General features: G+C 39.2%; 1 protein-coding gene, 1 long non-coding RNA gene, 1 other non-coding gene and 1 pseudogene across 3 annotated transcripts; 2 read left to right on the top strand and 2 right to left on the bottom strand.

Moving 5' to 3' along the window:
• Window positions 1-7887: 7887 nt before the first annotated feature.
• TPST1 (tyrosylprotein sulfotransferase 1) lies at window positions 7888-113418 on the bottom strand. The gene is made up of 6 exons (XM_020873967.2): window positions 113183-113418; window positions 80436-81381; window positions 38086-38284; window positions 13607-13657; window positions 10881-10927; window positions 7888-8442 (listed from the first exon to the last, which is right to left on the bottom strand). The coding sequence occupies exons 2-5, from the start codon at window positions 81278-81280 to the stop codon at window positions 10910-10912; spliced, it is 1113 nt and encodes a 370-aa protein (XP_020729626.1). The 5' UTR covers window positions 81281-81381; window positions 113183-113418; the 3' UTR covers window positions 7888-8442; window positions 10881-10909.
• LOC139032912 (U6 spliceosomal RNA) lies at window positions 85511-85617 on the top strand. The gene has a single exon (XR_011485550.1). It is a non-coding gene; the product is annotated as a U6 spliceosomal RNA (small nuclear RNA).
• On the bottom strand, window positions 104313-105002 carry LOC110125103 (large ribosomal subunit protein uL6 pseudogene; annotated as a pseudogene).
• On the top strand, window positions 112963-114233 carry LOC139032886 (uncharacterized). Its single transcript, XR_011485531.1, has 2 exons — window positions 112963-113115; window positions 114106-114233. It is a non-coding gene; the product is annotated as an uncharacterized lncRNA (long non-coding RNA).
• The last annotated feature ends 633 nt before the right edge of the window (window positions 114234-114866 follow it).

The raw sequence follows: 114866 nt of genomic DNA, 5'->3' as shown, positions 1-114866 counted from the left end.
CAATTTAGCAGGCCATGGAATTTGTCTGTATTTAGCTCTGTTGCTGTTGAGGAAAAGCCGCCATAGACAAGAGGCAAGTGATGTCATAGGTTATGTAGTAAATTATGTCATAAGACATAAATGATGTGGTCAGATTTGGCTCAATGGTTGTAGTTTACCAACCCCAACACTTCTCCAGTGGACCACGTTTTGTCAGAACTCTCCACCATGACCCATCCATCTTGGGTGGCCCTATACACCATAGCTCATAGTTTCACTGAGTTAGACAAGGCTGTGGTCCATGTGATCAGATTGGTTAGTTTTCTGTGATTGTGGTTTTCAGTCTGTCTGGTCTCTGATGGAGAAGGATAAGATGCTTATGGAAGCTTCCTGATGGGAGAGACTGACTGAGGGGGAAACTGGGTCTTGTTCTGATGGGTGGGGCATGCTCAGTAAATCTTTAATCCAATTTTCTGTTGATGGGTGGAGCTGTGTTCCCTCCCTGTTATTTACCTGGGGCCAAACTATGGCGGAGGGCTTCCTTAGTGGCTCAGATGGTAAAGGTCTGCCTGCAATGTGGGAGACCAGGGTTCAATCCCTGAGTCAGGAAGATCCCCTGGAGAAGGAAATGGCAGCCCACTCTAGCACTCTTGCCTGGAAAATTCCTTGGACTGAGGAGCCTGGTAGGCTACAGTCCATGCAGTTACAAAGAGTTGGACATGACTGAGCGACTTCATTTCAACTTCAAACTCTGGTGGAGGTGATGAAGATAATGGCGACCTCCTTCAAAAAGATCCCATGCATGCACTGCTATTCTCAATGCCCCCAATGCTGCAGCAGGCCACCACTGATCCACACCTCTGCCAGAGACTCCTGGACCCTCACGGGCAAGTCTGGGTCAGTCTCTCGTGGGGTCACTGCTCCTTTCTCCTGGGTCCTGGTGTGCACAAGGTTCTGTTTGTGCCCTCCAAGAGTCTGTTTCCCCAGTCCTGTGTAAGTTCTGGTGGCTCTATGGTGGCATTAAAGGCGACCTCCTCCAAGAGGGCTTATGCCACACCCAAGTCTGCTGCACCCAGGGCCCCTGCCCCTGCGACAGTCCACTGCTGACCTGTACCTCCACAGGAGACACTCAAACACAGTTCTGTCTCAGTCTCTGTGGGGTTTCTGGGTCCTGGTGCACACAAGGTTTGTTTGAGCCCTCTGAGCATCTCTGGCGGGAATGGGGTTTGAATCTAAACGTAAATTCGCCCCTCCTACCATCTTGCTGGGGCTTCTCTGCCCTTGGATGTGGGGTATCTCCTCACAGCTGCTCCAGCACCATGCAGCCGCCACTCCAGTGCCTACCGTCTTGGGAGAAAGCAATCGAGAACTTTCCCAATGCAGGAGGCCTAGGTTCAATCCCTGGTCAGGAAACTAGATCCCACTAAAGATCCTGCATGCCACAACCATTATGGAGTCCCGGTGACAAATGGAGTTGTGACCACGTCTGTTTCATAGAGGGCCTAGTAGGTTCACAGAAGCATCTGTGGTTATTTCTCCAGCTCTGCACCCAGGACGCCTGGTGGCTCACACGGCACAGCCTGCAGCTGTCCGGGACAAAACATGGTCCCCTGGAGGAGGGAATAGCAAACCACTTCAGTATTCTTGCCTTGGGAACCCCATGAACAGTATAAAAAGGCAAAAAGATAGGACACTGAAAGATGAACTCCCCAGGTCAGTGAAGTGAAGTGAAGTCACTCAGTTGTGTCCAACTCTTTGTGACCCCATGGACTGTAACCTGCCAGGCTTCTCTGTCCATGGGATTTTCCAGGCAAGAATACTGGAGTGGGTAATATGCTACTGGAGATAAGTGGAGAAATAACTCCAGAAAGAATAAAGAGACAGAGCCAAAGCAAAAACAACACCCAGTTGTGGATGTGACTGGTGATGGAAGCAAAGTCCAATGCTATAAAGAGCAATATTGCATAGGAACCTGGAATGTTAAGTCCATGAATCAAGGCAAATTGGAAGTGGTCAAGCAGGAGATGGCAAGAGTGAATGTCAACATTTTAGGAATCAGCGAACTAAAATGGACTGGAATGGGTGAATTTAACTCAGATGACCATTATATCTACTGCATGAACTCCTTATTGCCAAATTCAGACTTAAATTGAAGAAAGTAGGGAAAACCACTAGACCATTCAGGTATGACCTGAATCAAATTCCTTATGATTATACAGTGGAAATGACAAAAGATTCAAGGGATTAGATTTGATAGAGTGCCTGAAGAACTATGAATGGAGGTTCATGACATTGTACAGGAGACAGGGATCAAGATCATCCCCAAGAAAAAGAAATGCAAAAAAGCAAAATGGCTGTCTGAGGAGGCTTTACAAATAGCTGAAAAGAAGAGAAGTGAAAAGCAAAGGAGAAAAGGAAAGATATACCCATTTGAATGCAGAGTTCCAAAGAATAGCAAAGAGAGATAAGAAAGCCTTCCTTGGTGATCAGTGCAAAGAAATAGAGGAAAACAATAGAATGGGAAAGACTAGAGATCTCTTCAAGAAAATTAGAGATGCCAAGGGAACATTTCATGCAAAGATGGGCACAATAAAGGACAGAAACGGTATGGACCTAACAGAAGCAGAAGATACTCAGAAGAGGTAGCAACAAAACACAGATGAACTATACAAAACAGATCTTCATGACCCAGATAACCACGATGGTGTGATCACTCATCTAGAGGCAGACATCCTGGAATGCAGTCAAATGGGCCTTAGGAAGCATCACTACAAACAAAGCTAGTGGAGGTGATGGAATTCCAGTTGACCTATTTCAAATCCTAAAAGATGATGCTGTGAAAGTGTTGCACTCAATATGCCAGCAAACTTGGAAAACTCAGCAGTGGCCACAGGACTGGAAAAAGTCAGTTTTCATTCCAATCCCAAAGAAAGGCAATGCCAAAGGATGCTCAAACTACAGCACAATTGCACTCATCTCATACACTAGTAAAGTAATGTTCAAAATTTTCCAAGTCAGGCTTTAACAGTACATGAACCATGAACTTCCAGATGTTCAAGCTGGATTTAGAAAAGGCAGCGGGTGCTCGCTTAGGCAGCACATATACTAAAATTGGAACGATATAGAAAAGGCAGAGGAACCAGAGATCAAATTGCCAACATCCGTTGGATCATCAAAAAAGCAAGAAAGTTCCAGAAAAACATCTACCTCTGCTTTACTGACTATGCCAAAGCCTTTGACTGTGTGGATCACAACAAACTGTGGAAAATTCTTCAAGAGATGAATGGATGGTCTGGAATACCAGACCACCTGACCTGCCTCTTGAGAAACCTGTGTGCAGGTCAGGAAGCAACAGTTAGAACTGGACATGAAACAACAGACTGGTCCCAAATAGGGAAAGGAGTACATCAAGGCTGTATATTGTCACCCTGTTTATTTAACTTATATGCAGAGTACATCATGAGAAACACTGGGCTGGAAGAAGCACAAGCTGGAATCAAGATTGCCGGGAGAAATATCAATAACCTCAGATACGCAGATGACACCACCCTTATGGCAGAAAGCAAAGAAGAACTAAAGAGCCTCTTGATGAAAGTGAAAGAGGAAAGTGAAAAAGTTGGCTCAAAACTCGATATTCAGAAAACTAAGATCATGGCATCTGGACCCATCGTTTCATGGCAAATAGATGGGGAAACAGTGGAAACAGTGACAGACTTTATTTTGGGGGGCTCCAAAATCACTGCAGATGGTGAGTGCAGCCATGAAATTCAAAGATGCTTACTCCTTGGAAGGAAAGTCATGACCAACCTTGATAGCGTATTAAAAAGCAGAGACATTACTTTGCCAACAAAGGTTCGTCTGGTCAAGGCTATGGTTTTTCCAGTGGTCATGTATGGATGTGAGAGTTGGACTATAAAGAAAGCTGAGTACCGAAGAATTGATGCTTTTGAACTGTGGGGTTGGAGAAGAACTTTGAGAGTCCCTTGGACTGCAAGGAGATCCAACCAGTCCATCTTAAAGGAGATCAGTCCTGAACATTCACTGGAAGGACTGATGCTGACGCTGAAACTCCAGTACTTTGGCCACCTGATGTGAAGAGCTGACTCATTTGAAAAGACCCTGATGCTGGGAAGGATTGAAGGCAGAAGAAAAGGGGACGACAGAGGATGAGAGGGTTGGAAGGCATCACTGATGCAATGGACATGAGTTTGAGTAAACTCCAGGAGTTGGTGATGGACAGGGAAGCCTGGTGTGTTGCAGTCCATGGGGTCTTAAGAGTGGGACACAAGTGAGAGACTGAACTGAACTGAATTCCCACACAAGAGAAATAGAACTAAGTGCATTGTGATCTTTTCAAATGTGCTCCATCTAAATGCCCTAATAGTTAACACCCAGCTTCATGTCTTTTTAAAAATTTTTCTTCTTTTTTATAAACCCTTGTGTCAAGGGCTGACTTTCTATAGATTGCAACAAGGGAGCTGCTTGTTATGTACGGAAGTACCACGGTTTTATTTCTAATTCAAGTCTCAGCTACTCATTTGTGAAGAACAACCGATAGCCAAGACTTGATTATCAGTATTACTGGTTTTTCTTCAAAAGAACTGGCTAAATAATGAGACATCAGAAAATAAGTAAATTGAAAGTCCCTGTTATATCTAACTAGATGGCTCGTCTTGGGTAAGTCAAAGCACTACTCTAGACCCCAGATTTTCTAAGATTAGGGCATTCGATCTCTTATTTCTTTTAAGAAGCTCTCATTGTTTTTCACTTCTTTACTGAAAGTAATTCATGCTGATTGTAGCATTTAGAAAACAGGGTTAAGCAGAAAGATAATAAAAATACCCACAACCCCACCACAAAGAGATATCTGTTAATATCATGGCACATGTCCTTTCTGTTGTCTTTCAGTTTAGTGACTCCATTTAGTTTTCTATCCATCCTTTAAATAATAGAAGTGGGAGCATACTAAACAGCTTTGTGATTTCAAATTTTTACTTAATGTAACATGAACATTTTTCCTTGTTATGAAAATTTTCTACAGTATCATATTAGCTGAATAGTTATGTGGATGTACCATAAATCATTTAACTAAACCTGCCTTTCATTAGTTTTCTTTTCCAGTTTTTTGTTTCTATAAACTTCATTGCAGTGGACATCTTTGTGGGGAAACTTTTATACACATCTCTGATCTATTTCCATATTTCAACTTAAAAACTTTTCTGCACATTCAGCAGTTATTCCATGTTTGACCAACAGAGGGCATTTAGAGCTTTCTATCTCGGGGAAAGGCCATAAAGCCATTTCTACCGGACATAAAAAAATAGTGGTTTTATTGCGAAAAATTACTTAATTTTGGATGTCCAGTAATAATCAGCAAACTCCAAAGGGAGAATCAAAGTCATTTATATCTAATCAGAACTCCTCCCTGCAAAAACCCCTCAAATAGTGTGCTTTATTAGGACTTAAACCCAAAATAAATACAAATTATCTCTTTTGCCCAATTCAGAAGAGCAAAAGGAGACCTCAGCTTTATGCAAAGACCTAAGTTCCCCACAGAAGACTGTAGGATAGTGACAAACAAGCAGGGAAGCGACCTCAATGCCAAAAATACAGATCTTGCCAGAGAAAAGCCCAGACAGCCCCAGGATCTGGAGGTCCCTAGGAAGACAAATTTGGGGGCAACACTGAATAGAGTCCTGCCTAGACTATTACTTATCCATCATCTACCAGCCATGCTGCGGTAGGTAATACTATAGGTTTTGTTAGATAGAGCCTGAAATAATTGTTTTATGTACATTCTTCTTGATTTTCACCAAGACCATGAATTTACAAGGCAGCACTTCTTGGCACAACAATTATACCCAGCAAATGACTAAGTACAACAGGTGTATTTAAATAGTTGTTACTCAATGCTAATGACAAGTTTCTGTTCTAGTAAAAAGATGATTATTGAGAGGTAGAATGGTGGGTAAGGGTGTAGGCTCTAGAGCCAGGTTGCCTGTACTTGCATCCTGATTCCATCACTTACTAGCTGGTCTGGAAAGCTAGTACTGCCTCCTGACCCAGTGTCTGTAAAAATGCAGGGAGAAATAATACCTACCTCTGATGTGATTTTGCGAATTAAATGAGTTTAGACATGTGCACTCAGGCACAGGGCTTGGACCATGAGAAGTTCTTGATAAATGTTTCTAGAGTGATTATGAGCCTTAGTGATTACTAAGATTTTTTCCTCTCATTTTGAAATCCTATGACTCTTCATGGATGCTGCTCTCTGCAAGCTCTTCCTCAGACACTGAGGACCCCGGCCTCTCCCTGGCCCCACAGGTTCACCTGACGGCTGCAGCCATGGCTTTGCTGGCCCCAGGCAGCTCTCTGATCTTCACAGGCGACACATCTTCCCCTGGTCCCTCACCCGGTTACCTCTTTTTAAATTTTACTCCAGGTGTCTTTCATTTGTTCAACAGGCGTTCCATTTGATTCCATCAAATCTAACATTTCACAAATAATAGTCATCTTCTTAGAGGTGCTCTGAGATGTCCCACAGAACAGAAACGCTTTGCTTCACAGAGCTCAAAAGCAATGTGCTCAGACGGGAAAATCGGGCTTTGCGAAGGAAGGAATGTCAACAGGGACGCAGCTACCATAGCCTCTGCTTCTCTGGGCCACTGTGCAGTGGTTCCTTCCTGAGCCAGCTGTTTTGTGCAATGGTCCCTTTTCCTTTCCCAATACAATCTCAATCATGAAGGTGGAGTCTCCAGAGCTGGGCAGGCATAGGGACTACAAGTCTTTATGTTCACCTAGGGGTGAGTATTGGAGTCAGGCTGGGCTATAGTTTAAAAATGTCCTTGCCTCCCATTCTGATAGGCTCTGGAAATGTGTGTGACCTCCTCCCTACAACGCTGGTAACATAAGACTAAAGAAATAAGGAAAAAACAGAAACGCAAATTACGTTATGTTGAAGCTGATTTTATTGCTTTCTGGAGGCTGGAGCAGTAACTAGAGCAGTAACAAGTAATGGGACTTAAGACAGCTGAGCCCATAACGGAGCTGGGATTTCCCAGGGAGACGGGAGAGGGACTGGGTTTCTGGGCATCTAGAAGCAGAAAATAGTGTAAGGACCCAGGGAGGAAGTGTACTGTTCACAAGGGGTGCTGAGGCCACACTGTGGAGGTGGAATAGTTCAGATGTCATGTGTGAGGCATTAGAGAATCAAAGGTTTTTGAACAAAAGAGTGACTTAAGACACAGCGCTGAACAAAGGAATGATCTAGCAGCAGGATTCATTTTCAGTTGAAGGGGACAGGGCTAGGGGAGTGGAGCGGAAAGGATTGTAGGGTAAGGCTTGAAACTAGGTCCATGGCACTAGCTGAGGGGCCTCGTGGAAATGACTTGACCAGGCTGACCTCTGTTTCTTCATCTGAAACTGATATGTTAGAGGCTTCTGGGAAGATTAATCATTTACCAAATATTTTACTAGGTTCTTACAATGTGCCAGACATTTTGCTAGGTGTCAGGGGTACAAAAATGGACACAAAAAGACACATCTCTGTCTTCTAGGATCTTACCATCTAATGTAAGAGACGGACAATTTAAGAAGTCAAGAAACATTAAAAACTTCAAAGTGTGATAAGATGATATTGTGAATGAGGTTGGCAGAAAGGGCATCAGGGGAAGTCTCTCTGAAATTAGAGTTTATGGAGACCAGACAATTGAGAAGGAAACAAAAGAACAGGATTCTGAGGCAAAAGGATGGTAGTGGGTCTCTCTGAAATAAATTACAGCAAAAACTCCACTGAGAATATCTGAAATACAGCAACTGAAGAAACTTTGGTTTATCAGATCATCATCTGGTATGTCTTATTGCTTCTCTAAAATCACGGCAATGAAAACATGTAAACTAGCCGAGTGCTTCACATTTAGAGCTTTTATTTTGAAAAATAAAATACAAAAGTCATCAAGTTGTAAATGTATGTGGTAATTCCTCAACTTCTCAGAAACAATACAATGAATTATTTAAATAATTAAGATATTTAACATTATCCACATCAAACATTTCAACAGGTACAAGTGTTCTACAAAACATTAGAACATGTACAGACAACCTAGTCCAAGATGAAACTGCCCAATTTTGCTAACAGGATCCCATTTTTAAACCCTCCCCTTGAAAACAAAGTTTGGAATCTGGTAAGAAAAGATGAGGGCCAGAGCAGTTTTAACAGAAAGCACACACCCCCACTAGGTTCCGTCTCCGCAGGGCTGTGCACGGAGTTAGGATCGAGAGCGCTGTACATGGGAAGCAGGTCACTCAGGAGGGTCCCAGCGTGTGCTGACATCCCACCCTCTCAGAGGAAGGAGACTGGCAAATAAGCAGGAGATGGAGGCCTGGTACATACGCTCCACTGATCTCAGCAGGGGACAGCCAGTCCTAGAAATTTCTCTGTGGCCAAAAAGGCAGCAGTCTTCCCTAGGGCAGACAAACAGGATGCATTAGAGGTGTGTAGTCACTTTGTTCTTCCCTGCACGACACCACTTCCTTTCCAGCTGTGAGCCCAGCAGAGCAGGGGGACAGACCATTAGGAGAACAGCTGCTTCAGAAGGACTACTGTGGAGGCACACTCTCTCTCAGTTTGGGATGCTTTTAGATGCCTGCCAGGAGCTTTGATACGCAAAACAAAAGGATGGAAGCCAAACCAAGCGCTGCTCCTGCCCACTTCCAAATGACTGCAACTGTCGTCTGCAACTGAAGCAACTCTGGGGGCATTTGACACGAATGTCAAATGTCCAGGGGTCGAATGCTGACTGTTTAATATCAAAAGGTGGATACTGAGGTTATTTAAAGGAAGCTTTAGGAAATACAGTGACTGCTGTTCATACACTAAAGGGATCCCAAATACAAGACAAAAGACTATGATTTGTCTTGAGATGCCCTGGTGTCTTCCCAGCGTCTGAGTCCTTCTCTCACCGCACGGGGGCCACTGCAGGCCTCGCAAGCAAATGAGGATGCACTGCTGCTGCGGTGGCAGCTCAAAGCTGGAGTCGTCTGCCCTGTAAAACAGCTGGTCGATAATGCATCCCTGTATGGACGTTTCCAGGAAGGAATTCATCTATACTTCTTTTTTTTTGTTTTTTGGCTGCACTGGGTCTTAGTTGTTGCATGTGGTATCTTTAGTTGTAGCATTTGAACTTTCAAACTCAGTGGCAGCATGTGGGATCTAGTTCCCTGACCAGGGATCGAACCTGGGCCCCCTATGTTGGGAGCATGGAGTCTTAGCCACTGGACCACCAGAGAAGTGTCTCATCTATACTTTTGAAAATATTTTAAATAAAATTATACAAGGCCTGATAACTGCTGTTATACCTGCATGCCCACTGAGTTTAAGTCTACATTTAGGATTCGCTCCTTAGCAAAAGACAATCATAAATCCTAAAACCTCTGAATAGTATTAATTCACTATCGTCGATAATTTTGACATGGTATAGCAGCAGTATTCACTTTTTTCCATCAGTATGCTTTTTTCTATCTGTAATCTATTAATACACAGCACATCATAAAACTCTTATTCAGACTGAATTTTCAATCTCAGTTTTCTCATCAGTAGAACAGAAAAAATACCACCTACTTGCCAGACTGGTTTGCAACTTGAATGAAATTATTCATATATGTGTATGTGTATATATATATCTATAATATATATATGAATAATTCATAGATCTTAAATATATCATTTATCATATATTATTTATATACTATATATATGTGATGCTTGGTACTTCATGCCTGGTATGGAGTACACAGTCAATACATGGCTATTATATAAAGTAAAAAATAGAACAGCAAACACAACTATGGCAAAAATCAGATTTTAATGAAAGCTTTTCAAGTTCCAAATGATTGTAATGGTCCCCAACCTTTTTGGCACCAGGGACCTCGACAAGCAAACAAGGGACCGGTTTCATGGAAGACAATTTATCAATGGACCAGGGGTGGGGGGATAGTTTCTAGATGATTCAAGCGCATTACATTTATTGTGTACTTCATTTCTATTATTATTGCATCAGCTCCATCTCAGATCATCAGGCATTAGATCCCAGAGGTTGGGGACCCCTGGTCTACAGCATAACCATGTTATTCAGACCAATATGGAATCTTAAAATCTGGGAGAGTGGTGTGAGGTCTGAACAGCCATGTCAGGAGGTCTAGGTTCAGAACCAGCTTTGCCACTGGCATCCGTGACATGTACCTGATGATCACTCAGATAGAAAGGGGGCCGAGAAGGCCTGCCCCACACTGTAGCCCTTAACTACAAGACAACGTGCCTTACAAACATACAACACCATAATGCATTAACATCAGCAAGGGCAGACGAAAAACCAACCAAGCAACTCCCCAAAATATTAGCGCAAAAATGTTGGCACACATCACACACAGAGGAAGCAGCATGGGTGGTGAAAGAATCCCTGACTGGATGTCAGAAGACAGTGCTCATTACCATTGGGTTCTTCCGACCTGTGATGTGACCTTGACGGATAATCTGCTCTCTCTAGGATCAGTTTCCTTATCAGCAAACAGGTGGTTGAGGGTGTTTCTTTCAGCTAAAATATTTTACCATTTAACACCCCTCCTCATACTGAAAATAACAACTAACACTGAGTGCTTACTGTGTGTCAGGCTTCTGGAAGACATTGTTACGGTTCATTCTACCAATCTCTTATTTACATTGTCCTCACTTTACAGATGAAGAAACTAAGACACAGAGAAGTTAAGTAATCTGCTCACTGCCATACACAGTCAAGATTCCAATCCAGGTGAACTGACTCCAGAGCTGTGCTCCCCACCCCACTGCACTGCCTCCTATGAGAGTGAAACTAAAAAGTCCAGGCCAGCAGTGTCCCCAACCTCACCTCATGTATGTAAGAGGTTCCTGGCTCTGCTACTCCACTTGCTCAGACTGTGGAAGGAAGCAAAAGATGTTTTTTAGTAGGTCAGCATGAGAAGTGACTGTACTTGCTGAAATATCAGATGTAGCTTGCAGACTCTGATTAGACTTCCTAATGAATTCTGTCTGCTACTGCTGACAGTAAAGAAGACTGGCTTTTGTCTCTGTTCCTAGTAGAGAGACTAAATCCTGGGAAGTTTCCAGGTAACATGAATATCTGTTATTTGTGAGCCCCTTAGATTATACCTGAGTGTCTGCTAAGAGGTAAGATGACTCAGCATGAGGGCTGATCACAAGGAAGACCAACCTCTGATTTGAGGGCTGGGGCCCTGACCCAGCCCAGCTTCTGGGTAGGGGACTTTGGGATTGAGTTCAATTCTATGACAGTGAGTCAATCAATCATGCCTACGTAATTAGACTTCAATAAAAACTCTGGATGCTGAAGATCAGTGGAACATCCTGGTTGGTGAACACATGGATGTGCTGTGAGGGAGAAGTACCTAGATACCTTGGAGATGGGCACAGAAGCTCTGAGTCTGAGACTCTTCCAGACCTTGTCTTATGTGTTTCTTCATTTGGTTTGTCTTGACTTGTTTCCTTTATAGTAAAACTGTAATCTTGTTTTGTTGTTGTTGTTTTTCCCCACTGCAAGGCTTGTGTAATCTTAGTTCCCAGACCAGGGATTGAACCCATATCCCTGGCAATGGAATCGTTAAGTCCTAACCACTGAACTGCCGGGGAATTCCCAAAACTGTAATCGTAAGTACAGTGCTTTCTTGAGTTCTGTGATAATTCTAACTAAAGATCAAACGTGAGGGTTCTGTGGGCTTCAGTTTTCTCTCTATTAGGAGTTAAATCAAAGCCTTTTATAGGCTCTTTTCTAACTAAGTATGTATGTGATGCATTAAATGAAACTAACCTGAACAGGGGCCTTGAAGTGCCTATATTAAGCCGTTTGCTCTATTTTTTGTTATCTTTTCCTTATTTATTACAGAAATTCTCTATACTGATGAATCTTTTGTTTCAAAATTTTCTCCTTCTTAAGGTGTATTTTTTTATATGATGCTTTCTAATAAGCAAACATTCTCAATTTTAATGTAGTCCAACTTATCCATTTTAAAATGAATGATTAGTATTCTTTATAATGTTTAAGAAATCTTTCCCTCTTAAGGTCATAAAGATATTCTCTACTGCCTCCTAAACACGTTATTATTTTGCCTTTCACACTGAGTTCTATAATCAACCTGGAAAGGATTTTTATGTATGCTGTCAATCAGGGGTGTCCCTTTAATTTCAGTCTCAAAGTCCCTTTCTTGACTCCTTCAGATTTATTATGCAAAACAGCTTTTGGATTGGACATTTCTTTAAGACTGCCTCTTAGATTATTCTCTGGCTCCAGCTGCCACCGCCTGTAAGTGACCACTTGTTCATGAATTCATCCAGGTTTCGGGTACATCTTGCCCAGCCAAGGCTCAGGGCCCCTGTGCCCCTTTGTTTGCAAAAGTTGACCAAAGTCTTCGGACAGACCAGGAGTCCCCTTAAGAAGATCTCTTTTCCCTCTGACTCTTGAGGACACATTCCAATTTCTCACACATAAAAGTAACTCAGTAGACAGTTGTTGAATAAATGAAACGAATGGATGGACGGATTAAAATTAAATATGTTAATAAGCATATACCATGAAAGTAGTTTAAAATACTCAAGTAATATGTATCAGTTATTAATGGTTGTTTTAAGACAAGGATCTGAGAAGACAGAGTTTCCAACCATGGTTGAGATACAGCTACTCTTAGAGAAAAGCCTGTTTACTCTAGTCTTGCTTCAGGCAACACGACTTCATACAGTCTGTGAGGTTCCCCTCAACAACCCAGATCTGGAACAACTTTTAGCGACTGAATTCAGTGCTGGGTCCTCATTTCCTCTTAACAAGCTAACTGCTGTTAGCAGCAACCTGGAAGCGACACGTATTATCACCATGCTGGACAGGGACGTCTTCTCTCGGCTCAGGTAATAAAGTCACTGACTTCTTCCTACGACTACACAGAAATGGTAGGAGATGTGCTCTTGTGGGACACTCTGGGCTACTCTACATCTGTTGGCCATAACATCACCTATTCCTCTTCAGCTCAATAAACAATATTGGAATCCAAGTAAGTGATAGTGTAACATGACAAGGAGACCTATGGATCTGCTTTAATTAATTTTTTTAAAAAGTAAAAGTTATAAGCTTCAAACTCACATCACCCATTCCCAGCTTGGTGAACTTGGTAGTTGAAGGCCAATGACTATGTGTAAAATGTATTCATAAGTCTTTTAGGCTCCAAATGAGAAAAACTAAAAGGCAATGGATGTACATGTAATATGAACAAAGGGTGGCTGTACATTATTATTTCAAGTAAGGTATCAGAAGCATGGAGCAGATTCACCAAGGCAGGTTCCTTATTTGTGGAATACTATGCAGTTTTGAGTGACCTGAAGCAATCAGATTTTAGTTATCAATAAAATATTTCCCTAACTTTGGAAGACACTGAGCCCTCTGAAATTGAGACTATGTTAACTGATTATTAAAATCAACAATTACCAGAAGCCAGTCTTTCTACCCCCAGCACATATCATTATCTCATTGAGAGGATGACTTCAATGCAAGACCCCATTTATTATTACACCAAGAGGAGGAAGCAGATACAGTACCTGAGGTTTTTCTTTAAGAAATTCAGGTAGCTGAAATTCTCCTTTGTAGACCTACAAAAAAAAAAATAAAAGCCAAGTATAAGTTTAAGGAACTAGGCACTGTCATCATCGCTTTGGGAAGCTTGCATTGCCTGATGCTGGGTGGGTTCACTGCTTCATTCTTGGTGAGTTTTGGAATAGGAAGGAAGTCTGTCAGTTCAAGAGCACCCAGAGTTGAGGACTGAGTGAAATTTCTATTCACTCTGACCCCACCTGCTCTACTCTTGCCTAGGTGCTCCCAAATGTGGGCTGTCTGGGAGAAGGCTTAGAGTCTCTGAAGAAGAAAGAAAAGCATCCTAATATTCCAAGTTCCAATTATTTTATTAATAGAGGAGAAAGTAAGCCCTTGGCCATCTCTCTCCAGCATCTAACAAAGAATTCACACAATTTAGGAATAGGCTCCTCCTGATTTCCTTCTGAAATCTGCAGCTTTACTTTTCTTAATGTACCCAATATTCCCATAGTAATTTGAATGTTAGGTGGTTCTTAAAATGATGTATGCTTTTAACCTCATGAAATCTTATAATTAAAAACTTGCACTTTTCAATATGTAAAGTTATGTTTCTAAAAGCAGCAATAATTAGGGAATAGTTTTTAAAAAGATGTGTAGGATCTTTACACAGAAAACCATAAAATATTATTGAGAGAAATCAAAGACCAGATAGACACATCACTTTCAGGGATTGTAACATTCAATATAATGAAGCTGTCCATTCTCCTCACAGGATTTCCAATAAAAACTCTAGCATGCTTTTTGGGGGAAGAGGGAGGGGTAATTTCAAGCTGATTATAAAGGTTTTGTGGAAATGCATAGGGCCAAAAATTATCAAGGTAATCTTAAAAAGAACAAGGTGAAAGGACTTATTCTAAAATATATTAAGACATTATTTTTCAGCTATAATTAAGTTACATTAAACATACAAAAGAAGCAGGGAAAGTAGAAAAAGTAGAAGCAGAAAAATTTTTTCTTTTCTTGGGCTCCAAAATCACTGCAGATGGTGACTGCAGCCATGAAATTAGAAGATATCTGCTTCTTGGAAGGAAAGCTATGACAAACCAGACAGCATATTAAAAAGCAAAGACATAGTCAAAACTATGGTTTTTCTAGTAGTCATGCAGGGATGTGAGAGTTGTACCATAAAAAGGCTGAGTGCTAAAGAATTGATGTTTTTGAACTGTGGTACTGGAGAAGACTCTTGAGAGTCCCTTGGACTGCAAGGAGATCAAACCAGTCAATCCTAAAGGAAATCAACTCTGAATATTCAGTGGAAGGACTACTGCTGAAACTGAAGCTCCAATACACTGGCCACCTGATGCAAAGAGGTGACTCATTGGAAAAGACCCTGATGCTGGGAGAGACTGAAGGAGAAGAGGGAGGCAGAGATGAGATGGTTAGATAGCATCACCAACTCAACAGACAAACTTGAGCAAACTCCAGGAGATAGTGAAGGACAGGGAAGCCTGGTGTGCTACAGTCCATGGGGTTGCAAAGAGTTAGACACAACTTAGCAACTGAACAACAACAAAACATACAAAAAACACATATATACATAAGACACAGCTATAATCAAGACGGTAAGGTTTTGGCACAAAGACAGACAAATATATTAATGAAACAGAATGAAGAGTCCAGAAACAAACCCTCATTTACAGATAACTGATTTATGACAAAGGTGTCCCTGCAGAGCAGTGCAGTTAAAATGAGTAAATAAATGTGTTTATGTATATAACGATATACCATAGTGTTTACTGTGAGGAGGAGTGAGGTGGCAGGGCTTGGGAAGAAGGATGAGAGAAGCTAGTAGGGTGCTGGTGATTTTCTATCTTGATATGGGTAGTGGTTATAAACATGTGTGCATTTTGTGAATATTTACTGACCTGTGGTTTGTATACTTTTCCATATGTATACAATACTTCAATAAAAAAAAAAAACTGAACAAATTAAACCAGTAGCTTAAGAATTTACTAGGCTTGCTCTTTCACACACACACTATTTAAGTACAAAGATGTCTCTTTCAATAAACACTGTCAACAGCAGCAAAAAACTGGGAACTACTCATGTTAATCAAGTGAAGAAGGTTTCCATCAGCAACAGCTTTGATAACTGTTGAGAAACTACAGAAAGAAGCTATGGATTATTACTGAGAAGAGTCAGTGAGTAGCCCCTCAGAGCATAGAACAATCTTCTTAATAGTGAATACTAAAGCCTACTAACTTAAAGGATTTCACTGGGGTAAAAGCAGCAGTATTCCTTCCAAGACTCAGAGAATGTACTTTTTTCCTGTCTCTTTCTCTGCAATTTCTAAAACCTAGTCTATTCTTTAGGGTCTCTGCTATAGTCCTAGGAAGCCTAAATTAAAGCACAGAGAAGAGACTTGATATTTCTTTAGCAATGCATCACACTGGAAACAGGTAGGGGTGCAAGATAACAACAATGCAGCTGCTAGGAGGGTCTCAAAAGCTGCCCCCATCTCCTTCATATCTTCAAACAGTCCCAGGTCACTGGAGAGCTGGTCCAACTGCTCTCCAAAGAATCTGCATGTAAGAATTCTCTTTGCTTTACCCCAGCTTCAGAATCCAGAGATTGTTCCAGTTTTCTTCATTTCCCCCTAGTTTTACTGAGATATAACTGACATACAACACTGTATTACTGCTCCAGCTTTCTGACATAGGAAGTGTTTATATCATGCTAACACTGACTTCCACGGTGCTTCTGTCTCCTATCTGTGGGGCAGGCAGACACTATCATCAAAACAGGGGATCAAGCCATCAGAATAGGCGTTTTGTTTTTGCTTTTTACCAGAGTCTCAAGTCTTTCCTTCTCCTTCTATTCAGGGAACTGAGTCCGAAGCCCCCCTCTCCAAGCCCTGGGCATAAGCTGCGCAGGCCTAGGGTCCTGCACCCTGGGTCCTTTATGAACCAGAACCAGTATGCTTGCCCCAGTACCCCTTCCACTGTTAGCGGGTTTGGTCCCTAACCAACTTTTCTTATATTCCTCACCTCCTCTCAGGAGCCGAGTCTCCTCTCTCTCAGCTTCTTTTGCTAGAATTCAAGTAGAAGGTGCAACACAAGCCCACAGCGTCAAATGGCTAGTCAGTGGCAGAATGAGGCTCAGAAGGCCCCAGTTCAGCACCCTCCCTTTAGACTATGATCTCCGCATCTTATTACTATTAGAAAGTTTTTATCGTTAAATTCTTCCTTCTCTTTTTGGTTTGTTGTAAAAACCAGCAAGACATAACAGAAAATATGAGTGGGAACATTAAATATTATAAGTGTCTTCCAGCAATCAATAGTTTCAGAGAGGTAAGGCTTATACGAAGGGGGAAAAAAAACACCCAAACTCTAAATATGTGATATCACAAATTTAATTAAAAAAACAAAAAGGGGTCAGGACAAGACATCAAACAAAAGGCTCAATCAACAAATAAGTGGGAAGCTGTCTCTTCTCATTATCCTTTAGGGAAAAAAATGCTTCAAAAGTTAGGAACTATGGTACTGACAGAAGTAAGGAACTTTCTACTGACCAAGCAATTTCTATTTTGCGCAGGAAACCAAGTACAGAATCACTTATAAAAACAGTGAAGTTAGAAATGGAATTTCCTCTGGCTAAAGGAATAGTGTTTCTGGACGTCCTATCCTCTGGTACTAATGAACTGAGGATTTTACTAGACAGAAATGAGCTAGGTACTCAGAATCTAAACGTTCCTAGAGAACCCTCTCACCTCAAGCTCTGCAAAACAAGGAAACAAAAGCAGGCTTCTGATTTAGAGGGTGCACAACAGTAACAGCAGCTAAATTTGATTTTCTCTGCATTAGGTTGGTGCTGAGCATGCGTTTCATGTTTCCCCTTATCGAATCCCACAATCCTCTGAGGGAGGTATTATTCTCTTTTTACAGATGAAGTAACTGAGGCACAGACATTAATTTGTCCAGTGTAGTAAAATGGAAAGTTACTAAGGACCATGATTGAGCTTCCATTTTAAAAGGGTTACCCTAATTGCTCTGTTTAGTCTGCAGAGGATCAAGGACAGAGTGTGGAACAACAGCAGTAATCTAGACAGGACAGGGAGGTGGTGGTGGAGGTGGTGCAAAGCAGTACCTTTGTGGATTCCCCCCCCCCCCCCAATTATATCTAGATTTCCTAATAGACTAGATGTGGAATGTGAAAGAGCAGAGGGGAGTCAAGGATGACTCCAAAGTTTTTGGCTTAAGCAATTACCAACTGGAAAATATGAACTTGCCATCAACTAATCAGGAAAGGTTCTGGGATATAACAGATTTTCAGGGGTTCAATTTGGAAATGTTAAACTTGAGATGTCTACTGGACAATACATGAAAATGTCATGTAGTCAGAAATAAAAATCTAGGATTCATGGAAGAGGTCTGGGCTGGGAAATATAAATTTGAGAATCATCAACTTATAGATGGTATTTAAAACTTGATACCTGATGAGATGACCTAGGTGCTCAGGGTAGAGAGGGGGAACACAGGACTTAAGACTGAGACATGCAGGTATTCCAACATTAAGAGGGCGGGAAGAAGAGGAAGAACCGGCAAAGAAGACTGAGAACAGGCCACCAATGACAGAGAAGGAAAATTTTTAAAAGTGGTATCTAGAAGTCAAGTGACTCTGACTAATGTCAGATTCAAATTTGTGGAAGTGAAGTGAAGTCGCTCAGTTCTGTCTGACTCTTTGTGACCCCGTGGACTGTAGCCTGCCAGGCTCCTCTGTCCATGGGATTCTCCAGGCAAGAATACTGGAGTGGGTTGCCATTTCCTTCTCCAGGGGATCTTCCCAACCCAGGGATCAAACCCAGGTCTCCCGCATTGCAGGCAGACGCTTTATCCTCTGAGCCACTGGAGTGAGGTATAATTAACTCCATTATAAGCAAAACCTTCAGTTGTAAATTACCTAGAATACAGAGCTAGACAAGGGAAGAGAATTTATCTAAGCTGTCTGTGAAGCTTCAAAAACCCAAGAAAGAAGAGTTCTGAATACTGACTGAAGCAAGCAACGCATCTTCTTGTTATTTGTCCTCAGGCCACTTTCCATTTTCTTACAAGATTAATTAGAAGCTGACCAGCCATGCCCAATACCACTTCACCTGCTACAATGGCCTCACCTATAGTAATAGTTTACAATTAAGACGTAAACAAAAGTCTCCATGGAGCTAAAATGGATGTTATTAACACACCTGCAGACTGCAGATCGAGTCTTCTATTTAATAGAGTCTTTAGGTCCCTTTTCCTTAACACACATTTTTAACCATTCTAAGTTATCTGGTTTCAACCTACAGCAATCAGATATAGCAAACAAGAAGGTAATGGGCAAGTACTGATAACTGAGAAGTGACAAATGAAACAAAGGAAGACACAGAAATTATAAAAGGCAGATAGGAAGCCTTGAGTTCTTTAAGAAAGGGACCCACAGTTCTATAGCCTATATAAAGAGAGGATGGGCAGTTTCTCTTACTAACACATACAGTAATTTCCTTTGGATGAAATAAAAATTCAAATTACAATCAATAATTTATTTAAGAAGGTAAAAAGATACATCATCAAAATGCAGAGGAATTCTACATCAAAATATTAAGGTTTGGTCCTAAACGAGACAAATCTACCCAGAAACCTGACTTTCTAGAATGATGGGTTCCCCAAGGACTGTAGACAGTCAGCCGTCTACAATTTACAGGAAAAGGTGGCAGACATGTCACGAGGCCTAATTCTGAACTGGCTTGATCTTACGGAGAATATGAAACTGTTGCTAAATTATTTTCATGCTAAAAGTGTTTGTGGCCACCTTCCCTGATGATCCCTGTGTCTGGTATTTATGACCTGTGTAATTCCCTTAAGTGTGAGTTGGATCTAGTGACTAGATTCTAACAACTAGAATATGGCAAAAGTGATGGAATGTTATTTCTGAGATTAGGTCACAAAAGTCTGTTTCTTCTGGCTTGGGTAGTCAAGATGAACAAAGACTTAACTCAAAACATTCTTTCAAAATAAGGAAATTTTAAACAACGTCCAGAAACACATACTAATGACCATACTATGTGCACTGCAGGTTTTAAAGTGCTGCTTCTGTTCATTGTTTTCTTCAAAGTGTGTGCATCTATACACACATATGTATACACATACACACACATTCCAAGGGTTAAAAGATTAGTCTTATAACCCCTGGTTATGAATTCAAATTTCACTGTAAGTTCAAATCTAATTTATTCCTCCTTTCTGCTTTCTTCCTTCTTTCCATCCTCTTTCCAAGAGTGCTCAAGTGCACAGAATTGGATTACTTCTTAGTTCATGACAAACTTTCATCATTGGTCCATGCATGGCCTGCTATTTATTTTCTTATGCAATTCATTATTTTTAATAATATAAAAAGCATTTCCCCTTGAGAAACAATGATAGTTTCACATGCAGAGAAAACACAGCTCCAGCCAGATATGATAATGCAGAAAGGAATCTAGATTTTGAAATTTACATCTTTAATCCCACTGGGCTCTTCTGGCCCACTAAAGACTCATTATCGCTAAAACACAAACATGAAACAGCTGATAACATGCATGTTTACATATTCTCATTTGTCTTAAAAATATTCTGGCAGCTTTGTAAACCTCAGACTGGGTTTCTGCAGCATTCAACAATCTTGTGTTAGAAACAATGGACAAGTGTTATTAGTATATTCCCTATATCAAGAAGAAATATATTAATCAGTTCATAAGCATCATCTGCTTCTCCAAAAACGTTTTTTTAAAAAAATGTACTGACTTTTGGATGAAGCTGGACAAGATGAATTGGAATATAAATTGAATTGGGAATGTGTAGTAAATGTGACATAGGAACCTCTAAAGAAAGCAGTATAAATATAGCAAATTTAGCATCAGGGCGTTGATTTCCAGGGGAGAAAAGTTAAACATGCAGATGATTAATAAACTGTATCAGTTTACTATGGGATACTTACCAGGCAAGAATATATCTCTATTCAAAGGTAAATGTGCTGAACGTAATTTTCAGTAACACTGAAGGACAGTTAATACATACAGGTACAGTCAATAATAATTTCATCAATTTCATTTCACTGGGGAGCTTTTTCCTTCTTTTCTCAAACTAGGAACTTTTAACTTATCCTTTAAATATGACAACCCAGTAGAGCCAGTTCTGTGTCCACACAGCATCCCAAGTGCCTTAAATATATGGCAGTTATCATGTTAAACTACAGTTAGTTACACATCTACTTCCAGCATACTTCTTAAGGAGAGGGACAGATCCTTAATTATCTGTATATCCTGGATGCAGGGATGAATGGACAGTTGGACAAAAAAAGAAATAAACGAAGAGATTCCTTCATAGTGGTCTCCATTTTTACAGATGATGGACCGAGAATAGTTTCTGAGGCCAACTTACAGTACAGATTAAGCAGAGAAGCAGAAGAAGCAAATCCACTGGGCCCTCCCTGATTGGAACCTACTGAACCTTCAGGGCTACATATGACATTACGTTATAGAATACTGTTAACTCATTCTATTCAATTCTACTTTTGGAAATAAATGAATTCAAGAATCAACCATTAAAAAGAATGAAATAATGCCACCTGCAGCAACATGGATGGACTGAGAGATTGTCATACTGAGTGAAATATGTCAGACAGAGAAAGAGAAATATCGTATGATACTGTGTATAAGCAGAATAGAAAAAGAAATGTTACAAATGAACTTGCTTACAAAACAGAAATAGACTCACAGACTTTCAGAATGAATTTATGTTTATGGGAGGAGGGATAGTTAGGGAGTTTGGGGTTGACCTGTACACACTGCTACATTTAAAATTAACCTACTGTAATATAGCACAGGGAAATCTGTTCAATATTAGGTAACAACCTAAACCACTGGACTACCATAAGTACCAGGAATTTCTATTCTTAAAAAGACAGCCTTAATGGAGAGAAAAGGCAAAGCAGATAAGTGTGAGAACATACATGAGATACATAAAAACGTCACACATCAAAATACACAGAGAATTTCTAAAAATTGATAAGGAAAAAGCAAATTATTTCATAGAAAATTGGGTAAGAGACTTGAAAAAGCATTTCATAACATAGTTCAGTGGCAAATAGCATGAAAAAGGGTTTGCTCTCTTTAGTTATTAAGGAATACTCATTTTAACCATAATAAAACATCACTACGCTCCTATAAGAAAGACTAAAATTTTACGAGATTGACTCTAATATTGATGATGTAGAACAACTGAAATTCTCACACACCTGCTAGTGAGAGAATATAGTCACTTAGCATTATCACCTAAATTTGCACATTCAAATACCCTCTGACCCATACATTCATTCTGTGACAGAAAAGATTAACTTAGCAGGTCTATTTTGCTCAAATGTTGCACATTCCCAAGAAAGGCCTATTTTCAGGACTGCTCTTGGCTGGCTTCAGAGAGCTGAGCCTAGAATGTTCTGTCTATAGGAATGTTTTTGCATGTCTGAGGCCTTGGGCCGCCCTGTCCCATTTTGAGCAGCTAGTTTATGTTAGTAATTTATTTATGGTGAACATCTGTTTTTCCTCTGGGGGTTCTACATGCCTACATGACCAATCCTGAAAAAACCCTGGATTCAAAAGCTCTGGTGAGCTCCCTGGTTGGCAACAATTCACGTGTGTTGTCACACATGTTGCTGGGTGAATGAAGGAAATCCTATGTGACTCCACTGTGAGGGACATTTGAAAGATAGTACCTGGTTTCCTCCAGAGTTTTTCCCCCATGTGCCTTTTCCCTTTGTAGGTTTTACTTTCCATCTTTTTGCTATAATCAGCTACACTTGGAAGCATAAGAATTTTAGGACTACTGTCTTGGAAACTCCTAATGTAACTCTCAGGCACATTCTTGACAAAAGTGCATACTCATTTTCATCAAAAGACATGTACAAGGATATTGTGTATCAACATTAAAACATCCCTACAATGATAAACAACTCAAATGTCCAAATAGTTGTGCAATTATAGTATCACATTAAAAAACAAAAATGAATTACTGTGAAACGCAACAACATAAAACGATGTTAAAGGACAGAAACCAGATACAAAAGAATACTGTCAATACCCTCCAGCTAAAGACTACCAGGAATATAGCTGTAGTTGAACATGCTGAATTCATTACTCTTTTAAGCAAGGGAACACACACACCATGGAAATGTGGGATGTCTCAGGAAAAGAGCATCAGAAAGAACTCTCATAAAAAAAAAAGAAAGAAAGGACTCTCATGATTTTGGTTAGGTGATTTGGGGAAGAGTCCAAGGAAACAGGGTTTTGCTCTGGACTGGGGGCTGCCAGCAAGCAGGGATTATTCTCTAACTGGGTATCTTAATAAATCTTATCTAAAAGAAAGGAACACTAGAAGTAAGAATAAAGCTATTTTTGGTTAAGAAGCAAGAGGCGGGTATTTGGTATTTGTTGCTACTACAAAGTGCTCTTTCCTCTCCTCAGTTCACTGTGGTTGAAGAGGACGCCTGTCTTGGTGGTGCTCGGTGAGATCGCTGACACCCAGGAGAAGACCGTCGTACTTCAGTGGCAAGCACAGAAAGTCAGTTTCTCATCAACCCTGGGCTAGATGCTGTGTCAGATCAGTTCTCTGATGTCTGAGACTGCTTTTTACCTTTCTTCAAAATAAACAGTATGATTTCATTTATACGAAATTTAAAAGCAAGCAAAATTAAATCCATGATGGCAGAATTTAGGATAGAAGTTGTCCGTGGAAAGAAGGAAAGAGGAAGAAGAAATAATTTGGAGGGGCAGACACAGGGCTTCTGAGTACTTCTACTGTCTCCTTGGAAAGAAGCAGCATCTCTGGGTTGAAAAGTGGTGGAAAAATAGAAAGGAACTGGCAGTAGTCTGCAGTCTTCATTCAGTGATAAAGCATGGTCAATAGGCTTTCACTACAAGATGAGGTCTTTGTATGCTTGCTTGTCTGTCAAATCACTATTCAGGAGAACGTCTCACTCAGTGGTAAAGAATCCACCTGAGATGCAGGAAATACAACATGAGCTGCATTTTCAATCCCTGGGTCAGGAAGATCCCCTGGAGAAGGAAATGGCAACCTACTTCAGGATTCTTGCCTGGGAAATCCCACAAACAGAGGAGCCTGGCGGGCTACAGACCACGGGGTCGCAAAGAGTTGGACATGACTTAGCGATAAAACAGCAGCAGTCACTTGTTGAAAAGCAAAATGTATTAAGTGAAAAATATATGAAGAATTCACATGAAGCCCACTGATACCTATTCAAGATTTCAAGTCCCAAAAATGAACATTTGAAAAAAGCAATATTGAATGTCTATCAGTGTCACTACACTGATTCAACAACAACAGGAAATAATACAGGCACACCTTGGAGATACTGTGAGTTTGGTTCTAGACAACCACAATGAAGCAAATTTTGCAACAAAGCTAGTCGCACAGATTTTTTTGGTATCCCAGTGCCTATAAAATTTATGTTGACACTATCCAGTGAATCATAATCATTTTGCTGGTGGAGGATCTTGCCTCAATGCTAATGACTGCTGACCATCAGGGTGGTGGTGGCTGAAGGTTAGGGTGGCTATGGCAATTTTTAAGAATAAGACAATAATGAAGTCTGCTGCACTGACTCTTTCTTTCATGAACAATTTGTCAGCAGCATACAATATTGTTTGATAGCACTTTACCCACAAAGTAGAACATCTTTCAAAACTGGAATCAGTCCTCTCAAACTCTACTGCTGCTTTATCTACTAAATTTATACAATATTCTAAATCCTTTGTTGTCATTTCAACAATCTTCATAGCCTCTTCACCAGTAGTAGATTCCATTCTCAAGTAACCATTTTTCTTCCTCATCCAGAAGAAGAACCTCCTCATGAATTAAAGTTTTATCATGAGGTTACAGCAATTCAGTCACAACCTCAGGTTCTATTTCTAATTCTAGTTCTCTTGCTGTTTCCACCACATCTGCAGTTACTTCTTCCACTGAAGTCTTGAACCCCTTCAAGTCATCTATGACAGTTGGAATCAATTTCTTCTAAACTCCTGTTAATGTTGATATTTTTATCTCTTCCCATGAATCATGAATGCTTTTAACAGCATCTAGAACGGTGAATCCTTTCTAGGAGGTTTTTAATTTCCATCAGAGGAATTGCTTCTATCTAAGATACAGTATTATGAAGGTATTTCTTAAATAAGACTTGAAAGTCAAAATTATTCCCCGACCCATGGGCTTCAGAATGAATGCTGTGTTAGCAGGCATGAAAACAACATCAGTTTCACTGTCCATTCCCATGAGATCTCTTGGGTGACCAAGTACATTGTCAATGAGCAGTAATATTTGGAAAGGAATATTTTGAGCTTCCCTTGTAGCTCAACTGGTAAAGAACCCATCTGCAATGTGGGAGACCTGGGCTGTTTGCTTTCTTAACATTTGTGTGTTTACTGGAGGAGCACTTTTAATTTCCTTCAAGAGCTTTCCCTTTGCATTCACAACTTGGCTAACTGAAGGCGCAAGAAGTCTGGCTTTTGGCCTGTCTCAGCTTTCTACATGCTCTCTTCACCAAGCCTGAACATCTCCAGCTCTGATGTAAGGTAAGAGATATAAAAATAACTTTTTCTTTCACCTAACACTTAGAGGCCATTGTAGGGTTATAAATTGGCCTAGTTTCAATATTGCTATGTCTTAGGAAATAGTGAGGCCCAAAGAGAGGGAGAGAGATGGGGGAATCACCAATCAGCAGAGCAATCAGAACACGCAAAACATTTGTCAGTTAAGTTCACTGTCTTAAAATGGGCATGGCTTGAGATGCCAAAACAATCACAATAGTAACATCAAATATCATTGATCACAGATCACAATAAATACAACAATGCATACAAAACAGTGCATTACTATTTCTTCCTGGAGGTTTTGCAGGCACAATGCCCAGTATGAATGAAACTATGTAATGTCATACAGGCTCTGAATAACACTATCAACAACCTTGATTTAATTTCTAATTGATACTTAAAGGACACTACATTCAACGCATGCAGAATACACATTCTTACCACGTGCACACTGTACATCCCTGAGATAGAACAGATGCAGGACTATAAAACAATTATCAACAAATTTAAAAGGACCAAAATCATGCAGAATCATGCTATGCAAAACCATAGCTAAATTAAATAATTCAGTATCAATTAACTATCTAAACCAAACAATCTGGAAATTAACACACTTCTGAATAATTAATGAGTCAAAGAAAAAAAACAAGAGAAATTAGAAAAATCACAAGAGAAAAAATCAAAAATTTTAAACTGAATGACAAAGAAGATACAACATATCAAAATTTGTGGAATATAACAATAAAGCAGTTTAGAGGGAAATCTATAGCTTTAAATGTATTTATTAGAAAATATGAAATATTTACAATTGATTCCAGAACTACACCCCAATAAAAAATAATAAATAAAAAAATAAAATTGATTCCTAAGGTTCAACCTTAGGAAGTTAGAAAAAAAGAATAAGCTTTAAGTAAAGATAAGGAAATAATAAAGATAAGAGAGAAGATGATAGTAATACAAGCTCAAAAAAGTAGAAGACACCAGCAAAGAGAACGATAAAAACCAAAAGCTAGTTCTCTGTAATATCAAGAAAACTCAAACGCAATATTACCCCAAACTAAGCAGCTTAAAAGAACATACATTTATTATCTAAGAGTTTCTCTGGAGTCAGGAGTCCACACACAGCTGAAAACCCTCTCTCAGCATCTCACAAAGCTGCCAACAATATGTTGGCCAGTGAGGAAGATTCTACTTTGGAGCTTAATTGGGTTGTTTTAAGAATTCAATTCCTTGCAGTTATACAACTGCCAACTTGAGATGCTGTCTGTCAGTGGGGGAGCCCTCAGTCCCTAGAGGCCACATGCAGGTCCTGCCACACGGGATTCTCCAGCACAGCAGATGGCTTCCTCAGAGCCAGGCGAGGAGAGGAAGGGAGCGAGGGAAGAGAGGAAGCGACTTCAGCAAAGCCAGCCCAACAGTCTTACATAATGCAATCCTGTTCACATACATCCTGTCAGCTTTGTTGTATTCTTACAGGCACACCTCATCTTATTGACCTACACTTTACGGTGCTTTGCAAACATTGCCTTTTTTTTTTTTTTTTTTTTTTACAAATTAAAGGCTTGCAGTAACCGTGCACTGAGCAAGTCTATCGGTACCATTTTTTCTACAGCATCTTCCATTTCCTGTCTGTGTGTAACATTTTAATTCTTACAGTATTCCCTACTTTTTTCACTATTATTATATTTGTTATGATGATCTATGATCAGCAAGAGACAAGAAAGGTATTAGCTCAGCTGATTAATCTCAATTATCAACAGGAAACAGGATTTAAAATACACACCGAAGGAAGGAAAGACATTTCCTAGAACCCAGGAAATTCTCTGTTACACTTGTTTACAATGAAAGTTAATGGAAAATTACTGCCAAACAATATAGGCATGACCATTATTGGCACATACCCTTTCAAAATGAAGGTTTGGGTCACTCCTCCAGGCATAGAATCATAGAACCAACATGGTTAGTGAGGGCAAATGGAATATGAAATAGTTAGAGAAAGAAAGAAATTACAAATGCTGTCCATGACTACATGACAGGTACAGAAATGGGGACTACAATAGTGTTGTAGATTTTCTTCCTTGCTTTGTTATGAATATGTCTGAATAGATTGATTTTTTTTCTCCTCCCTTTCCCATCCCCATACTGTCTAATAAAGGTGTGTTACTTATGGCTGACTTTATATCTCCATATTTAGGTTTCAGGATATCAAAGACAGTGTGACTCAGCTGGGGGAGTAAGTATCAGCCAGAAATGAATAAAGTGCAATATGAAACATGGTGGATCCTCTTTTGGGGAGATGGTTAGTATGCTTTTAGTTTTGTAAGGGATCACTGCATCACATTAGGTAGAAGCATAATGTCATTATCTTTATTTGGAAATTAATATGGCTAAAATGGGTATGTATGTATGTCAGCCTGGCAAACAGATGAACTATGCTTGACTGTCCATGGTCAATAGGTATCACCACCATTCCTGTCTAGGGTAGAAAATTAAGTCTGATGTAATTCCCTTCCCTGTGTGGTTCGGAGTAAATAGCTACCAATGAGAGAAATTTATATGAGATTTATAAAGTGGAAAAGAAGCAGAAGCCATTATTCTCAAGACATGCAGTGTTCCCACAGACCTCTTCTAAGGTCCCCACTTCATCTTGGTGGCATGCCTCACAGGCCCTCCCTTAGGCTTCCTTATGGAGGTCCCATTTGACAGCTAGATGCAGTTTCTAGGGCTTCTCTGCAAACTCTGGCTTTCCACACACTGCAGGTTTAAATCATAAATGCCTATTTTCCTGATTTTTCTATGATAGCTTTAATCTAGTTCATTCTCTATTCTTTTAAATAAAATGTCCAGTATATAATTTAAATTTTCCAGACCCTCAGTTCTCCTAGATTTTCAGTTCAGTTCAGTCACTCAGTCGTGTCCGACTCTTTGTTGACCCTATGAACTGCAGCACACCAGGCCTCCCTGTCCATCACCAACTCCCGGAGTCCACCCAAACCCATGTCCATCGAGTCGGTGATGCCATCCAACCATCTTATCCTCTGTTGTCCCCTTCTCCTCCTGTCTTCAATCTTTCCCAGCATCAGGGCCTTTTCAAATGAGTCAGCTCTTCGCATCATGTGGCCGAAGTACTGGAGTTTCAGCTTCAACATCAGTCCTTCCAATGAACACCCAGGACTGATCTCCTTTAGGATAGACTGGTTGGATCTCCCTGCAGTCCAGGGGACTTTCAAGAATCTTCTCCAACACCACAGTTCAAAAGCATCAATTCTTTTCTTTATAGTCCAACTCTCACATCCATACATGACCACTGGAAAAACCATAGCCTTGACTAGACAGACCTTTGTTGGCAAAGTAATGTCTCTGCTTTTTAATATGCTGTCTAGGTTGGTCATAACTTTCCTTCCAAGGAGTAAGCGTCTTTTAATTTCATGGCTGCAATCACCATCCGCAGTGATTTTGGAGCCCAGAAAAATAAAGTCTTACACTGTTTCCCCATCTGTTTGCCATGAAGTGATGGGACCAGATGTCATGATCTCAGTTTTCTGAATGTTGAGCTTTTAAGTCAACTTTTTCACTCTCCTCCTTCATTTTCATCAAGAGGCTTTCTAATTCTTCTTCACTTTCTGCCATAAGGGTGGTGTCATCTGTGTATCTGAGGTTACTGATATTTCTCCCAGCAATCTTGATTCCAGTTTGTGGTTCCTCCAGCCCAGCGTTTCTCATGATGTTCTCTGCATATAAGTTAAATAAGCAGGGTGACAGTATACAGCCTTGACATACTCCTTTTCCTATTTGGAACCAGTCTGTTGTTCCATGTCCAGTTCTAACTGTTGCTTCCTGACCTGCATATAGGTTTCTCAAGAGGCAAGTCAGGTGGTCTGGTATTCCCATCTCTCAGAATTGTCCACAGTTTACTGTGATCCACACAGTCAAAGGCTTTAGCATAGTCAATAAAGCAGAAATAGATGTTTTTTTGGAACTCTCTTGCTTTTTTGATGATCCAGCAGGTGTTGGCAATTTGATCTCTGGTTCCTCTGCCTTTTCTAAAACCAGCTTGAACATCTGGAAGTTCTCGGTTCACGTATTGCTGAAGCCTGGCTTTGAGAATTTTAAGCATCACTTTACTAGCATGTGAGATGAGTGCAATTGTGAGGGAGTTTGAGTATTCTTTGGAATTTTGGTAAGCCATAATTAACGTATTAGACTCCTCACTCCTATAATACTTACAGTAGCTCCCTTTCCTGAACTAAATACAGGCTGATACCATCATAAAGTACCGCGGTAGCCCTGGAGCTCACCTTTGTGTAATGGAGCATTTCTCACATAAGGCAGAATTCCTGTGAGCTGGGCGATGACTTCAAATGTTGTCTACAAGAACTTCATATTAGGACACAGTATTTTTGGTCGAAGAAATATTCTTCTTCCTATGTCTGATGTTTATTTTTGCTAATAGCAATCATTTTATTGAACACCTACTAACTCTCAAGTGCTCAAGATACAAAATGCCTTTCAAAAATTCTTAGTATAAAAGTAGTAAATAATATAAATGATACTATAACTGCAAGAGCAAAGGCAGGCACGAAGAATAGTAGAAGGATCTGTGGCACATAAGAGGTGTCATGTGAGCTGAGTCTTAAAGGACAAAGCTGTAAAATGAAGAAGAGAAGCAAGCTAGTCAAGGCAAGAAGGGCAAGTGCTAAGGTACAGGGTTACAAAAATGTGCCAAGAGAATGAAAGGCAGGTAGTGTGGTGTGGCTAGAAGGATAAAAAGAGATGAGGTTGAAAAGGAAAACTGAATGCAGCAGACAAAGAATCTTAATGCTGTTCTAAGGAGTTCCATTATGGTTATGAAACAGAAGGTCTCATTAAAACGATAAGAAAACATCAGATAAACTTTTCTTTAGAGCCATCAAAGAGCAGTGGATGCAAAGAAGCAATGAAGTCTAAATGACTTCCAGAGAAGGATAAGTTCTTCAAAGGTGAGCAAAGAGCCTCTTTCTATCTTGAATCAACTGCCTAATCTGCGTATAGGTAGGCAGAAAAGCAAGCCTACCAGAGGTGAAAGATTTTGCTGATAAGATAAAAAGAAGCTGAACTTTCAGTGGCAGTGTGAACTGGTATGATGAATTCAAATCTAGAAGAGGCCCAGATGTAAAAATAAATCTCTTGGTCTAATAACTATAACCCAAGGGACTTCTGCTGAGTAAGCAGCAGAGGAAGCAGAGCTAGAAAGGAGAGAGATCTCCCAAACTTGTGTGGTCCTTAGATTCCAGGGTCCTGCTGCAGCTGCAATCCAGAGGTGAAACAAATTAATTTAAGCTTCAACCCACTCCCTGCCAGCTGCTATTTTTAAAAAGCCAAAGAAATCAGCCTTTCATCCTCAGAACACAGGAAACTGCGGGTTGGGCTAAAGGTCAAATCTCCATAATTTCATTTAAATCTAGAAGTAAAGTGACTAAAACTGCTGCTCAGACCCAGCCCAGTCTGACTCATTGAAATTTGAATGATCAGCCAAATACCCCAGCTGCTTGAGAGAGGAAAGAATATGCCCTATCTGGGAAAAATAAAGGAAAAATACTATCTAGGTTACTTCTTTTATACAAAAGGTCCAGTATGAAACAAACCCTAAAACATGCAAAGAAGTAAAAAAGCATAATTGATAATTAAGAAAAAGAGCCAAAAGAAAGACCTGAGTGTAAGAACTTTAAAATAATTATAAAAATGTTATAAGAATTCAGAGGAGAAGATGAACAGAATGAGGGAAGAGATAGAGGATTCCAGCAAAGAAACAGCAATTCTAGTTCTGAAAAATAAATTATCTGAAATGAAGTCATTGGATGGGATTAATAGCAGGATGGACACAGAAGAAGAAAGGATCAATGAATTCAAATGTAAGTTAATTAAAAGCAAATTAAACCTGAAGCAAGAGATGGCAAAAAGACGATCAGTGAATCTGGCACTTTTAGTCAAACTGGCAAAAACGGAAGAGAAAAATCTTACAGCAGTCAAAAAACAGGGCTTCCCTGGTGGCTCAGCGGTAAAGAATCTGCCTGCCAATGTAGAAGATGTGGATTCAACCCCTGGGTTGGGAACATCCCCTGTAGAAGCAAATGGTGAGCCACTCCAGTATTCTTGCCTGGGAAATCCATGGACAGAGGAGCCTGGCAGGCTACAGTCTATAGCGTCAAAAGGAGTTGGACATGACTTAGCAACTAAACAACAACAAATTCTATCAACTGAACTATGTGTCAAAGAAGTACAGAACTGTTGAACTTTAGTACTCAAAAACAAAAAACAAACAAAGCTATTACATTCATGAGAATTATAGTTGATTTCCTATAAAAACAATGACAACCAATAAAATAACATATTCTGAGTGCCGAAAGTAAAACAAACAAGCAAACAAAACTCAAAAATCTGTCAATATAGAACTCTACACCAAGCAAAATATTCTCATATAATGAAGGAGAAATAATGACATTTTCAACATGGTTGCATAAAAACAATGAAATGGCTATGCTTATGTGAGACAAAGGAGATTTCCAGAGAGAAACGTCAGAGATGATGAGACACACTTCATAATAAGAGCTAATTACTTAAGAATATATAAAAAGGTAAGTTCCTAATGATACAGATTCAAAACACATGAAGCAAAATTGATAGAAATAAAAGAACAAATTCATATCTTTCTCCAAAACTGATAAAATTAGACTCTCCAAAAGCAGTAAGAATTTAGAAGATCTGAGCAATACTGTGAAACAACATGACCTAATCAATATTTATAGAATTCTGCAACAACTGAAGAATATACATCCTCTCAAGTGACATGTAAGAACATATGCTGGCCATAAGGCAATTTTTAATATATTTCAAAGGACTGAAACCACACTAGTGTATTCTCTAATTGTAATGGAATTAACTTAGAAACCAACAATAAAAAGCACATCAGAAAATTTCCAAAGATTTGGTTGAAAAGTACCATTCTAGGCTTTGAGATAAATCCACGCATCTATGGACACCTTATCTTCGACAAAGGAGGCAAGAATATACAATGGAGAAAAGACAATCTCTTTAACAAGTGGTTCTGCAAAAACTGGTCAACCACTTGTAAAAGAATGAAACTAGAACACTTTCTAACACCATACACAAAAACAAACTCAAAATGGATTAAAGATCTAAATGTAAGACCAGAAATTATAAAACTCCTAGAGGAAAACATAGGCAAAACACTCTCCAACATAAATCACAGCAGGATCCTCTATGACCCACCTCCCAGAATATTGGAAATAAAAGCAAAAATAAACAAATGGGACCTAATTAAACTTAAAAGCTCATGCACAACAAAGGAAACTGTAAGCAAGGTGAAAAGACAGCCTTCAGAACTGGAGAAAATAATTGCAAATGAAGCAACTGACAATTAATCTCAAAAATATACAAGTAACTCCTGCAGCTCAATTCCAGAAAAATAAACGACTCAATCAAAAAATGGGCCAAAGAACTAAACAGACATTTCTCCAGAAAAGACATACAGATGGCTAACAAACACATGAAAAGATGCTCAACATTACTCATTATCAGAGAAATGCAAATCAAAACCACAATGAGGTACCATTTCATGCCAGTCAGAATGGCTACTATCCAAAAGTCTACAAGCAATAAATGCTGGAGAGGGTGTGGAGAGAAGGGAACCCTCTTACACTGTTGGTGGGAATGCAAACTAGTACAGCCACTATGGAGAACAGTGTGGAGATTCTTTAAAAAACTGGAAACAGAACTGCCATATGACCCAGCAATACCACTTCTGGGCATACACACTGAGGAAACCAGATCTGAAAGAGACACGTGCACCCCAATGTCCATCGCAGCACTGTTTATAATAGCCAGGACATGGAAGCAACCTAGATGTCCATCAGCAGACGAATGGATAAGAAAGCTGTGGTACATATACACAATGGAATATTACTCAGCCATTAAAAAGAATACATTTGAATCAGTTCTAATGAGGTGGATGAAACTGGAGCCTATTATACGGAGTGAAGTCAGTCAGAAAGAAAAACACCAATACCATATACTAACGCATATATACGGAATTTATAAAGATGGTAACGATAACCCTGTATGCGAGACAGCAAAAGAGACACAGATGTATAGAACAGTCTTTTGGACTCTGTGGGAGAGGGCGAGGGTGGGATGATTGGGAGAATGGCATTGAATGAAACATGTATATTATCATATGTGAAATGATTTGCCAGTCCAGGTTGGATGCATGAGACAGGGTGCTCTGGGCTGGTGCACTGGGATGACCCAGGGGGATGGGATGGGGAGGGGAGGGGGGAGGGGGGTTCAGGATGGGGAACACATGTATACCTGTGGCGGACTCACGTCAATGTATGGCAAAACCACTACAATATTGTAAAATAATTAGCCTACAATTAAAATAAATAAATTTATATTTTAAAAAAAGGAAAAAAAGAGAGGAAAAATAAATTTAAAAAATAAATAGAAAAATAAAAATGAAGTCTGGGCTTTATCCTATAGTACTAGTGGAGCTATTCAAGGTTTACACAAGGGAATAGTATGTTCAAATACATTCAGATTTGAACTTTTAAAAAAGTAACTGTCATTGAATATTTTTTTAAATGTAGAAGAATGAATACACTCACATGCACAAAGGGGAATAAACCATAATTCATGTGAAAAATGAGGAGAAACTGAAATAAGTAAGGTAGCTAAAATAAGAATTGAGTCAAGATAATTTCAAATACATAGTCAAGGGGGCTTGGTGATTAATTAATTACAAGTCATCTGCAAAGCTAGGTAATCCTAACTTTGATCACCAGACAAACAGAAACGCTATGCATGGAGATAAGAAAAACAGAGAGAGGAAGCTTTTGCTGGGTAGAAGAACTGGAAAACACAGGTGTGCATTACAGGCCCTCCCGTTAATGCAAGAGCATTGATTCCAACAGCTGTAGCTTCTCTTTTTTTCAGTGCGTCCTTTTTTAAAAAAAAACTATTTATTTTAATTAGAGGATAATTACTTTACAATATTGTGATGGTATTTGCCATACATAAATATGAACTGGCCATAGGTATACCTGTGTCCCTTCCATCCTGAAGCCCCCACCTGCTTCCCTCCCTACTCTATCCCTCCAGGATGTCACCGAGCACCGGCTTTGGGTGCCCTTACTGTTTGGTTCAGGCATATAAACCAACTCCCTCTCCCAGCTAACTTAATATTCAAGTTCCTTCTTGTTTGCTCTGTGGGTTCTGTACACTGATACATGCTTTTCTATTTGACTATTTGTTCTTCCTTAGTACTATCTAGTCTGGTTTTCAACTGGATATTCCATTCACACTTGGATTTGCTTTTCAGCTCACTCTTCAGGTTTAGTAACCAGGTCTGTTACTGCTCTGTTTGGGGCTTGACCCATGTGTCCTGAGGACTCTGCTCCATGGCTCAAAATAGACAGTGCAAATATAGATAAACACAGTCTAGTCTCGCCCCTATTCTAGATTCTTGCTCAGTTTAGTGAACAATCTGTCTAGCTTCTATCAGGAAACAGGTATGGACAATAAATTCATTTTGGACATTGAGTTTGAGATCCTTGTGAACAACCAGGTGGAGAGATACAGAAAGCAGCTGGAAAAAATGAGCTTGGGGCTCAAGAAAGAGACCCTAAGAGATACAGATTTATGATAATCAGCAAATACACTGTAATCAAAGTCACATGAGTGAATGAGTTTTTCAAGGAGACTATAAAACAGAAGTTCTTACTCTGATGGGCTTTAGAGGCATCTATGAATCCATTAAAATTGTAGAATAAAATTCTCTCTATATATATGTTGTCTTATTTCTCAGACAGGGACCCATAGTTTTATCAGATCTCAAAGGTCTATAAATCTAAAAAGATTAAAAACCCATGGGCAAGGAGATTGCTAGAACATAACATGGGGAGGGAGACTACTGGAAAGTAACCTAGAGGGCGCTATTTACTGAAATGTGCTACAATTTTGGGATTAGAGACCTCAGTGATGGGAAAGGACATGGAATATGTTAGCATTTCATTTCCAATTTACCATCTGAGTCACAGCAGCCATGAAGCACATGATTTTCTATCCAAAATTGAGCAACATGTCTCCAAAATACACTGACTCAGACACCAATACTTCTAGACTATCCAAAGTTGTATGAAAAACATAATTTTTAGGCCTAGAACTTTGGATTCTGTATTACCAGCCAAAACGTGAATTTTTCCCTACTCCCATCCCATAAATAAAGGGCACAATATCCCCAGCCATCTTCTTTCTCTGGAGTCAATCTCATGTCACAGCTGACAAGTGAAGATCAATTTTTAAGCATTACGTTATGAAACTTCATGATCATCAGTGCTGGATATATTAGCATCTGAGCTTTTACAGAAAAAAGCCTTGAAAATATATAGCTTTGAAAAACTCCACAAAACAAGGATGTTGGCTTGTATGCTTTATCACAAAAAGCTCAAAAATGCAACAATGGTTCACACTTTATCTTGTTTCTCCCAAAATTACTTGTTACTTTAGAGATAGACAGGATTGGGGAGGGAGGTTTTTTCCAGTGTATACTTTGAAACTCTTCAAAAGCCACAAAAGTGTATGAAACAAACTGTCTAGTCACAAGGATTCAAACCACAGCATTCTTCCCTACTTAACCACTCAAGCAAGCCAAAAACAGTCTAACCAGCCAACTCACATGTAGGAAAACTATAATATCTACTGCTTGGGAAACCTCTAAATATCATTTATACATGTACCTTGGTTTATAAAAACCATTTTAATATGTACAAAAGCAAAAGCTATGAATTACCAATTACCAAGAGATTAAAAAGGACTATGATAATGGATGCTGGACTGTCTTTAGCAGAACATAATTAACAAAACTTTAACACACATAAAATTTTTTTTAAACTTAGGAAATAGTTTCATAAAAGAATATATGCATGTAGGTAGTAACTGGAAATGTTCGATTATATTAATCAATGAAGCCTATTAAAATTAGCAAAAATCTATAAAATAAAATCACCTCTATTACCCTGGTAGTTCAAAAGATTTTTAAAAATTTATCAACATATATCATACACCTTAAAATTTTAGATACTCTGACATAGTTTAATTCCACTCTCATTATTCTAACCTTTAAAAAAAGAACCCAGTAAAATGCAGTATGCGCAAAGATGTTTATTGCAGCACTGTTTGCCAAAGAGAAAATTGTAAACAACAAAAGAAAAACAGTGAAATGAATTATATAACATAAACTAGGGAAAACTCATTCATCCATTCACTTACTACTTTGTTTCAAAAGGATTTAAAGTGGTTTATATAATGATTTATTTATACAACCATGAAAAATCATGTTAAAAAACATGTGCACAATGAGAAAATGCTCATGAATACTTAGTGAAAAGGGTGGGATACAAGATTTTGTGTGTGCAAAATTGTTTAACATGTACAGAAGAAAGGGAAATTCATCAAAATACTAACAATGGCATTTGTCTGGGTGCTAACATTATAGGTGAATTTTTTCCTATCTTTATAATTTTATAAATTTTATAAACTGAGCTTATAATTTTATAATAATGCTTATATATATGAAAAATATTAAAAGGATAAAGATAATTTTAAAACTAAAAATATCTGCCTCCTTATATGATGGTTTATAAGAAAACAGCTCTTTCCAAATAGCCACTAATGACTTGAAAAAAGAAAACAAAAGTAACATCTAAGAGTAAAAAATCCACATGGAAATCAGCCTCATGAAATATAAGTTAGTCAACTAAAAGTATCAAAAGGAGGATAGAATAAAAAGATGATATAAGACTGTGGGGAGGGGAGAACACTGCATAAAAAGAGAATACCAGAAAAAGGCAAGAAATTTTAATCTGGATAATCAAATAGCCTATCAGTGACTTACACTAACATGGTTGTCTTATTTAAACTGTAGTTTCAAAAAAGACTAAATCTAGAGATTGAAAGTAGAACTATGGTTGCCAGGGGCTGGAGAAAGGGGGAATGTGTAATGAGTATGTAGTCTCAAATTGGAAAGATGAAAAAAGTCTGAGATGGATGGTGGTGACAGCCATACAACAATGCAAATGTACTGAACTGTATAAATTGTTAAAATGGTAAATCTTGTTATTTGAATTTTACCACAATAAAAAAATACATTAAGATCAGATCTGAAATAGATTATAGAGGTAAGGTATATATTAAGATTTTTTGAATTTTGAACTTTCCTCAAATAAGATTATAAAGATGTGAGCATAATTTATTAAAAGATATAGTTGTAGTAACACTTTACTAGCAACTTTCTCTCAATCAGAGGGTAGTTTATTGTACCTGTTTATAATAATTCTTCTCGTGTAGTCAATGCTCAGTTTTCAAATGCCAAGAAATCATGCCTCATCTAACCAAAGTAAAGCAGCCATTAGATTCAGAGTAAAAAGAAACTATAAGTGAGGTCACTAACAATTCTGGTGTTTAGGCCAGTTTATGATAATCAGCTAATAGAATAAATCTCTCCAACAGTAAGCCCTATTTTTAGAAAATGGGAAAAGAGAGATTGAAGAATTGTCCCCACAGTCCCTGGAAAGAGCCACAGTTATCCTTAAAATTCAGTGGAAGATTTCTGACAATGAAGCATTTTACAAAGAGGATTTTTCTAATTTAAAATAATTTTCTGGTCATAAAAAAAGCAAGAAATAAAACAAGAAAAAACTTTTCCAGATCCAAATTCCATACCCAGTTTTCTCAATTCACTTTCAAGTCCTCACTTACCCTTCTGGTGTTTTCAAGAATTTTGGGATCAGGTTTTCCATAGTTAGGTGGATTGGCATATGGGTCATATCCAAGTTTGGCAAGCATGGGTGCAATCACTGCCATGTCTTGTAAAACATCTGAAGGTATCTTCCCAACCCATTTTGATAGAGCTCCCATATTGACTGGCTTGATGACTTGGTCTGTAGATCTCTCCACTCTGAAAACAATATAATGTGAATAAATATGTATTTAGAATATCAAAAACAGTACTGGAAATTATTTTTGATGACTTTAAAAATTATAAGTCTCTGGATTACAAAGCTATTGAAAAAGAGCACATTTTTCAGGCTTAACATTATTTACTAGACATTTTTTTTAATGTTCTCAATTTGACAGCAATTATTGGCAATCTCAGATTTCTAGAAATAGGAAAAAGGGTCAGCTGAAAACATCTGCAAAAAATGTATTATTGACACTTTAATTACAACATTCAGAAAAAAATAACATAAGATCCTCAGAAAAACAGCTGATCAACTTACTTGAAATAAATTTAAAAAACACAGGTAAATAAGATGGCTTGATTGAAAGATGACCAAAGGGACAGAAAGATGGACATTTTATGTGAAAAAGTAAATACAGCAAAATGTTAATTGTAGCTAGTGGATATAATTCTTTCAGTTTTTTTGTATGTTTGAAATTTTTCATAATAAAATATGAGGGGGAAAATAGTCAACCACTATCCACTAACAATGCAAATGATTCCTATGTCTTATTTTTCTGTTGATTTCCTAAAGAACTCTATTTTATAAGGAAGAAAAGTGCTTTTATGACTTTTACTATTACAAAATAAATGCGTTCTAACTCTTGACCTAGAAATTTACTTTAAGCCCATAGTGATACTATGTTTGACCAAAAACTCATAATATTAATGCAAAATATAATATAAAAAGACATCTGTATTTAAATTGTATCTGAACTAGGAGATTTTGGCCTAATGACTATCAAACAATAGTGGTCAAAAAAAAAAGCCTAAAAGAGTTTTATATTAATATCATAATACATTAGAAGTCATTCAAACACAGTATTCTAATAAATGGTTAAAAAAAACCTTTTCCTTTAAGTTTTCAAACTCTCACTGAAGATAAACATCATCTAATGAAGAATCCCTCAAAGGGGCTACACTCCTTCAAAAATACACAAGAGAAAATAAAATGATTCTTCCCTGGGATTCTGTGAGGCTACTAGATCCAGGTTTCCTCCCTGTCTTGACGGCCACCTTCTCTTTTCTCTCTCAGAAATTTCTCCAGGACTCCACTGCTCTCTTCACTCTATATATTTTCCCGGTATGGCTTCACCTCTATGATCTTTTCTTGATTTTTTTTTTACCTGAGTGAAGAACATCCTAGTATGTTAGGACAGGTCCAATTTTTATCAATTGCCCCCAGCTTAATAATGAACAGCACATGACACTCACACCCATAAATATCCAAGTTTGTATGATATATTATACGGTCACCCTACCCACATACCCTGCACACACCCAAACACTAAGACGGTCCAAAACTGGACCCCTCATCTTCTGTTCAAAATCTACTCCTCTTCATGTACACCTTATCTTTTTTTTTTCCATTTATTTTTATTAGTTGGAGGCTAATTACTTTACAATATGGTAGTGGTTTTTGCCATACATTGACATGAATCAGCCATGGATTACATGTGTTCCCCATCCCGATCCCCCCTCCCGCCTCCCTCTCCATCCCATCCTTCTGGGTCTTCCCAGTGCACAGCATTGAAACAAGTATACTATCAACGGTGAAACAGATCACCAGCCCAGGTTGGATGCATGAGACATGTACACCTTATCTTGATAAATGGCACCACCACCTGTCTAAAAAGCAAACCCAGAGATCTCAGAAGGGACAGGGAGAAAGCAAGATCACTCCCAAATTATTCCAAGTGCTGGAGGCTCTATCTTTGAATAGGAAAATCTCTCCCTCTAGTCTTACCGCCACTAACCTTAGTTCATGTCACTATCATTTCTCACCCAGATTGCTAGAAAAGCCTCCTAATTTTCCTGCATTTAAGTAGCTGGCTTCCTTGTCCAGTTATCTTATCCTTCTACCAGACTATAATGCAGGGCAATGTTTTATTAAAAAGGGCTTCCCAGGTGGCTCAGTGGTAAAGAATCCGCTTGCCAAAGAAGAAAAGCAGGAGACGTCGGTTGGATCCCTGGGTAGGGAAGGTCCCCTAGAGGAGGAATTAGCAACCCACTCCAACCCACTGGGGATAATCCCACGGACAGAGAAACCTGGTGGGCTACAGTCCATTGGGTCACAGAGCTGGACACAACTGAGCGACAATGAACACATATGCACACAATGGTGTAAATACTCCCACTATGGCTAATTTCAAGCTACCAACATAATATCATCAACCACAGAGTTGAGAAGAGATGCACAAAAAAGGTTGCTCTATGCTGGCAAAGATTGAAGGTGGGAGGAGAAGGGGACAAAAGAGGACAAGATGGTTGTTGGATGGAATCACCGACTCAATGGACATGAATTTGAGCAAGCTCCAGGACAGAGAAGCCTGGCGTGCTACAGCCCATGGGGTCGCAAAGAGGTAGACATGACTCAGCGACTGAACAACAAACAGCTGAGGCAATCCAGCTCCAATAGACCACTGGGTATACAGGGCCACAGTCTCTTATCCAAAATTCTGAAATCCAAAAAGTTCCCCAAACATTTTCCTGTAACTCATATGGCAGCAAAACATAACCTGAACTGGTAATAATCTATTTATAGTATTTATTCCTCTTGGTGTAAACAATTAAGTCTTTGATGCAGAAATATGTACTTGATTACAGAGTGCTGACCCAGAACGCACAGAGGATGTTATGTGTTATGTACATCATACGACTTTCTAGAGTCCAAAAACTTCTGAATTCTAAAACACATCTGTGTTAACCAATGAAGTCGTACATAGGGTCTTGTATGTCGTGACTGGGAAGTTGGCTTTATCTTGAAAATAATGGAGAATGATAGAAGGGTTTTTATTACCTAACTGACAAGACCAGATTTTATTACAGAACTGACAAGACCAGATTATTCTTATCTGCATTCAATATTGATAACTATGGGAAGAGCAGATTGAAGGAAGGGGTAACTGCAGTCAGAAAAACCAGTGAAGACGTTCAACTATATATTGAAAGAACTGAGAAATTATTAAAGCTTCAACTACTGTAAATGACATAGAGATGGAAAGAAAAAAATCTGCATAGATTTTTTAAACTGATAAGACAGTGGCCAATTAGATATGGGGAGGAGAGAAAGGAGTCTAGATGAATTCATATTTGACTTGAAGGAATGAATGTACAATAGTATCATTCCTTACAACAGACAACATAGAGGAAAAGTTAAGTATTACTGCTTAGTTTCATTTCAGATGTAGGAAACAAAGGAGAAAAGGTAAATTTTTTAGTAGTCACGAAGTTTCCAAAAGTCTAAAGGAAACCTAGAGCTGACTCAGACTGAAATGTAGTATGCATTCAGTAAAAAACAGCTATTATTATTTTTGTATCCAGATTGTAGCACTGAATCAGAAGAAAAGTGAAAGTCATTATTTATTATGATTACATAAATGATTTACAGATAAAGTTCAACCATCTCGTGTCTGACAGACAGAATTCTAAAATGAAAAGGCTTTTTGTTATGTAACCACTGAGTCACAAGCTCCATTAGTAATGAATGCAGTTGCTGTGACTTCTTAAGGAGAAGAACTTGGGAAGTTGCATAGTGATCAGGTGTTTCTCTTTAAGGGAGCAGCCAGGAGAGATAAGAAAGTCTTTCTCAGCAATCAATGCAAAGAAATAGAGGAAAACAACAGAATGGGAAAGACTAGAGATCTCTTCAAGAAAATTCGAGATACCAAGGGAACATTTCACGCAAACATGGGTTTGATAAAGGACAGAAATGGTATGGACCTAACAGAAGCAAAAGATATTAAGAAGAGGTAGCAAGAATACACAGAAGAACTTTACAAAAAAGATCTTCACGACCCAGATAATCGTAACAGTGTGATCACTCACCTAGAGCCAGACATCCTGGAATGTGAAGTCAAGTGGGCCTTAGAAAGCATCACTACGAACAAAGCTAGTGGATGTGATGGAATTCCAGTTGAGCTATTTCAAATCCTGAAAGATGATGCTGTGAAACTGCTGCACTCAATATGCCAGCAAACTTGGAAAACTCAGCAGTGGCCATGGGACTGGAAAAGGTCAGTTTTCATTCCAATCCCTAAGAAAGGCAATCCCAAAGAACGCTCAAACTACCTCACAATTGCACTCATCTCACATGCTAGTAAAGTAATGCTCAAAATTCTCCAAGCCAGGCTTCAGCAATACGTGAACCGAGAACTTCCAGATGTTCAAGCTGGTTTTAGAAAAGGCAGAGGAACCAGAGATCAAATTGCCAATATCCGCTGGATCATAGAAAAAGCAAGAGAGTTCCAGAAAAACATCTATTTCTGCTTTATTGACTACGCAAAAGCCTTCGACTGTGTGGATCACAATAAACTGTGGAAAATTCTGAGAGATGGGAATACCAGACCACCTGACCTGCCTCTTGAGAAACCTGTATGCAGGTCAGGAAGCAACAGTTAGAACTGGACATGGAACAACAGACTGGTTCCAAATAGGAAAAGGACTACGTCAAGGCTGTATACTGTCACTCTGCTTATTTAACTTATATGCAGAGTACATCATGAGAAACGCTGGGCTGGAAGAAGCACAAGCTGGAATCAAGATTGCCGGGAGAAATATCAGTAACCTCAGATATGCAGATGACACCACCTTTATGGCAGAAAGTGAAGAGGAACTCAAAAGCCTCTTGATGAAAGTGAAAGAGGAGAGTGAAAAAGTCTGAAGTTTAAAGCTTAACATTCAGAAAACTAAGATCATGGCATCTGGTCCCATCACCTCATGGGAAATAGACGGGGAAACAGTGGAAACAGTGTTAGACTTTATTTTTTTGGGCTCCGAAATCACTGCAGATGGTGAGTGCAGCCATGAAATTAAAAGACGCTTACTCCTTGGAAGGAAAGTTATGACCAACCTGGATAGAATATTAAAAAGCAGAGACGTTACTTTGCCAACAAAGGTCCGTCTGGCCAAGGCTATGATTTTTCCAGCGGTCATGTGTGGATGTGAGAGTTGGACTGTGAAGAAAGCTGAGCGCTGAAGAATTGATGCTTTGAACTATGGTGTTGGAGAAGACTCTTGAGAGTCCCTTGGACTGCAAGGAGATCCAACCAGTCCACCCTAAAGGAGATCAGTCCTGGGTGCTCACTGGAAGGACTGATGCTGAAGCTGAAACTCCAGTACTCTGGCCACCTCATGTGAAGAGTTGATTCATTGGAAAAGACCCTGATGCTGGGAGGGCTTGAGAGATGAGAAGAAGGGGACGACAGAGGATGAGATGGCTGGATGGCATCACCGACTCGATGGGCCTGAGTTTGAGTAAACTGTGGGAGTTGGTGATGGACAGGGAGGCCTGGCGTGCTGCGATTCATGGGGTTGCAAAGAGTCGGACACGACTGAGCGACTGAACTGAACTGAAAGGCATTTTATGTTGATTGAGCATAAAATTCAAATTAAATATTTTTTAAGCCCATTATGTGTCAAGTGTTAGATATTAAGGATGCAAACATGACATGACTAGGTCATGGCCCTCTTCTCAAGAAGCTCAGAGTCTGTTAAGAGAGATAAACATATACATGATTAATATGCAGCATGATAAATGTGATGTCAGAGGTTAGAAATCATATTATGGGAATGTAGATAACAGAACTAGGCCATTCTTCTCCTGGAGTGGGACATGAGTCAGCATAAATTACCAATAGCTAGGGCAAATGTTAGTAATCTATGGGTCACAGCCCAAATCCAGTCCTACTGACTATTTTTATCCATCCTTCAAGCTACAAAGGGCTTTATACTTTAAATGTTTTTTTAAAAAATCAAAAGTATATTTTATAATATGTGAAAATCATATGAAATTCAAATTTCTAAAGTTTTACTAGAACACAGCCACATTCATTTGTTTACATACTGTCCATGGCTGCTTCTGTGCCACAACGGCAGAATTGAGTAGTTGAGGTAAAGACCTTGTGGTGGGACTTCCCTGTGGTGGTCCAGTGGTTAAGAATCCGCCTGCCAACGCAGGGGACACGGGTTTGATCTCTGGTCCAAGATGATTCTGCAGGCTGCGAGACAACTACTGCTACTAACAGTCGTGCCATGCACCAGAGCTACTCAGTCAGCACTCTAGAGCCCATGAGTCACAATCCCTGAGCCTGCGCTCTGCAACAAGAGAAGCACTGTGAGGAAAAGCCCACACCCCACGACAGAGCAGCCCCGCTTGTCTCAGCTCAACTAGAGAAAGCCTGTGCACGGCAATGAGGACCCAGAGCGGCCAAACATTAAAAAAAAAAGACCATACAACTCCCCAGACTTAAAATATTTGTTATCCAGCCCTTTGCAGAAAAAATTAATCAACTCCAATCTAAGACTGTATCTTAAGGACACGGAGGGTCTGTGGTGGGTGGCGGTCTCAGGCGACAGTCTTCCTCAAGAAGGACCACATCCGCTTTCACATACGAGAGCCTAGTGCATTAGAGAGCGACACATGAGAGGTAAGGATGTATTTGGAGCAGCTTTTGGGTGGGGAGGGAGAGAGGGCAGGAAAGAAACACACCGTTTACTCTGTACTTACCAGATTCAAGAAACACATTTGTTGTGTGATGAATAGGATAGGGTAAAATAAAACAGGAAACAAACTGAAAAACAAGAGAAAGTGTGATCCCAATCCTCTAGGAGGTCACTGCCGGTTGGGGAGCCACACAAACTCCCCACTCTTACACTCAGAGAATTGCTTTGTAGTTCCAAATCAAGCCTTTTGGCTCATTTTTTTCTCTCTTCCCATGGTTTCTAGGTATTTAGTCTGCCTTTTTTTCTAAGAGGCAGCAAGAAATAACGGGGAGAATGTGGACCTGGAAGTCGGGCCTGTGTGCTCTAGCTTTGTGATTCATGAAACTCTGATCCTCAGAGACGGGAGATAACGACCATCAGTAGGTAGAGACAGTTTGTAAAACACTGTTCAGAAGCACAGACTGGCAAACTACGACCCAAATCTGGCCTGCTTTTTGTTTTACAAATAAAAGTATTATTGGGACAAAGCCACATCCGCCCGCTTCTACGCTATCTATGGCTGCTTTTGTGCTGACATCAAAGCTGAACAGTCACGAGAGAAATTATATGGCCCAAAAAGGCAAAAATGTCTGGTCCTTTACAGAAGTTTGTCATTCTCTGTTCAACAGGATACAGTTAGGACTTCCTTGGTGGTCCAGTGATGAAGAATCTGCCTGCCAACGTCAGGGACTGGGGTTCAATCCCAGGTTTGGGAAGACTCCAACTAAGTCCGTGTGCTACCACTGCTGAAGCCCATTGTCTAGTCCCTGTATTCTGTAACAAGAGAAGCCATGGCAAGGAGAAGCCCACACACCACAACTAGAGAGTAGCCCCTGCTTGTTGCAACTAGAGAAAGCCTGTGCACAGCAATGAGAGACCCAGAGCAGCCAAGCATAAATAAATAAAAACATAAATAAATATTTGTAAAAAGAAAAGTTATTTGAGAGCTATGAACTTCCTCCAGAGAATCGAATTTTCTTCTCCAGACAACAATTTGCAGGCTGGATGGAGTTCACCCAATCTCCTTTACTCCTTCAGTCCTTCCAGAAGTTAACACTTAGGCCTGAAGAATACCTGAGTATAAACTAGTTATCACTCCCATACCCTCTAGTCTCACAGGGATCATAAAACAGAGCCTGACAGATATATATTTCAACATCCACATCCCAGGCACAGCACTGCAAGGCAAGGCAAGATATCTGTGAATCTGTAGGCAAGGAGCTTGAAGCAGGAGTCTTAAGTGTCCAGGCTCCCCTACTGTGCAGCATTCACAGTGGAAGGCACTCTTCCTTGGGGAATGGGGACAGTGCCAAAGTCCTCAATGACTGAGGTGAACATTATTCTCCAAGACATTCATTTTAAAAGCATGGAGCTTAAAACATAAATAAATAAATAAAAGCATGGAGCTTCCACACATCTTAGTTAAACACTACAGCTAGGCAGGCTGCCAAACCACAGGTCCACATTACAATATGCAGCAACTACTACAGGAAACTAAATCCTCTGGACTAAAGCATCAGGGCTGGAATGGACATGCCAAACAGAATGGGTAAAAAAGTAACATAATCCACACAGCTAGACTTATTAGAGTAAAAAGATGAAACACCATTAAAAGTCATGTTTTCAAAGTCTATTTCACTCTTAGAAAGTGCTCAGGTTATGTCTTGTGAAAGTGGAGTTTTAAATGTGTACACAACAGAAATTCAATTTTGTAAAAATGTGTTAAAATTAATATATATGTGTTTTACATATATACATAGAAGCACAGTAAAATGCCCCAAATGAGATAGGATTAAGTGTGATTTTTATCAGTATCTTCCCATTTTCTATGATAAACCATCTTTCTTTTTTAAGCCCATCTAATAGTGGGATGCATAGGATCACGAAGATTCACTCCGAAGTCTAATTATCTCAAGTTCAACATAGTCCAAACTGAACTCCTACTCTTACCTCCCAAATCTACTGTACCGGCAGCCCTCCCCATCTCACTTAGAAGCAGCTCTGTTCTTCTGGCTGTGCAGGATAACACAACGTAAAAGTGGAGTTGTCTTTTGACTACTCTCTCTCATACTCCACATCCACTTCATCAGAAAAGCTTGTTAACTATCCTTCAAAATGTATCCAAATATGATTATTTCTCTTTAATGTCACTGCTACTCCCCTGATTCAAACCAACACTGTCTCTTGCCTGGATTTCTACCATGCTATTCTAACTCTCCTCCCTGCTTCTTCCTTTATGTCTCTGTGGTCTCTTTTCATCACACAAGCAGACAGAGCCTTTAAAAATACAAGGCAGATCTTGTCACTCCTCTACTCAAAATCCTGCAAACTCTACCCGCCCCCACCCCACCAATGTCAAGTATTCTAAATCCACATCCTGAACATGAGAGGGAATCTGAGAAACCACAGAATATTGTTTCATCTTGCCAAATGTTCCCTAAAAACGAAGAAACCAGATAGCAAAACCAAAACCTCATAACCAACATTTAAAACAAAACTAGGTGACAAAGTAGCCCCACAAACCCCCAAATTCAAGTGTGGAAACAGCTAGCACAGCCACAGTACCTGCACGGAAGGAATGTTTCTGTGGGAGGAAAGAGAGGGAAGCAACATGGCATACGAGAGATAGCTGTACTCTGAAAACCAGAACAGACCAGTCTGAAAACACTAAAGCGGAAGGGGTTTCACACAAACCAAAAAATGAGAGTAAGAGGCCCTCGTAAGTTGAGAAAGGGATCAGCAGGCTGGGAAAAATGAACTCTTAAAACCAACCAGCCAAAGCTCCTATCCAAGATGGGACACCACACTGAAGGGAAACTTCTGGAGAAGAATTAGAATAGGGACAGAGGCAAAGGAATGAGCAAGTTCAGATACCTTTGACAGAGGGGTACAGAGCCAGGAATCTCAGTAAAGCAAGTCATCATATTATTTAATACTTTACCAAAAAACGAGAAGAGGGTGATCTGTGCAATTGATAAAGATATCCTGAACCATTACTCCTTCTAAAAGTTTAAGAAAATTATTTTTATGTACAAACGAACAACAAGAAAATACAAGACCAAATCTCAAGGGTTTTTTTTTATTATAAGGAAGAAAGGAAATAACATCCCTATGTATAAGGAAAAGCCATCAGAAAGACATGGCCACAAAATATTAAAACTGTAATTTACTATTTTATTTTTTAAAAAAGATTTACTTGGTTGTGCCAGGTTTTAGATGCAGCATGCGGGATCTAGTTCCCTGACCAGGGAGTGAATCCTGGACAACCCTGCAATAGGAGTGTGGCGTCTTAGCCACTGGACCACCAGGGAAGTCTGTAACTTACTAAGTTCTTTCTTAGCATAAACACAATTTTTTTTGCATTTTTAAAAATTTTTTATTTTGTATTGGAGTATGGCTGATTAACAATGTTGTAACAGTTTCAGGTGGACAGCAAAGGGACTCAGCCATTTGTGTGTGTGTGTGTGTGTGTGTGTATACACCTCATAACTTACTATTTTTAAACAGCTAAAAGACATTAAGAAAATGATATAAAACAGGAAAGAACAACATAAATCATAAGTATAAAAACTCAGAAATGAAGTGACAGAACTTGGGAAAATCAAATGAAAAAAGATAATTTCATAAATGAAGACTAATCTAGAAAGAAAAATAAATATAATAGATACTCTTAAAAATATTAAAAGTGAAATAGAATAATGCTTTCAAAAGACTTAAATGCTTTCCAATTTTAAATTAATTTAAAAAATGAAATAGAAGAAATACTAAAGAATAAAACATTAATGAAGAAATAAAATTCAAGACAAAGTGATCAAATTATGAAGGCCAAATAAAGAACAAAAGGGAACTCAGCAAATGAATAATAGGAAGTAGAAAATGAAAGTTAAGAAACACTAAAAATCAAAATTCAAAGAAGACACTCTTAAAAAAAAGTTTAGCTACATGACTGACAATGTACATGGTCTATCTGAGAATATCTGCTTTTTGATGATGAGTATCAAGACATGCTCCAGTAAAATTAAAGATACAAATAAAGAATAAGAATCAAAATTAGATTATCAGACTTTCTGACATCAACACTTGTTACCAGAAGAAAATGGAACAATCTATTTAACATTCACATAGAAGAAAATTCAGCCAAGAATTTTATATCCAGCAAAACTGACTTTCAGGTACAAAGGACGCAAAGAAGCTGTTATCAAAATTAAGGACTCAGGGAATGTTGTTTCCATGGACACCTTCTGAAGAATCTACTAGAGCATAAGTTGGCAAACCAAACTTACTCTGCAAAAGACTAGACAGCAAATGTTTTAGGTTTTCAAGCCACATTCTCTGTTGTACATTTTCTTTTTAAAAAAAATTTACAACCTTTTAAAACTTAGTAGATATCATTACTGGGGCTTCCCAAGTGGCACAGTGGTAAAGAATTCACCTGCCAGGTTTCAATCCCTGAGTCAGGAAGATCCCCCAGAATAGGAAATGGCAATGGGTTTCAGTATTCTTGCCTGGAAAATTCCATGGACAGAAGGAGTTTGAGAGGCTACAGTCCATTGGGCCACAAAGAGTTATGACACGACTGAGTGACTGAACATGAACACAAAATACCATTATTAGCTCACAGGTCATTCAAAAACAGGTAGCAAGCCAGTTTGCCAATCTCTCTACTATAAAATCAGTTTCAGACTAAAATAACTAGAGGTATGACAAAGGACTCAAATATCCTGACCAGGTAGAAGTCCTGAAACATCATTTTCTGCCAAAGGAAACTAGGACACATTGAAGAAATGATTCCAGATCTGAGCTGAGCCTATAACATCTCATCATGCCAGAGAGCAAGGAAGTTATTAGACATTATTATGGTCATAGCAAAAGTACACAGACACCAATCTGAAGAAGTTTCTAGTGGCCAGAGATGGGACAATTTGAACTTCAATAAAAATAACAATCGCAATAGACTGAAATCATTAAATTGGTCTCTTGAGAAGATACACCAAGGAACCAAACTCATTTCCTTAAAAACTAGCAAATAAAGAATAAGAATTAGGGACTTCCTGGTGGTCCAGTGTTTAAGACTCCATGCTCCAAGTGCAGGGGGCACTGGTTTGATACCTGATGGGGGAACTAAGATCCTGCATGACACACAGTGTGGCCAAAATGATAAAAATAAAAAATAAGATGCTAAGAATGTACATTAAACAATCTGTTTTGGAAAAAAAAAAAATAAGAATCAAGTATTTACCATGCCTTTTTCCTATGTGAACTGTAACCCTGGAAAATCAAATAAAAGATACAAGAAGGTATCTTGTTATAAAATTTTTCCAATTAATAAATAGAAATCTGAATTGGAATACAAAAATTTTGCAAGATCCAAAAAATTGATGAATCCAGGCATTGAAGACCAATGGTTGCTAAAATTACAAAAAGAAAGAAAACAACACATAATGATGGCCTTGCCAAATCAGATTTCTACAGATCTTGAGCCTTTGGATTCAGCTGCCAATTTGCACAAAGTACAGAATCAGAAGAATATGTTGGGGCTTTCCTGGGAGCTCAGCACTAAAGAATCTGCCTGCCAATGCTGAAGACACAGATTCTATTCCTGGCCCAGGAAGATCCCACATGCCGTGGAGCAACTCAACCTGTGCACCACAACTATTGAGCCCTCGCGTAGAGCCTGTGCTCTGCAAAGAGAAGCCAGCACAGTGAGCAGCCCATGCATTGCAATGAGAGAAAAGCCTGAGCATCAACAAAGACCCAGCACAGCCAAAAATAAATAAATAAAATGATAAACCACAGTACCATTAAAAGAAAGAATATACTGAATAATCAGCAGTTTGACTGAAAAAATTTTGCAATCATCAAAATTCAGATTATTAACTTTACAGGATAAATGACTCCAGCTCTTCAAAAATTAAAATGTATGGTAAAGAATGTTTTTGGCATGCCACACCACTTGCAGGTTCTTAGTTCCCTGACCAGGGACTGAACCCGGGCCACTGCAGTGAAAGCACAGAGTCCTAACCACTGAACAACCAGAGAACTCCCTGGAAACCTTTAGATTAAAAGAACCTTAAAAGACACATTAAATTATTTTTAATGAGTGAGACTATAATATATAGCGATGCATATTTGGGTGATAAAACTATAAAGGAACATAAAGGTGATTTCTATAGAAGTGCCAGAGTAGTGGATAGTCTGGTGGGGAAAGAGATTTGAGTTAGGGTACATGGAAAGGCTTCTGGACTGACTAACATAGTCCAATTTCATGATATTGATGATAGTTATAAGGGTGTCTGCCTTATTAAAATTATTAAACTAACTTTAAAGCATATTTATCATTTATTTGGCTGCATGAGGTCTTAGTTGTGGCATGTGGGAACTAGTTCCCTGACCAGGGATATAATCCCAGCTCCCTGCATTGGGAGCATGGAGTCCTAGCTACAGAACCACCAAGAAAGTCTCCCTTAAACTAACTTTTAAATAGTTCTTATGATGGTCTGCAAGGCCCTACATAAAATAGGGTAGCTGACTTTTACTCCCGTGTCTATCCTGTTTCAGCCCTACTGACCTTTTTGCAATTGCTTGCCTAGGCCACACATCTCCTTACTGGCATCTTTACAGAGGCCGTTTCCACTGCCTGGAACACTCCCCAGATATCCACTTAGCTAAGTCCCTCACCTTCTTCAAGACTTTCCTCAGATCTCACCTTCTCAATGAGGCATACCCTGACCACTCTATTTAACTACTAATACAACCTGCCCCTCAAAATCTCCTAGGTCATGGTCCCCTTCATTCTTTTGATCTTTCTTTCCATGTTTATAACCTCCTAATATACTATTTTTTTTTTTAACTTAGTATAGATTTGTTGGTGCCTCCTCTCATGAAGGCAGGAATTTTTGTGTTTCGTTCACTTGCTCTTGCTTTCCCACAGGGCTCTGCTCGAATTGTCACCTTACTGATGAAGACTTCCTTCTGTTCCTACACCCCAGGTCTCGGCAACTACCTATTTTCTGCTTTCTCTCTTTAGCATTTATTGCACTCTGTTCAGTCGCTCAGTCGTGTTCCACTCTTTGTGACTCCGTGGACTGCAGCCTGCCAGACTCCTCTGTGCATGGGGATTCTCCAGACAAGAATACTGGAGGGGGATGCCATGCCCTTCTCCAGGGGATCTTCTCAACTCAGGGATCAAATCCAGGTTTCCTGCATGGCAGGAAGATTCTTTCCCATCTGAGCCACCAGGGAAGCCCTTAGGACTTATTACTACCTGACAAAATAGACATTTAACTTGTCTAATTTTTTTTATGGGTAACTCCCAAATGCTAATGTAAGTTCCATGAAAAAAGGGTTTATTTTGTTTTGTTAACTGCTATAACCCCAGCATGTAGACCTTTGGTAGCACTAGTGGTAAAGAACCCGACTGTCAACACAGGAGACAAAAGAGATGCGGGTTTGATCCCTGGCTTGGGAAGATCCTCTGGAGAAGGGATAGCAACCCACTGCAGTATTCTTGCCTGGAGAATTCCATGGACAGAGAAGCCTGGTGGGCTCCAGTCCATAAGGTAGCACAGAGTCAGGACATGACTGAAGCAACTTAGCATGCAAATATAATGCCAGAATGTAAAAACATTACCTGGCACATGCTAGGTGCTCAGTTAAAAACATTTAGGTGAAATTCAAGTAGATTCTTCTATTCTTTAAGTTTTTTTTAATGAATGACAACTGAAGTTTGCCAAGAGCTTTTTCAGCATTGAATGATGTGATCATATGGTTTTCTCTTTATTGATGTAATGATTTAATAGATTTTCTGATAGGAACCATGCTTTCATTTTTGAAATGAAAACTATTTGATGATAATTGCTTATCAGTCTTGATACACTGCTGAATTTTGTTTACTAATATTTATGATTTTGGCATCAATGTGTATAAGAAAATTGGTGTCAAGTTTCCTTCTCTGTAACTTCTGTTGGGTTCTGTCATTAAATCATGGTTTTAGAAAATGAACTGGGGAGTTTTCCAATTTTTTCTCTATAACCTCAATTAATTTAAACAGGCTTGGGTTCATCTGTTTTCTAAAAGTTATAAATCAGTTCTTGATCATCCACAACTTCTTTAATGGTATCTCTTAGTCACGTTTTCAATCTCTTTGAAGCTAATCAACCTATTTAAGTTCTCCATCTATCCTGAAAAATCAGCTACTGTCTCTAGGCTTTCAATTTATTACAAAAGTCCTTCCATTCTCAGTCCTAAGCATTCTCACACAATTCTTTTCTTTTATATCTGTGATATCTCCTTTCTCATCCTTTATGTGATATATATTTGCTCTCTTAGACCTTTATCAATACTGCAACGGGTTTACCTTTTAATCGATCATCTCAAATACTGACTTTGGTTTTTATTTGTTCTTTCTACTATTTTTCTTTTTTATTTTTCTCTCTTTTATTAGTTTCAGCTCTTAGCTACATTGACTTTAGGATCCAATACCACTATTCCTTTATGAAAGATATGCCACTGTCCTAAGTTCCCATATGATTTGGGTCTATTTCTTATTTATCATTTATCAGGACAGATCAATCTTGATTTATACACAAGAATATCTGACTATTAAAGTACTGAGGAAAGTCTCATAAGAAGGGGTAATGAGGCTTTGATAGCAGCATTAAACCAGAGGTCCCATAATGTATGTTTAGTTGAGGCTAAGCAAGAAACATAGGTATCTACTGTAAGCTCACTGCAATGTGATAATGTGTGTATGCATTCCTGGGCTATCCCCCACCCAGAGAATATATGTTCCATAAGGAAGGAATTTTTCTCTCTTGTTGCTATACATAAACTGCCTACAATAGTCCTAGGCATATAATAAGAGAGTGATAAGTATTTATTGAATAAATCCATTTCTGATTCTTCAGATAAAAGCAGCATTTTTAGGTTTAGATTAATAGCACAAGATCAAGAAATTAAAAAAATCTCTCCCCTCCCCTGATTACCCTTCCTCTCCACTGTTCCTGGTCATATCTCAGGGCTTATTCTTCAGTTCCTTGACATTCTGGGATGAAAGCGGCTCTGTTGTGGTTTTGTCTCTGGTTGTTTTCTCTGTGTAGCAACATCCTGATGTTTGGCCAGACTTGCATTCTTCGAAACAAACACATTCATTTCTTTTTAATGACCCACAAGTAGTTGTAAAAACACTGGCACTTCATTTCTTGAAAGTTCCCTCACTTGTTCATTCTGCTTTGTTCCTCCAGCATGAAATAATAGACCCAAGTTGGTTAAAGGTTGCTAATAACTGCCCTTAGTCTATTCTGGACTTCAGGAATAAAATAGTTAATTATTGCATGCATGCATGCTCAGTTGCTAAGTTGTTGATGATTCTCTATGATCCTATAGACTGTAGCCTGCCAGGCTCCTCTGTCCAAGGGATTTCCCAGGCAAGAATATTGGAGTGGGTTGCCATTTCCTTCTCCAGGAGATATTCCTGAACCAGAGATAGAACCCGTGTCTTCTGCATTGGTAGGTGGATTCTTTTACCACTGGGCCACTTGGGAAGCCCCTATTTAATTATTATCTAAAAGCAAATAAGGTAATCAGCAGACTCATCATTAAAATTAGGTACATGTTTTTATCTCCTAAAGGTAAATTGTTTTAACATGTTATATTTTAATTTCAGGCTTTTAGCAGTTAGAAGAAAGGAAACTGTAGTTGGAATTTTCTTACACAGTGATTGAATTGTATAGTATTATTTATCCCTATTTAAATAAACACTGAAGAGCAAGAAGGATATATATATTTCTTCAGTCTTAAAATATCTTTCACAAGTACAAGCAGAACTTCAAAAACAATAACTTTTATAAGGTGTTTAACTTAAATTTTTATGAGTATGCCCACGTAACCACCATCCAGAACAAGATAAAGAACACTTCCAGACTCCAAACTGGCTTCTTTGTGTTACATCACAGTAGTAGCCCTATGATAACTATTGTTTTAACTACTATATAGATTGGTTTTATCTACTTTTGAACTTCATATAAATGGAAACACATTATAAATTCATTTGTGTCTGGATTTTCATGAAAAGCACAGTATTTGTGAGATTCAACCATGTTACACCAACAATCTGTTCTTTGCTGAATAGTATCTTATCACATGAATATACCACATTATCTATTCCCCTGCTGATGGACATTTGGATTTATTTCCAACTTCGGGCTCTTTGTATAAACAGTGCTGCTATATATATTTTTTAAAGTCTTTTGGTGTGATTTTAAGTACATAACTTCTGTTGTATACGTATCTTGGAGAAATACGATGGGTCATAAGAGAGGCATATATTTTGCTAAACAGCTGTAACAAATAGTTTTCCCAAGTGACTTTACTATTTTACATTAACAATAAGAGTTCCAGTTGCTTCACATCCTTGCCAACACTGTATTGCCTACTCATTTAATATTAACTACTCTAGTGGAAATGTAGGGGTATCTCACTATGGTTTTAATTTGTAACTCCTGTTGACTAATATTAACCCTACTAACTCATTCACTTTATTTACTCAAGTAGATTTAGAACAGATCTCACCTCATTAATCTGTTCAGAAACCATGTACTGAATGAAAGAAGGGAGCGGTGTGGCTTTATCTTTGCCGTCTTGAAGTAAAGGGTCTTCTGAAGACCTCCTTTTTCTAGGGACCAGGCTTGGTCAGTGCTAAGTCAACCTGGGTAGTGACTTTACCCACGTTCTTTATTACTTTCTAAATACAGATTTGAATCTAGTGTCCTTTATTTCAGCCTGAAGGACTCCCACTAGCACTTGTTGTAGACAGTTCTACAGATGACAAATTCTATCACTTTTTGTTCTGGGGATCGTCTCATTTCTCCTTCATTTTTGAAGGATAGTTTTGACAGGCATATTGGGTTGGCCCAAAAGTTCAGTCAGGTTTTTCTGTAACATCAATTTTGGGTAAACCCAATGAAAGGTTTAATTGATTTTTTTTCCTTTCAGCACTGTGTATATGCCATCCCACTGCCTTTTAGGAATCCATGATTTCTAATTAAAATGCAGTTGTTCCTCTTATTGGGGATCTTTGCATACCATAAGCCCTTTTCTCATGCTGCTTTAAAGATTCTCTTTGTCTTTCAAAGTTTGACTATGATGTGTGTAGGTGTGAATCTCTTTGGTTTTATCCTACTTAGAGATCACTGAATTTCTTAGATGTTTAGATACATATGTTTCATGAAAATTGGGATTTTCATTCATTATTTCTTCAAATATTCTTTCTGACAAGGATAATAAATTCTACTACAAAAAAAGAGGGAGAAAGGAAGAAAAAAGAGGAAGGAAAGGAGGTAAGAAGAAAAAAGAGAGGAAGGAAGGAAGGGAGAGACAGAGGAAGACAGACTATACTTGAGCAGACAACCAAAGACAAAGAAAAATTCTTGAAAGAAGCCAGAGGATTAATTATCCTACCTAGAGAAGAGCAAAGATAAGAATCACATGTGACCTCTTTCAGAAACCATGCAGGTAAGTAAAGAGCGGCATAAAACATTTTAAGTGCTGAGAGAAAAAAGTCACCAGCCTATAATTGTGCATCTTGTAAAATTATCCCTCAAAAGTGAAGAGGTAAAACACTTTCACAAACAAATATTGAGCGAATTTGTTGCCAGTAGACCTGCCCTGCAAGAAATGTCAAAAGAAGTTCTTTAGAGAGAAAGGTATTGATACGGTTAGAAACCTGATCCATATAAAGGGAAGAGCATTACAGAAGTAAGAAAAGGTAAAGAAAATTCTTCATTTTTTCTTGTTCTTAACTAATCTACCAGATAAGAGTTTGCTCAAAATAATAATAGCAACTATGTATTTGATTATATATGCTTATGTATTAGTTCCTGGAGAAGGAAATGGCAACCTGCTCCAGTCTTGCCTGGAGAATCCCTGGGACAGAGGAGCCTTGTGGGCTACAGTCCATGGGATCGCAAAGAGTCAGATATGACTTTGCCACTAAACAGCATGTATAAGTGATATTAATGACAGCAATTATACAAGGAACAGAGAGAGGAATCAGGAATACTTTGCTATTATAAGGTACCTACACTACCCATGAAGTGGCATAGTGTTATCTGAAAATGGATTTGCATTAGTTGTAAGTGTATATTGCAGACTCTAGGGCAACCACTTAAAAAAAAAGTATAATTGATATGCTAAGAAAGGAGACAAAATCAAATTATATAAAATGGTCAATTAAAACCACAAGTGGCAAAAAAAGAGTGGAAAACAAAAATAGGAATAATAAAGAACAAGGGAAGTAAATAGAAAACAGTATCACTATAGTAGACATAATCCAACTAGGATAAAAATCACTTTGAACATCAATTGGTCTAAACTCACCAATTAAAAGAAAGTGACTGTGAGAGTAAATCAAAAAACAAGCCCTAGTCGTTTGTTGTCTACAAGAAACCCAATTTAAATACAAAGACACATATAGATTAAAAGTAAACAGAGAAAGATACATCATGTTAAACAATAATCAAAAGAAAGCTAGAGTAGCCATATTCATGACAGAAGTCTCAACTCTGTGAGATATATCAGTTCTTAAAGTGTCGGTGCCTACAAAAAAAACACAAGGCAAGAAAGGATAAAAATGTAAGGATGAATTCATTATTATTGTCAGAGACTTTAACACATCTCTATCTGATGTGTTTCTTCCTATAGGAAGAAAATCAGCAAGGACAGAGTAGAGCAAAACATTTCAAGTGCTGAGAGAAAAAAAAAATCATCAATCAACTGGATATAATTGACATTTATAAAATACTTCACTCAATAATAGAATACACACACTTCAGCACAAATGAAACATACAAGATCACATTTGGGCTATAAAAAACAAACAGAAGTTATACAAGGTATTCTCACAGACTACAATGGATTTAAATTAGATATCAGTAATAAAAAGACAGCTGGAAAATCTCAAAATACTTGGGAGACTAAACCATACATTTCTCAATAATACATGGATCAAAAAAGAAATCTCAGGAAAAAATTTTTAGTATTTTGAACTAAAGGAAAATGAAAATACAACTTATCAAAATATGTGGAACACAGTGAAAACAGTGCTTAGAAGGAAAATTTCACATCATGGAGAAAATATATGTAAGAAAAGAAGCAGGAGTCCTCACACAGCCTGGTCGAGCGGACAGCCAGGACTCTTAAGATGGCATCAATCATACTGAAGGAGAAGCTCCTGAAAGTCAAACTAGGGGAGCTGCCAAGCTGGATACTGATGTAGAATTTCACCTATAAAGGCACTGCTGGAGTGTTTCAAAGAGGCTATGTGCTTAGTTGGTCAGTCTTATCCAACTCCTTGCGACCCCATGGACTGTAGCCCGCCAGGCTCCTCTGTCCATGGGGATTCTTCAGGCAAGAATACTAGAGTGGGTTGCCAGGCCCTCCTCCAGGGGATCTTCCCAACCCAGGGATCGAACTCAGGTCTTCTGCATTGCAGGCGGATTTTTTACCATCTGAGCCACCAGGGAAACTACTGGTATTAAAACAAGTACATCAGTGTGAATAAAGGGAGAATCGCTGGGCTTTCTATGGTGCTGCAGTTCCTACAAGGAACTCAAACACAAGCAGGTATGCAGCCACCACTGAAGAGGAACACTCTGCATTCCCGACCATAACCTTAGCCCAGCACCCTTTCATATAGTAATGGAGAACTAACACCCAATAAAAGGTGACTGGTTAGGGACTTCCCTGGTGGACCAGTGGTTAAGACTTCACCCTTGCACTGCAGGGAAGGCAGGGTCCATCCCTGGTTAGGAAATGAAGAGCCTGCATCCCAAGTGGTGCAGCCAAAACAAACAAACAAAAAAATTAATTCTATATATATATAAACTGGTTAAAATATACGCAGCAGAGAGGACAAGATGGTGGAGGAGTAGGTGGGCATGGAGTACATCTCTCTCCACCGATACATCAGGAATACACCTTCAGACACAGAAGTGCACGCAGAACACCAGCTGAGAGCAGACAGGAGTAACTGACCAATGGAAAAGAATATATAGAACCATGAAAAACTCGGTAGGATGGGGGAACTAGGGGAAAAAACAGGAATGTTAGTAGGACTGGACCTGCCCTCAGCGGGTGGGGGAACTGAAGCAGGGGTCCGATCCCCACAGAGGGGCAATTGTCTGAGTCAGAGGAGAAACACATAAGGCTGAGAGTGAAACAGCTGATCTGTGGCAGCCTAAATGGAATGAGAATCAGACAGTCCTTGCTGCAGCCATATACACCCTGGGCAGAAACACTGATCTGGAAGGGGCAGCAGCTGGGAGCTGGAGGTTAGGGATTGTGGAACAATCCCAGGGTGAGGGCTGCTGTTAACTGCAGAGAGACAGACTGAGGGGATATGAGGGAAGAGATTATGGTGGGAGATTCTGGTGGAGGAAAGCCAGGCAGCCGTGGAAGCAAGGCAATACTGCTGAGTTGCAAAGGGGGTGGAGCCATCACCACAGCCTCTCTCCCCACACGCCAGCATCGGTAGCTGAACAATAGAGAGACTGACCCATCAAATGTCTGATGCACTGAACTACAGAGTAGGACCCCAGTTGGAGGGGTCCCTCTACTGTCCCTGATGCCCCGAACAACAAAGAAGGACCCCAGGCAAGGGAGCCCTCTAAGTGCCTGAGTGCGCGGAACTACGGAGAAAGACTGGCCAAAGAGGCCTTCTGATCGCCAGCTACATAGTGGCTCAAAAAAAGACTCTGATACGGCCATAACTCCTGCAGCGGAGACAGTCCATGTCCCTGCACACTTGGCACCACCAGGGTCCCCGCAAGCCAAACAGCTGCACCAACTTCACACTCAACTCTCACTGGGGCAGAGCTGCCACAGGCAAAAAATCTTGCATTTATGTGCGCAGTGTAGCTTCGGTCCTGTCCGACTCTCTGCAACCCTGTAGACTATGGCCTGCCAATTGGCTGTCAGAGAGGGGGTTGTCCAGGCAAGAATACTGGAGCATATTGGCCAAGACTGGTTGCCATACCCTTCTAGAGCACTGTATTTCCTACTACCCTAGCTGCCAAACCCTGCTGAGTACCTAGTGTTGCCAGAAACCCTGTGACCCAAGCAACTGCACCACCTCCATACCTGGCCCCCAAAGCGGCAAACCCAAGCCCTCCAGGGCAGCCTCAGGAGCTAAAACCCAGTGGACAACCCAAAGGAAGAAGTGGAAATAAAACCACAATTGAAACCCAGGGGCAGTGTGGCTAAGGAAAAAGATCCAAAACCTTCCCAGCAGCTGTACAAGCTGCAGATTAAATCCACACAATCAACTAAGCAGACTCTGTGTCTATGGAATATATTAAAGGCCATTGAGAGTGCCCACGAAAGAAAACACACTAGCTCTGAGAGCTGTGGACACTGGAGGCAAGAACACACAGGAGCAGGACCACATTAGAATCTGAGCAGCCCCCACAGCAGGTCCAGAGACCAACGGTATTGGAGGGCATCCTAGGGAGGTAAGGTGAACTGTGATTCCCAGCTCTGGAAAGGACTCTGACAGCAGTGACTCAAGAAAAACATTTATTATTCTTACTTTTTGACTTGTTCTGTATATTCTTTTGGAACCCCTCCCCCCGTTGTAGTTGTCGATTTTATTGGCACTAAGAAATGCTATTAAGCTTTTGAGCTTTTTTTTCCCCCTCAGTCACATTTTTAATTGTTGTCATAAACCTCTGCCTCTATGTTGGGCTTCTGCAGTTCTGTAGAGTTTTCCTCTTTTTTCAAGTTTTAATTTTTTTAATCTATTGTTATTTTTTTCTACATTTATTCCTTTGTTTGCTTTTCCTACTGTTCTTTTCCCTTGCAGTTAATCTTTAATGTGTATAAATCTTCTTTATCTACCTCTATTTAACTTTGCATATCTATTCTTTTCTTTCTCTCCTTTCCTCTCAACATGTTTGCTAGTTTTATTTTCATTGCTTTATTCCCCAACTGCCACCTTGCTTTAGTTTTGTTTTCCAGACTGTGCTTTAATTAGTTTTGTTCTGGTAGATATAATTTTTGGTTTCCTTTGTTCACTGGGTCACTCTATTGTACTTTATTTTTGCTGGACTATTTTGATTGTGCCTATGGGTGTATATGTATACGTGTACATTCACACACATTTTCTATTGTTGTTATAAACCTCTGCCTCTACATTGGGCTTTTACAGTTCTGTGGAGTCTTCCTTTTTTCCCCCCCTTTTTCCTTTCTTCTTTCATTTTTTTCTTTTTTATAATTTTACTTTTTTTAAACCTATTATATTTTTTCAACATTTATTCCTTTCTTTGGCTTTCTTACTGTTCTTCTCCCCTTGCAGTTAATCTTTAATGTATACAAATCTTCTTTATCTACATCTATTTAACTTTGCATATCTTTCTTTCCTTTCCTCTCAACATACTTGTTAGTTTTGTTTTCATTGCTTTATTCCCCACTTGGTACCTTGCTTTAGTTTTGTCTTCCAGTTTATGCCCAAGTTAGTTCCGTTCTTAACTGGTAAATATAATTTTTTATTTCCTTTGTTCACCAGATCAATCTACTGTATTTTTGTTGGACTGTTTTCATTTTGCTCATGGGTATATATATATATGTGTATACGCCATTACTTTAATTATTATTTGCCTGATTTTGTAACTGCCATTAGCCTGGGGTTCATCTTTGGTTTCTCGTTTTTGGATATTTGTTTTAATCTCACTTAATGCCATAACAAACCACTTGTGGAATCTTCATTCCTGACCAGAGATCAAGCCCTGAGCCTTTGGAGTGGGAGCACTGACTCCAAGACCCTAGACTACCAGAGAAATAACCCTAGGGAGTATCAACTAGTGAGAACACACACAAAGGAAACCACTTGAATACAAGACCTGGTATCACCCAACCACCAGTAGCACCTGGTGCAGGACGCCTCATCTAAACAACAAACAAAACAAAAATACAAACCCAATCATCAGCAGACAGGATCACCACCTCACTCAGCCTTGCCCATCAGAGGAAAAACAAACAAACAAACAAAAACTCAGCACAAATCTCACCTATAGGAAGCCCACACAAACCACTGGACCAATCCTAGAAGGGCAGAAACTACAAGGAAGAAAGAATTCAACTTTCCAAGAAGCCTGAGAAAAGGAGACCTCAAACACAATAACTTAAAAAAAGAAAATGAAAAGGCAGAGAAATACTGCACAAATGAAGGAACAAACTAGAAACACAGAAGTTCAAATAAATGAAGAGGAAAGAGGAAAATTACCTGAAAAAGAATTCAGAATACTGATGATAGTGAAGGTGATTAAAAACCTTGAAAACAAAATGGGGAAAATATAAGAATCAATTAACACCTAGAATAATTAAAGAATAAACACACAGAGACAAACAACACAATTACTGAAATTAAAAATACTCTATAAGGAATCAATAGTAGAATATGCAGAAGAACGAATCAGTGAGTTGGAAGATAAAACGGTAGAAATAACTTCTGAAGAGCAGAATTAAGTAAAAAGAATGAGAAGAGCTGAGGACAGTCTCAGAGATCTTGGGGACCAAATCAAATGCACCAACATTCAAATTATAGGAGTCCCAGAAGAAGAAGAGAAACAGTATTAGAAATTTTTTGAAGAGATAAGAGTTGAAAATTTCCCCAACATGGAAAAGGAAATAGTCAATCAAGTCCAAGAGGCACAAAGAGTCCCATACAAGATAAACCCAAGGAGAGACACACCAAGATACATACTAATCAAACTAACAAAGACTAAACAAAAGAAAGAATATTAAAAGCAGCAAGGGAGAAGCAACAAGTAGCATCCAAGGAAAACCCCATATGCTGAACAGTTGATCTTTTAGCAGAAACTCTGCAGGCCAGAAGGGAATGGCAGGATATATTTAAAGTACTAAAAGGGAAAAATCTACAACCAAGATTATTGTACCCAGCAAGGATCTCATTCAAAATTGATGAAGAAATAAAGAGTTTTTCAGACAAGCAAAAGTTAAGAGAATTCAGTACCATCAAACCAGTATACAAATGTTAAACAGACTTATATAGTCAAGAAATACAACAGAAGAAAAAAGATCTACAAAATCAACCCTAAACAGTTAGAAAATGGCAACAGGAACATATATATCAATAATTACTTTAAATGTAAATAGATTAAATGCTCCAACAAAAAGACACAGACTGGCTGAATGGATACAAAAACAAGACCCATATCTATGCTGTTTACAAGAAACCCACTTCAGACCTCAAGACAAATATAGATTGAAGTGAGAGGATGGAAAAATATATTCCATGCAAATGGGAAGCAAAAGAAAGCTGGAGTAGCAATCCTCGTATCAGACAAAATAGACCTTAAAATAAAGAAGATTACAAGAGATAAGGAAGGACACTACATAACGATCAAGGAATCAATCCAAGAGGAAGACATAACAATTGTAAATATCTATGCACCCAACATAGGAGCACCTCAATACATAAGACAAAGACTAACAGACATAAAAGAAGAAACTGATAATGACACAATAATAGTAGGAGGCTTTAACACCCCACTCATACCAATGGACAGATCATCAAAACAGAAAATTAATAAGGAAACACAAGTCTTAAATGATACATTAGATGAGATGGATCTCATTAATATCTTCAGGACATTCCATCCAAATGCAGAAGAATACACCTTCTCAAGTGCACATGGAACTTTCTCCAGGACAGACCACATCATAGGTCACAAATCAAACCTCAGTAAATTTAAGAAAACTGAAATCATATCAAGCATCTTCTCTGACCACTATGCTATGAGACTAGATATCAATGACAAGGAAAAAACTGTATGAAACACAAACACATGGAGATTAAACAACACATTTCTAAATAACCAACAGGTTACTGAAGAAATAAAAAAATTTCTAGAAACAAATGACAATGAAAACGTGACAACTCAAAACCTATGGGATGCAACAAAAGCAATCCTAAGAAGGAAGTTTATAGCAATGCAATCCTACCTCAAGAAACAAGAAAAACATAGAATAGACAGTTTAACACTACACCTAAAACAACTGGAAAAAGAAGAACGAAAAAATTAGTAGAAGGAAAGAAATCATAAAGATCTAAGCAGAAATAAGTGAAAAAGAAATGAAAGGAACAATAGTAAAGATTAATAAAACTAAAAGCTGGTTCTTTGAGAAGATAAACAAAATTGACAAACTCTTAGCCAGACTCATCAAGAAAAAAGAGAGAAGACTCAAATCAACAAAATTAGAAAAGAAAAAGGAGCGGTTAAACAGACAATGAAGAAACACAAAGGATTATAAGAGACTATTATGAACAACCAGGAGACAGGAATCAAGACCATTCCCAAGAAAAAGAAACTCAAAAAAGCAAAATGGCTGTCTGAGGAGGCCGTACAAATAGCTGTGAAAAGAAGGGACGCGAGAAGCAAATGAGAAAAGGAAAGATATACCCATTTGAATGCAGAGTTCCAGACAATAGCAAGGAGAGATAAGGAAGCCTTCCTCAGCAATCAATGCAAAGAAATAGAGGAAAACAATAGAATGGGAAAGACTAGAGATCTCTTCAAGAAAATTAGAGATACCAAGGGAACATTTCATGCAAAGATGGGCACAATAAAGGACAGAAATGGTATGGACCTAATAGAAGCAGAAGATATTAAGAAGTGACAAGAATACACAGTAGAACTGTACAAAAAAGATCTTCACGACCCAGATAATCACATTGGTGTGATCACTCACACTCACCTAGAGCCAGACATCCTGGAATGTGAAGTTAAGTGGGCCTTAGGGAAGCATCACTACCAACAAAGCTAATGGAGGTCATGGAATTCCAGTTGAGCTATTTCAAATCCTGAACGATGGTGCTGTGAAAGTACTGCACTCAATATGTCAGCAAATTTGGAAAACTCGCAGTGGCCATGGGACTGGAAAAGGTCAATTTTCATTCCAATCCCAAAAAAAGGCAATGCCAAAGAATGCTCAAACTACCGCAGAACTGCACTCATCTCACAAGGTAGTAAAGTAATGCTCAAAATTCTCCAAGCCAGGCTTCAGTAATACTTGAACCGTGAACTTCCAGATGTTCAAGAAAAGGCAGAGGAACCAGAGATCAAATTGCCAATATCCGCTGGATCATAGAAAAAGCAAGAGAGTTCCAGAAAAACATCTATCTCTGCTTTATTGACTATGCCAAAGCCTTGGACTGTGTGCATCACAATAAACTGTGGAAAATTCTAAAAGAGATGGGAATACCAGACCACCTGACTTGCCTTTTGAGAAACCTGTATGCAGGTCAGGAAGCAACAGTTAGAACTGGACTTGGAACAACAGACTGGTTCCAAATAGGAAAAGGAGTACGTCAAGGATGTATATTGTCACCCTGCTTATTTGCTTATATGCAGAGAACATAATGAGAAACGCCGGGTTGGAGGAAGCAGAAGCTGGAATCAAGATTGCTGGGAGAAATATCAATAACCTCTGATATGCAGATGACACCACCCTTATGGCAGAAAGTGAAGAACTAAAGAGCCTCTTGATGAAAGTGAAAGAGGAGAGTGAAAAAGTTGACTTAAAGTTCAACATGCAGAAAACTAAGATCATGGCATCCGGTCCCATCACTTCATGGGAAATAGATGGGGAAGCAGTGGAAATGTGGCTCGCTTTATTTTTCTGGGCTCCAAAATCACTGCAGATGGTGATTTCAGCTATGAAATTAAAAAATGCATGCTCCTTGGAAGGAGTGTTATGACCAACCTAGACAGCATATTAAAAAGCAGAGACATTACTTTGTCAACAAAAGTCCATCTAGTCAAGGCTACGGTTTTCTAGTGGTCATGTGTGGATGTGAGAGTTGGACTATAAGGAAAGCTGAGTGCTGAAGAATTGATGCTTTTGAACTGTGGTGTTGGAGAAGACTCTTGAGAATTCCTTGGTCTGCAAGTAGATCCAACCAGTCCATCCTAAAGGAGATCAGTCCTGGGTGTTCATTGGAAGGACTGATGTTGAAGCTGAATCTTCAATACTTTGGCCACCTGATGCGAAGAGCTGACTCATTTGAAAAGACCCTGATGCTGGGAAAGATTGAAGGCAGGAGGAGAAGGGGACAACAGAGGATGAGATGGTTGAATGGCATCACCGACTCAACGGCATGGGTTTGGGTGGACTCCGAGAGTTGGTGATGGACAGGGAGGCCTGGCGTGTTGCGGTTCATGGGATCACAAAGAGTTGGACATAACTGAGCGACTGAACTGAAGTGATATGTCAATAAAATGGATAACCTGGGAGAAATGGACAGATTCTTAGAAAAGTTCAATTTTTCAGGACTGAACCAGGAAGAAATAGAAATTATGAACAACCCAATTACAAGCACTGAAATTGAAGCTGTGATTAAAAAAAAAAAAATCTCCCCAAAAACAAAAGCCCAGGACCAGATGGCTTCACAAGAGAATTCTATCAAACATTTAGAGAAAAGCTAATGCCTAATCTTCTAAAACTCTTTCAAAAAATTGCAGAGGAAGGAACACTTCCAAATTCATTCTATGAGGCAACCATCACCCTGATACCAAAACCAGTACAAAGACAACACAAAAAAAAGAAAACTATAGGCCAATATCACTGATGAACATAGATGCAAATTTCCTCAACAAAATTTTAGCAAACAGAATTCAGCAACACATCAAAAAGCTCATACACCATGATCAAGTTGGGTTTATTCCAGGGATGCAAGGATTCTTCAACATATGGAAATCAATCAATGTGATACACCACATTAATAAATTGAAAGATAAAATCATATAATCATCTCAATAGATGCAGAAAAAGCCTTTGACAAAATTCAGCACCCATTTATGATTAAAACTCTTCATAAAATGGGCACAGAAGGAACCTACTTCAACACAGTAAAGGCCATATATGATAACCCGACAGCAAACAACTATTCTCAACGGTGAAAAACTGAAAGCATTCCCCCTAAGATCAGAAAAAGAAATTAAGGAATCAATCCCATTCACCACTGCAACAAAAAGAATTAAATATCTAAGAATAAACTTACCTAAGGAGACAAAAGAACTGTACACAGAAAATTATAAGACACTAATGAAAGAAATCAAAGATGACGTAAATAGATAGATAGTTCATGTTCCTGGGTAGGAAGAATCAATATTGTGAAAATGACTATACTACCAAATTCAATATACAGATTTAATTCGATCCCTATCAAATTACCAATGGCATTTTTCACAGAACAAAAAATTTCACAATTCATAAGGAAACACAAAAGACCCCAAATAGCTAAAGCAGTCTTGAGAAAGAAGAATGGAGCTGAAGGAATCAACCTTCCTGACTTCAGATTATACTACAAAGCTACAGTCATCAAGACAGTATGGTACTGGCACAAAAACAGAAATACAGACCAATGGAACAAGATAGAAAGCCCGGAAATAAACCCATGCACCTATGGATACCTTATTTTTGACAAAGGAGGCAAGAATACATAATGGGGCAAAGACATCCTCTTCAATAAATGGTGCTGGGAAAACTGGACATGTAAAAGATTGAAATTAGAACACTTCTTAACACCACACACAAAGATAAACTCAAAATGGATTAAAGACCCAAATGTAAGACCAGAAACTATAAAACTCTTAGAGGAAAACATAGGAAGAACACTTGATGACATAAGTCAAAGCAAGATCCTCTACGAACCACCTACTAGAGAAATGGACATAAAAACAAAAGTGAACAAGTGGGACCTGATTAAACTTAAAAAGCTTTTGCACAGCAAAGGAAACTATAAGCAAGGTGAAAAGACAACCCTCAGAATGGGAGAAAATAATAGAAAATGAAACAACTGACAAATGATTAATTTCCAAAATACAGAAGCAGCTCATACAACTCAATATCAGAAAAACAAACCACCCAGTCAAAAAGTGGGAAAAAGACCTAAACAGACATTTCTCCAAAGAAGACATACAGATGGCTAACAAACACATGAAAAGATGCTCAACATTGCTCATTATTAGAGAAATGCAAATCAAAACTACAATGAGATATCACCTCATGCTGGTCAGGATAGCCATCATCAAAAAGTCTACAAACAATAAATACTGGAGAGGGTGTGGAGAAAAGGGAACACTCTTGCACTATTTCTGGGAACGTAAATTGATACAGCCACTATGGAAGACGTATGGAGATTCCTTTAAAAAACAAGGAATAAAACCACCATATGACCCAGCAATCCCACTTCTAGGCATATACCCTGAGTAAACCAAAACTGAAAGAGACACATGTATGCCTCTGTTCATTGCAGCACTATTTACAATAGCTACAATATGGAAGCAACCTAGATGTCCATCGACAGATGAATGGATAAAGAAATTGTGGTACATATACACAATGGAATATTACTCAGCCATAAAAATGAATACATTTGAGTCAGTTCTAATGAGGTGGATGAACCTAGAACCTATTATACAGAGTGAAGTGACTAAAGAGAAAGATAAATACCATATTCTAACGCATATATACAGAATCTAGGAAAATGGTACTGAAGAATTCATTTACATGGCAACAATGGAGAAACAGACATAAAGAATAGATTTATGGACATGGGGAGAAGGTAGGAGAGGGTGAGACATATGGAAAGAGTAACAAGGAAACTCACACTATGGTATGTAAAATAGATAGCCAATAGGAATTTGCTGTATGGTTCAGGAAACTGAAAACAGGGGCTCTGTGTCACCCCGGAGGGGTGGGATGGGGAGGGAGAAGGGAGGAAGGTTCAAAGGGAGGGGATATATGTATACCTATGGTTGATTCATGTTGAGGTTTGACAGAAAACAGCAAAATTCTGTAAAGCAATTATCCTTCAATAAAAAATAAATAATTTTTAAAAATAGGCAGCAGAAGAAAATAAAAAACAATAATAATTACAGCAGAATTCAACAAAGTTGAAAACAGAAAATTAGCAGGAAAAAATCATCAAAATCAGAGACTAGTTATTTGGAAAGAGCAATAAAATGTTCCACTCAGTACTAAAAAGAAATGAGCTATCAAACCATGAAAAGCACAGGGAATTTTTAGGACAGTGAAATTACTCTGTATGATTCTGTAACAGTGGGTATGTGACAGTACACATTTGTCAAAACTTGTAAAATGAACATGTAAAATATGGACTCTGTATGATAATGATGTATAAATGTTGGTTCATCAACTCTAACAAATGGACCAGTCTGGTTTGGGATTTGGATCCCAAAAGGCTGTGCCTGTGTTGGGGCTGAGAATACATAGGAAATCCCTGTATTTTGTGCTCAATTTTACTATGAACCTGAAATTGCTCTTTAAAAGAGTCTACTTTTAAAAATTAAAAAGAAAATCATCTTGAATTGGAAGAATTAATATTGTTAAAACGGCTATACTACCCAAAGCAATCTACAGGGTTAATGCAATCCCTATGAAATTACCGGTGACATTCTTCACAGAACTAGGACAAACAATCCTAAAATTTAAATGGAACCATAAAAGACCCATAAATGCCAAAGCAATCTGAGGAAAAAGGACAAAGCAGGAGACATAACCGCCCCAGACTTCAGACAATACTACAAAGCTACAGTAACCAAAACAGCATGGTATTAACACAAAAACAGACATATGGATCAATGGAACAGACTAGATAGACAAGAAATAAACCACACACCTATGGATAATTAATCTCTGACAAAGGAGGTAAGAATACACAATGGGAAAAAGTCTCTTCTTCAAGTAGTGTTAGGAAAGTTGGACAGCTGCATGTAAACTGATGAAGTTAGAAAACACAAAACAAATTCAAAATGGCTTAAAGACTTAAATGTAAGGCAGGTCATCATAAAACTCCTAGAAGAGAACATAGGTAAAACAATCTCAGACATAAAACATATCCATGTTTTTTTAAGTGAGTCTCCCAAGGTAACAAAAATAAAAAAAAAAAAATAAATGGGACCTAATCAAACTTACAAGGTTTTGCACAGCAAAGGAAGCCATAAACAAAATGAAAATACAACTTACAGAATGGAAGAAAATAATTGCAAATGATGCAACCAACAAGGGTTTACATTTCCAAAATATACAAACAGCTCATACAACTCAACAACAACAACAAAAGAACAAATAACCCAATTGAAAAATAAAGACCTAAATAGACATTTCTCCAAAGAAGACATACAGATGGCCAACAGGCACATGAAAAGATGCTCAATATCACTAATTATTAGAGAAACGCAAATCAAAACTACAATGAGATAACACTTCATACTGGTCAGAATGGCCATCCATAAAGTTTACAAATAACAAATGCTAGAGAGGGTGTGCAGAAAAGGAAAACCTCCTACACTATTGGTGGGAATGTAAGTTGGTGCAGCCAGTATGGAAAACAGTTATAAAGTCTCCTCAACTAAAACCAGTTGCCCTATGATCCAGCAATTCTACTCCTGGGGGGTTTCCCTGGTGGCTCAGTGGTGAAGAATCCACCTGCAAATATGTAAACACAAGTTCAATCCAGGAATATCCCACGTGCCATGGAGCACAACTATTGAGCCTGTGTTCTAGTGCCCAGGAGATGCAATTGCTGAGCCCACATACCACAACTACTGAAGCCCAAACACCCTAGAGCCTGTGGAATCTAAAATATGACACAAATGAACCTATATATGAAGAAGAAAGATAGAGAACAGACTTGCAGTTGCCAAGGGGGAGAGGAAGTGGGGGGAGGGTGGAGTGGGAGTCTAAGGTTAGCAGATGCAAACTGCTGACTGGATAAATAAGAAGGTCCTACTGATTCACTGATAAAAAATCCATCCACTAATGCAGGAGACACAGGTTTGATCCCTGGGTCAGGAAGATCCCCTGGAGGAGGAAATGGGAACCCATTCCAGTATTCTTGCCTGGGAAATCCCATGGACAGAGGACCCTGGCAGTCCATGGGGTCACGAAGAGTCAGACACAACTTAGCAACTGAGCACACATGCACATACTGGACAGCACCGGAAACTTTATTCAATACCTTGTGATAAACCGTAACAGAAAAGAATATAAAAAAGGAAGTATATATGCATAATTGAATCACTTTGCTATACAGTAGAAATTAATACAACATTGTAAATCAACTATACTTCAATTAAAAATTTTTTAATTTTTAAAAGGCATCAGTGAGCTCTGGCAGAGAAGGCAATGGCACCCCACTCCAGTACTCTTTTGCCTGGAAAATCCCATGGATGGAGGAGACTGGTAGGCTTCAGTCCATTGGGTTGCTAAGAGTCGGACACGACTGAGAGACTTCACTTTCACTTTTCACTTTCATGCACTGGAGAAGGCAATGGCAACCCACTCCAATGTTCTTGCCTGGAGAATCCCAGGGATGGGGGTGCCTGGTGGGCTACAGTCTATGGGGTTGCACAGAGTCGGACACAACTGAAGCGATTTAGCAGCAGCAGCAGCAGCAGTGAACTCTGGAACAATTTCAATCTCACATATTTATAGCTGGGGCCGTCAAAAGAGAAGAGAAACAATATATATCTGAAGAAATAATGTACAAGTTTTCCCACACTGTATAGAAACTAGAAAATCCAGATTCAAAAAGTTCAACAGACTCCAAGTAGAAATTACCAATTCCAGGAATGACAGTTTTCACAGATTATAACAGATTCAACAGATATAAAAATGACAATTAAAAAAAATGACAATAAAGGAATGCTATAAAAAATTTATGCCTATAGATTCAAGAATTGAGAAAAAATGGACAAACTCCTTCTGAAAGACACAAAACATATTCAAGAAAAAATTATTTAAATAACATTTATCTTTTAAGGGCTTCCCTCATAGCTCAGTTGGTAAAGAATTCACTTGCAATGCAGGAGACCCCGGTTCGATTCCTGGGTTGAGAAGATCCCCCGGAGAAGGGATAGGCTACCCACTCCAGTATTCTTGGGCTTCCCTGGTGGCTCAGCTGGTAAAGAATCCACCTGCAATGTGGGAGACCTGGGTTCGGTCCCTGGGTTGGTAAGATCCCCTGGAGAAGGGAAAGGCTACCCACTCCAGTATTCTGGCCTAGAGAATTCCATGGTCGCACAGAATCAGACATGACTGAGCAACTTTCACTTTCACTTTCTATCTTTTAAAGAAATTGATGCCTATTCACAAAATATATTAGTAAAACCACAGAACACAAAAGAAGATGAGATCTTAAAATGGTCATGGAAATATCATATAAAAAAAGAACTGGAAAAAAAAACTGACCATTAGACTGACAGCAGATTTCTCAGGAGCAACTACTGCAACTAGTGGACAGTGGAATAATACCTTCAAAGTACTAAGAGAAAATTACTGCCAACCCAGACTGAATCAAACAAAAATAATCTTTCAAAAATTAAAGATTTTTTCAAATAAAACTTAGAAACATTAAAATCCCTAAAATAAAAGAAAAATCATTGGTACACCTGATGCACAAATGTAAGCAGCAAAAACTGAACAAAACCCCATCTTTTAGGCAAAAAATAATGGGAAAAGGGAGCACTGGGGTCTGAAGAATACAGGAAACATCTGTGTTATTCTTAACAGTTTTCTCTCATCTCTTTCCCCTCATGGTGACAGCCAGCATGCAGAAATGCACAGCGATGGTGCAAGCAGCTAGAACTGAGAGAAAGCCATACTTCAGGCCAGAATAACAAGAAATGCAGCCCCTGGGAACCAGCTAGTATGTGGGTGGGGGTGGGGGCGGTGGGAAATCAAAAGGAAAGAGAGAGCCAGAGAACATGTCCCATGAATCTGCACATGAATTAGCACAACTTCCAACTCACACCTGGGAGAGACTGAAGGAAGCACAGCAAAGGCTGTGAGAATTAAACTATGAAATAAACTGCCACTGATGCTCCAAACTCACAAATGATTGATGCTAAGTCACTTCAGTTGTGTCCAACTCTGTGCAACCCCATAGACGGCAGCCCACCAGACTCCCCCATCCCTAGGATTCTCCAGGCCAGAATACTGGAGTGGGTTGCCATTTCCTTCTCCAATGTATGAAAGTGAAAAGTGAAAGTGAAGTCTCTCAGTCGTGTCCGACTCTTAGCGACCGCATGGACTGCAGCCTACCAGGCTCCCCCATCCACGGGATTTTCCAGGCAAGAGTACTAAAGTGGGTTGCCATTGCCTTCTCCTCACAAATGATTGGTTAGTGACAAAACCCAAAGCAGTATAGCAAAGTCTGAAAAGTAATATGATACTGGAAACACTATTCATAGAAGGAGACACAAACTTGTGGTTTAGAAACTAACCAGATTGATTACTCAACAAAACAAAACAAATCTTCATTCTCCAGAGGATTTTAGCAGGACTCAGAGGCTCAAAACCCAACTCCAAAAATTACTCAGATAGACAGAACCAAGAAAATGTGATCCAATAATAACAGAAAAGACAATCAAAAGATGCACAGAACAGGAGGGAACACTAAGTAATTTTTAAGGCTAGCAGTATGATATAAGGAAACTGAAACCTCAACCTCAGATTGAAACTTGAACCCACAGGCTGAGACTTGAACCCAGCAAACCCCAGATTGGGATGTGAATCCATACTTTTTTAACTAGACTCACTCACCTGGTATCAGGCCCTACTAAGGTTCATGTTCTGTATATCTCAGTGCAAAAGAAATTCAGTGAGAGGCAAAGTGATAGACAAGGAGTAGATTTATTAATACAGGATGCTTGTGAGGGATACAAGTGGGTAGGCAAGGGGGCTCTGGCCCGAGAATTAAGTGAGTTACGTGTTCACAATCAAAGAAAGTGGGGATAGGGAGAGGACTACCTTCTTCTTCATTCTATGAATAGACATTAGGCTTATATCACTAGCTCCTCCTTCACATCAGGCAGGAGACTGACCCTATAAGGTCAAACCAGTACTGTTGTGGTGCTTATTCAAATCACCAGAAGGGTGGTAACATATACTAAAATACGTTAAATCATCTCAGGTTTCATTATAATGAGGGTCTTCTACTTCGAAATGTCATCTTTCCCTTATATTCCTGTCCTTGGTTCTAAGGATCATTATCTTGCTAGACTTGACTAGCAGGATGCAGGCCTCATTTTTTTAACTTAATGGTCTGAGGCATATATCATGCTTTCATTGATAAAAGCTTTATAGTTAAACTGTTAGCTGCTCAGTCATGTCTGACTCTTTGCAACCCCATGGACTGTAGCCCATCAGGCTCCTCTGTCCATGGGATTCTCCAGGCAAGAATACTGGAGTGGGTAGCCATTCCCTTCTCCAGGGAATCTTCCCAACCCAGGGATCAAACCCTGGTCTCCTGCATTGCAGGCAGATTCTTTACTGTTGGAGCTACAGGAAAATCCCTTATTTTGGACAGGGATATCCCAAAGTTCCCTAAAGTTCCCTCTCTATCTATAATCCCCGAGTGGGATTTCTAAAACTACCTGTGTACCTACTCTATCCCTATCAAAACCAGACAAAGAGCGTAAGAATAATAAAAACTATAGGTCAGTATCACTCATGAAATAGATGTAAGAATTCTAAACTAAAAGTTAGCATATCAAATCCAGCACTAATTAGATAATTAGTGTTCCTCTAAGTTGAAGCTTTACCAGAAATTCAAGGTTAAATCAACATTACAAAATGTATTAATGTAACTTACATAGTAGCTTCAAGAAAGGAAAAAAAGTCATATAACTACTTCAATCAAATAACCTCTATGGTAGGCTACTTCTATATGGCTCCCAATTATTCACATGGAGTCATTTAAACAAATTAAAGGTGTGCCTCACAGGTCTTCTCAATTTAACAATAAGGCCCTCTAGGAAGCTTAAGCACATCATCCCTTAGGCATCTCAGCATAAGTCCAAAGCAAAGAAGGATTTATCTCAGAGATTTGTGGGGAAAACTATTATCCAATGGCATGAACCCCAGTAAGATTTACAGAGGACCCACAGAGTTTTTGAGAAGTTTATCAGCAGCAACATTGCCAACTTGGACTGAAAGAGACAGAAACAGTACAAAATGAAAACACACATTGGATTTCCAGAATTCTTCTGGCAGGAAGTAGTCTGATAAAACCACACAGCTACAAAATACATGCTATCTTTCATGAAAAAGAAGTGATCAGTCAAGAGCCCAAAGGGCAGAGCTGAGAGACCTGGAAAATAATTCCTAGAATTATTTATATGCAATTGAGACCTAATCAAAGAATGTCTAACATTTTCCCAGATGGATTTCAGAATTGATATGAACCAGTGATACCTTGGCAACCCACTCCAGTATTCTTGCCTGGAGAATCCCTGGACAGAGGAGCCTGGTGGGCCACAGTCCATGGGGTCGCAGAGTCAGACATGACTGAGCAACTAAACCACCACCAGCAGTGATACCTTACTCCAATACTTTGGCCACCTGATGTGAAGAACTGACTGATCTGAAAAGACCCTGATGCTGGGAAAGATTGAAGGCAGGAATAGAAGCGGATGACAGAGGATGAGATGGTTGGATGGCATCACCGATTCAATGGACATGAGTTTGAGTAAACTCCGGGAGTTGGTGATGGACAGGGAGACCTGGCGTACTGCAGTCCAAGGGTCCACAAAGAGTCTGACACGACTGAGCGACTGAACAGTGATAACTTTTCCTCTCCCCCCCATTTACCTTCATTTTAAACAAGAAGGTCTACTATCTTATGCCTGTTCCACCATTTTATACTGGCATTGGGGGCGGGGTGGGGACATAACTTGTATCTTTAGACGTATCTTCAGATTGAAAGCTATTGTACTCAAGGATCTGTATTTAGTAAGGAACTACACCCAGAAGCCTCATCCAAAACTAGACCTGATTTAGATGGAAAGATGAAGGACTCTGAGTTTGTAACAGGATGAGAATTTTGGGACTTGGTGAGAGGGAAAGTATATTTTGTATATGAGTCATTGGCAACCAGAGGGCAGATTGGTTGACTTCTTCTAAAATGATTCCCAACTCCAGGTATTCCTTTGTGTAATCCCCTCCCCTTGATTGTGGCTGGGCCTAGAGACTTGCTGCTAATGAATATGGCAAAGATGATAGGATGTTATTTGCAAGATTAGGTTAAGAAGATGTGAATTCTGTCTTGCTCACTCTCCTTGACTCTTTTAATTTGCTTGCTCTGATGAAGTCAGCTGCTGTGTTAGTAACCATAGAGAGAAAGCTTCATGGCAAGGAAGCGAGGTCCTTCATCCAACACCCATGAGGAACTGAATCCTGTCCAAAACCACATGAGCTGGGAAACAGTCCCTTACCAGTTAACCTTGACTGCAGCCTGTAAGAGATTCTGAGCTATGAGACTCAGCTAAGACAAGCCCATATTATCAACCCACCAAAACTGTGACAAAATACACATTTGCTATTTTAAGCAAACACTAAAGTCACTATATTTTTAGGAACTTCCAGGTTGGTGAATATATCCATATGTGGAGGGCAGAGTATCCTTATATCATGGGGCCAGAAGCTCCTGTTTTGGGACCCTTCCAGACCTCACCCTATGTACTTCTTCATCTGTATCCTTTCTAAGAATGGCTCTAGATTTTCCTTCTTAAACGCAAGCTTTTAAGTGGGAATAAAAGAGAACTACCAATAACCAATGACAATATAAGGTGCTCAAATTCATTAACAGAGAATTACAAACTGAAATTTCAATGAAGTACCATTTACTCTTACTCAATTAGAAAAATTAAAAAGGCAGGCTGTATTCTATAGTAACATTAAATAAGAAGGTTTGCTGTTTTTTTTTTTAAGCCATGTTGATGTGGATATAGATTCCTGGGGATTTTTATATTGACAGTAGCAGTGTAAGCTACTGTGAACTCTTTGGGAAACAATTTGGCATTACCTAGTGAAGCTGAATACAAATATCCCCCATGGTCCAGCAATCCTATGCTTAGGTGTGCATTGTAGAGAAACTCTTGAATAGGAAGAACCTTAAAAAAATGTACGTAGCTCTAAACCAAAACAACTCAAATGGTCATCAATAGTATACATAATTGGATCTATTATTATTAATTGATTATATCAGAATAGTACTATGGCCATAAAAACAAATTAAAAATAGTTATATACCTTAGAAAGATAAATCTCAAGATAATGTTAAAAGAAAACAAAATGGACAGAAGAAAACAGATTATGATCCCATTTATTTGAAGTTCACAAATAGGAAAACTAAACAAACAAAAGGGGAAAAACATGACAATAATAACAGATGAGCACCATCAAGCAGTTTCAAATATTGCTACTGTAAAGCCAATCTGCCCTGTCAGTATCCCGAGAAGAGTTGTTCAATCAGGTGACCATTTTGCTTCATTCATCACTTAAGACTATCTCTACACTAAAAAACTTATAGAGAATGTGTGGTAACAAAAGCTTATGAAGCACTTGGTACTGTACTAGGTACCATGCTAGGAGTTTCACATGCATTTTTTTGTTTTTTTGACAAAGCATAAGGATTTAATAATAATTTTTAAATATATACTATAACATTTATGCCAGGGCCTGTACTAAAGGCTTTACAGTAATTTTAATTTAATTCTTACAACAATTCTATGAAGTACATACTATGACCACCATCCACAATGGGTACGGTTATCATCATCTTGATTATAATAATAATAATAAAGATAACAGGTAACACTTTTTGCCACACTGTGCAGTTTGTGAGATCTTAGTTCCCTGACCAGGGATTGAACCCAAGCTCTTATCAGCGAAAGTGCAGAGTCCTAACTACTGGACCGCCAGGGAATTCCCAATAGGTAACATTTTGGATCACCTACTAATGCCAGGCACTGGGCTAAGACTTTATAGTCACCTAATTTAGTCTTCAGGACAACCTTAATGGGTATTGTTTCCATCTCCATTTCCAGGATAAGAAAACTAAGGGGGAAGATGAGGTAACTAAGAATAAGCAAAATCAAGTAACTCACTCAAGGTCATACAACTAATAAAGGGTAGAGCTAGGATTTGGACCTTTGTCTGAATGTTTAGCCACTTTCACAGTCCTTATTTTATTTAATATTCATAAACCCTGTAATGTAAATATAACACAGAGGTTAAGAGCACAGTTTCTAAAGATGGAGAGACATGAACCCATATCCTCTTTCTACTATGTTTCAACTGTGGAACTGAGGACAAGCTCCTCAACCTCTCTGAGAGGAATAGGCCTTTCATCTATAAAATGGAGGTTTTTAAAGTATCCGTGGGTAATGGTAAAAGAGTAAATATGAAAACTGAGATAAAGCATATGTAAATAATGTTATATTTACATACTGAAATATCACATAGTACTGGAAAAAGAATGAACTATTGTTATGTAAAATAGTATAGGTGAATCTAAATATTACATGAAAAAATCCAGGAACAAGATAGTAAATAGATATGATAGCATTTATATCAAGCTCAAAAACAAGCAAGACTGTTTTTGAACTTCATATGCAACCTCATCACCTCTGGTGAAAAAGACTGAAACAGTGGTTACTTTGGGGTTGAGGAGGATATTGACTAGGAAGGAGCATACAGGAGTCTCCTAATAGATGCCAATAATTTTTAAAATATCTTTATATGTATGGTGAGAACACAAGTGTATAGAGCTGTAAGCATTCATCAAATTGAACACTGAATATTTGTAATTTACTATATATCTTAATTTTAAAAAACTCATAGTGGCAAGAATCTTGGAATAGGCATTGGAAGTTCTAGTTCTGCCATGTGTGATTCTTGACAAATAATAAAATTTCACAGGGTCTGCATTCCATATATTACAGCTAAATAAGGTCTCTTCCCCTTCTAAAATTCACTGACTCAAAATTCCTATGAATTTTCTTGGCCACACCATGAGGCATGCAAGATTTTAGTTCCCCAACTAGGGATTGAACTCGTGCGCCCCTATAGTAGAAAGTCAGAAGTCTTAACCACTGGACTGCCAGAGAAGTCCCTGCAAAATTATTTTCTCCTGATTTCCACAGAAATTTAACTTCAGCCAATCTCTTTACTCCCTACTTGGAGAGATGGGGGGTGTTAATAGGCTTATTTTATATTAATAGATGGAACAAACATCAGAATTTCTGGGCCAACATATAAGCATACAGAATAAAATGCTTACCTAGAAATACAAATGATTAGAAACAAGTTATGGTCTATTATATGGAAAGAACAATAAACTATGATGACAGGAGCTAAAACTGTAATTTTTTTTATCAATGTAAATAACCTGGAGCCACTAGAGTGATGATACCTAATAATTTATAGTCAGTAACTGAAAGCTAGCTGCAGAAAAGTAGATGTTCCTTTCAAATTATCCATATGAGGAAGCAATGTTTACTGTACAAGTTCTACACTTGAAAAAAATCAAGAAGACATTCCTTGATAGGGGCAAGTAGGACACACGAGGGAAGCTCATTGCTTTTTCTTTATTTTACAGGGGATATATATTACTTTTATAAGTGGAAAGATAAAAAACAAGAGTTAAAGTCAACTTTTCTTCATGAGGAGATGCTACCTGAATTTAACAGTACTTTTTATATCATTATGTCCTTATTTGATGTGTACGTCATCAAGTTAGGTTATCAGATCAAGTCAAGCCAATCTAGTCATCACTTTTTGAGAAAGGAAGAAAAATGCAATGATTTTAGAAGTATTCTAATTCAAGGAATTTCTAGTATGGATTATGGATTAAACTTCTAAATTTCAGTGATTCTCTAACCTTTTGTTAGAAACTCAAGGGAAGATGTATCCATCAGATGACAAAAGAAAACACTAGATGCAATAAAATGCCATGGACAAAAGTACCAGCTCATTTAGACCAAAGCACAGATTCCTATTCTGGCCCTGCCAGCTAAATTTGAGTAAATCATTTTGATCTTTCTGACTCAGACCTCTTCCCTATAAAATGAAGGGACTGAGTTAGATAATTTTAACCTTTATTTTTCCCCTCACTAAAATGCTCTATATACTTGGAATTTACTATCTATGGGCGTCTCTGGTGGCTCAGAGGGTAAAGCATCTGCCTGCAATGCAGGAGACCCAGGTTCGATCCCAAGGTCAGGAAGATCCCCTGGAGAAGGAAATGGCAACGCACTCTAGTATTCTTGCCTAGAGAATTCCAGGGACAGAAGAGCCTCATGGACTACAGTCCATGGGGTCACAGAAAGTCAGACATGACTGAGCAACTAACACTTTCACTTTCAATATGATAGATGCTTTTCCTCATATTGACCATACTCCACACAAAAGTCAACTATCCTTATTAACAAAAATATCTGAAAATTAAATATAAGAAACCATTACATTTGAATGATAGACTTGAAAGTCTGCCATGCTTTTACTGCTATAAATTGGGTTTGCCTCCATTTTTGCCTCCATCAAGTACATAAAAAGGATAATTCATAAATTTAAAAATGAATTAAGTAAATGAAAATGTAATGAACCAGTTAGAGAATTTTTTAAGAACTCATTGATGAAGCTCTCTCTATTCCAGGAAAGGGCTATAGTTTACACACACACACACACACACACCTTTATTAGCTGAATATAGGGTCAAATAAAAAACATAAAATCTACTCACTTTGAGAGAGATACTCCCCCAGCTTTTCCAATCATCTCTTCATGGTGTAATACTGAATGGTTCCAAGGAATTTGGAGGAACTTTAAGACTGTTCTCATCCATCGTTCTGGATGTAAGACAAGTTGCTCATAGTGAACTAACATGCATTTTTTATAGCCAACCTCCATACACTGGTTATACATGGTCTCGATGGCACGATTCCACTTGGTCAAACAGTCCCTATAGCTGTTCAGGTCAAATCCAGCTATGGTAACTTTTCGAGAAATCATTGAATGCACTGATGCCCGGCCATCTCGGACCATCAGGAGAAATTTGGCATTGGGGAATAACCTAGCAAGGTAAGTTAAGGATTTCAGGGCAAAAGGATCTTTATTACATAAATAAGGGGCTGGCTCCCCATGCTTCACAATGATTTCTAGTAAGAAGGCCTGCATGGCAGAATCCAGCACTTCATCGGTGACACCAGCCTCATCCAAGCGTATTTTCTCCTTACTCGACCGTGACCATATCTGCTTCAGAGCCAGGATTCGAGGAATGACCCTGGTTTCCTCTCCACAGCGAATATCAGGGTGTGCATCTAGCATGGCCCTCATGAGCGTGGTTCCACTCCGTGGCACACCTCCAATAAATATTAAAGGCATATCTTTGTGATAGGCAAAGGTTTTATTGGCTTTGATGTCCAGGACAGTTCGCACAGTGGTCTTTATGTTCTCCAGTTTGAGGGGCTGGCTACGTTCTTCTATTCGGTGATGGCATTCCATGGCGTGTTGGCCCAAGTAAAATACAGTCACTGAACTAATCACCAGACATGCCAATAGTAAATTCTGCTTCAGTTTTCCAACCATCTTGATGTGATTATCTTGCTATTAAACAGATATTTTGCTCCAAATGATTTTCAGAAAACATTCAGGCCATGGACAGTCTACTTCAGAAAGATGACCAACATCTAATAGGAGAAGGAAAAAGTTATTTTACCATCACACTGAGATTGTTGACAAATTAATCATCAGTTATCACCATTACATTTGAGCTAGAAAGAAGCTGAAGCATTCTTAAATACACTGATATTCTTAGAATACAAGCATATATAAATGAAAGCAAAAATAAATCAACATTTCTAATTAGAAACAGCTTTTCTTTATGTAACAATACTGAAGCTACAAACATTGCACAGAATGGAAAAATAAATAAAATTATTTCTAGTTATTCAAGTAAATATTCAATATTCCCAAGTATGTTTAGAGTCTAACCCAAGGTTCATCTCTGACAGTCAGAGCTGCTTCATCCCCAAGAATTCATTATCTCCACATTCTATTTTAAAGAGAAATTACAGAAGAAATATACAACTTCCAAATTTTCAACAGATTCAGTTTATTCATTCTATAACGTATTTATTTAGATAATAGTCCAGATACTTGGGCTTGGCTGAGGATAAACTTTGAAAAGGACAGCAGTGCAATGACCCCTGCTCTCAGGAAACATAGTCTCATGGGCAGACAGATACACAATGACAGTAAAATGTGGTCAGTGCCTTAATAGAAATAAGCAAAGGAGACCATGGGAGTATAATGAAAAAGCACACAAAGCATGCCTCAGGAAGCTGCAAAAACCTTATATAAAACAAAGGAAAGACTACACTAAGCAACAGAAATTTGTGTGCAAAAGTACAATGGCAAGACCGAACACAGTAATTAGGTGCCAAGAAGTAGTTCAGAAGAGCTACTATAGGGTGCATAGAAAACTGCGTGTGTCTGTGATCTAGCCTTCAGAAGAATAGATAAGATCTGGGCACAAAGAATATTCTAAACTGAAGATACACCATGACCAAAGAAACAGACACATAAAAGCAGAGGCATACAGGACATGGAAGCAACCTAGATGCCCATCAGCAGACGAATGGATGAGGAAGCTGTGGTACATATACAGCATGGAATATTACTCAGCCATTAAAAAGAATTCATTTGAATCAGTTCTAATGAGATGGATGAAACTGGAGCCCATTATACAGAGCGAAGTAAGCCAGAAAGATAAAGACCATTACAGTATACTAACACATATATATGGAATTTAGAAAGATGGTAGTGATAACCCTATATGCAAAACAGAAAAAGAGACTCAGATGTATAGAACAGACTTGTGGACTCTGGGAGAAGGCGAGGGTGGGATGTTTCAAGAGAACAGCATCGAAACATGTATATTATCTATAGTGAAACAGATCACCAGCCCAGGTTGGGTGCATGAGACAAGTGCTCGGGCCTGGTGCACTGGGAAGACCCAGAGGGATCGGGTGGAGAGGGAGTTGGGAGGGGGGACCGGGATGGGGAATACATGTAAATCCATGGCTAATTCATTTCAATGTATGACAAAAACCACTGTAATGATGTAAAGTAATTAGCCTCCAACTAATAAAAATAAATGGAAAAAAAAAAGCAGAGGCATACATGTTAGACACATAAACTATGCACATGTAAATTTAACCTGAATTTCAGACAGCAAGCGTGGTACTTCATTTTATCTGTCAACTTTGCTAGGCTATGGTGCCCAGTGTTTGGTCAAACACCAGTCTAATGTTTCTGAGAAGGTTTTTTCTTTTTTTAAATGACTAATAAATCTAACAGACAGAACTGTGAGTAAAGTAGGTCATCCTACAAAACATAGGTGGACTTCATCCAACAACTGAAGTCATTAAGAGAAAAGACACATTTCCTGAAGAGAAGGGAGATTTTCCTCAATACAACAACACAGAAACTCTGAGTTTCCAGCCTGCTGTCCTGAAGAATTTACACTCAAGGCTAACATCACCTCTTACCTGCCAGACTGCTGTATGGATTTTAGAAATGCCAGTGCCATAATCACATTCCTTAAAAACTCTTAGTTATACACACACACACACACACACATCCCTAAAACACACACACACACACACACACACACACACCCCTAAAAGATGATGTTGTTAAGAGTGCTGCACTCATTATGCCAGCAAATTTGGAAAACTCAGCAGTAGCCACAGAACTGGAAAAGGTCAGTTTTCATTCCAATCCCAAAGAAAGGCAATGCCAAAGAATGTTCAAATTACTGTACAACTGCACTCGTTTCACATGTTGGCAAAATTATACTCAAAATCCTTCAAGCTAGGATTCAGCAGTATGTGAATCAAGAAATTCCAGATGTACAAGCCAGATTTAGAAAAGGCAGAGGAATCACAGATCAAATTGCCAACATCCACGGGATCATAGAAAAAGCAAGCAGATTCTAAAAATACATCTACTTCTGTTTCATTGACTACGCTAATGCCTTTGACTGTGTGTATCACAACCAATGTGGAAAATTCTTAAAGAGATGGGAATATCAGACCACCTTACCTGCCTCCTGAGAAACCTGTAAGCAGGACAAGAAACAACAGTTAGAACTCGACATGGAACAACAGACTAGTTTAAAATCGGGAAAGGAGTACATCAAGACTGTATATTGTCACCCTGCTTATTTAACTTATACGCAGAGCATATCATGAGAAATGCTGGGCTGGATGACTCACAAGCTGGAATCTGCCGAGAGAAATATCAACAGCCTCAGATATGCAGATGGTACCCCTTTACTGGCAGAAAGTGAAGAGGAATTAAAGAGCCTTCTGATGAAAGTGAAAGAAGAAAGTGAAAAAGCTAGCTTAAAACTCAACATTCAAAAACTGAAGATCATGGCATCTGGTCCTATCACTTCACAGCAGATAGATGGGGGAAAAGTGGAAACAGAGACAGATTTTATTTTCTTGGGTTCCAAAATCACTGTGGATGGTGACTACAGCCACAAAATTAAAAGACGCTTGCTCCTTGGAAGAAAAGCTATGACAAATCTAGATAGCATATTAAAAAGCAGAGACATCACTTTGCCGACAAAGATCCCTATAGTCAAAGTTATGGTTTTTCCAATAGTCATGAACATATGTGAGAGTTGGACTATAAAGAAAGCTGAGTGCCAAAGAATTGATGCCTTTGGACTGTGGTGTTGGAAAAGACTCTTGAGAGTGCCTTGGACTGCAAGGAGAACAAACCAGTCAATCCTAAAGGAAATCAGTCCTGAATATTCATTGAAAGGACTGATGCTGAAGCTCCAACACTCTGGCCACCTGATGCAAAGAGCCAACTCATGGAAAAGACCCTGATGCTGGGAAAGATTGAGCACAAGAGGAGAAGGGGGTGACAGAGGATGAGATAGTTGGATGGCATCACCAACTCAACGGACATGAGTTTGAGTAAACTCAGGGAGATAGAGAAGGACAGGGAAGTCTGGCATTCTGCAGTTCAAGGGGCTGCAAAGAGTCGGACACAGCTTGGCGAATGAACAACAACAATCCTGACTGACAGTGAGTACACCTGGGGAAATTACTAACTATACTGGGAAAAGAATACATTCTGAGAAGCAGGACTTCTAGCTATGAACTAATGAGAAGGTAGGCCAATCAATTCTTGATCCTTGTTGCCCCCTCCCCCACCCCCGGGCCGCAAAAACAATTTATAAAACAGGATGAAACTGACCAAAGAAATACAACAACCGAAGAAGCATTTATGTTTTAAAACTGCTTAACACTGAGTAAGAACAGTGAGAACCTCTGGTACTTGTGCCCGACTACTCCCACCCCACATTCATCCACTCAGCAGGTGCAGAGGTTCGGCAGAGTAGGGCAAGGCAGAACAAACTACAAGGCCTAGAGCCTTTGCTGCTGGAATCAATGGAGATCGCTCAGGCTGAATGGGAGTGTAATGCACATGCCCCACTGTGCTGCCAGTGTGACGCTTCCAGCCAGCAGGTGTGCAAGGAGCAAGAAAAGCTTGAGTAGGTTGAGGCTGTAGCTCATAAGCCTGTTTGCCACAACTACTGAGCCCACTCACTGCAGCCACTGAAGCTGGCTCACCTAGAGTCCGTGCTCCACAACAAGAGAAGTCACCACAATAAGAAGACCACACATCATAACAAAGAGTAACCCCTGCTTGCCACAACCCGAGAAAGCCCAAGCAGAGCAATGAAGATCCAGCACAGCCAAAAATAAACAAAAGTCTTTTTAAAATGAAAAGACTGTGCTCGCTTCGGCAGCACATATACTAAAATTGGAACGATACAGAATAGATTAGCATGGCCCCTGCACAAGGATGACAGGCAAATTCGTGAAGCGTTCCATATTTTTACACTTTCTAACACCATACACAAAAATAAACTCAAAATAGATTAAAGATCTAAATGTAAGACCAGAAACTATAAAACTCCTAGAGGAGAACATGGGCAAAACACTGTCCGACATAAATCACAGCAGGATCCTCTATGACCCACCTCCAGAATTTTAGAAACAAAAGCAAAAATAAACAAATGGGACCTAATGAAACTTAAAAGCTTTTGCACAACAAAGGAAACTATAAGCAAGGTGAAAAGACAGCCCTCAGACTGGGAGAAAATAATAGCAAACGAAGCAACAGACAAAGGATTAATCTCAAAAATATACAAGCAACTCCTGAAGCTCAATTCCAGAAATATAAATGACCCAATCAAAAAATGGGCCAAAGAACTAAACAGACATTTCTCCAAAGAAGACATACAGATGGCTAACAAACACATGAAAAGATACTCAACATCACTCATTATCAGAGAAATGCAAATCAAAACCACAATGAGGTACCATTACACGCCAGTCAGAATGGCTGCTATCCAAAAGTCTACAAGCAATAAATGCTGGAGAGGGTGTGGAGAGAAGGGAACCCTCTTACACTGTTGGTGGGAATGCAAACTAGTACGGCCGCTATGGAGAACAGTGTGGAGATTTCTTAAAAAACTGGAAATAGAACTGCCATATGACCCAGCAATACCACCTCTGGGCATACACACTGAGGAAACCAGATCTGAAAGAGACACGTGCACCCCAATGTCCATCGCAGCACTGTTTATAATAGCCAGGACATGGAAGCAACCTAGATGCCCATCAGCAGACGAATGGACAAGGAAACTGTGGTACATATACACCATGGAATATTACTCAGCCATTAAAAAGAATTCATTTGAATCAGTTCTAATGAGATGGATGAAACTGGAGCCCATTATAGAGTGAAGTAAGCCAGAAAGATAAAGAACATTACAGCATACTAACACATATATATGGAATTTAGAAAGATGGTAATGATAACCCTATATGCAAAACAGAAAAAGACACACAGATGTACAGAACAGACTTTTGGACTCTGGGAGAAGGCAAGGGTGGGATGTTTCGAGAGAGCAGCATCGAAACATGTATATTATCTACAGTGAAACAGATCACCAGCCCAGGTTGGATGCATGAGACAAGTGCTCGGGCCTGGGGCATTGGGAAGACCCAGAGGGATTGGGTAGAGAGGGAGGTGGGAGGGAGGATCGGGATGGGGAATACATGTAAATCCATGGCTGATTCATGTCAATGTATGGCAAAACCCACTACAATACTGTAAAGTAATTAGCCTCCAACTAATAAAAATAAATGAAAAAAAATAAATAAAATTTTTAAAAATAAATAAAATGAAAAGACTGCAAAGAAAAAATTAAGATAATTGGTAGCAATATAGCATTGAAATATCTATGCAGAAAACTGTATCCATAACTTAGAAGGCACACTTCAGATGTTACACCAGTATTTAACTTAAAAGGGAGTAAGTGGAAAGGAAAGCAAATAATGGAGAGAAAAGATAGTAATATAAAGAATGGAAAATTAAGATTCAACCTGAGGAAAATAACATTTTGGTTGAAGAAATTAAAACCGTATCACAAGCACAAAGGCAAAAAAAATCTTTTGGAAATGAAAAAAAAAAAAAAGACATTAGTCTATACATGTGAGGGCCTACCTTTCCAGCAAAACAAATGACAATAAACTCAATCTGGAAACATCCTGGCAATTTCAGATATAATGATTTCAAATTTCAAATACAGTTCAACTTCAAATGTGAATGAAACAGTTCTGCAGGCTTCCAAACAGAAAAAGAAAATAAAGCCAAAGGACCAAATAACAAGGTAGCATTAGATGCCTCTACAACATTAAATGCTTATTCTCTGGTTTTCTTGTAAGATACCTTTTCTTATTTTTCAATAAGTGAACATGTATTACCTAAGTGGGAAAAGAAAAACAAGTATTTTAAAAATAATTGGAATAGCCTTTCTTAAAAATAGATAGGTAAAAATCTGAAGAATGAGTAGGAATTAGGTCAAGAATGCTAAGAAGAGCATTCTAAGCAACAGAAGTCCTGCAATGGAAAGGCATTTTTCAAGCTTTCAAGGAGCAGGCTAAGGTTTAAGTAAGACAGAAAATGAATGAGAAATGAAACTGGAAAGATGGGCACAGGTCAGATCTTATGAGTCAGGGACTTTCCTGGTGGTCCAGTGGTTAAGAATCCACCTCTCAATGCAGGAGACACAAGTGTGATCCCTAGTCAGGGAACTAAGCCCACGTGCTGCAGCTAGAGAGCCTACATACCACAACTAGAGAGTCCACCCACTCCTGAGTCTGTGTGCCACAATCAAAGATCCTGCATACCACAATTAAGACCTCAATAAATAGATAAATATTTTGAAAAATAAAAAAAAATCTTGTGGATTAGATTAGGGATTTAAAATTTTATCATAGATACCATCAGATATAACTCATATAAAGATTCTAAGCAGGGAGTTACTTAATTCTATTTAGGTTTATATGTTCTCACTCTGGCCAAAACTATTTTAAGAAACAAAGTTGTAAGATTCACAATTCCAACTTCAAAACTTACTACAGGGACTTCCCTGGCAGTCCAGAGTTAAGACTGCTTCCACTGCAGAGGGTGCAGGTTCGACCCCTGGCCAGGGAAACTAGGAGCCCACATGCCGTGCAGTGCAGAGAAAAAAATTAAAACCAAAACATAAAACTTACTACAAAATGACAGTAATGAAGTTAATGCAATACTAGCATTAAAAAACAGGCATACAGATGACTGGAAGTCCAGAAACAAATCACTAGATTCATGGTCGACTAACTTTTGACAAGGATGCCAAGATAACTAAGTGAGGAAAGAGTACTCTTCAACAACTGACACTGGGACAACTGGATATCCACATGTAAAGGAAGGAAGCTGAACACCTATTCACAAAAATTAACTCAAAATGAGGTAGAGATCAAAATGGAAGAGCTAAAACGATAAAATTCTTACACAAAAACAGAAGTGCAAGTTTTTGTGACCTTTTGTTAGGCCATAGTTTCTTAGATACAACACCAAAAGTACAAACACAAAGAAAGAATAGATAAACTAGACTTCATAAAACTTTAAAACATTTGTACTTCAAAGGACAATATCCTAAAAGTGAGAGACAAACCAAAAACTGGGAGGAGATATATGCAAATCACATCTCCAATAAGGGACTTGCATCCAGAAAATAAAAAGAGCTTACAATTCCTCAGTAAGGACAAATAACCCAGTAAAAAATGGACAAAAACTCTCAACAGATGCTTCTCCAAAGAAGGTATACAAATAGTTAATTAGCACATGAAAAAATGTTCAACAATGTTAGTCTTAGGAAAATCCAAATCAATACCAAAATGGGATACCACTTCAAACCCACTAAAATGGAAACAATAAAAAAAAACACAGACAGTAACAAATGAAGATGTGGAGAAAGTGAAACCCTCATATAATGCCAGTGGGTGGGACTGTAAATTGGTGAGGGCATAGTCACTTTAGAAAACAGTAAGGCAGTTCCTCAGAAAATTAAACATAGAGTTACCATCAGTTCAATTCAGTTCAGTCGCTCAGTGGTGTCCGGCTCTTTGCAACCCCATGAATCGCAGCACGCCAGGCCTCCCTGTCCATCACCAACTCCCGGAGTTTACTCAAACTCATGTTCATCGAGTCGGTGATGCCATCCAGCCATCTCATCCTGTCGTCCCCTTCTCCTCCTGCCCCCAATCCCTCCCAGCATCAGGGTCTTTTCCAATGAGTCAACTCTTAGCATGAGGTGGCCAAAGTACTGGAGTTTCAGCTTCAGCATCAGTCCTTCCAATGAGCACCCAGGACTGATCTCCTTTAGGATGGACTGGTTGGATCTCCTTGCAGTCCAAGAGTTACCATACCATCCAGAAATTCCACCCAAGAGAACTGAATACATGTGCCCACAAAAAGAACTTGTACACAAATGTTCATGTATCATTATTCATCACCAAAAAGTAGCAACAACCCAAATGTCCATCAGCTGATAAATGAGTAAATAATATATGGTACATCCATGCGATAGAGTATTATTCAGTCATAAAAAGGAGTACTGATACATGTTACAATTTGGATGAACCTTAAAAACATTATGCTAACCGACTAAAGAAGCTCATAAAAGATCACATATTGTATGATCTCATTTATACAAAATATGCAGAAAAGGCAAACTCGTAGAGACAAAAATTAGCAGTTTCCTGGGGCTGAGGGGAAAAGGAAGATGGAAATGACAAGCATGTGGTTTCTTTTTGGGGTGATGAAAGTGTTCTAAACCCAGGTTGTGGGAAAATTTATGGTATGTAGATTATATCTCAATAATACTTCTTAGAAAAAAAAGACTACACACTTATTAGGATGGCTCAAAAAGAAAATTCTGACAGACAATATCAAGTGCTGACAAAGATAAGGAGCAACTCATTCTCACACATTGCACAATGGTACGTCCACTATGAAAAAGAATCTGGTGGAGTCCAATGACGTATCTGGGGAAAGAATCTAAAAACGAGTGGATAATATGCATAACTGAGTCACTCTTCTGTACAGCAGAAACTAACACAACATTGTAGATCAACAATACTCCAATAAAAATTAAAGGAAAAAGAGTCTGACAGAGTCTAGTAAATGTAAACATATACTTATCCTACAACCTAACAAAGTGCACTCCTGAGTTCTATAGAAATGAAACCTACATTTCGGCTTGAGGCTCCAGAATGCTCAGTAGTTGTGGTGTCTGGGCTTAGTTGTTCCGTGGTATGTGAGATCTTCCTAGACCAGGGATCGAACCTGTCCCTTGCATTGGCAGGTGGATCCTTAACCACTGGACCACCAGGAAAGTCCTTCTATTCTGAATTTTTAAAAGAGGAATTGCTTGGTCAAAGGGTGTAAGATGTGCTTGATTTTAAAACTTTTAATACATATTTTATTTACCTCTTTCTCATTACCCTACATTCAAATCTGACAAAAATTGTGCCAGCTCTCCCTTCAAAATATAGTCAGAATCCCACCACTTAACACTTCAACTAGGACCATCCGGATTCTCTACCGGGATTTCTGAAAGCTGCCCTTATTTCTACTCCTGCCTCCCAAAGTCTGTTCTTAACAGCCAAAGAGATCTTTCCAAAACTTCAGTCAGAACATGTCAAGCCTCTGCTCAACATCTAGTATTATCTTTCAAAATGGTCTTGAAAAGGTTTATTCGAAGACATCCAACACTAAATCTAATGTTAAATTCCTCTGCCTCATTCTACTGATTCTGTCAATAGTCATCGAAAGCACTGATGGAAGTCAGGCTTACTAACACTATTCCAAAACAGTAGTTTGCTGTTCAAAGTGAAATAATAGAGGCTTCTTCACATTAGAGGCTTAATAAAGACTCAAATGAAGGCAACTTCCTCTTCACTAAGCGACACTTTGGGGTAAAGAAAACCCTGCCATGTATCCCAGCATGTGTCCTCACAACTTGATGGTTGAGTCAATTAACATAATTTGAGGTGATTTTTTTCAAGTCTTCATTTCTGTTGTATTTTAAATTGAACACTGTCTTCTCCAACACACCTAGGGGAATAAAGTATGTTGTATCTCCCCTTTCAAATGTTCACAAGCAAGTAAGACAGTAGTCAAAGGCCTTGTAAGAGACACAGAAAAGGAAAAGAAGAGGTTTCTTGGCTTCCCCAGAAATATTCTCATTACTTCTCACTAAGTTTATGAAGCCTAAGTTCCTTTCTTTAGATGTTTCTTGATTTGAAGAATCATAGAGCATGAGTGCTAAAATGGGCCTTTACATCATTTGGTCCAAGGCCCAAGTAGCACATTCTTCTCTCCACCTCTTTAAATCTTACGTGTTCTTCAAAGGTCATTCTTCATTTATTGGGTATATTTTACTTCAAAAGATTTTAAAGTCCTGAAGCTCAGAAACCTTGACTATGTCCCGTCCCCTACCACAGCATGCTTCACAGAGCTTGAGGTCACAGTGTACACTGAGCCTTCAAAAAGCATCAATAAACTACTGAGACCAAGAAGAAAACATCTACAGAAAAGAGACTCTGCAAAGCTTGAGGCCTCTACTCATACCTCGATACTGATTCTTCTCAATCTCTGGAAAAAAGCAGCTCCATAATTTAAGAAGAAAGTACAGTACAAGCTTGTCTGATAATTACCATTACATATTTGATCACTGTCCGCCTGCATATGCATACACATGCACGCATACACTGGCCTCTTTCCATTTCCTAAAGTCCACATCACTGTATTTTCAGACAAGGAGGCTCAACATTTTCTCAACTGGGACATTTACAAAGCTGAGGCTGAGCTAGAAGGAAATACGAGAAAGTTCAGTCTCATTTTTATTTCCAGGAGGAAGAAAAAGCACAGCAACAGACATATCTGAAAAATTACTATTAACAAGACTTCTCTTTCCCAGAAAGCCAAATGAAAGACTTCCAGAAATAAAGTTCTAGAGAAAAAGAAAAGGCTGACATTATACTTCCATACTTGGATCACTGTAAATTTTATAAAGATTTCTAAGCAAACAGTTTCAGTCAACAAACATAGGGATATAAGAGATTGGTAGTCAGCAGACCATGCCCAACACTCGGCACATACACACAGGCCCAGGAACATGTACTCATGAGCACATTCTTTACACTCTGCCTTTAAAGTCTGGAAAGTAGCCATGTGCTACATACAAAGATATGCTGGGTAGATTTTCCAGATAAAGATAAATTATAGGAATGCAACAATCCCCTAAACACTTTCTTTCCTTTGTTAATCATTAGCTTCTTGCTTTCCATGCTCATTCATGCCAACCAATGTGGCAAACAGCAATAGCCAATGCTACCTTACCTTCTGTCCAAAGTCCAGTCCAGAGATGGTTTCTCTATTTGCTTCCAGCTTTTTAGCAAAAGGAAAAATTCATGTGTTTGAACTTGATGATTAGTAAGTATCCAGGGGTTAATTTGAATGAGTTTTGTCATTCAGCAGAAACTTCAAATAAACCCACTGCTATAAAACCAATCTTTATGTCAGCTCATGATGAGAGTACCAACACAGGAACATCTTTTTCTAGCCACCCCCTGGGGACTGGCATGAAAACAAATGGTAAGAAGACTACAGTATACACAACTGATCATCTCTGGGAGTCTACTGGGACTTTGGGAGTGTACTGGGATTTTGGATTCAATAAACCCCATGGCCAGGAGGGGAAAAGCTGGACCTAATTCCTAGGAAACAAATAGAAACAAGAGCACACGTTAAACTCAAGCATGGCATTTCTAAAGTTCAAATTCAGTGAAATGATGTCTGGGAATTACCTCAAAAATATCTGAAGGCAGATGTGTGAGAAGGAGAGAAATTAGATGACTACAAGTTAATCACTGTTGAAGCTAAGCGATGGGTACTTGAGGGCTCAACATAATGTATTTCTGCATATGTTTGAAAATTTTTATAATAAAAGAGTTAAATGAAATAAAATAAAAAGTTCAAGTTACCAAGTTCTAACCTTCTCAGACTTATAAATCAGAGGGCCATGGCAGGCTAACCATTCCTATTCTAGATTCTTCACTTATGTTTATTGCCTTTTTAAGTCACCCATGAGAGAGAACACAAAGAAAAAACAAATCTGCTCAAACTATACACTCTCCTTCAGTTATTCAATTGGGCAATCTTCCCACCAACCTCTCAAGCTTAGAATAGGAAACTATTCAAGTAACTACAACAGGAAAAATAGAAAAGAAGATGCCATTGAAATAATATAAAGGCAGCATAGTATATTAGTCAGAAGACTTGGGCTCTAATCTGAAATTCATTTTATCTTAGTCATATGGAACTAGATAAATCATTGAGCATCAAGTTCCTCATTCATAAAACAGGGATAATGATAAACTCTTTTCCACATGTAATTAGAGTAGAAAGTATAAGAAGCAATATCAAAGAGAAAATGAAAAGATAAAGGAACATCCACAAGTTCTCTTTTCTTTCCCAGTGCTGCTGTGACCATCAGGTGAACAACATGTGAAAGGACCTCTAAAAAACACAGGCCTGTGGCACTCTTCATACACTGGCTTTTGCTCATCCCCTAATTTCATGTCTTGGCACTCCCCCCACGAAGCCTGCCCCTTTCAGCACCACTCTGCATCCACAGCAGGCCCCCCACACACACCTGGCCTCTGCTCACGCTGCCACCTCCTGCGTCAAGCCCTATTCTCTTTCATACATGCCTCCTCAGTGCTCTTTACTCACCCCCTTCCCCTCAAAATCAATTCCTCCCTCTTCTGTAACCTCAAGCCTTGGTAAAAACACATTGGTTTGCACACTCATGCACTGTATTGTGGTCAGTTTACCTCCACTAAACTATAAGCTCCTTTAGAGCACAAATTAAAACCCATTCATTGCTCATGCAGCAGGTGCATTATTATCAAATAAAATATAAAGGAATTTATAGATGAATAAGCACTAGTGAAATCTTCTTTCTTAAATCTCCTTAAAATGCCTACAGAGTCATCTGAAAGAAAGCAAATGTTCAACAAATAATGTCAAAAATGAAACCAGGAACTACAAATAAACAAAACCAAAGTAATCTGGAGGCCATGAAACAATTTTGCAATCCTAGTCATTATTCCAACTGAGTTTTTTCAATTGAATCTACAAAATTGATAGCAGATGGGAAAAACAACTTTCAAAAGAAAGAAACATACAGCTATTAAGGTGGTAGCAAAAATATTTTAACTGTTATGATACTAATATTAATCAATGGAACAAAATAGAAAGCCTCAAAAAACAGCCCCAACTATGTATATAAGTTTTTAAACCAGTCACAAAACATTATTTAACTTATGGCACTGGTTTTTCTGGGGCTTCCCTTGTAGCTCAGTTGGTAAAGAATCTGCCTTCAATGAAGGAGACCCAGGTTTGATTCCTGGGTAGGGAAGATCCTCTGGAGAAGGAAATGGCAACCCACTCCAGTATTTCTGCCTGGAGAACCCCATGGACAGAGGAGCCTGGCAGGCTACAGTCCATGGGGTTGCAAGAGTTGGACACAACTTAGCGACTAAACCACCACCACCATTGGTTTTTCCAGTAGTCATATACAGATGTGAGAGTTGGACCACGAAGAAGGCCAAGCACCAAAGAGCTGATTCTTTCAAACTGGAAAAGTGCTAGAGAAGACTCTTGAGAGTCCCTTTGACTGCAAGGAGAGCAAACCAGTCAATCCTAAACGAAATCAACCCTGAATATTCACTAGAAGGACTGCTGTTGAAGCTCCAATACTTTGGCCACCTGATGCGAAGAGCCAATTTGTTGGAAAAGACCCTGATGCTTGGAAAGATTGAAGGAGAAGCCAGCAGCAGAGGATGAGATGTATCACCAACTCAATGAACATAAATTTGAGCAAACTCCAGGAGACAGCGGAGGACAGAGGAGCCTGGCATGCTCCAGTCCATAGGGTCACAAAGAGTCAGAACACAACTTAGTGACTAGACAACAACAAAGAACAATTGGGTTCCCTCAACCACACTCCTACACTCACCCAGCTTCATCTATGGCCGCCCCCTATTTATTTCTGATGCCTCACAAATCTATATGCAGCCAAAACTTCTATGCTAAATCCCAAGAACTGATCATTCAAAAACCAAGGGATAAACTCTATCTGGATATTCCACTGGGCCTGTCAAATTCAAAGAACACCAAACAGAACATATCTTCTCTAGTAAATCAATCCTCCTCTTCAGTTTTCTCTACTGGTAAATGAACCACTTCCTCCCAGATACACAAGCTAAAAATCTGGGAGCCTTTTTGTAGCTTCTTCCTTAATCTCTTCATACACAGCAGGTAAAGTCCTGTCAATTCTTCCTCCTTTATAGCTCTTGAATCTTCTCTTCTCCCTTTTCTTCCCTTGCTGGTATGGCTTTAATTCTCACCCTCACCTTATTCTCAAAGATAACGCCACAGCCTACTGACTAGTACTCTCTGACTTCCTTTAATCAGTTCGTTCACCATCCTGTTTCAGGAGAGATCTCTCTAAAATGTAAATAAACTTATGACACTCCCCTGCTTAAAACTCTTCAATGGCTTTCTACTTCTTTCAGAAAAAAATCCTCACCATAACATAAGGCCCTTCATGATCTAGTCCTTACCTGCCCCTCAGCCTCTGCTTTTATTGCTCCACATCATCAACACCCCTAACACACACACACACACACACACACACACACACACACACACACACACACACTCTCTCTCTCTCTCTCTCTCTCTCTCTCTCTCTCTCTCTCTCTCTCTCTCACCCAACGCTGCCTTAGTCTTGAAAAACCTGAAGCACCACTTAACGACTCCCACTCATCCTTCAATATTCAGTTTCAATACTATCTCTTCTAGGAAGCTTTCCTGACAGCTCTCTGCTTCATATGACACAGGTGTCCTCCCCAGTGTCCTTGTACTTAACCATATCTTATTTCTTCTTACGTAATTTGTCATTTTTCAGTAGATTGTGAACTCCTTGAAAGTAGGGACTTTTGAATGAGTTAATGGATTCTTGATTGCCAATAAGTTAATATAACTAGATTCTATGAGTGTAATTAGTTGTAAAGATACAGACTACATCTTTACCCTACCTGCATATTGAGCATCAATAAATAAGTATTGCGTGAACCCACTAAACTCTTTTTCTCACTAAAATCCCAGACAGCTAACACTTCACTATAATTACACTATAATTAGAATATTGATTGGTCTTTCTTTCTGATTCCAGTGTGAAAATACAGTTTGACTATATTCAGAAAGACTAAAGTACAAAGTTCACTTCTTGTTTTTCCCCCTCTGGCCCTTGCTCTTCTAATCCACTTTCTTTATTGATCAGTCTACTTCATCTGCCTATATCATTTCACACTCTCAGTGATGAATAAATCAGAATCTTACTTTTCTTGGTACTCTCTTAGTCTCACTGCAACAAACCAGAAGATAAAGTAACACTTCTGTCCCAGAATCATTTTACATACAAGGAAACTGAAGCTCAGAAAGAATAAGGAACTCATTTAACGTATCAATACCTGGCAAACCAAGCTGGAACCCAGGTCTGGCTCTAAAACTATGATGACAAACTCCATGGTGCTTCCTGAGGCTTGGCATAAACAAAAAGCAACACAGGCAACATGAAAATGCAAATGAAGTGAACTTACTCTGGCAGTGCTATAAGGCTTTCATTAGCCTATGGTTTAAAAAATGCACCTAGCTTTTGAATTATCCTATTTCAGTCATCTCAGATCTAATTAGAATGATAGAAGAAAACTCTAAATCCATATATGCATTTTGCTTTATTTACATAAATGAATACCATGCATTTTTGCACACTTTCTGCAAGTCCCTGATGACTTCATCAAGATGGGATCAAGAATGGAGAGCTAGATCTGGTCCTAAGAGATAATAGACATACATCAAAGGCAAAAACTAGCAGGTCAAGTAGCTCTACAATTCCTGTGTTTTTCTGCAGTTTAGTTTTGCTTCAGCACAATTACTCTCAAATGTAAATAAGTCCCCACTTCTGTCAAGAGAAATTATGTGTCTGACACAAAGTTACTCAGAGTTGGAATTCTGCGACCTTCTTCATAAAAATTTGGGTATCAAATCTTTGATTAGAAATCACTATTAAAATAATTTATATGAGAAAAACTGAATTTTGCCTTTATACTCTTACATTCCTGTACCCTATTAAAGATTATATAGTATAGTGTGTGGTTGGTATATTTTTCCAGAGTAGACCTCTTCCTTCAGTTCAATAATAAATGAATAAAATGCAATTCCCAGCAACAATACCCAAAATGTGGAGCACTCTTGCTATAAAACCTTACTCTTACACTTCAATTAAACAAATATTTACTGAGCATACAAATGAGTATGATTCATCATTTGCCTTAAAAGAACTAGCATTTAGCAGGGGGGTGGAAAAAAACAAGAAACTAGGATGCATACTCTCTCTCTCTCTCTCTCTGTGTATATATATATATATACACATATATATATATATATATGATGGAATTATAAGATCATACAAAAGATGTGAGAAAATACAAGTTTTCCAAGAAAGGATCACATCCATGGGCTCCTAAATGAATCTTAGAAGATAAACAGAACTCCTACTGTAGGAGTAATGGAAGAGTGTTTTGAGCAGAGAAAATAAGATAATAAGAAGCCTCAGACTAGAAAAGGATAGCATGTATTCAGAAAATAATAAGTAGTCAGCTTAACCAGAGTGCAGGAAAATAAAAGCCAACAAGAAAAACAAAAATGTATTGTCTCGAAGTTATCAGTAACCTAAAAAATGTGCTAAAACTAATGTATGAAACACTTCTATGACATAAATGTAAGAAAAGGCTAAAGGTAACACATTCAGCATGGCAGAGGAAGGACCTCTAAAAGCGTGACCTTCAATAAAATTGAAGAGAATGCTGGCACAAATGGTCAAAACCAACTTTTTCAAAGATCTGAAAACTAACCAAAAGCTTGCAACAATTTAAGAAACATTTATTCATGAAAAGCAGCTGACTTTCAGTAAGCAGAGCAAGCTTTATGGCATTTCAATTTGCCCTCTTTCCCTCTTCCCAGCTCCATGGAAGCCTGGGAAACCAACAACCAGTAAACATGGTAGCTGAGAGTAACAGCAGCCCAGAAGCCACTTAAGGACAGAACAGGTTAGCAGCTCCCTTCAAAACCACATCTCTAAAGAACTGTACTACTTAGGGCCTCCCTGGTGGCTCAGTGGTAAAGAAGCCTGCCAATGCAGGAGACACAGGTTCGATCTCTGGTCTAGGAAGATCCCATATGCTGTGGAGCAGCTAAGCCCATGCACCACAACAGCTGAACCTGCCCTCGAGAGGCCGGGGCCGCAACTACTGAAGCCCAGGTGCTCTAAAGCCTGTGTCTTGCCCCAAGAGAAACCACTGCATTGAGACGCCAGAGCACCACAACTAGAGAGTGGTGCCCACTTGCCACAGCTGAAAAGCCTGCATAGTAACGAAGATCCAGGACAGCCAAAAATAAATAAGTAAAATTATTTAAAAGAAGAATTGTACTACTTAACCTGTCCAGCAGCTCACTGGAAAAACTCCATTCTCAGGGCTTATCCTTATTGGACCTGAATCAAAGCACCCTCAATGTGAACAATCCTATCCCAGGGCATTTGTTAAAATATACACAGACAATTTTTTAATGCCACAGCTGTCTGCAGTGGCAACAACAACTAGGGCAAATACACTGATTCAAAAATTTAAAAGGAAAAACTGAGGAAACAGATGTACATAGAAGGTTCAGAAAAGCTTCAACATACTTTTAGGAATCTGGAAGGCATGTACATACCCAGGAAAGGCCTAGCTAGAAGGCCCTATTCTCTCACCTCTGTCTGGTCTTGATGTTCTACACAAGCAGAAAGAAAAGGTTAAGGCACAGTGTAAACTGCTGGTGCATGAAGGGAGCCACACACACAGAGACACACACACACACAGAGACCCTCCACAAGGCTGGGGGACTTAGGGGCTGAACACATTTAAAGAAATCCACCCAACCATTTGCTAACCACTAAGAAAACCAACCAGAGACTTCAGGGGTTACACAGGACAAAGAGTACAGAGTTAACAGAATTAGTCCAAAAAAGTAACAAAGCAAACAGCAAAAACAACAAACCCCTGGGAGACAGGGTGATTTCCAGAGTAGCTGCATTACAATATTTAAAATGCCCATTTTTCAGCAAAAACCATGAAGGACACACCAAAACAAGAGGTATGACCCAAACACAGGAGGAAAATGGCAGTCAACAAAAGCCATCCCCGAGGAAGCCCAGATATTAGACTTAGTAGATGAGTTTAAATCAGCTATTGTAAATACATTCAAAGAACTAAAGGAGAGCATGTCTAAAGAATTAAAAGAAATTATGAAAATGATTTCTCACCAAATAGAGAGTATCAATAGAGATAAAAATTATTCTTTTAAAAAAAAGAAGCAAGTAGAAATTCTGGAGCTGAAAAGTACAATGATTAAGATGAAAAATTCACTAGAGGGGCTCCACAGTAGATTTAAGCTACCTGAAGAATCTGCAAACTTAAAGAGAGATCAATTTTCCAATCTGAATAACAGAAAGAAGAATGAACAAAAATGAATTCAGCCTCAGATCTGTGGGATATCATCAAGCATACCAAAATATGCCAAGGGCTCAGAAGAGACAAAAAGAAAAAAAAAAATCAGACTTACAGAAATAGCTGAAAACACCCTAAATTCAGTCAAAAATATTAATCTTTAAACATCAAGTAGGATAAATTGAAAAGATGTACAGCTAAACACAATATAATTAATCAAACTGTCATAAGCCAAAAACAGGATATTGAAGATACCAAGAAAAAAGTGACTCACTGCATTTGAAATCCTCAGTAAGATAATGAACTGACCTCTCAGTCAAAACCACAGAGGTCAGAGACAGTGGAATGACATATTCACAGTGCTAGAAAACAAACAATATCAATCAAAAATTCTATATCCAGTAAAACTACCCTTCAAAAATGAAAGAGAAACTAAGAGAAACAACACTGAAAGAATTCAATGCTAGAAGGGCTGCTTCCTTTCCTTAAAAATATGTTTTTCAGGAAAAAAAAACATTTCTTCCTATACAAGAAATAAAGGGAGTCCTTAATGCTGAAAAGACACTAGACAGTAACCCAAATCCACATGAAGAAATAAGTACTAATAAAGGTAACTACACAGATAAATACAAAAGACAGTAAACATATTTTTGCTTACAACTTATTTTTTATATGAAAGAAGACAACTGCATAAAGCAATAACTATAAAACTGTTGACAGGATTGGAATACAAAGTATGCAGCTTGACAATAAGAATACAAAGAAAGAGGAAATGAGCAGAACTCTATTAAAACAAAAGTTTTTATGTACTGTTGAAATTAAATTTATATTAATCCAAAGTAGATTGCTCTAAGATATTAACTGTAATCTCCAGAAAAATAAAGAATATTATAATGAAAGAAATAAGCTAACAAAAACATATACTGGAAAATATTTAATACAAAAAAATTTAATCCTGTCAACAGTTTTATAGTTATTGGTTCATGCAGCTGGCTTCTTTTATATAGAAAAAAAGTAAAAAAAAAAAAAAAGAAAGAAAGAAGATAAGTTACAAGCAAAAATATGTTCACTTTCTTTTCTATTTATCTGTGTAGTTACCTTTATTAGTGTTTATTTCTTCATGTGGATTTGGGTTACTGTCTAGTGTCTTTTCATTTCAGCACTAAGGACTCCCTTTATTTCTGGTATAGGAATAGGAGGAATAGAGAAACTAAAGAGACGCTAAGACATACAGAAAACAAACAGCAAAATGGAAGACACATTCGATTGGCCAGGGCTTCCCTGGTGGCTCAGACAGTAAAGAATCTGCCGGCAATGCAGGTGACCTGGGTTCAATTCCTGGGTTGGGAAGATCCCCTGGAAGAGGGCATGGCAACACACTCCAGTATCCTTGACTGGAGATTCCCCATGGGCAGAGAAGACTGGCAGGCTATCGTCCATGGGGTCACAGAGAGTCAGACATGACTCAGCAACTAAGTACAGCACATTCAGTTGGCCAAAAAGTTCACTGGATTTTTCCATAAGATGTTACCAGGAAACCTGAATGAACTTTCTGGTCAACCCAAAAAATCCTAATATACCAGTAATCACATTAAATGTAAATGGATTAAACACTCAAGAGGTGAGGATTGGCAGAATGGATCAAAACAGAAATAAAAAACAATTTTAAAAAATCCAAATATATGCTTTCTACAAGAAATACTTGTACATATCAGGTACATATATAAACATATATGCACCTAACAACAGAAACCCCAAATATAAGAAGCAACAACTACAAACTGACAGAATTAAAAGGAGAAACAGACAACTCAATAATAATAGTTAGAGACTTCAATACTCTTACTTTCAATATGGTAACATAACCAGACAAAGGATTTGCAAGGAACCAGAAGACTTGAACAACACTCAAGTCAACTAGATATAGCAAACATCTATAAAACAGTCCAAACAACAATGACAGAATATATTCTGTTTTCAAGTGCACATGTAACATTCTCTAAATCAGGCCATAAAAGAAGTCTTGGTAAATTTAAAGGATTGGAATCATACAAAGTATATTCTCCAAAGACAATGGAATGAAACTGGAAAACAATAGCAGAAAAAAACCTTACGAAATTCACACAAAGAAGTGAAAATAAACACCACTCCCCTAAATAACCTATGAGCCAAAGAAGAAATCGTAAGGGAAGTTAGAAAATACTTTTGAGATAAAAACACAAAATGTTATGGTATGTAACAAAAGCAGCAAGAGCCATGCTATGAGAAAATTTATAGCTGTAAACACTTGTAGTTAAAAAGAAAAAAACTCAATTCACAGGAACAAGGTCGTGAGGAAAGGAGCGCATGGTACACAGCTGCCATTTTGTGTGCCTTCAATCTCTGTGCCTTTTGCACTATGTTGGGACAGCGTCCAGAGGTTCACAATCTTTGTGGTCTGTAGGAGCCACTAAGAGGAAAGTCCAGGGAAGAATATACCATTTTCACTGGAAAACAAGTGGAAGTTACTAGCTTGACTTTGTGCTCTGGGTCTGGATTTGCTGCACTTTTCTTTATAGTAAGACATTAACTGCTTAAAAAATTATCCATGAGACGGATATGAAGAGGATCATTTTAAGAGCTGCAATCTCTGAAAAAAGGATCAAACACCTGAACTCAGCAGCCTCATTATGTTTGTAAATGAACTTATGGCATAAAAAAAGCTCTCAAATTAGCATGTTATAAATCTTAAACTTATATGATGTTACATAAATTATATCTCAATTTTTAACTTTTAAATTTTAAAAATTAAAAGATTTCAAGTCAAGAACCTAACTGTCCACTTCAAGAAATTAGTAAAAGAAGAACAAACTAAACCCAAAGCCAGAAGGAAATATTTAGTGAAATAAATACAGTAGAGAATAAAAGAATAGGGAAAATCAACAAAATAAAAGGTTGATTCTTTGAAAAGATCAGAAGAATTGACAATCACTTAGCTAGACTGAACAAGAACAAAAGAGAGAAGAACCAAAACTAAAATCAGTAAATTACTACCAACCTTACATAAATGATTATAAAGGGCTATAGGGAATACTATAAAAAACTATAATCTAACAAATTACAAAACCTACATGAAATGGACAAATTCCTAGAAAACACAGACTACTAAAATCAACTCATAAAGAAGAAATCTGAATAAAGCTGTAACAAGTAAAGAAATTTAATTAGCAGACAAAACTTCCCGCAAAGAAAAGTCCAGGACCAGATGGCTTCACTGGTGAATGCTATGAAACATTAAGAATGAACACCAACCCATAAATTCTTCCAAAATACAGAAAAGATGGGAACACTTTCCAACCCATTCTGTGAAACCAGTTTTCCCTGATTCCAAAAACAGACGAAGACAATACAAGAAAACTATAAACAAATATTTACTATATAAATGCAAAAATCTTCAACAAAATAGCAGCAAACCAATCTAGCAACATATATAAAGGATCGCACACCATGACCAAGTGTGGTATATCCCATGTGTGTAAAGCTGACTCAACATATGAAAATCGATTAATGTCACACACCATTATTAATAGAATAAAAGACCAAAAACCACCTGATAAATCTCAATAGGCGATGAAGAAGCATTTGACAAAATCCAACACTGTTTCAGGTTTCCCTCACAGCTCAGTTGGTAAAGAATCTGCCTGCAGTGCAAGAGACCTGGGTTCAATTCCTGGGTCAGGAAGAGCCCAGGAGAAGGACATGGCAACCCGGCCCAGCATTCTGGCCTGAAGAATCCCAAGGACAGAGGCGCCTGGCGGGGAGTCAGACACGACATAGTGACTATGCCACCACCACCACACTCTTTCACAATAAACACAATGAATAAGCTAGAAATAGAAGAGGACATTGTCAACTTGAAAAACGACAACTAAGAAAACCCACAGATAACTTCACATTTAACAATTCCCACTAAGATCAGGACCAAGACAAGATGTACACTCTCACCATTTCTAATAGTATATTATACAGGAAATTTTAGCCAATTAGGCAATTAGGCAAGAAAAAGAAAGCAATCCAGATTGGAAGAAAGAAGTAAGACTACCTCTCTTCAGAGAGTATATATCATATATACAAAATTCTAATAAAACAGTAAAAACTATTAGAACTGTTACATGAGTTCGGTATGATTTTGATACTTAACTAATATAAAAATTCAATTATATTTCTATATATTATCACTGACAATCCAAAAACAAAATTAACAAAAGAATTCCACTCACAATAGCACCAAAAGAAATGAAACATTAAGAAATACACACAGGGAACTCTGCTCAGTGTTATGTGGCATCCTGGATGGGATGCGGTTTGGGGGAGAATGGATACATGTACATGAATGGTTGAGTCCCTTTGTTGTCCACCTGAAACTATCACAACACTGTTAATTGACTATACTCCAATACAAAACAAAAATTTAAAAAAAAGAAAAACTAGAAAGTGGATAAAAATACATGTATGTAACGACTAATCTAAGATGTTCCTGAGTTTATTTTTTTTTTCAAATCAAGAGTTTTTATTGTCTCTTTAAAATATCACAACTGAGTCCATAGAACCATCTGCTATTTTGTTTCTGCAGCAGGATCACTGAGATCTTATTCATCAGCCTGCTGAACTGTTCCTTTTTCAGAAACATAGATATCATCCAAAAATTTTCTGATATCCTTGTTTTTAACTGTGGTGGCTTGCTGAATCAAAGCAGCTGAATTTGACACAAGTTCAATGTCATTTCCTTGAAGAATCAACTCATCTTTCTGGGCTTGAGATACTGAACAGGCAACCCCTGGCCTCATTCGAACCCTGCGTATGTATTTTTCACCCAAAAAATTTTCAGATTTCAACAAGAGAACCATTCTCCTGAATAACAACGTTGATGGGGAAGTGGGCATACACCAACCTCATCTTGTAACAGAAGCCCAGTGTAACACCCTTGATCATGTTCTGTACGTGACTACAGACTGTGCGAACAGTGGCCAGTTCCTTTCTGTTTCCCCACCAATTGTCAACACGGAGCCTCTTCTTTTTCTTCCAAGGAGACCGAGTTCTACATTGATGTGATTGAAGTCCCTCTGCAGGGTGCCTCTGGGGCCCTTCACAATAACTGTCCGTCCCTTCAAGGTAATGTCAACATTTTCTGGGATGTCAACAGTCTGATTGCTGAGAATGGTCTACATTCTTGCAGTAGATGCAGCAAAGAGTTAAGATGCTTCTTAGTTTAAAATAAATGAAACTAACAAAAGAAAAATACATTTAACAAAAAAATGCAAAATTTGTACACTGATAAATAGAAAATGCTTTCAAAGTAAATTAAAGATGATCTAAATGAGTGAATACACACTCATGAGTTAGAAGACTAATAAGAATTAAGATTCCAATATTCCCCAAACTATTCAATGCAATCTCTATCAAAATTCCAATCCGACAATGGTGCCAAGACAACTCAAAGAGTAAAAGAATATTTTTACAACATATGGTGCTAAGACAACTGAATATCAATAAGCAAAAAATAAGGTTGGACCCCTATATTATACATTATACAAAATTCACAAAGATGGATTAAAGATCTAAATACAAGAGCTGAAACTATGAAACTCCTGGAAGAAAACATAGGAGATTTTCATGACTTTGAACAGGCACTGGTTTCTTAAATATGAAACACAAAACACAAGCAACAAAAGAAAAAAAAAGACAAATTGGACTTAATCAAAATTTAAAATCTTTATGCCATCAAGAAAGTGAAGACACCTACAGAATGGGAGATTTATATCTGTTAATCATATCTGATAAGGGTCTAGTATCCAGAATATATAGAGAAAACTTACAATTCAGAAAGAGAAAGACAAGTAACTCAATCTGAAAATGGATGAAGAACAGATTTCTCCAAAGATATACAAATAGCTAAAAAGCACATGAAAAGTTGCTCAACATCTTTAACCATCAGGGAAATGCAATCAAAACCACAATAAGATATTACTTCACATGTATTAGGATAGCTAGAATATGAAGGTCAGATAATAACAAGTTTTGGCAAGGAGGTAGAGAAACTGGAACTGTCATACATTGCTAACAGAAATGTAAACCAGAGGAGCCATTTTGGAAAACAGTCTAGCAGTTGCTCAAGATATTAGACCTAGAGTTCTAGAGTTATATGACCCAGCAATTCCACCCACAGGTGTATATCCAAGAGAAATGAAACATGCACACCCAAAAATTTGTACACAGATGTTCACAACAGCATTAGTCATAACAGTCAAAATGTACAAATACCCAAATACCCATCAACTGATTAATATATAAATGTGGTCTACACATAAAACAATATTATTCACCAAGAAAAAGAAATAAAATACTGATACATTCTACAACATGGAAAAACCATGAAAACATGCAAAGTGAAAGAAACCAATAACAAAGGACTACATGTCGTATGATTACACTCATATGAAATGTCCAGGACAAGCAAATCTGTAGAGACAGAAAACACACTAGCAGTTGCCAAGGGACAGGGATTAGATCTGACAGACAGAGTTCCTGAAGAACTAGGGATGGAGGCTTGTGACACTGTACAACAGGAGGCGATCAAGACCATCCCCAAGAAAAAAAACGCAAAAAGGCAAAACAGTTGTCTGAGAAGGCCTTACAAATAGCTGAGAAAAGAAGAGACGCTAAAGGCAAAGGAGAAAAGAAAGATACACCCATCTGAATGCAGAGTTCCACAGAATAGCAAGGAGAGATAAGAAAGCCTTCCTCAGCGATCAATGCAAAGACATAGAGGAAAATAGAGTGGGAAAGACTAGAGATCTCTTCAGGAAAATTAGAGATGCCAAGGGAACATTTCATGAAAAGATGGGCAAAATAAACACAGCAACAGTATGGACCTAACAGAAGCAGAAGTTATTAAGAAAAGGTGGCAAGAATACACAGAACAATTATACAGAAAAGATCTTGACCCAGATAATCACAATGGTGTGATCACTCACCTAGAGCCAGACATCCTGGAATGTGAAGTCAAGTGGGTCACTACCAATGAAGTTAACGGAAGTGATGGAATTCCAGTTGAGCTTTCAGATCCTAAAAGATGATGCTGTGAAAGAGCTGCACTCAATATGCCAGCAAATTTGAAAAACTCAGCAGTGGCCACAGGACTGGAAAAGTTCAGTTTTCATTCCAATCCCAAAGAAAGGCAATGCCAAACAATGTTCCAACTACCGCACAATTGCACTCATCTCGCACACTAGCAAAGTAATGCTCAAAATTCTCCAAGCAAGGCTTCAACACTATGTGAACTGAGAACTTTCAGATGTACAAGCTGGATTTAGAAAAGGCAGAGGAACCAGAGATCAAATTGCCAACATCTGTTGGATCACAAAAAAAAAGCAAGAGAGTTCCAGAAAAACATCTACTTCTGCTTTATTGACTATGCCAAAGCCTTTGACTGTGTGGATCACAACAAATTGTGGAAAATTCTGAAAGAGATGGGAATATCAGACTACCTGACCTGCCTCCTGAGAAATCTGTAGGCAGGTCAAGTAGCAACAGCTAGAACCAGACATGGAACAATAGACTGGTTCCAAATTGGGGAAGGAGTATGTCAAGACTGTATATTGTCACCCTGCTTATCAAATCATGAGAAATGCCCAGCCAGATGAAGCACAGCTGGAATGAAGATAGCCAGGAGAAATATCAATAACCTCAGATATGCAAATGACACCATCCTCATGGCAGAAAGTGAAGAAGAACTAAAGAGCCTCTTGATGAAAGTGAAAGAGAAAAAGTTGGCTTAAAATTCAACATTCAAAAAACTAAGATCATGGCATCCGGTCCTATCACTTCATGGGAAATAGATGGGGAGACAAGGGAAACAGTGACAGACTTTATTTTCTTGGGCTTGAAAATCACTGCAGATGGTGACTGCAGCCATGAAATTAAAACACGCTTGCTCCTTGGAAGAAAAGCTATGACCAATCTAGACAGCATATTAAAAAGCAGAGACATTACTTTGCTGACAAAGGTCCATCTAGTCAAAGCTATAGTTTCTCCAGTAGTCACATATGGATGTGAGAATTGGACCATAAAGAAATCTGAGCACCAAAGAATTGATGCTTTTGAACTGTGGTGTTGGAGAAGACTCTTGAATGTCCCTTGGACTGCAAGGAGATCCAACCAGTCCATCGTAAAGGAGATCAGTCCTGAATATTCATTGGAAGGACTGATGCTGAAACTCCAATACTTTGGCCACCTGATACGAAGAACCGACTCACTGGAAAACACCCTGATGCTGAGAAAGACTGAAAGCAAGAGGAGAAGGGAACAACAGAAGATGAGATGGTTGGATGGCATCACCGACTTGATGGACATGAGTTTGAGCAAGTTCCAGGCGTTGGTGATAGACAGGGAAACCTAGAGTGCTGCAGTCCATTGGGGTCGCAAAGAGTCAGACACAACTGAGCAACTGAACTAAACTGAGAGGATGACAAGTGGGAGTTGGAAGTGACAGGTAAGGAGTGCAGTTTCCTGAAAATGTTCTAAAATTGACTGTAATAAGGGTTGCACAGGACTTCGCTGGTGCCTCAGTGCTAAAGAATCTGCCTGCCAATGAAAGAGATGCAAGTTTGATTCCTGGGTCAAGAAGATCCCCTGGAGAAGGAAACAGCAACCCACTCCGGTATTCTTGCCTGGGAAATCCCATGGACAGAAGAACCTGGCGGGCTATAGTACATGGGACTGCAAAAGAATCTTGCACAACTATAGCAACTAAACAATAACTAAAATATACTAAACATGCTAAAAAAAACTATACCTTAAATGGGCAAATGTATGAAATGTGAATGATAGCTCAATAAAGCTGCTACCAAAAATAAAAGAAAGTAGGCTGGGCCCTATGCATGAAACTTTTTAGGGCAACGGCTACTAAAACAGAAGACTTTTCTTTTTATTGAAGGGTAACTGACTTACATTACTATATTAATTTTAGGTGTACAACATAGTGATTTAATACTATATTAATTTTAGGTGTACAACATAGTGATTTAATATTTTTAAACATTACAAAATGGTCACTACCATAAGTCTAGTTACCACCTGTCACCATACAAAGTTATTACAATATTTAACTATATTCCCTATGCTGTACGGAGAAGGCAATGGCAACCCACTCCAGTGTTCTTGCCTGGAAAATCCCATGGATGGAGAAGCCTGGTAGGCTGCTGTCTATGGGGTCGCACAGAGTCGGACACGACTGATGCAACTTAGCAGCAGCAGCAGCCTATGCTGTATATTACATCTCCAAGTAACTCTTAATCTCCCTCACCTATAAAAGATTTAAATAGGATCCAGAGTCTCCTAACAAAATACAACAAAGGTCCAGGATACAATCAAAAGTCACTTATCAAAAGTCAGTATAAAAGTGTGCTGTTAAATTTAACCCAGAAAACAACGGAGTTTCAGTTTCCCTGGAACCTCTTAAGAGCATATAGAATGGCTCTCAGAATTTTGTTGTTCAGTCTCCCATCCATGTCCAACTCTTTGTGACCCCATGGACTGCAGCATTCCAGGTTTCCCTATCCTTCACCATCTCCCAGAGTTTGCTCAAAGTCATGTCCATCAAGTCGGTGATGTCATCCAACCATCTCATCCTCTGTCATCCCCTTCTCCTCCTGCCTTCTATCTTTCCCAGCATCAGGGTCTTTTCCAATGAGTTGGTTCTTCATATCAGGTGACCAAAGTATTGGAGCTTCAGCACCAGTTCTTCCAATGAATATTTACAGTTAATTTCCTTTAGGATAGACTGGTTGGATCTCTTTGCAGTCCAAGGGACTCTCAAGAGTCTTCTCCAACACCACAGTTCAAAAGCATCAATTCTTCAGCACTCAGCCTTCTTTATGGTCCAACTCTCACATCTGTAATGACTACTGGGAAAACCACAGCTTTGACTAGACAAACCTTTGTTGGCAAAGTCATGTCTCTGCTTTTTAGTACGCTGACTAGATTTGTCATAGCTTTTCTTCCAAGGAGCAAGCATCTTTTAAGTTCATGGTTGCAGTCCACAGTGACTTTGGAGCCAAAGAAAATAAAATCTGCCACTGTTTTTATTGTTGAGTCAATGGGTAAAGGTAAGTAATGAGCTTTCCTGAATTCTGTGAGCCTTTACAGCAAATTAAACACCTGAGGAAGGAGTTGTGCGAAGCCTCAATTTATAGCCAATTGGTTTCAAGTACAGGTCACAACCTAGGACTTGGGATTTGTCTGAAGTTGAGAGGTGTCTTGTGGGACTGAGTCCTTAATCTATGGGGTCTGTACTAAATCCAGGTATTAATAGTAATAATTAAGTTAAAGTGTATGATACTCAGTTGCTGTCTGGAGAATTGGAGAACTATTTAATGTGAGGGAAAAACCTACATATTTGGTATCAGAAGGACCGTGAATAGTGTAAGAAACAATAATTTACCTTTAGGCATAATCACAGACCTCAAGGAAATCCTAGTTATGAGAAAAATGGGCCCATGAGAAATGATTTAAATAAAATCTGGGGGGTAGGATGAGAGGTGGGAGGAAGGCTCAAGAGGAAAGGGATCTATACATACATATATATACACACAAATATAAAATTATGCCTGACTCGAATCGTTGTATGGCAGAAACTCAACATTGTAAAGAAATTATCCTCCAATTAAAAAAAATATTTTAATGTGATAAGTACTTTAACAGGTAAATGTACAAAGTCAGGAAAGTAACCATGCCAACAAAAGTGACATTTATGTTGATTTTTAAAGGATGAGTTAAATGCTATATATAGCTCCTCACCATCCTCAGTCCCTCTTAGAGCTCTCAAGCCAGTTCTCAGCCTTTGATGCCTATTACTGCTACATAAGAAAGATTTTTTAAATGAAAAGGTCTGGCCCCACAGCAGACCAAAACTCCGAATCTCTATGGAGGCCTTGATCCCCTCATCCTCAACCTTTAAAAGCTCCCAGGTGGTTGAAATCTGTTCAGGAAAAACATAACCCAGGCCACAAGCAATCTTCTGGCAATGAGGAGAGAAAAGAAAAGGACTTCAGGTAGCAACAATAGGATCTATGGCAGACATAATGATAGGAGAGAAGAAGACGATTCTAAGGTTTCTAGGGTACAGAACTTAAAATAGGAGCTTTGTGGATGTCCTTGAGGCAGCCATGAGTAAGAAGAGAAAGGAAAAAATACCCAAGTTTGAACAAGTACAAGTATCCAAGTATAGTTATCTGACAGACGAACATATGAAATACCTGAAGTTCAAGAAAAATGAGAACTGAATATATACGGTTGTAAACCAAAAATATACAGGTGCTACTTGAAGCCATGAACAGAAATGTAATAACACAAACTAGAGGACAGGGGAAAGAACAAAGTCCTAAGGAATACCACATTAATCTGAGGGAAAGTACATCAAGGCAATGCTTCATTTTGGTTTGTTTTGGATGGTGAAAACCTGAGCATGTGTGCAAGCTGAGAAAAAAAGAAAATATAGAATATGAAAGATGTTAGCCTCAGAAAGTAATACCTTCTTCCTCTGATAAAAGAAAAGGTGATCAGAAATCAGAGAGGTACAAGCACACAGAAAAATGAGACCCTTAAGGGTTCAGGGCTAATGCCCACAAATTCTGTGAAGTAGGAGGCAAAATAAGCAACTTAAAGAAGTCAAGAGTAAGATAAGTCAAGAAGAGGAGAATGGTAAAGATTAGAAGGAGCAACGAGGTCTAGGTACATAAGAGGTACATAGGGAGTGAGTCAAAGGATCTCCAGGCAGTGCGAGCAAAGTTGGAATCCAAAAGTTTAGAACAGCACCAGCAGCTCAGTCACAGGCTTTCCTCAAGCCTCCAGGAGCAGAAAAAGCTAACTGTTGGATTCATCCAGGCTTGGAAACCATCAGAGCAAATGAGCAAGAATGACTTGAGGCCAGTAAAATGGCTTTTATAATTTTCAGAAGTCAAACTTGTTTTATTCTTTTTAAAAATGGACTCAAGTTATTTCCTCTGATAGCCAGAAGGGGGGCGGGGGTGGCTAATTCCTCTTTCACTCTGGAGAACTTGTCAGAACTTCTACTCCTAAGCATTTCTGATTCCTTCCACGGTTGATTCCAAGAAATCTACACCTGATTCCTCTAGGCTCTTAAAGGATGAAAATTCACTGCAGGACTGGACTATCCAGCTGGGAGATAAACACTCGAAACCCTTCTTAGACACAATACAATTTCAACTAGGAGGTGGGGGCTCTTCCTTTCCTAAAAATAAAAGTTCAGCAAACACTGGAGATGGGGTGGTGGGACTAAGTTGCAAACCTTATTAAGAACTCTTTACAAAGCCAATTATTATAAAACAATACATGACACAAAGATAGCAAAATTCAATTCTTCGAAATGACTGCTGTAAGTAAATAACTGACAATGCAATCTCTTCATCACACTTGGAGGTGCCTGATTCATCCTGCCACCTCCCATACTACTCTTGAGGTACCGGATACTGGACGTCTTGCTACCACTATCTGGAGGGCACAAAGGCCTCAAAGGAGGAAGAGGGTAACACGCGTGAGCACCTACCACGTACCAGACCTACTGTGTGCCAAACTCAGGCAACACACTTTATTTGTTATGGATGTAGCTCTTTTAAAGACGACTTAGGCTAAAACTATAGACCAGGCACTCAGAAGAGGAGCAGTGTCTGAGGTTTAAGCATAGAGGAAAAGACGTGTTGGCGACGGTGGGTGATGAAAATGGAGAGAGAAGGGGCGAGTTGGGAAAGGAAAGCATCTAGGGGCAAAAGGGCAAAACCCAGGGACACATAGCGTGGCGTGGGGTGGGGTGGGGGGCAGGAGGGCGCGAGTGAAACGCCTAGAGGACCCGGTATAGGGGGCAAGGACGGGCTGAGCCTGGGGAAGGGAAGTCCGGGTAGAGGTGAAGGCAAAAGTCCGATCCGGGGGGGCCCTGGCGTCTCATCCCCGGAAGGCGCCCCGAAGGACTGCGGAGGCTGGGAAACAGTGCCGGCCCTGCCTGAGGGACAGGAAGGCGGGGAGGGGGCGGGAGAGAGCGGGAGGCCGACCACGGCGGGGGCGAGTCGGGCCACGGGAAAGCCCGAGACCGGGAAACGCGGGCGCTGGGGCCAGGGGTGCGGGCTCCGGAGCCGGGCCCGGCCGGGCAGGGACCCGGGGCTCCGTGCTGAAGGGGCGGGGCTGGACTGGCGCCGGGGGAGATACGCGGGCCGGCGGCGACTGGGGCCGAGGGATGCTAGGACAGACGCGGCCAGGACTCGGAGCCAGGTGAGCGGCGGCAGGGAGACAGCGGGGCCGGGGAGGCGCGCCGCAACGAGCGCGGCGTCCGCCTTACCTGGAATAAGTGAGGAGCCGCCGCGCCGCCTCCTCAGCATCCTGGGCTCAGCCGCTACTCCCACGGCCCTAGGTGGGGGCCATTCCGCCCACCCCGGGAGCCCGCCCTCACCGCCAGGCGCCAGCTGCTGCCAGCCCGGCCCGGCCCCGAGGAGCTGCGCTGACACGACCCGCGCCCGCGGCCGCCTCAGCAGCGACTCCCGCCGTCGCCGCCTCAGCGCCCGCAGCCGGCCTCCCGGGCGGGCGCGGGATCACACGCGTACGGCGATTGGTTGCCCGGCGCCCGGCCGGGCGATGTGTCGGTCTCTGTGATTCGTGGGTTCCACAGGCTGCCCTCCGAGGGGGGCGGGGCTCGGCCTCCCGCCGGGCCAGGCAGGCATTGAGGAGAGGGGTGGGTCTGACGTCGGGGTCGCGCGAGCGGCCCTGCGTCCCGCGTGTGCGCGCGCTCCCCGCAGGGTTCTGGTGCCTCCACCGGCTTGAGCGGGTGGTTGCCGAGCAACGGTGCGCGCGACCTAGCTGGTGGTAGGGGGGAGCCGCGGGAAGGTGGCGGTCCATGCAGCCCCAACCCCAGGGTGGGTGGCCTTCATCCTGGAAACCTGGGAACCCGTCGAGAGAAGGAGCTTTTCCAAGAAATCCTCCCTCTGCCTGTCCCTGCTTCAAATAGCACCTCAGTGCTTGCTACTAGCAGAGGAGATTTCACCTCATCGGGGTGACTCGAACATGCCAATATCACATTCGCACAAAATTATATTCCACACCGAAGTGTAAATGAGTGCGAGTGGATTCTGTACCCACCAGAGGGGCAGAAACCCCGATACTTGAAAGAAAGTGAAAACTAGGAGAGGAGAATAAGGCAAAGAGAAGGGGGATATTGGGGAGAGGGCTGAAATTTCACAACCGAAAAATAACCGTTCCTGTTCACAGGTCCTTCCTGCGGACATATCCACACCACGTCCTGTCGCAGTTATTTCAACTCTGTGAACACAGACTGGAAAAAGCATGGGCTCAGAAATCTAACAGCTGCATTAAAAATTCCTGTCTAAATCTTGGAATGAGTTTTGTTGTCTATAGAACGAGGTCTGTAAAACTCATGAGAGTTGCTGTCAAGATCAAGTGTACTTGTATGCTCAGTTATGTCTAACTGTGACCCGCATGGATTGTAGCTCACTAGGCTCCTCTGTCCATAGGATTTCCCAGGCAAGAATATTGGAGTGGGTTGCCATTTTCGCCTCCAGGGGACCTTCCCAACCCAGGGATAGAACCGCATCTCTTCCATTGCAGGCAGATTCTTTACGGCTGAGCCAGTGGGGAAACCCAAGTTCAAGTGAGGTCCACACAAAAATGCCTACAGGAATGTTCATAGTACCGTTACTCATTATAGCCAATAAAGTGGGGAAAAACCCAGATGTCCATCAGCTAATTAATGAATAAGTAAAATATGACATAACCACACAATGGAATATTACTTGACCATAAACAGGAGTGAAGTACTGATAAATGCTACAACAGGGCTGAATCTTGAAAATGTCCTGCTAAATAAAAGAAGCCAGTCTTGAAAGACCACTTATTATATGAGCCCCTTTGTATGAAATGTCCAGAACAGGCAAATCCATAGAAAACACAAGTATATTAGTGGATACCTTGGACTGAGGGGGAAGTGATTGCTAGTGGCTATGGGGCTTTTT

The sequence above is a fragment of the Odocoileus virginianus genome, chromosome 33 (genome assembly GCF_023699985.2).
Source record: "Odocoileus virginianus isolate 20LAN1187 ecotype Illinois chromosome 33, Ovbor_1.2, whole genome shotgun sequence".
Classification (NCBI taxonomy): Eukaryota; Metazoa; Chordata; class Mammalia; order Artiodactyla; family Cervidae; genus Odocoileus; species Odocoileus virginianus.
This window is presented reverse-complemented; position numbering and strand designations above follow the sequence as displayed.

Coding starts and splice junctions, on each gene's coding strand:
- TPST1 (XM_020873967.2), bottom strand. CDS start 81,280: ATGGTTGGAAAACTGAAGCAGAATTTACTATTGGCATGTCTGGTGATT. Junction 38,285..80,435: donor GGGGGAGTATCTCTCTCAAA/GTGAGTAGATTT, acceptor TATTGTTTTCAG/AGTGGAGAGATCTACAGACC. Junction 13,658..38,085: donor TTCTTGAAAACACCAGAAGG/GTAAGTGAGGAC, acceptor TTTTTTTTGTAG/GTCTACAAAGGAGAATTTCA.